General features: G+C 39.3%; 12 protein-coding genes across 21 annotated transcripts in view; 3 read left to right on the top strand and 9 right to left on the bottom strand.

Annotated features, from left to right (window-relative positions):
* The window catches only part of LOC117826261 (zinc finger protein 778-like), a 9,630-nt gene extending 5,684 nt beyond the window's left edge, over positions 1-3,946 (bottom strand). Inside the window, exon 1 of the mRNA XM_034702197.1 lies at positions 3,462-3,946. Coding sequence (XP_034558088.1) covers positions 3,462-3,767 — 306 coding nt within the window. The 5' untranslated portion in view covers positions 3,768-3,946. The remainder of the gene's footprint in view (positions 1-3,461) is intronic.
* Positions 3,947-8,664: 4,718 nt separating this feature from the next.
* LOC117826494 (zinc finger protein 761-like) lies at positions 8,665-14,094 on the bottom strand. Its single transcript, XM_034702590.1, has 5 exons — positions 13,605-14,094; positions 11,988-12,087; positions 11,795-11,900; positions 11,437-11,695; positions 8,665-10,227 (listed from the first exon to the last, which is right to left on the bottom strand). Exons 1-5 carry the CDS (start codon positions 13,908-13,910, stop codon positions 8,884-8,886), a joined length of 2,115 nt encoding a protein of 704 aa, XP_034558481.1. The 5' UTR covers positions 13,911-14,094; the 3' UTR covers positions 8,665-8,883.
* A 967-nt stretch (positions 14,095-15,061) lies between these two features.
* On the bottom strand, positions 15,062-21,289 carry LOC117826493 (zinc finger protein 85-like). The gene is made up of 7 exons (XM_034702589.1): positions 20,836-21,289; positions 19,480-19,576; positions 19,299-19,396; positions 19,105-19,159; positions 18,024-18,144; positions 17,658-17,919; positions 15,062-16,856 (listed from the first exon to the last, which is right to left on the bottom strand). The coding sequence occupies exons 1-7, from the start codon at positions 21,142-21,144 to the stop codon at positions 15,654-15,656; spliced, it is 2,145 nt and encodes a 714-aa protein (XP_034558480.1). The 5' UTR covers positions 21,145-21,289; the 3' UTR covers positions 15,062-15,653.
* A 5,664-nt stretch (positions 21,290-26,953) lies between these two features.
* LOC117827326 (angiomotin-like 2a) lies at positions 26,954-34,689 on the bottom strand. Its single transcript, XM_034703882.1, has 11 exons — positions 34,524-34,689; positions 33,156-33,953; positions 32,496-32,664; positions 31,055-31,199; positions 30,857-30,946; positions 29,862-30,157; positions 29,596-29,771; positions 29,392-29,493; positions 29,080-29,276; positions 28,737-28,868; positions 26,954-28,291 (listed from the first exon to the last, which is right to left on the bottom strand). Exons 2-11 carry the CDS (start codon positions 33,866-33,868, stop codon positions 28,206-28,208), a joined length of 2,106 nt encoding a protein of 701 aa, XP_034559773.1. The 5' UTR covers positions 33,869-33,953; positions 34,524-34,689; the 3' UTR covers positions 26,954-28,205.
* Positions 34,690-52,670: 17,981 nt separating this feature from the next.
* On the bottom strand, positions 52,671-58,094 carry aire (autoimmune regulator). Its single transcript, XM_034702182.1, has 13 exons — positions 57,786-58,094; positions 57,427-57,601; positions 56,975-57,121; positions 56,741-56,806; positions 56,544-56,609; positions 56,339-56,457; positions 56,142-56,263; positions 55,466-55,535; positions 55,007-55,147; positions 54,782-54,894; positions 54,371-54,449; positions 54,150-54,248; positions 52,671-52,849 (listed from the first exon to the last, which is right to left on the bottom strand). Exons 1-13 carry the CDS (start codon positions 57,969-57,971, stop codon positions 52,769-52,771), a joined length of 1,464 nt encoding a protein of 487 aa, XP_034558073.1. The 5' UTR covers positions 57,972-58,094; the 3' UTR covers positions 52,671-52,768.
* Positions 58,095-59,435: 1,341 nt separating this feature from the next.
* On the bottom strand, positions 59,436-67,179 carry LOC117826243 (ras-related protein Rab-6B-like). Of its 3 annotated transcripts, none has more exons than XM_034702180.1 (8): positions 66,985-67,179; positions 64,318-64,376; positions 63,628-63,681; positions 63,068-63,173; positions 62,843-62,954; positions 62,605-62,698; positions 61,549-61,682; positions 59,436-60,482 (listed from the first exon to the last, which is right to left on the bottom strand). In XM_034702180.1, the coding sequence occupies exons 1-7, from the start codon at positions 67,052-67,054 to the stop codon at positions 61,554-61,556; spliced, it is 624 nt and encodes a 207-aa protein (XP_034558071.1). In that variant the 5' UTR covers positions 67,055-67,179; the 3' UTR covers positions 59,436-60,482; positions 61,549-61,553. The 3 variants fall into 3 exon arrangements, with proteins under 3 accessions (XP_034558071.1, XP_034558070.1, XP_034558072.1); XM_034702179.1 differs by having other exon boundaries at positions 61,549-61,615; XM_034702181.1 differs by lacking the exon at positions 59,436-60,482 and having other exon boundaries at positions 61,613-61,719.
* A 3,651-nt stretch (positions 67,180-70,830) lies between these two features.
* LOC117826659 (espin-like protein) lies at positions 70,831-76,012 on the bottom strand. Its single transcript, XM_034702910.1, has 5 exons — positions 75,979-76,012; positions 74,597-74,729; positions 74,045-74,163; positions 73,380-73,559; positions 70,831-72,475 (listed from the first exon to the last, which is right to left on the bottom strand). The coding sequence occupies exons 1-5, from the start codon at positions 75,991-75,993 to the stop codon at positions 70,892-70,894; spliced, it is 2,031 nt and encodes a 676-aa protein (XP_034558801.1). The 5' UTR covers positions 75,994-76,012; the 3' UTR covers positions 70,831-70,891.
* Positions 76,013-81,007: 4,995 nt separating this feature from the next.
* Positions 81,008-113,395, bottom strand: kif1ab (kinesin family member 1Ab). 4 transcript variants are annotated; one of them, XM_034703866.1, is made up of 49 exons: positions 113,346-113,395; positions 104,943-105,286; positions 103,641-103,829; positions 100,973-101,046; positions 100,603-100,782; positions 100,394-100,462; positions 100,087-100,265; positions 99,864-99,975; positions 99,470-99,547; positions 99,284-99,349; positions 99,171-99,188; positions 98,973-99,051; positions 98,799-98,877; positions 97,260-97,402; positions 95,765-95,964; positions 95,300-95,379; positions 95,114-95,189; positions 94,942-95,021; positions 94,737-94,843; positions 94,524-94,607; positions 94,119-94,299; positions 93,613-93,685; positions 93,443-93,533; positions 93,203-93,351; positions 92,937-93,115; positions 92,639-92,776; positions 92,415-92,533; positions 92,215-92,300; positions 91,939-92,089; positions 91,194-91,377; positions 90,910-91,000; positions 90,681-90,799; positions 90,533-90,588; positions 90,255-90,363; positions 90,067-90,133; positions 88,660-88,744; positions 88,449-88,554; positions 88,174-88,197; positions 87,914-88,028; positions 87,629-87,762; positions 87,446-87,507; positions 87,211-87,356; positions 86,768-86,959; positions 86,598-86,669; positions 85,921-86,030; positions 85,328-85,447; positions 85,015-85,207; positions 84,818-84,936; positions 81,008-84,450 (listed from the first exon to the last, which is right to left on the bottom strand). In XM_034703866.1, the coding sequence occupies exons 3-49, from the start codon at positions 103,744-103,746 to the stop codon at positions 84,393-84,395; spliced, it is 5,139 nt and encodes a 1,712-aa protein (XP_034559757.1). In that variant the 5' UTR covers positions 103,747-103,829; positions 104,943-105,286; positions 113,346-113,395; the 3' UTR covers positions 81,008-84,392. The 4 variants fall into 4 exon arrangements, with proteins under 4 accessions (XP_034559757.1, XP_034559759.1, XP_034559760.1 ...); XM_034703868.1 differs by lacking the exon at positions 113,346-113,395 and having other exon boundaries at positions 95,765-95,895; positions 104,943-105,321; XM_034703869.1 differs by lacking the exon at positions 113,346-113,395 and having other exon boundaries at positions 86,625-86,669; positions 95,765-95,895; positions 104,943-105,293.
* On the top strand, positions 108,892-112,604 carry agxtb (alanine--glyoxylate and serine--pyruvate aminotransferase b). 2 transcript variants are annotated; one of them, XM_034703871.1, is made up of 11 exons: positions 108,892-109,415; positions 109,861-110,053; positions 110,168-110,232; positions 110,384-110,484; positions 110,573-110,643; positions 110,730-110,814; positions 110,930-111,028; positions 111,259-111,328; positions 111,705-111,800; positions 111,885-112,013; positions 112,242-112,604. In XM_034703871.1, the coding sequence occupies exons 1-11, from the start codon at positions 109,143-109,145 to the stop codon at positions 112,347-112,349; spliced, it is 1,290 nt and encodes a 429-aa protein (XP_034559762.1). In that variant the 5' UTR covers positions 108,892-109,142; the 3' UTR covers positions 112,350-112,604. The 2 variants fall into 2 exon arrangements, with proteins under 2 accessions (XP_034559762.1, XP_034559764.1); XM_034703873.1 differs by lacking the exon at positions 108,892-109,415 and adding an exon at positions 109,556-109,753.
* Positions 112,779-118,542, top strand: thap4 (THAP domain containing 4). Its single transcript, XM_034703881.1, has 5 exons — positions 112,779-112,932; positions 115,115-115,268; positions 115,940-116,049; positions 117,364-117,467; positions 117,648-118,542. The coding sequence occupies exons 1-5, from the start codon at positions 112,908-112,910 to the stop codon at positions 117,765-117,767; spliced, it is 513 nt and encodes a 170-aa protein (XP_034559772.1). The 5' UTR covers positions 112,779-112,907; the 3' UTR covers positions 117,768-118,542.
* A 440-nt stretch (positions 118,543-118,982) lies between these two features.
* Positions 118,983-131,871, bottom strand: LOC117827324 (bcl-2-related ovarian killer protein homolog B-like). Of its 3 annotated transcripts, none has more exons than XM_034703879.1 (6): positions 131,498-131,871; positions 131,222-131,350; positions 130,374-130,681; positions 128,838-128,966; positions 123,751-123,914; positions 118,983-120,048 (listed from the first exon to the last, which is right to left on the bottom strand). In XM_034703879.1, exons 3-6 carry the CDS (start codon positions 130,594-130,596, stop codon positions 119,923-119,925), a joined length of 642 nt encoding a protein of 213 aa, XP_034559770.1. In that variant the 5' UTR covers positions 130,597-130,681; positions 131,222-131,350; positions 131,498-131,871; the 3' UTR covers positions 118,983-119,922. The 3 variants fall into 3 exon arrangements, with proteins under 3 accessions (XP_034559770.1, XP_034559771.1, XP_034559769.1); XM_034703880.1 differs by having other exon boundaries at positions 131,222-131,296; XM_034703878.1 differs by having other exon boundaries at positions 131,222-131,871.
* A 3,364-nt stretch (positions 131,872-135,235) lies between these two features.
* elovl1a (ELOVL fatty acid elongase 1a) lies at positions 135,236-139,521 on the top strand. Of its 2 annotated transcripts, XM_034703875.1 has the most exons (9): positions 135,236-135,339; positions 135,436-135,692; positions 136,410-136,503; positions 136,673-136,863; positions 136,961-137,041; positions 137,125-137,181; positions 137,512-137,617; positions 137,768-137,907; positions 138,365-139,521. In XM_034703875.1, the coding sequence occupies exons 3-9, from the start codon at positions 136,443-136,445 to the stop codon at positions 138,677-138,679; spliced, it is 951 nt and encodes a 316-aa protein (XP_034559766.1). In that variant the 5' UTR covers positions 135,236-135,339; positions 135,436-135,692; positions 136,410-136,442; the 3' UTR covers positions 138,680-139,521. The 2 variants fall into 2 exon arrangements, with proteins under 2 accessions (XP_034559766.1, XP_034559765.1); XM_034703874.1 differs by having other exon boundaries at positions 135,303-135,692.
* The last annotated feature ends 910 nt before the right edge of the window (positions 139,522-140,431 follow it).

Raw genomic sequence — 140,431 nt, 5'->3', positions numbered from 1 at the left:
CTAACCCTGATCACAACCCTAACCCTGATCCTAACCCTAATCACAACCCTAACCCTAATCACAACCCTAACCCCAATTACAACCCTAACCCTAATTACAACCCTAACCCTGATCCTAACCCTTATCACAACCCTAACCCTAATAACAACCCTAACCCTAATCACAACCCTAATTACAACCCTAACCCTGATCACAACCCTAACCCTGATCCTAACCCTAATCACAACCCTAACCCTAATCACAACCCTAACCCCAATTACAACCCTAACCCTAATCACAACCCTAACCCTGATCCTAACCCTAACCCCAATTACAACCCTAACCCTAATCCTAACCCTAATCACAACCCTAACCCTAATCACAACCCTAACCCTAATCCTAACCCTAACCCTAATCACAACCCTAACCCTAACCCTAACCCTAATCACAACCCTAACCCTAATCACAACCCTAACCCTATCACAACCCTAACCCTAATCAAAACCCTAACCCTAACCCTAACCCTATCACAACCCTAACCCTAATCAAAACCCTAACCCTAACCCTAACCCTAATCACAACCCTAACCCTTATCACAACCCTAACCCTAATCATAACCCTAGGTTTAGGGTGAGAATGATTTTGTAACAGAATAAATGCACACAATTAGGCAATTATAAGGCTTCTCATAAAAACACCGTACGTAAAAGGGTTTTCAACACAAGTCATTAGTTTTTGCAAAATTAAGGTAAAATACACGGCTACAAAAGATCCTAAACTAAGAGCCGTTCGGGAGTCGAAAGAGCTGGCTCTTCTTTGGGGGCCGAGTCAAAAAAGCCGGCTCTCTGAAAAGAGCCAACTTCCCATCACTAAAGCACATGCTTACTACCATTTGCACTCTTAGTTTCCCTTGGAACTATTTGTATTGTAAAATGTATCAATGTAAATACTTCAGACCTGTACCATAGTGATAAACAGATAACACTTCAATTTGAATCAAGTAAATACCACTTGTATACTTTAAAACAGAGGGTCATTTCATTCCTTGTGGACTCAACATGACAGCATTTATACTTTTCAAGTAATTGATCTTAAACGCTTTCAGAAAATTAACAGTAGCAAGACTCACATATCCCTTCGAGCCACCAAATGGTATCATAACAATGGTGTATGCTGTTTTGTAATGACACAGCACAATTTTATGATTAACTAGAAATGTATTCAAATTATTTCATGGACCTCCCATGCTATGGTTCGCAGACCCCCAGGGGTCTCAGGACCCCACTTTGAGAACAACTGAGCTAGAGTACGGTAATTAAGCCAAATGTACCATAAAACATAAACAATATACCCCCGTTTTCTGTGAATGCATGATTATGAAGTGAAGGAGAAAAGATGTGAAAAAAGTTGCGCAGTGTCGCTGTCTTTTCCAGCACTGCGTGCACTCAACTTTCAATGAACGGGGATGTGTTTTGTTAATAGGGTCAGGTCAAACGCAGCCATGTTGGAATCATTTTCCAGGACTATATGTGATTTTCCAGGACATTTTACTTTTTCTCCCATTTTCCAGGTGTTTTCCAGTACTGGAAAACTGGTCAACTGTTTTCCAGGTTTTCCAGGTTTTCCAGGACGTGTGGGAACCCTGTAAAAGCTTGAAGTTACACAAAAACTGACATTTTCATTCAGAGCATCTCTCAGTACCTTGATGTTGTGTTTCTCCTAATGTGAAAATGAACGATGGGTCTGATGTGTCCCTACGTGCAATTGCAAAGTTAATGTCCTCAAATATGTGTGGTAAGCTTATTCAGTTTCATAGGGAGGAATTCAATTACATGTCAAATGCTCACTGTACTCCACAGAATGTGACCACAAGCTAAAGTCAGTGTACCGTTGGGCACCTGTCGTATTGAATGGTCTGCATTGAAACCAAACAAGACATAATATCATATGAATGTTGAAATGTTTGAGCAGGATTTACTTCCTATAGGTTGTATTTAGTGAATAGGATTCTTTATTAAAAGGGATGTTGATCGTGTCAACACTGTGATTATGACCTTACCTGTACCTTTGTTTAAATTAAATACATGAAATAAATGTATTGGGTTATAAAGTATTGCAAACACTTAACACCTGTTTATTTGAGAGATATATGTTTTTACCTACATTATGTTCATTCATTTACTTAATTTTTATTTATCTACTCAGTTTTATTGATATTTTTAGCCTTAGTATATATTTCTCAACTCTTATCAATACCCCCTATTTATTTTAACTATTTTTATTCTTAATTTTGATGCTTTCATTTATTTTAATTACACATATTTTATTTTTGGTGTGCATTAGTCTCTATTTTATTTGATGTTATTATTATTATTTGTATTATTATTATCATCTTCCCCTAATATTTCTAATATGATATAGATTATATATCCTTGTTTACATGTTTAGGTTGTTCACATGATGTTGCATCACCTCAGCGGGCAGATGCAAGGACATAGGATATAGAATCTATATCCTTGCATCTGCCCGCTGAGGTGAATTTCTTGTTGGATAACTGCAGAAGCACAATACAGCAATGTCTTTTCAAGTCCGGATGCTTATAATAATGTGATGATTCTGGGCTAAAATCAGTAGTATCTCCTTACTGCTGAGTCCAAGTAAGAAGCACAATTTGATAAGGCTGTCAAGTGGGTCCATGATGCAGTGAAATGGGCAAAGGGCAGCTTGCTAAATGTATGACTTTATAAACTCGAAAATTTCGAGTTTGATTCCTAACAGATTCACGTCTTTAAAAACTCGAAATTTTTAAGTTATTTCTCGAAAATGTACAACTTTATAATCTCGGAAATTTTGAGTTTTCTCTCGTACATTTTATTTTATTTATTTCTCTGGTGGCCCTAATCCTCTTCAGTACAGGGGCGTGTCCAGAACTTTTTGACCGGGTTGGCCCAACTGAGGCTCTCACGTAGGCAGGGGTTGCCAGTGCATTTACAAATAAGTAACATTTACCCTTTCTGTCTTCACAACCTACTTTCATTAAAGTATTAAACAGTTGTTATATTCCTTTTGACTTAAAAAAAAACATGACAAAGTGGCATACATCCTCTAAGCTTAATTATTTAAGGACTTACAATGTATTTATTTTTTATTCACATTTGAGGGCACTAATAAAGAAGTCTACTGTCAGCCTTTTAACTCTCTCTGACAAGGCAAACAGCCAATCACAGTTTAGGATTTTGGGGTGGCCAATTGGATTTTAAGGGGTGCCAGTGCCACCCTTGGCCACCCCTCTGCTTCCATACAAATGGGCACTATAACTTGAGTAACTAGTTATTTACAAATATTTATAGACCCTGAATGCAGCATGGGAAAATAAAATTGTGTGCTTATAAGCCGAAGTTATTTTTGTTTTTTTTTAGACATGATGGATCACCCAGGGATGTGTTGATCTTTATTGACATGCCATGCCATGCCAGACTCACCACGCACTGTAGACTCTGCACAGGCTGGTCTGGCTCAGGCTCGTCTGGCTCAGTCTTGATATTCAGAGATGGGACTGCGCTACATTTCAGCTGGACCGTGCCAGTCGCTGGAGTCGGATTCACAAAACAGTCTTTGGTAAAATGTTCCCCACAAATTGTGATATCAGTCCAGTGTGCCTCTTTGAGCTGTTGTCCATTCACTTCAAAGAGGAATTGGACCCATTCCAGTCTCCTCTCGGGATCCTCTGGTATCTTAAACCGTTCCGCACTGCGACGCCCCGAATCGCATCCAACGACAGAGCACATCCTGGTCTCTGCTTAGTCCCTTTAGCCGTGTATGTGGTCTCTGTGAAGTCGTTTACACGTTCAGTTCATGAGAAGAGCTTGTTGTAAATTTATTTGCAGGTCAAACAGTAGGAAGATAGCAGCCATGTTGACTAGTGTCTGTGGTGGTCATATGGTGGGAGGGGCTCGACCAACTTGGGTTGGCGTGATGTGGGTTCAGTCGTGTCCCGGTTTGAGTGAAAATGTTTGAAGTGAGTCTTTTAGAATGAATTCACGCAACTGACTCTTAATTTACAAAGCAATACTGTTACCGAGGTGTGGGGACCATAGCTTTCGATATTAAAGTACTTTAAATAAGACCAACAAGAGGGTGGAAATGTTTAATCATGGTTTAATTGATAGTCTTCCTTTAAATCAGGGTACAGTTATATTAAAAACAAAATATTAGCTTAGGAGACACAGACACTCAGATTATTATTTTTGGAATGTAGTTAGCTGACCAAAAATGAGTACATTTTTTATTAAGAGATGGGGTTTATGACTTATCAAATTATTAAAAAGTAGAATAATAGGTTTTGTTTCAGCCAGTGGTGGTTCTGGGGAGGGGCCAACAGGGGCCAGTACCCCTGTAAAACTGAACCTGGACCCCCCTGTTTGATCTAGTACACAGTAGTATATATGTCTAATATATAGGGATGCACTGATTTTTTTGCCAGTTTGTTCTCAGCCGGTCCTCGCCCTTCTCAGTCTCTTTTGTCAGGGTTGAATGTGTCCCTCTGACAACACCCTTGGCCCCAGCCTGCCCCCCCTAATCTAAATGCTTTAAAAAAACAGAAACTCATTGAGAAAAAAAAGACTTAAGAAGACAAATCCTGAACTGAAGAAGTTATAAAATCAGTCAGATGTTTCATCAAATAATCCCAGCAGGTCGCAGCAGATGGCTGTCCATCATGGTTCGGGTTCTGCTCGAGGTTTCTGCCTGTTGAAAGGAAGTTGTTCCTTGCAACTGTTGCCCAAGTGCTTGCTTGTGGTGGATTCAATTGGGTCTTTCTTAATGATAGAAACGAGTACAGGTTAGACCTGCTCTTCATGTAAGCTTGACTGAGATCACTTTTACTATGGGATGTTTGATCTTATTCTGCATGAAGTAGTTCAGGAGAAGTCAAAGACTCTCAGGAACAAGTTATGATCTCTTATGAAGATCACTCAGGACCACAAACCCTTCAAAGAATCAAATCCTCAAACATAGAGAAATCCTCCACCTAAGAGAAAACACCAACACAGAAATATGAGCTGATTTATTTCACCTTCATTAGATTGACCTTTTCCACAGTGAGGGCTAAAGTATGTTATGCTACAAATATCAACAGTGTTATTTCACATAAAGATAACAAGATATAATATAAGATAATATATATAAATATATAAAGTCAAAACAGAGTGGAGGACATTAAAGATGTAGTTTGATACCAAACTCAAAGTCATGTGCTAAAGCTAACTGGTAACATATATGAGAAAAACAATGTGGTCTCAGAGCTTTTAAGGAGAATCCTCACATGTGACAACTGACTGATGAGTCTGCTCACACCCTGACTGTCTTTATATGTTATCTCTGTGCAGCTTCCTTACTAGAAATGACTGACAATCTGCCCAAAGACGGCTTAAATTCATTATATATTCAAAGTATAACTGCCCTCCTGCCTATAATGTGGAGGTAACTACGGGTCAACACCTAAAAACCATGAGTGGTCATGTTGTCTTGTCGCGAGATCTAATGTTTATTAAATATACCGGTGCTGTGCCACGTGCGTAAAATGCGCACAGCATTTCCATCCTTTGAATTAAAGCTGCAGAGTCAATCATCCTACTGCTTTGTGGATACTACAATACAATAAATAAGATCAAATCTGCCACAGTATTTAAGGCCTACAGCAGCTTCAATTAGTTAATATATGGAACGTAAAGACGCACGTGTGTACATCACGCACAAGGAGGATTCCATGGTTGCTATGGTATCCAGGTGGATCATTTTAATCACATTTTAATTTAAACAAAAACAAAGTCTGAAGCAGCCACGGAAAGTATTTTCACGACTTTCACTCGACGATTTCTGCAAATTTCACGCTTCAACTGAGATCTTCTTTCGTCCTGGCGAGACGTATAGACCCCCACAGACTGACTGAAGAGAGAGTTCAAACTTCTGTCATGGAAAACGTAAGATCTGTGCACTAGATATATTTCTCAATAGAAGGCCCCAAAAAGTCACTTTACACCTCATATGTTATTAAATATGTCTTTATATTGGTAAATAATATAAGTTTGTGCTGGAAAGAATTTCATCCCGAAATGTGATCATATAGACGATCTCAGGTGTTCACTGTAATGATGCGCAGTCTGACCTGCACTGTACAGTCTATATTAAAGATGACCTCAAAACTAGAAGGTAACACTGAGCCTGAAACTGACTGTTCATGGTGAAAGCTCCTCACTCCACAAGAAGACTTGCTGATATAATATGTGAGACGTTTACTTACCTTAAAATGACTGAACAAGTGTAGTCATATGGGTGGACATGGATAAACTTAAAGCTCCTGTGAGGAACTTTCTGTTTGTGTTGACTTTGGTGCCCCCCTGTGGACTAAGTGATCTTGCTTATTTTATCCTGTACATGTGTATATTATATTATCTCCTCCTGCTTTCAACTAACAGTCAACTATTTCACGCATTAAGAATAATTTACTTCAGAAAAAGGGTTTTTCTTGCCCAGCTGTCAATCACCCCATCTGACACCTACCCTCTCACAGCGATTTCAGGCTTTAAAATAACAAAACAGAAATTATCAATGCCTTTTCTAACAATCTTGTTTGCTTTTCTAGGTCATAAAGAGGCATCACTGTTAATTTCAGTCTGTTTCATGACCACTCAAAAACTCCTCACAGAAGCTTTAACTTGAGCGCTGACTTTCAGCTGGAATGCAGCACAGACGGGACACCAGCAGGGGGAGCTGTTTAGCTGTTACACTTAATGAACTATCTGTCTACAAAAACAGCTGTTTTATTTTTCGCCTTGATGAGTCTCATAGTGGGCCGAACATGATATCCTTTAAGCCCTGAAACCTGCGGCAAACACACCGAGCAGACAGGTTTCCTAATCACCTGACACACAGTGTGTAATTTTAACAGCAAAAGAACAGATAGATTATAATAATGAAGAGGTAAAGTTGATTATTCTGGACCCCCCAGTTCCAGCATGAACAGTTTGCTTGCTGGACAGTGTTGTATGCAGGGGTGTAGTGCTAGCGTTAGAATTGAAGGAGCGCACCTATGACGCACCCACATGTATGGTAAGCACATGCACAATATGAGGCTCCTCTCGAAAGTAGCGGATCTACCGCTTCTACATATACGTAAACTTTAGTGTTGATTGGATCTTGAAGTGCTCTAAAAAGTCTATGAAATTAAACCATGTCTTTGCAATTTTTCACTTTGCAAAGTCATGCCGCGGGCCAGATTGGAACCTCTGGCGGTCCGGTTTTGGCCCGCGGGCCGTGTGTTTGACACCCCTGCTTTAAACAGACTTTTTCCTCGCAACACTTATCAAAGGTGTCAGTCCAACTAAATGTTCTAAACTCATTGCCCCACTTTACCCAAACGGTATTTTCCCCTTTAATTAATTATGGGTTTATTTGTCTAGGTTTCAGACATCCATCTTTTGAATTTAAAACCTCAACCATGGTTCATTGGAGGTTAGATTATCACAGCATCATCTCAACATCTCAAAGCAAAATAATCTCTGGACATTCCCACTGTACCAGAATGAGGACAGAATTATTGATAGGGGGACTACTGCTACTTTCTAAGGTATATGGCTAAGCTGATGCTGGTGATTATTTGAAATCCTATTGCAATTTTCTTTAGTTTAATCGAGAAGATAAGCATTTTTTATAATAGACATTTTGACATCTTATATTAAGTGTTATTTTTTTGTCCCACAAAAACTATAAATATTAGAATTGAATAAAAATGTACAGATCGTAAACAGTCGACAGTCCTTACACAACAGTATGAACTGTAGTATGACTCATAGGACAACAGGTACTTCCTTTAAATTTACATCGTCATCAATTTCCCGTTTCATCAACAGCATCACTCTCCTCATCATAAACAGGAGGAAGATGTAGCAGGTTCCCACTCTTTTCCAGAGATCATTTTCAAGGACATTTTCAGTGATGATCAAGCTGGTATGACAGTCTAAATTTAGTTCCTAAATAGTCTCATATGCTCCTCTAAGTAGAAGTCTATACTGAAAGACGTGCAGTCTATGGCTACCCATGAAATCATCTCTTACATGCTTAAAAATGATGGCAAATTGATTATAGAATAATGCAACCACAGATGTAAAGCACTTTATTAGTGCAACCAAGTAACAATGATGGCCAACTCTCATCTCAGCTTTCTCTTTTCTCAAAAAATATAAAATGAGCTAAGTAAAAAACAAAAGAGCCAGCAAAGGAATCTGGAAGCTGCCTTGGTGAAATAAATAAATAATGATAATAATAATCAGAGGATCAGAGCATAAATGACCTAAATAGAACTGAATGACAAAAATGGCCACAAATGTTGAATGGGAATGTGTTTTTTTAACCTTGTCAGGTCGCACGCAGTCATGTTGGAATAATTTTCCAGGACAATCTGTGATTTTCAAGGACATTTTACTTTTTCTCCCATTTTCCAGGTGTTTTCAAGGACTGGAAAACTGGTCAAATGTTTTCCAGGTTTTCCAGGACGCGTGGGAACCCTGTGTAGATTTACCTTTCCCCTGAGCTGCATGTGATGCGTTGATTGGTCACTGATCATAAATGTGCCTGTGTGTGAATAATTAAGTATGGGACAACCATTAACAAAGACAACACAAAGGCTGGTAAAATCAGTCCTGTTTAATATACTGTTATGACGGTAAATCCCAGACAGCACACAGAATAAATGTTCTGCAACCATTCAGACTTGTGTCAACTGTAAAAGGCAGTTAGATTTAAAATGAATGGTGTACATGTTAGGTGGATCATGTCATTTCTGTCCAGTTGGTGTAAAAATCCACTTCGTAAGGCTCTTTCCTTTTCACAATTATTTTAACATAATTAGTAATTTAGCTCAGTTTGACTTTCAGAACAGGGTAGAGGATTTTTCCTTGGTCTTCCCCTGCGCTTTGCTAAGCTCTTACCATTGTTCTGGCTGCTGTAATCCTTATCACCATTAGATTTTTTCGGTCTCCCCCTTGATCCAGGCTTTTTCTTTGTCACTTTCTTTGTCTTCTTCTCTTCGTCCTCTGTTGGATCCAAGGAAATGTCAAAGTCATCAAGCTCATCCTCCTCTTCTTCATTGCAATGTGTTCTCTTTAACTTCTGCGACCTTTGTTTTGGAGCCTTAGCATTTGCTTCCTCACTCTTCGGCCTTCCGACTGGTCTGCCTGTGCTTTTTTTTTTATACTTGGGACGATATACTACCTCTGTTTGCACCTCCTCTTCTGTTTCCCGGTTAACATCTAAACTGCCAAGCTCTTGTTCTGCGTCTCTGTTTAGATCCTCCTGAGCATCAACATCATTAATGCTGTCATTGTTTTGCTCGCCACCATCAATGAATGTGTGGTAACGCTGCAAGTGACTCTTCAAGCTCACATTGTGATTGAAGCGTTTGTCACAATACTGACACTGAAAAGGCCTCTCCCCTGTGTGAAGGCGCATGTGGGATTTCAGGTGGCTTGCCTGATTGAAGCCACGTTGACACACTACACACTTGTGTGGCTTCTCTCCTGTGTGCACAGCTAAGTGTCGTCGGAGAGCGAGTGGCCAGCAGAATTCAATCCCACAGAAGTCACATTTTAACTGCGGAGGCCCTCTGTGATCCTCAATGTGGGCTCTGCGTTCCTGATTTGTGCCAAATGATTCTGCACAGTCAGGACACTTGTAGGGTTTTCCTTCGGTCATGTGTGTGTGCTCATGTGAGAATTTATCTGCCTTTGTTTTGAAGGTAACATGGCAGAATTTGCACCGGTGCTCATAGTTTACGTCATGGATTTTGCTGTGACGACCTAGAGCGTGCTCAGTTTCGAATCTTTTTCCACATATATTGCAAGAAAAGGGTTTTGTTTTGTGCTCACATGTGTGAGGCCGAAGCTTATTGAAAAACTTTCCACAATCTGTGCAGAGCTGACTGTCTTTGGGTGCAATGGAAGGATACATTTCCTCTTCTTCTTCTTCTTCTTCTTCATTGTCCTCATCATCTTCAGTTTCATCTTCCCCTTTGGTTTTCTGTCGAAGAATACCAGCCAGCAAAGCACTCCTGTCTGGCTTCCAATCCTCGTCTGAATCACCTTGATCATTAGATTCATCCGATTCTTCCATGTGGTCGCTCTCATCGCCAATCACAGCAACAATCTCAGGGACCTCTGTGGTACTGCCCTGGGTGTTATCTGTCAGCTCTACCTGTGATACAATAACAAGAAGGGCAACAAAACATGTTTTATTTTATTGTGTGTGCAGTGAAGCACCTATTATTATGTCTATTATTGTGTTCAACCTTCATTCAAACTCTACATGACACTTTTATTGATCGCTATGGCTACTAAGAAAAAAAAAAAATCAGGAGAAGCAACAGAGAGACACTTGTCCTTTGACCTAGAGAAGGAGGGTGTGTTTGCACTCTGCAAGTTGCAGTAATATTTAGGGTTGCAAAATTCCAGGAATTTTCAAAGTTGAAAACTTTCCATGGGAATTAACAGGAATAAACCAGGAATTTACTTAATTGAAGGTTGGCACTTAATAGGGAACTTAAATATAGTTGGAGAAAATATATTTTAGCATGATCCTGACTAAAACAACCAGATTTTATACAAGTACAGTTCAATATCTCTGCTATTCCTCAATCACATGCACATAGCACACTGCTTACTGCAGGGCTATTGAGACCACACCCCCTACATGCACTTTTTACTTTTTATTTGCATGTTGAATGGGACTTTGTTGGAGGGAAAGGGGCTCTTTTCATTTAACATTTGAATGGGACTTTGTTGAGATTTATTTTTTTTCATTTTTGAATGGGTTGGGTTGGGGGGATGAGTAATATTTAACTCAACATTCATGTTTCTGTTCTTCAATGAAAGAACTGATTGTTTAATAAAATATTTATCACTTGATAAAGTTCTACTTACAAATAAATCTGTTTTAAATTTATTATTTGGGATGGATGTCTGCTTATGACAAAACAAATATTTATGCTTGGATATGATACCTTTCCATTAAATTACACTCAATTCCCAGTTAATTCCCAGTTAATTCCCATAGATTCCCATAATTTCCAATTTTGAATATTTCCCAAATTCCCCAGCTTAACTTCCCATGGAAATTTACCAGAAACTTTCCGGAAAGTTTCCACCCCTTTTCAACCCTAGTAATATTACAGATGTTATATGTAGGTCTTTAAATCTTTGGTCAGTGAAGGAAGCAGAAAAGGGAGCTTTTTTATAACCCCTCCCTCTCAACTGACTTGATTTGATGGATAGTTTCATAACTTCAGGAATGGCAGTTATCCTTGAACCAAAGTAAACAATTCAGTTCTACAAAGTAATACCCAACTTGTTTTAATGTGGATTGAATGGAAAGGTACAAGCGGCATGTCTGGATAGCACGTCCTACCTGTTGGGTCTCTGGAGTGACATCTATGCATTCTGTTTGCTCCGGATCTTCATCTGTTGGGATGTTGGCATTGATCTGACTTTTCCACTGGTGTGTGTACTCACACTGAGGGCACTGTTGGTTCAGGACAATGAGCAGCCCATACGTGATCTTCTCCATCTTAAGTTTGCAGTCACATGATGGGCAGTTGTGGTGGAACAACTGTAGGAGGCGTTTTTCATTCACAACATACTTCCCTTTCATCTGTAGGCGCGCAGCTCTGAAATGCAACAAAAGTGAAATATTAAAAAAGAACAATGTGATGTAGCAGAGTAGCTGCAATGAGCAAAAATCTTAAGCACAAATAAAGACAACTTACTTTTCTCTGATCAAATCAAAATTCACAGCTTTTGGTTTCACCTGGCCGTGTGCTGGCTTTTTACTAGAAAGTAGGATTCTTCCTGGGACAGGGCTGCCATGGGACACTGCAAATTAAATTAAAATTATAATCTGAAGAGTTCACGGACTATTGTTTGATTAATATTTAATAACACTCTATAACAATATTTTACCCATTGGATTAATTCCTGATTCCTCAGAACTGGAAGTTGGACTAACACACGGGCTAACATCATCACGCTGACAGCCAAATTCCACCATTTCCACAGACTCCTACACAAAGACACCAAGAATATGAAATTTAGGGTCAAGTTAAATATTGTCACTAATCGAAAGCAACACTCATGAACTCTGTGGTCCAGCAATAGACATAATATAATATAGAAGTAGAAACAGAGATCAATTTCTCCTCCACTGTGACAAGCTCTTCTCACTTTGAGAGCTGCATTTCCAAAAACTAACCGACAAGCTGTTTTATTTACCTGTATTATTCTGTATGAAGATAAACTTAGTATTATCTAACTCTGTTGAAGTAATTAACTGTGCATATAGATTAACTGTTATATTGACTTATTATATATAGATCAACTGTGTTATACTGACTAATTATCTACAGATAAATTGTATTAAATTAGAAAAAAATGAAATGTTAGTGTAATCAATGAACATATGTATTTATATATATATAATTATTGTATTCATATTTGTTTTTACTCTGCTTTGGCAAAAACTGAACTGTTCATGCCAATAAAACAATCTGAACTTGAACTTCATATAAAATAAGGGCATTTAGTACCTTCTGAACCATAGCCCCTAAGCTAGTTTAGATTGACCTTTGCTAGTACAACTTCTGGAGGGAGAAACAAAACTTTTATCTAAAAATTAAGATTTAGGGGTTAAACAACCTAATGCATTATATCTAATGTTTTGCATTTGAGGGCACATTTTAAAGCTTTTTTTTTTTTACATTTTACATTTTAATTCAAATGTATGTACCCTTGGCTGACCCACAAATTGAACTAGACTCTACTCAGGTGTAATTTCGGTTGCAAGGGGAATTTTGGAAATATTCCAAATTGGAAACTTTCCATGGGAATTAATAGGAATTAACTGGGAATTGGTTGAGGGTAATTTAATGGAAAGGTATCATATCCAAGCATAAACATTTATTTTGTTATAAGCAGACATCCATCCAAAATAGAAATCATCTGTGCATGTGATGGAGGAATGAACGGTGCATGTAGGGGGCGTGGTCTCAGTGGCCCTGCAGTGAGCTATGTGCATGCGATTGAGGAATAGCATATTCAACTGTGCATGAAATCTGGTTGTTTTAGTCAGTATTATGCAAAAATATAGTTTCCCCAACTATATTTAAGTTCCCTGAAGAGCCAACCTTCAATTTAGTAAATTCCTGGTTTATTCCCTTAATTCCCATGGAAAGTTTCCAACTTTGAAAATTCCAAGAATTGTGCAACCCTAGGTGTAAGACATCTATAGTGTTTAGTGTTTACTGTAGTGTCTCGAAATTTGAAATGCACTCCTAAGGACAACCTGATGCAACTATTGTTTGTACTATCATGCTGCTTTCACTTGTCTTAAACTCTATTTGTATGCACCATCCATCACTCTGGACCATGTTAGCATCAATTGAACAAAGAAAAGGTCTGACAGAACAGAAGTTGGAGCTTGCTCAGTAAATGTAATTGTACAACCTGAAGTTAGATAGCTTCGTAAATAAAAAGGTATCCTCTAACATGAGCATTATGATGTAATATGTTATATTTACTCACCCTACGTTTCGGTCTCTCCAGATGTGGATCAGGTTCGTCTGTCTCTGCCTTGATAAACAGTGATGGGACTGCACTAGGCTTCAACGCTAGCTGTGTCTTTTCAGTCAACCCCGAGTGGTTTTCGAAACACTCATCTTTGAAGTGCTCGATACAAACTGTGATGTCAGTCCAGGAGGATTCTTTGAAACGCTGCTTATTGACAGAAGCGAGGAACCGAACCCACTCTAATCTCCTCTCTGGATCCTCCGGTAACTGAAACCGCTTCGCATTTCGAAGCCACGAGTCACATCCGACGACCGAGCACATTCTGGATTTAACACGTGCAACATTAAAATGTGGCTGTGCAGCTTTGAAGACGAATACAGCCTCAGTTGTCTACTAAAACACAATTTCTTAATCGGTCATCAGCTAACAGGGAGCCATTTCTGCTACGACAGCGGCGGGCTAAGTGGGCGGGGTTTACGACGGGGTACGCGTGATTCAGTATCCAGCGTGTCCCTGCTTCAGGGTCGAAACATGGTATACTGTTTTGGGTAGGAGCTCACTAAACAAGCTACTGACTTTTAAAAGTGACTTTAACACTACTTACAAGAAATTTTTACAATGAGGTCTCAGTCTTAGAGGGAGGGCTGTGCTCTTTTTTTTTCAACTTAGTTGTCACTATGCAGATTCTTGATAGTAAAGATGTAATCAACACATAATTGGTGTTTTAGGCAGGGCTAAGGACAGGTTGGATTCTATTACTCTTTGTATTTTGTACTGTTCACTTGTTCTTCCATTTTAGTTATTGCTCGGAGGTATGGGGAAACACTTATATGACTAATAATAACCCTTTGTATGTGTTACAGAAAAGAGCAATTAGACTTATAAATAAGGTGAATGTTAGAGAACATACGAACAGTTTGTTTATCAGCTCATATTTGTTGAAATTTAAAGATCTAGTTAACTTTAAAACATTATTAGTTATGTTTAAAGCCAGAAACAGATTATTACCTGAAAACTGAGGAGGCTCATAGACAGAAATTTAATTTCAAAAGTCCATACGCGTGCACTACATTAAAGCAAATGTGTGTTTCAGTTTGTGTAGTTAAACTTTGGAATTCTCTGGATGATGATATAAAATGCTGCTCTAATATTTTACCGTTTAAAAGAATGTTAAAAGGTAAAGTAATGGGGAACTACAAACTCATCTAGTTAATCTTTATTTGATTGTTTCAGTGTTCAGAGTTAAATTTGATGATTGGTGAAAAGAGATGGTGATAACCAACGGGTTAGCCATCTGGTTTAGAAGTAGATTATGTTGTGATTAAGGGGAGGGGCTGCTCCTGTTTGTTCATGGACAGTGTATTTTCTGAAGATGTGTATAGAATATGTTGTGTTGTCCAACACTGAAGTGAGCAAATACAATTCTTATGAATGAATGAATGAATGAATGAATGAATGAATGAATGAATGAATGAATATAGAAAAAAAATTATTTATTCCCATGATGGAATTCTAAAAGAATCCCTGCGAACCAAGTATGACAAGTTGTCTAGTGTCATTTCAACCAGTCTACGATATGTACCAACACATTAATACCAGAAATTAGATTTGCGTCAATGCCATCATTTGTGCACTTAACTTGAGGAATGATTTGAATAGATTTTTTTAACATGTGACAAAGTACTTCAAAACACCAAGGTATGACCAAGTATGCTAAAGATCTGAATGCATATCCTGCAGCTGAATCTCAGAAGGGAAATTACAATGCTAATAACATTTAACACCAAATACCTACACCTCAACTGTCTTATACATCTTAGATACCTAAAATTAAAATTATAAGTCAAACCAAACTTTATGCATTACTAAATGCCCTCAAACTTAAAGGTAATCATCAAGGAAACTAGTTTAAACTAGATTAATTATCAAGCTCTGTTGTTTTAAAGAACAGCCCTTCAGACTTTTCCTTGGTCTTATACTGGGCCTCCCAAAGCTCTACTCTTCTAACTAGCGGTCTACCTCTTTTTCTTTTTTTTTTCCTGTGGGTCAAAATCTGTGTAGCGTTCAACATTTTTTTACTCTCCTTCTCGACCTTGTTGTTTGCCTTGTTGTCTTCTTGCCTCTGTTCTCTTCCTCCTCTGCTGCATCCACAAACATATCACTGTTACTGTCACTTGGTTCATCTTCACTTTCTTTTGTATTGATCTTCTTTCTTTTTGCCTTCTGCACTGGTTGTTTGCGAGTCTTATTAACTGTTTTTTGGTCATTGGGGATTCCTTTGGGTCTGCCTATGCTTCTTCTGTTATACTTATATATGTGTATTTCCTCTGTGTGCATCGTATCCTGTTCCTCATCTGAATTGCCATGCCCTGAATCAGCAACTCTCTTGTTTGTTGAAGTTTTGTTTTGTTTGCTGTTATTCTGCTCTCCTCCAGATTTGGCTGTGTGGTAACGCTGGACATGACTCTTCAAACTCACATTGTGATTAAAACTTTTGTCACAACACTGACACTGAAAAGGCTTCTCCCCTGTGTGCATGCGCATATGGGATTTCAGGTGGCTTGCCTGGTTGAAGCCACGTTGGCACACTGAACACTTGTGTGGCTTCTCTCCAGTGTGCACAAACAAGTGTCTCTGAAGATAACCCTCACTTTTGAATTCCATCCCACAGTGGCTACATCTATACTGTGGAGGATCTTTGTGAATCTTCAGGTGAATTCTTTGTTTCTTATATGTAGCAAACCTCTCTGAGCAGTCAGGACACTTATAAGGCTTTTGACCAATGCTGTGAGTCCGCTCATGAGTGATTTTATCTGCCTTTGTTTTGAATGTTACACAACAGAATTTGCATGGATGCACATAGTCTTCACTGTGGATTTTCATGTGCAGCTTTAGAGTAACCTTATTGGTGCATCTTTTTCCACAAATATTGCAAGAAAAAAGCTTAATTTTGTGCTCACATGTGTGAGACCTTTTATAGCAAAAGCGTCCACAATCTGTGCAGAGCTTCCTCTTGGCTCGGTCATTTGCATCACCATCTTCATCATCATTCTTCTCCTCTTCAGAGTCACTCCCCTTCTCAGGGATTTCTTGAAGCTCATTCTCAAGTACAACCTGGTCAGTTGGATTCCAGTCCTCGTCTGAATCATCATCACCCTCAAAGCTGGATTCCTCTGATTCCTCCATGTGATCGCTTTCCACATCACCAACATTCACACTCTGAGGGACCTCTGTGGTACTGCTATAGGCGTGATCTGACTGTGTGACCTGTAACACAATGACAATGTGTAAGGTAATATGAAATATTTTGTAAGTCAATTTTGAAGACTATAATTACATTAAACTTAAATAGTTGATAACAGGTAACAAACACAATCATATTTTCATTGTCAAAATGATTAAGCAACTTATGAATTCCTCTCCTCCTGCCCTTCCTTTTTCTGATTCGGAAAGTATTCTATGATTTTTTTTAAAAGCAAGATCTATGTGTTGAGATCAAACTTCACTATATCCATCTTACCCTTTAACCCACCTAGCTGTGCAATATCACTGTCTGACTTTACCCCCATCTCCCTACAGGCCCTGCTCAGCGCTGTGGCTAATATGTATCCCTCCTCCAGCTCTTGCAACATGATTCCTTCAAAATTTCTTCAACCTCTCTTAGCCTCATGTGCTCTTAATTATCAACTCCTCACTTACATCCAGCCTACCTGATACATGATTAATTTACAACTACTCATAATATTTATATGTTCTATTTAATATTAAGCTCTGTGGAGTTCCCCAGGGTTCAGTACTTGGACCTATCCTGTGTCCCTCTACAACCTTCCCCTGGGTAATCTGTTCAGCCAATACCATGATGTATCACATCATTGTTATGCAGATGATACTCAAATCTATTCTTCAGCAAAACACTTGAACCAACTGTCCTCTCTCCAAACTGTCTTGCCAGGGTCCATAAGTGGATATATCTAAACTTCCTACATCTTGACCCTGACAAAACTGAAATACTGTTGACACATTCAACACTGCTGGGTACAAGCTGTGTGACTGGATAGCACGTCTTACCTGTTGGGTCTCTTGAATGACATATATACTTTCTGCTGGCTGTTGGTCTTCATCTGTTGGAAAAGTGGCATTGACCTGGCTTTTCCACTGGTTTCTGCACTCACACTGAGGGCACTTATAGGCGTTATAGACGATAAGCCCCCTATGAGTGACCTTCTCCATCTGAAGTTTGCAGCCACATGACGGGCACTTTGGGTTAAATAACTGTGGGTGGAGTTTTTCATTTACGATATAAATTCCTTTCGTCTGTGGACATGCAGCTCTAAAAAAAAAAGAATGGAAATGCCATAATGTCATAACAAAGCAATGATTCAAAAGCAGATAAGGTGTGCAAAGATAATGAGTGAAAACTTAAGGAAAACTTACTTTTCTCTGGTCAAATCAGTGCTCACATTATTTGGTTGTAAATTTTCATGTATGGACATAAAAGCATCTGAAGAATCAGTTGCAGATGAGAATCCAATCCGGACTCTGCTTCCTTTGGCAGCTGCAAATAAGCAATAACAGATAATTGTTTTTGATCATTCGATTAATCTTTTAGCCCAGTCAACAAAAGTCATTTTACAACTGTACTCAAACTATACTGTTGCAGAGTATACATTTTCCAGCTCTCGTTACTTTGTGAATTCCTGCACACTACCCCAGAGCACGGGTCTCATTTATTCTACGCACTCTTTTATAAATGAGACCCCAGATGTTTTGTATTATGTGTTCTCATCAATATGTTGAATTTGTATCATGCAACCAGTGAGTTAAGGGTATGACAGTAGCTTTAGTTGCATGCGTTATACCAAAGTACAAGCTTGATTGATCTATGGAGACAGTGACAGTTCGCTGTAGCTTTAATTATGTAACATTGATTAACTGTATTGAAAACACCTGAGGCAGAGTGACACATCTAATCTAAAGTCACATCACTATTGTACTCTTCATTCGCACTCATGCAATGCCTCTTGTCCAATCAAATAAATTGGGTTAGAACCAACTGCAGAGGTTTTATCTGCTACAACAACCTTCACACTGCATATTTTCCAGTTTATCACATGGCTACTTACTTCAGGAATCAATATTTTGTCTTTGAAACACTTTATTGATTTACAAAGGATTACTTTCGTGCTTAATGATAAACTCTGGAGCCTTCTTAAATCACACTGCCTAGCTGTGATAACTCACTTGAAAACTCCCTTGATGAAAACCACTAATGGGGGGTGTAAAACAAAGTGAACAGAACAACATGCATCAGTACTTCAATGGGCTGATATGAAGACAGTTGGTCTACAGAGTCTATGATTAAGGCTGCACCACTAGCAGTGGTCTGTTCTTCAAGAAAATGTGTGCTAAGACAAAATATAACATCCTGTATTGCTGTAATTGATCAATCAGAATCATATTATCAACACATCTGCATGAACATAATCATGTATTATAACAAATAGCACAATTTTACCCAATGAAGCTGGCTTTGATTCTTCAGAGCAGGAAGTTGTACTATCAGGTGGCTCCTACACACAGTTTTAAAAAGAGAAACCAACTTAGATCATGATTTATCAAAAGATAAACACAATGTATTGAAAATTGTGTGGGTGAATGTCACAGTCCAGTATGATTTCAGCAAACTGACTGTATGATGATTATACTCACCAACTTATAGGCTGCTTTATCAGGTGAATGCTGACAATGGGATACCTCAGCCTCACTATAACATGAGATAATCCTTGGGGTTGCGCTATCTTGAGCTTCTGCAAATTAAGTCAAAATAATTGATTAAAGACTAAATAAAAAATATGTCACTTCATTTTATTGACCTATATCATGATGTTACCATTTGAAATCCATGGCTTTGGTTCTTCTGGATAGGTTGGATCATCTCCAGTTTTCAGCTGATTATGCTTTGCAATGTCAATGTTTTCCAAGGGCTCCTACACAAAGTAGTAACAAATCAAAACTTTCAATCAGAAAGAAAAGCTGATGCATAGACAAATTGTGTTAAGGTGATAAGCTGTGTTTAGATTTGACTGAAAATTATGAAGATGTTGTGTCCACTGCCTGTACAGTGTGTGAACTCAACAATTGGAGGCCTTCATTGGTCAGTAAAAGGGGATTGTGACCATAGACTGTATAAAATATGGACGTAGTATCCATGACGTCACCCATCTGTTTCTGAAGCGCTGTTTTGAGGCCAATCGGCGGCGGCGGCCATATTGCTGCTGTCGAGTGTTTGTGATGTAAAGAGGCGGGCTTTGAGCCTCCTAGCCAACAGCTACAGCGTTCCCACCTGTCAATCAAGTCAGCTGTGCCTCTCATTGGAAGACTTGTAATCTCAATATCTTCGAAATTGCAGTGTTAGAAAAAAATTCACCCCACATACAGTGTGTGCCGATCATGAAGTGAGCTATCCAGACTACACTTGTCTTTTGTACCAGGCTGTAAACATGTTTATTTCTGCTGTAAAGATCGTCTTTTTTGAATTGGTGTGTATGTGGTTTCCGGTACTTCCGGAGCCAGCCTCAAGCGGATCCTCAATGAACTTCAGTTTTTAGCACTTCCGCATTGGACTCATATTTTTAGACCAGAGGTTGCCGCTTGAGCATGACCTATGATCTTGATGCTTGTTCAAATGGTGCTAGGCATCCTACTGCACTTTCAATACTTATTGTATTGCTGCCTCTGTTGAGACAGTGTTTCTGAGGCAACAGGGCCGTTAATTGTAGTGAAGACATACAGTTGTGCTCATAAGTTTACATACCCTGGCAGAATTTATGATTTATTGGGTAGCTTCTGGTGTCTTCATGATGTAAAAAGAGTAAACACAGTTGTTTGATAATAATTTGCTTCACCCAACTACTAACCATGAGTGAAAAAAAAGTTTTTCTCTTATCATTCATATTCTCTGAAAAATGGCCAAAAAAATATCACAAATTCTGCCAGGGTATGATATGAGCACAGCTGTATATAAACACTTAGATGATATAGATTTAATTTATATCATGTTTTCATAAATATGACAGGAACTGTGACGACTTAAACTACCAATAAAATGGACAATTATACATTAATAGTGCTTTGTATTGATAATAACTAAACCTAATCCTCCTGGGGGAAATACGAATTATTCTTGTTTATTACCTTACTTAACATCAGGTGTGTTAGTCTTAAGTTTCGGGCAAAATTAACTTACCTCACATTTCTGGCTCTCCAGATGTGGAACAGGCTCACCTGACTCTATCATCTTAATGGATACAGATGGGACTGCCTTGGGTTTTAACGTTATGTGGACATTATCTGTCGAAGCCCAATGATTTTCAAAACAGTCATCTTTAAAGTGTCGTATACAGATAGAAATGTCCATACAGGACGACTCTTTGAAACGCTGTTCGTTTGCTGTGGCGAGAAACTGAACCCATGCCAGCCTCGTCTCTACATCTTCTGGTAACCTGAACAGCTGTTCACGGCCACAGCCCTGATAACATCCAACGACCGAGCACATACTGGATTCAAGCTGTTTCTCCAGGCCTGAACCGACCGTGGTCTGAACGTTGTCAATGCTGAATAACAGCAGCACAAGTATTTAATGTACACCACCAGGTAGCTTGTTTCCGCGTGGTCAGTCTAGTTTTGTTTTTCTAAGGGAGGGAATTGACTAACTCGGATTCTTCTCCTCTGATTGGCTACTCGTCGATGCCTACGTCAAGCGTAAGGCCGTGATTGGTTAGGTTTGGTATACTGATAGCAGGGGATCCAATCAGAGGCAGGGGCGGGCCTGGGACTTATTCGCGGGGTTTTCATGACGGGTACGCTTGTTTCTTAATCAGGCATACACCGGTGTTTTAATTGGTGGGTCGATTTTCTCAAACCTGGCAAAGTCTGAGCGAATATAATGATAGAAAGAAACGAACATTATTGACGCTGTAAGTTGTCAGCTTTACACATCTTTTCAATAAATAGTTTAAGACTACAGAAAAGCAAAGATGGTCATTTATAACTTAGTATGACACCCGTTACCAGGCCAAGCACAGTGTCATGAGCATACAGTCTACATTAGCAAAACACTTTTACCAAGGTCAAAACAAATTTACATTTAAAAAAACAAATTTACAAAAGATGAAACACTTTTACAAAGTTGGAGACAATTTTACAAACAACGGAACACTTGACCATTTCTGAAACAAATTAACATTCATCTGAATTCTGACACATGGTGAAGGTTTTCCGGGGATATGACAGAGCTTTTACAGAGACATGATGCTTTTTCATTAGAAGTCTGACACCTCACTCTGAGACCTGAGGATGTCCCAAGATGTTAACCATGTCGCTCCGTTTGGTTTCTCTCCATTCAAACAAACTAAATGACCCCTCACTCGATCACTTCCGGATCACTTCCGGTATTTGGTACATTCCCTTTCAGTAAAAATGAAATATTAATTTGTTTCAGAAATGGTAAAAGTGTTCTGTCGTTTGTAAAATTGTCTCCAACTTTGTAAAAGTTTTTCATCTTTTGTAAACTTGTATCCTTAAATGTAAATTTGTTTTGCTCTTAGTAAAAGTGTTTTGCTAATGTCATTTTGTTTTCCAAAATGTAAATTTGTCTCCAAATTTGTAAAAGTGTTTCATCTTTTGTAAATTTGTGTCGTCCTTCAGGGCCACCGTACTATGGTCATGAATCAGCATGAAACACACATGCTGGCTGCCTCAATAGACCAACAAGTAAAAGTAAGCCACTGTAACAAACCAGGGGTAAGTACAATGTAGCAAATTCGAAAGACTGATAGATAATGTTCAAATACAGATGTGTTGGCTACAAATGTGCAGACCTCTAAAGTCCAGCAGGTGGCGCTGTTAGGCTTTTAAAGTTTATAGTAGCGAGCAATCATTTGCCTGGGTACATGCAAAAGAAACCTGAAAAATACCATAAACTATTTTGAAATTCACATTTGAATAAACAATATGTAAACTGACACTAGTTAAGGTACTGAATGATGTAATAAAATGTCCCAGTAAATTAGAGACACCAAATTGTGTGGCTCTACACTGGCATCAAATATGTTATAACTTACACAAAATCATCTATTTATACAGTACATTTTAAAGTATGCAATGTGTGTGTAGCTATGTTTGTTAACAGATTCTCAAAGCAAATAATACATGTTTTCCAAAAGGTGGAGCTAAGAGTCCAGCTACAGTGCCTGCTTCATGTCTGCATCAGAGGGGCTTTGTAGATGTTAACAATCCTCTACAGCCAATGAATCCTATCTTTTTAATACTTTTGCTATTCACTTAGAGCTAAAACTGCATAACCAGCTTACACATGAACACAACACGGGTAAAAATAAATCTAATGGCCTCTCTGATTTTATTATATTTAACTTTTAGCAAACATATTTTGGTCGATTCCTGCTGGAATATTTTTGCTTTGTATTAAAAATCAAAAGATTTCCTGGTCATATCCTGGCCAACATTACATCTAGTTTAGGTTTATATAAACACAGTTCTCTTTGTGGTTTTACACTAACGTCCTTTGAACAATCAGGAATGCTGTTCACTACTGCAGCCTCTCCAGCAGGCTTGTGCAACAGGTGTTAATGAGAAGTTTCTCTCATGTGTCCCTCTGGGCATATCACGTGTATTGCTGATTTCCCAAAAATCTGTTTCATGAAAAGACAAAGAGATGAAACAGGTCTTTGTGGATTCGCTTGCTTTCCATGCTTGGTGTTCTGAGGATATTTGCTTGCTTCTGGTTTAATCAGTGCTGCGTATATCGTGCATGCGTGCGTGTGCTTACGTGCATGCATGCGTGTGTGCGTGTGTATGTGCTTGCTTCTGACATTTATACAAAAGCTATTATTTACGTCTTTTGGAGTATGTACAAAGAAGAATTTAAGCGTTTTGTAGTTGTTCTTTTTAAAGAAGCATTTGGCTTGCTTACAGGAATATAACAAAGCCACGTGATTACAGTACAGCATTGTGAGCAGATCCCCATTTAAGAAACCTCCTCTTTCTTCTTTGATTTGATCTTTCACTGTCAGCAATTTGCTGAACGTGCTGAAACTTCAAAGGCTGATTCTTGTTCGGAATGTGCTGTTAAACTGTAAACATTAGGATGGGGCAATAAAGCAGGCATTGAACACAAACACTGTGAGTGTGAGAAGATAATTTCCACGGTTTACACAACAACAAACCCACCCCTTTCATGGTGCCTGCGGTCGGGTCAACATGGAGTTCCCATGTGACTGAGCTGGAGGGAGAGAGAGAGAGAGTGAGACAGAGAAAGAGAGAGGAGGGAAATTGTTCTAAAAAGTGAGGAAAATGTCATTTTCACAGAGGAATTTGACCCCTGATTCTCATTTATGTTGTATCCTCCTTCATCATATCAGTTCTAGGAAGGAGAGAGCAACAGTCGAAACATGTCAGCTGCCTTTCACATCCACAGAGGAATGTTGGCGAGTCTTCACAATGTTGTCAGTCAGTGCGCCAGATAAGAGCTCTCAGTTCATAAATAAGATTGATGGCATTGCATACCACTAGTTCCTGCTCTGTGTTTTCCCATACAAGCCTCCCTGTCGAAAGCATCTGCACTATCTCTCATGCTCATATCCTCTCTGCCCAAGTCCAGGCTTGCCCAGGTGTTTCAACCAAATTCCCCATCCAATTATCAAAACACAGTATAGCCTGATGCGTTTCAACTGTCTAACACAGCTGTATGAAAGGCTTCAAAGGTGGCACATTAAACAGATGAAAATACTTTGATGAGGGTTAAGGTTAAATAACTCTGCCCCATAAAGACCCTCAAGTTCATTCAATCAGATCAGGTGCCTTCAGAGTCTTCAGGAAATACGACCCATCATTACACGAAACCGACATCATCCGTTTCAATAGTCACAGATGTTTCTGTGCAATTTTTTTTCTTCCTTTAACCACAATCAGAATATTTTCACTTGAGTATCAGCAAAGAAGCAGTGTGATTAAGGAAGTACACATAATATTGGTGGCCAATTTTGATTCTGGCTTTTTGCTAAATTGCTATTGCTAAATTTGCTACCACTACTCTTGTTGCTTGTTATTTTCATAGGATAATCTACCTTTTCCAGGCTTAATTGTTGGTGGACTGACATACTGGATACCACATGTTAGACAACATTTTTTTTTAATTTAACTTTTATTTAACCAGGTAAGTCATTAAGAACAAATTCTTATTTCCAGTGACGACCTGGCAGACACCCTCACCTCTACTTCACCTCTACCCCTGCTGCTTCACCCAAGGATGGTTCCGTCTCAGGGTCCTCTACAGCCCTGTGACTGACACCAAACTCTCCTTTGTGCTCTCACTCTGATACGCACTCACACTTGAACACGCAGAACCAGACATATGCTCAAACACAACAATGCAAATATAAGTGAATAAATGTTTAAAGTCGTCTCTCCTTGGATGTTAAGTACACAAGGCATCAGGTAACATTAGATCCAGTCTGATATTGACGGCATGTCTGGAGACGTTAACAATTGATTAAGTTGTGCCAATGTGCCATGTGCATAAACATATTCAGTGTCTCTTAATTTAAGAAAAGTCACTGATTGTTTTCTTCACTAATTGTGCAGAGGGATTGTTTCAGTCTATCTAGCAAAGGTCCATGCACTGACATCACTCATGCAGTGATCAATGTGTGTTTTGTGTATACAGGGGCACAATGACAGCCTCTTTGCGCCCTGTGCTTCTACTGTCCCCGTTAAATCATTTAGAAAGAGCATTCTTTGCTGTAACGGATTGAAGCCTGGCTCATATGTGGAGACGTGCTATGAGGATTTGTATTTGCTTTATTCTTGGATTTTGATATTGTGAGTTTGGTGTCTGTAGTAGATGGTTCCAAAATTGCATCAATGGGACTCTTTGAAACGCATCACCCTTTCTCTATTTTTGTGAACCCCCAATTTTAACGTCTAAACTACGCCTAAAGCTCCTCCCAAATTTAATTATGTCTTAACTGCAATAACACAAAGACTATGCTTTGTTGTGCTTAAGGAGGCATTCACTGTTAGATTTTCCCACTCCACGCAGGGATCAGGGTACCAATTAAAGCCTCCACTAAGCTGTTGAGGTTCAGTGCCATTATCAATCACTCTACTGCATCAAGGAGGCTCGACAAAGATAGTGGATCGTGAGAAACACCAGTGGCAGCGGAGGAAGGAAGTACACAAAATTATTGTCCAAGTCTGATATATTACATTGATTAATAACCCTTTATGGTAGGTTCATAGGTTACAATAAAAAGATGATAATTATTTGATTGATTCAACAGTGACAAATTTTAGAACATGTTGTGCCAACAGTCTTGGATTTCTAATGAGCCAATTAAAGCCGCTAAGTTTGAAGTTCTAAATGTCCTTAAGGTACTAATGATAGTTTATGTTAAGTTTGTAATGAGTGTAAATACTGTATATACCATCATTAAGCGAATTCCAATTGGTGTTCCTTGGAATTTCCTAAGGATGTTATGTTACATTATAACATACACAACAGAACCTAGCAGGTGAGTATATTTAATCTGGGCTCTTCAGGTCAAAAGCAGTCCTTACTGCTCTACTCAGCTCAACATTTAAGCTTATGATAACAATGTGTGAAATCTTTTCTTCCTCATATTTTATATCTTACACACTTGTTGTTTGTTGGACTCGTGGACTCTGATGTCATCATATCATTCCCTCCTACAGCATTGGGAAGGTTGTCTCATTGTCTCTGGAGCTCAACCGCCCCAAGCTGGTATAAGTTGATATCTGTGGCTGTGTGTGTGTGTGTGTGTGTGTGTGTGTGTCAGAGAGAGAGGAGGAGGGGGTAAGGCCTATCCTGAAACAGATACGACAGCCCTCTCAGTTTGCTCATCTTCATAATATCCGATGGCAAAGACTATGAGCAGAGCACAAACACCTCCTGGTGTGAGTTATATCGGAGGCAATATAAGCACATAAGGAATGCAGCGCACGTTAGCAAAGGTGCAAGGCGGCACAGAGGAATTTTCAAAAGGCATTAGCTGCTAATCTGGAAGAAACCTGTCTTTGTCACTTCTAGGGTTACGTGTCCCCGTGAGAATGTGATCTATGTCAAGCACGCTCTCCATGGCAAGAGGAGAACAAGAGAGCAGGCCACCCGAGAAAGTTGAACCCGAAAGAATGCAGCTCTGGTATTCATTAATGAAGAGCACTCTTCACTGTGCTGCAATGAGGGCGCAGGAATGAGGAGGTAAAGTGACAATGTGAGAGAGTTTTAGATTATTTTCAGCTAACAGAAAACAGCACGAGACAAGAAATGTATGTGTATTAGAATATTTTATTGCTTTATGAAATGTTGCATGAATTCAACAGTAGAAACCTTCATATGGGTTGAAGTTCACAGAAATGTCTGTTTTTTTGAAGTCAACACTCAGTCGGCTGTGTACAGCTTGACATGACCGTGATTGTCGGCACATAACTTACAACAAACATACATAAACTCTTTGGCATCCTGCTCAAAGCACTACAATATCTAAAATAATAATACAAACATCTGTATAAAATATATAATTATAATAATAATAATTAACCTGTTTGTTAGTTTGAAGCTCACAGTAAACAACACGCTGTAGTTTTTCAACTTCTTTTCCTGGTGGTGGTGACCAAACCAGCAGAATCACCACATCAGGAAACACACTCACATACTGTAATCACACATGCAAACATACTCTGAGAAGTTATCAGAAAAAAGCAACAGATGATGAAATCAACATCATGTTGCAACACCTCCCAAAACAACAAACAATTGGCAAAAAAAAAAATCAAAAACAAATTGTCTTATATATTCTGCATCTCACTGTTCACATGTATCTAAAGCTTCTGCAGAACCAGCCGCTCCAGCTAAAGACACATGGACAGCGAGAGCATTACAATCAGCAGTGTTTCATGTCTTGTCAGCTTAATTTATTGAAAACAGGTAAGACTTACTGAACAGATAAGATCCATGTGACGGGAATAAAGTTACTCAGTTAAACGCAGTATATTTTAGAAGAGGGAGGGACTGCAGGTCACATTGATAACTTTATTGAATATTTGCCTAAAAGAACTTGAGGCCTAACATAATATTTGAGGATTTTGGAAACTAGATTAGATAAATATGTAGCTTTTTAATTTATTGGATTAAGAAAAGAGATAAAAAAAAGGGTCATAAGGGGGAAAAGCAGCATTAATATATATAATTATATAAATATTTTGGCACACACTCTCTGAGAAAATGTTGCCCTTTTACAATCCACAATACTGTCCGTGTACCTCAGAAGATTCGTCTTTTCTCCCCTGGCTGAGCAGACCGCCTGCAGCTGTCCAGCTCAGTGAGAGTTAAGTGTGAGTCAGAGCACAGCTCTCTCTTTCTCTCTCTAAAATGTGAAAACAGTCCTTTTTTCGTGCGTGGGCCTTTGTCCATGACATTCGTGTATCCAATATTTACTCCATTCTCTATTCAAAGACTTGAACTCTTCACAGATTCTCTTAGTTTTTAAGTCTCTCATTCAGAATCCACTTTCCAACTCTTTAAATGAAGATTTCCACTGCCTCTGACTCCAGCTCATCCAGGCCACTGAAGGGGTTTAACAGCAACTTCTTAGGCACTGCCTTGTCTAGGAAAAAAAAGATTTAAAAAAAGAGGGTGAATAACTATGAATGCTGTAAGGCTGAAAGAATGGAAAATATCTGAGATTTAACTCAACTTTCATGTCCAAAGGTTAACAAAGATTTTCCATAGTCAAAAACACTGTAAATGTGCTCAGTCAACAGATCCACATTATTTCCTAACCATGCACATTCCTGAAGGCCCACATGATGAACCATGACCTGCACACATGCTATCTGATTGGCTGCCTCAGAGGCGGCATGGTTAATCAATGTGGACGTCCACAAAGTTAAGGTCCAAAAACTCCCTTTATGCAGACAGAAGAGTGCACTCCTCTGCTTTGTGCTGTGCATGTGTGCAAATCATTTATCATTCAAGTTTTACACCCAGAGCATTATGGGATTATTGGCTCTCTTAACCAAACACTCATGCATATTTGATAGATCACTCACCATTGTTGAGCTTATTGGTGCTGGCAGACTCTCTGGCTTTGGTTCCCTCGACCTGCCGCTCTAACGTTCCAGGTTCAGAGTGAGCGGAGAACTGGCAACTAGGCAAAGTCTGATCATCAGAAAGACTCTTCCCTTTGCAGAAAAAAAAAGTAGTATCTATGAGTGGGGTACTTTTAGCTCATTATGAAAATAGAAGTATAAGCTGCTTAAACTCCATCTTTAGACATTGTTAGAAAGAGATACACTGTCATCTCTTAACATGTAATGTAAGATGTACAGTTGGCTGCTTGGCCCTTATACCATCCAAATCAATTATTAAAGAAGGCACCATTAAGCTGCTCACCTCTACTCTTTATGCTGCTGGTTGTGATGCTGATGGAAGGGGTGGAGGAGGCAGGTCGGAGAGGAGCCCCCGCCATGTTCAGGAGATTTGTACGGCAACTTTGCTCTTCCCTCTTCCCTTGGTCCTGGTGTAGCCGCTGATTGAGGATTTTGATCACAGCATCCTTTTCTAAGATCTGAGCGTAGAGTGCACGGATCCTGTAAAACATCGAAACAAAGATTAAAAAAAAACACATCAAGGAGCAGATGAGAAAATGAAAAGATGCCAAACAGGTAAAGCTTTTACAATAGAAGTTTAATAATAAGTGCACACCTGTTTTCCATCTCCTGATTCCTGTAGTCAGCGGCTGGCAGCTCCTCGTTGAAGCTGTTGTTAGAGGAGTGGCAGGGCGAGTGGTTAATGATGGTGGTGTCTCTGCAAAAGCAAAAAAAATGTTTTAACTCTAATTCAAATGACCTGCAGAATATACCTGCTAAAAGGATTTTCCAACAAATGTGAGGCCAGAGTAATCTTTACCTCTGAGCAGCAGCAGTGGCAGCCACCTCCATTGCAAACTGCCTCATTGTGCTCTCTTCAAGATACTTCTGCTCCCAGCGCACCGTGTCAGCTTCAAGAGCCAGGATTCGCTCCTCGCGCTCACGTAGACGCTCTTGCAGGGACCCCATGGTCACTCCTGGTGGCTGGGACTGCCTCTGTAGTAGACAAAAATAGAATTATTTACTAAAATGATACAGAAAAATGAAACTCAATTGTTATTGCACCATTTTTAAAAATATATTTACCTGTTGTGCCCTCAGACTCCTCAGCTCCTGCTCTAGTCGTGTCCTCAGCTTCATCTCCAGGCTCTCCCTCTTCTCACAAGTGGACTGAAGCTGAGCTAGCGCGCTCTGAAGCCTCTCCACCTTCTCCACATAAGCCCTCTTTCTCCTCAACTCCTCCTCGAGCTGACGACCCCGTCCACGAGCGGCCTCCAGGGACTCCTCCAGTCGCTTTGCTCTAGTACTTTGCTCCTCTGCTGTGGTGCGCAATCGCTGCACCTCCCGCTCTATGCGCTCCCTCTCGAAGTTCTGCTCCTCGTCTGAAATAATAGGAAATACAAGGTGGCCAGGTTAATTACATGTTGAAGGAGAAGTTTGAACATGATTTAAAATCTGCATGAGGTTCCCTGGACAAATCTCCCCCCTCCTCTTGAATCAAGCACCAGATTTGCTACATGGTGGACAGTGTTCTTCATTTAGTGAAACACCTCTGGAATGCTGAGAGGAGGAAGGAGGAGGAGGAAAGGGGAGAAAGCCGCCCTATCCCTTTGACCCACATAGCACAGAGCATTCCTCATCAAGGCCATACAAACAGCAGCACTCTGCTTGAGTCCAGTTCCTTAAACAGACAAAATAAATCACACTAACAACAGGTGGGGGAGCCTCAGCTCCACCACTTCCACTGCTAGTCTGTGATTTAGAGCCCATTCATTTCCTTTTGCGGGGATCAAATTCCCTATTATTGAGCATTCTTGCCAAATAGCTTTGTGTTATGCAAGTGAAATGGCTGCATGCAGGATGCAATAGCTACAAAAGGGCCCCAAGTTACAGATCCAACCCAATCTAATCTAGAGTGTTGGTAACAAATACTAACTTGGTTTAGCAGCTTTGTTTTGGTTCAGGGGATCAATACATGGAGTAAAATACCTGCAGTCTTTATCTACATGTGAATATTAATGTTATTAATTACCTGATTTTCACACACACTTTATAAATCAAGATAAAATCCTCTAACTTACTTTGCTCAAGGAGCTTTGCCATGATGTGTTGGTTGTGGTCCGCTACTTCTACTTCTTTTGCCACATGCGTTCTGGCATTTTCCAAGTTTTCTGTGAGAAAAAAAAAGTTTCAAAATTAAACTGTATCTTACATTTTTGAATATTTGATTGTTTTTTTTATGGCAGAATCAATTTACAGTACGTGACAACAGGCCATACCTCTAAGGTCTCTGTTGAAATCCTGTAGCCTCCTGACTTCAGACACCAGCCTTTTCCTCAGTGTCTGCTCCAAGTTTTCTCTCTTACTGCTGCCCTGCATCAGTGTCTCGTAGGCCTCAGAAATACGCTGGATCTCCTGCTCCAACTAGAAAAAGAAAGGAGAGGAAAGAAGGAGATGGAGAAGAAGAAGGGAAGGTAGAGGAGAGGAATTCTTTGGTTAACCTTCACATACTGATGAGGCGCTGGAATGTTGATTCATGTTACAGTACATTATATACACAATGTACGATAAACATATGGGCACATATGTGGCTGTGTGTATACAGTACACTTGGTGTGTGTGTGTGTGTGTGTGTGTGTGTGTGTGTGTGTGTGTGTGTGTGTGTGTGTGTGTGTGTGGTATGACTCTGAAAAGGAATTCGTGTTCGCACCACTCCCCGTGAGACTGATTTATATCTACATTCCTGAGGGCTGATAGCTCTGGTTCCAGGTGTGTGAGCGCACAAGAGCGTACATTTACACAACACACTACAGAATATGCCCACAAGGACCCACACATACAGGCAGAGGTCTGGGAGAGCTGCCAGCGGTGGGAAGGTGTGCATGCCTGTGCCTGGAGTTGTGGAAACGGCAGAGAGAACCCACCATTATAGCAGTCACACAGGCATGTTTACTCAGGGCTGCGGCCTGATGGAGAAAACTTTCCAACCCTGGCAATTATCATTCTTTAAAGCTGAGACAAGGGACATGTGACATAACTCCAGCAGAGAGCGGGTGGATTTTTACAAAGATGGGCTGAGGTGTCAAATGTCTGGGAAGCTGTTTCTATCATGTCATACAAGAAAATATCCTGTTTTAGGCTTCTTCTTTGGCCAGCAAAAAAAGTGAAGAGAAATTTGGACTAAAAGGGAAGATGGCAAAAAAGAGTTGCTTGGTAGAAAAACAAGAGGCCTTTCACTTTGTGCACACCACCTGCTACAGACCCCCACCCCCATCAGCTGTGTGCACAGACCATTCGACTGCTGTCTGACAAGCCCTAGATTACACAAAAAATCTATGGCCTCCGTGGAAGCACACACGCGTGAGCACACACGTTCTCTGGCCTCCACCAGGTCAGCTCCACAATGAAAGGAGTGTGTAAACACAGTAGCAGCCTGTGACCTCTGTTTGTGCCTCTGTGGTATGAAAGGTAGCAGCTGCTGATCTCATCTGTCCCGCTTCAAATGAGGGAGTGTGCCTGGAGGTTGGTCGACGGGGGAGACAACTGTCCACTGGGGTTATGTTTCATAGACAGGTGGCCGGGATGCTTTCCCTCTGAATTCACTTTTTACGTTTTCAGCTGCCGTCAGTAACTTCAGAGTTTAACGGGTGTAGTGAGACATCTGTGAGGGATGTCAGCTGTACAATATACTACTTTCTCTTATAAATCCTCTCCTCTTACCTTCTGTATACGGCTGGTTTTCTCTCTGTGGGATTCCAGCTCTTGCCTCAGCCTCTCATTCTCTATCAGCAGCAGCTCCACCTGGTTGGGCTCCTCCAAGCCAGCAGGGGGCAGGCTGGTGAATGTGCTGTAGCAGGGGAGTTCAGCTGGCTGACCAGACTGGACAAACCTATAAGAGGAACAAAAACAAACCATAAGTTAACTTGTTGCTGTTTCCACTGATTTTTAAAAGTTTGAAGAAGACTGTAAGGCAGTCAAAGAACACTTTTATTTATTTTTGAGGCATCTAAAATCGGACTCTATGTTCTACCGGCAAGCAGACAAGCTGACTCAAGTGGGTTGAAGAATGTAAAAGCCTATAAGAGGAAAATACTTCTGCAAAAGCATCTGAGGCAACCCAAGCATGTGAAACTATCCTGTTCCAGTATGCCAGGCATTACAACCAGCTACAGGGCTTGACTTGTTTTGCTCTAAGTATGTCAAGAAGGAAATCAGTACTCTATGACTAACATCGATAAGTATGTGTTTACGCATGTGAAACACAATGACGAGTCCTGGCGGATGATTGCACTGCTGGCTCTCGTACAAAGACTACACCACAGAACATGATGTAATGTTAAAGTCGTTTTACACACACAATCTTGTTATCCAAATTTGTACCTGTGTTGCTGTGCTTGCACCGGTTCCTGGACCTGCTGATGTATAAATCCTTGGCCCTGGATGGGGACTGAGTACTCTGGAGGTGGGGTGCGCTTGTCCAGGCTGGGCCCTGTGCTCTGGGGTGAGTAGTAAGGAAGCTCAGGGTAGCTGTGTGAAGTGCTCTTGAGGGCCTCTGCCTTAACAGCAGCATCACTCCTCTCCAGAGATATCTGCATGCGATGCTCACTGAGTGACCGTGCGTGGCTGCACTTTAGCGCCATCAGATCTGTCTCTTCATGGAAGGCCCCCTCATGTAGGAGAGTGTCCTCATGAAGCTGCCTGATGGAGTCAGTGGTTCCCCAGTGAGAGGCTAGGTACTGAGAGTGTGCCTTGGCCTGCTCATATGTAGGAAGTTCTTCTCCATGCAGCTGGTAGAGCTGGTAGCTGCTCTCTGAGTGGTGGTAGTCCCCCTGGTGCTCCTGGCCCTGAGGCTCCTGCCTTGCAGAGAGCTGAGGGAAAGTAAGTTCCTCCTGGGTAAGACTCTCCAAAGAGGATCGTGGGCTCCTGCCCATGTCACCTCCACTGCTGGGTCCACTGTTGCTGCCACTGCCTCCACGCAGGGCCTGCTGCTGGATGGCCAGTAAGGTGCGAGTGTCTGTGGGGTTTCCATAACGAAGTTGCTCCTGGATGAGCCGGTGCAGGACCGTTCCAGACGGCTCTTCAGTGGACGTCATATTTCTTTGTTTACGTAGTTTTCTCTTCTAAAGATTTGCTGAGCTTTTTTAGTGTAGAAACTATTTAAATAAATCAGCTGTGAACCTGAAACAGAGCAGAGTAAAACAATCAGTTTGAGAAGACAAGGTAAAAATAAAGTCTATGACAATAACACAACATAACTGACAGTTTGAACATAACATTGATACAATCCCATGCATATAAAGGCTGCATATCAAGCATGCAGGCCTTTGGGAACCAGTTACACTTGCAACACAGACTTGAAAGCCATGTTAAGATAATGCCTGTTATTTAAAATTATATAAACATCTGTGGTCTTATTTTCAGTTCCAGTATCATGTGAAAAAAAGTTTAGCTTCCCCGACAGCGACAACACAGAAATGTGGACACATTTTCCACAGCAGGCTAAAACAGCATGCGCCAAAAATTCCAATCTCACGGGGGAGCAAAAGCGCACAAACCGCATTGTAAAATAACTTCATCTTTGCTCTTTGAGTATAGTTAAACACTTGAAACAATACAAATAACTCTGTTATTCCCCACAACACTCTCCTTTCTCAACATATAGAACAAGATCTTAATACTCCGAGAGTTTATTTACATTTTTGTCAGTAATTCTGTCGTGTAAAAGGCAGAAAAAGACGCTCTTCTTACCAGCTCACGCTCTCATTGTAACCGAACGTTGTCCTTGACTCCGTCGTTTCAAAATTCTGAGTAATTCCTCTATTTCCGTATGTTTTATCGAGTCAAACGTGTCTCATCTTCCTCCCCCCGGACGGACTGCCTCGCTCTCTTGCTGTGAAATGATTGTGGAGAGAGCAGGCGGCGATAATAAGTAACCGAGGAGGGACTGAGGTCGGAATGCCAGGAATGTAAAACGCGAGGTCCCTCTGGGATCAAAAGCGTAAAACCACACGAGAGGGAGGGGGAGGAGAGAGAGGCTGCAATGAGCTTTAACGTTAACAATGAGCACTTCAAAAGAAGTATACGAGAGAGAGAGGATTTGAGCTTTCAATGGTTGTGTTCACGTTTAAGAAAAGGGCACGATATTTTATCCTTTGTCAGGTAGCTATTAAGTTATGCCCTGCGAGACTGTACAGACGTTTTAGCAGCAGAGGTACTAGGACTGTTTTAGTGGATGATGGACTCATTCAGTGTTGAAAGAAAACTTTTGAATTAGATATTGACAAACCATCACACCATAAAATACAGATTTTTTTTTTGTAAGTATCAGTAACAACATGTAGCCTCTCAAAAACCACTCTGCAAAATACTTTCTGTCAAATTAATATGGCTATATCATTAGATAATTTTGTAACGATCTGTTTATGAATCACTTAAGTTTTGAAAAATTTAATTTCACACTGAGATTAATCTGGTTTAGTAAAGTGTGCATTCATTTTCCAGTATAGATCAGTGCAGTTAAAAGTAAAAACTTTCATGTAAAGGAAATGCTAATGCAGCTAAAGGTACAAATATGTCAAATTGTATTTAAGTACAGTACTCAAGTACAAGCAGGGGTGTGTCCACACTTTTTTTGACTAGGGTGGCCCAAATGGGGCACTGCCTTCTGCAGGGGTAGCATGATATTAGACTCTGATAAAGTTGAATATATTTCTTATTTTATAAACTAAGACAGCAGAATGGTCACATTTTTATCCTCTAAGCTTATATCTTTTAGGACTCAAACAGAATGTATGACAACTTAAAGTACTTCAAGTACTACCCTGTGTAATGAATTGGATGTGTATGGTATATTCTACAATTTAAAGTAATAACAAAATCCTTTCTACATTTAAATGTAAAGAAAACTGCTATCAGCTTGGTGTGACACAGTCCAAAGAGTTGCTCTTAGGACGTGTTATTCACTGGTCACATTTTTATTGTTCAGGCAATAATAGCTGTTAATAAATATTTTAGAGAAAAACATGCAAAATGTATTTTGAAAAGTAAGGTATAAAGAGCCATTAGATGCAGTTACTCTAGAAATGTACCTTAGAATTCTACCTGATAATTTGAGAATTTGCACTTGATTGTCCAACACTAAATAAATAAAAACTTGTCTCTATGCAACTGTGCTAAGGCTCTGTATGCCTTCACCGTACGTGTGTGTAGCAGCTGTCCCCAGGAATCTGGGGTCTGTGTGTGCCCCATTACCACAAACACAGTAGCCCTTTGTACCCGACATAACACTACATGGTGCAGAACTGAGCCTGAAGCATGCCACACATGGGCACTCCTCCTGCTGATATGGGTTCAAATCTCAAACATGCAGGGGTCACGCTCCTGCTGAGACCAGATTACGCACGGCTACACATTTATGGATGGGCAGATGCTCAGGATGACTGTTAACCCTCCTAATATCCACAAATTGAGTCACTTGTTAGGTCTAAACGTGTCTGCATCTTCTGCAGATGATAGACAAGACCACATCATTGTATGACACATGCTTTTTTTGGTTCCTTGATGAGATAAAAGTTAGGCCTCAAGGATGAAAGCAAATCTTTATGACAGGCTTTATTTCTGTCCAAGTCAAAGACAAGACAGAGCTATTTATTACCTGTATGGAGCTAACTACTACTATATTGAGGACTTTAGACTCTGACTTTTACTGTGGGGCCTTTAAATAGCAGAGATGTCAGTCATAACACACTAATCATGCCTTTTGGCAGTGGAGGGACACAGAAAGAAACATGGATCCTGTTTCTGCATGTAACTCCAGAGAGTCTCGTGTAATAAAAGTAAAACACAAACTGAATCTAATTAATTGGGTGCAATCTAAGCACAGCAGGCCCCAGTTATCGATCATTGTACAGTTTGCGGCATGTGGCCTCAGGCTGATTATCACAGCAGACCTAAAAAAATCCCTGCCCAGTGAGTTGTTATTGATTGTATGTGTCCATAATTATCTCCCTCACCCTAATTAAACACATACACACACACAAATAGAAACACATTCCCCTCATGTTTCAGATGCTGAGTATTCTTAAATGGGCTGTTGTAGAAAAACATGCAGACACTGCGTCTCTGTGGGCGGCACTCACATGGAGGCGACTGGTCAGCTAAGTGGAACATGTTTGCATTTCCCCTTCAGATACTGTGAAGCAGCACAGTCTCCACCTTTTTGAAAGTCTGCCCGTGTCATTTAACACCACCTCACGACTTCCTCTACTCCCTGTGTGTATGAGTGTGTGTGGCGTGTGTGTGTGTGTGGGGCTGCAGGACAACGCCTCAGGCCATTTTGTCCTCCATTGTACCACATTTCCTGTGAACTTCCAAAAGAATGCAGGGCTGACCCTTTGAAAATTATGGACTCTTTCAGAAAGTCATTATAGGAGATGGACATCTAAAGTGGCCTGCCACAAAAATACCTCAGTGACTGTCTGTGGAGCCCAAAGCAGACAAAATTTAAAGGTCATGAGCTGTCCCTTGTTTGTTTAAAGAGAGGGAGGCATCGAGGAATATTTGAGGATTCAAAATACAAAATGAAGCACAATTATGTTGTTGCTATACACAGTAAAAGCATATTGCTTTTGAGGTTTTGGTGGAAACATGAGCACAAATGAGGCAACATTGAGAGAAGTCAAACTACCAGTTACATATTTGGAAACAGTCTGACTCTAAATTTACTCATCTGAGTCGTGTGTTAAAGTCAGTATAAAAATGCTTTAGTCAGAGGGAGGGAGGCAGGAAGACCAAATTCTTGTGTGTGTGTGTGTGTGTGTGTGTGTGTGTGTGTGTGTGTGTGTGTGTGTGTGTGTGTGTGTGTGTGCGTGCGTGCGTGTGTGTGTGTGTGTGTGTGTGTGTGTGTGTGTGTGTGTGTGTGTGTGTGTGTGTGTGTGTGTTTCTCCTCAGAGGGGGAGGACTTTGAGCTACAAGTTGCTATTTATGCCTTATTAAATGAGCTTGTTAACACATCCTCTAAGTGTAAATTTCTCTATTTTAAACACATTCAGTACAAAGTTTGAAGAGAGTACAGAACAATTAAACTGTATAATTAAACATTAGACATTTTGAATGCAATTTTAACATAAAAGAGCGTAAGGTAAATCAGTAAGTTAATATTATTACAGCACATTTTTGGACACAAAATTTAACTTAACAAATTAAACAGCTCTTTAGCCCTTCCCCCTGGGTTCATCTTCCCAGCTGAACCCATCTAACATTCAAAACCCTTTGCCAACAACATAATTATTGTATCAGTTAAAGGCAGCATCAACTAAATGTCTGCATTTAGTTTTAAGGATGGATTAACATCATGTTTACACAGTAAGCCTGTGAAGTCTTTCATGAATGGCAGGTGAAGTCATTCTCTGAGAGTTAGAAACCACAAACTGCTGATTTGCCAAGCCATGAGGCAGCTAACAGACATTGTCAGGTTACATGTTACAATGGTTAAGAAGGATAACAGGTTGTGTGCTATTGTGTAGAGGATGTAATGCTACTGTGTGAAAACCCAGCAGACATACCTTATTCTCTTTGAATGTTTGGGAGATAGTGAATAAACTTTAAAGCTACTATGAGGAGTTTCTATATGGTCATGATACAGACAGAAATGAATACTGATGCCTCTATGCGACTTGAAAAAAAAAATCATTAGCTAGAAGACTGATGGTTTATATAGTAATGTTTAATACCTGTAAATGCTGCAGCGGTGTAGGTGATTTTAAAAAAGCATTATTTATACTTGCTCTAAGGCAAATTCTCATGGAGAGTGATATGCTTGACTATTAAAAGACAGAAGGATGAGATTTTTCAACAGAAAACAGGAAGCGTATGTAGAGGGCAAGATCAATATAAGAGATTAAAGGTAAGGATTTGTCCACAGGGAGTGCCAAAATCAACACATACCAAAAGTTTCTCACAGGAGCATTAAACCTCATAGCATGAGCAGCTTCCCTTACCAAATGCAACACAAAATGCATGTAACTAAAAATACTAAAACATTTCTCAAATGAGCTTTTAAAAACTGTCTTTGAACCGTTCATCAGAACATGTTACAACAATGTTACAATGTTACAATGTCATTTAGCAGACGCTTTTATCCAAAGCGACGTACATACGAGAACAAGAATAACACAAGCAAGGATCTAGACAAGAGGAAACAAGATCAGTAAGAGTAACAAAGTGCTTCAAGTCAATTTGGGTGCAGGTACTGCCAAGCAGTGTAAAGGCAATGCACAAAAATAAGTAAGGATTTTTTTTTTTTTTCCCGAAATAAGGAACATCTACAATGAAGCAACCAACCAATTTAAGACCTTCCATTATCATCATCAACAATTAACATCACCACAATAATGACCAAAGTACCAAGTGCTGGGTCCCTCAAGAGCTGAACACAGATTCCCAGAGTAGAGCAGGACAGTGCGAGTCAATTGTAGCTGGAAGACATGATCTGCCACTGGGGACAACAGTGGAGAACAGTCTAGCTAACATGTAAAAGTAATCTTGAGACAAAAGTAAAGCAAAGTTACAAATGTTACTGTTAATACTCTGCCATTTCTTAGTTTGCTATCTAGTTCTTGTCTATTTTTTCTTATGTCAAGTTTTCACTACAGGCTAATTAAAACTGTACTTTGATAAATGATGTCTGAGTTTATTGATAGTTACAGCTGTGGTTGAGCTTCGCACAGTTCTTACAATTCTCACAAAGCTTTAAAGAAAAGTTGAAGAACTGTTGTTTGAAATACTTAAACACTTTAACTTTGAGTCAAAATGATTGAACATTGATTTGGAATGTAGCCACTTTGAATTTAAAGATGTATTCAGAGTTGTTCGTCTACATTTTTACCCAAAAAAGATAATGTCAATGTTGATAAGAGCCAGTAACACGCTTTAAATGTAGTTCTTTGTTTGCTGAAGTTGACGCCCCATACAGAACTTTACAGTGAAGGTTGTTAATATACATACTGAAGATAATCTATCCTCCAACTAGTGGAGACGACTACTAAAAAGGCTTATTAAAAATATATTCAAACTTATAGCATGTAGAAAATTTGAAATACATTATCATGCATAGGCAGGATGTGATGTATTTTTGAAGGCTGTTTCATTTGTCATAGCTTAGATAAGCGATAAACTGAAGAGAGATATGCGTTGTTTAAGACCAAACACTAAATGTTCAACCCGCCGTCTCTATTCTTCCTTATCTCTGTTTCTTTGTGTTCCCTTGCACATCTAAAAGTCCGTAGATTGCTTGTCCTCAGAGTTGATCTGTGAATAAAATGTATCTGATGAAGCTGTATAGGAACAAGATGCGACTAACAATGTCGGCCCGTTTGTGTGGGAAAGAATGACACAGAATGGCAGGCGAGGTCACCCGATACGGCAGGATTGGTGAGGAATGTAGCTGATTGGGGTTGAAGGAGTGGGATGGATTCCTCTCCTTGTCTCTCACATCCATGGACAGCTTCCTCGTTCACACAGCACACAAAAGAAAAGGATGAGGTGCGCTGCATTCACGTGGTATCCTATTCTCAGGAAACCGCTGCAGACAAGCTTCCCATGTATTCAAATTTCAGAACAGCCTGGACTGTGATCACCAGATGAAATTATGTTAAGACTGGCTAACATGAGTAAACTGAATTCCTCTTTCACACCTTCAGATTAAAACACATACGCTTTAAAGACTTATTTTGAGTAAAAGGGAAGAAATGTCTGCTTGTCGCAGCAAGTCAAGCCATGTCAAAGGGAATTTCCAGACATTCACAGCAAACAGACTTCAGACATGAGTCACAAGCGATGAATCCCTGTGAGAAAGCAAAGATTACAAAACAGATGTGTAGTACAGACAGGGTAGGTGTATTGACTCTCTCAGCTGATTGAAAAGATGCACAACTCTGTGTACAATTTGTTGACAACAAGCACAAAGAGTAGGTCTGACATACATTAAAAGAAGAATGCATTCAAAAAGTAGGTCAGCCTTATGTCTTCCCAATAAACACAAAGCAAGTAGCTGGACAGGAACATATTTTAAATAGTGCAGTAAGCTGTGTAGTTTTTCAGGGTTGGTGGAAATTACTCATACAAGATATAAGGTATGAGATCTTTGGAGATATACTATTGGATGGACCTTTTCCACCTTTATATAATATATACATAATAACATGAATATCCTCTCTCAAGTTAGAATTTCAAATAGGTTTTAAAGTGCTTCAATCAGTCTCAACTGTGATATTCAGTTTTGTTTGCAAAGACACCACAAGCAACCAGCTCTGTGTGTCTGCATAACTGGAAAATCCACATTTTTCTCCTCACACATGATATCTGAGAAGTCTTCATGTTTTTTTTGCTTTGTTGCATGAAAGTCAGTGTAGCCAAGATTTAGGATACATTGCTGTAAGAACCTTTTTATTGAGCTCTGTTGGCAGGGGATTGTCTGTAACTTCAGCTATTACTGTGGTCATTCATTTTGGCTATTAGAAGAAGTTAGCCCCATACAGAGTGGTAAAATAAAGCTAATGAGAATATTTATCAGGAATGTGTGGGAAACTTTCTTTTAATCTATTGTTTCCATGCAATGTAAGATCAAAGCAACACACACAGTTTATTATGTTCACTTTGTTAGCCAGGAATCCTCACCCCTGTTTGTTAAGGTACCACCAATACTATTCATCAACATCTATTCAGCATAGAGTTTATGATCATTTTTTGCTAGTGGGTAATAAACATTTAAACATGTTTCACCTTTAACACATGTGATTTACATGTTGACATCGTCATGGCAACTTAACAGTTTCTTTTGGTCTCTTACACTCTGAGTATTTGGCCTCTGCACTCAGACGTATTACTCATCCAGCGCTGAGGGCGAATAGCTGAGTGTCACTGTAATGGTGTTTCTTTTCCATTTTCTCCCCATATTTCTCCTTCCCTCTTTTCTGTCAGTCCTCTTTGAGTTAAAACATAACTACAAGCATAGTTTTGCTGTATTAATAAACTGAAGCTCTGGTATGTGACAGGAACTGTGACAGGTCAAGGGTCAAGATCGAAAAAGGAGTCACAAAGTTGAAGCTAGCAGCTAGATAACTGTTGATTTTGTGGGACTCAACCATAGCACAGCATGAGCTTGAATGCACTTTGAGTCACTCTTTGTCTAGCCCTGAAGGACAAAACAAATTTACAAAATTTGAAACACTTTTACAAAGTTGGAGACAAAATTACATTTTGGAAAACATTTTTACATTTATAAAACAATTTTACAAACAACGGAACACTTTTACCATTAAGTCTGACTCCTTTTAGCCTGACTCTGTTTAGCCTGAGGCTATGTGGGCCGTTTCATCTGAATTCTGACACATGATGAAGGTTTTGCAGAGATATGAGGCAGCTTTTCCGGAGACATGATGCTTTTTCATTTGAGGTCTGACACCTCAATCTGAGACCTGAGGATGTCCTAATATGTAAATCATGTCCATCTCCGTTTGGTTTCTCTCCATCACAACAAACTAAATGACCCCTCACTAGATCACTACATGATCACTTCCAGTATTTGGTACATTCCCTTTCTGTAAAAATGAAATGTTAATTTGTTTCAGAAATGGTAAAAGTGTTCCATCGTTTGTCAGATTGTCTTCAGCTTTGTAAAAGTGTTTCATCTTTTGTAAATTTGTCTTCTTAAAGGTAAATTTGTTTTGTCCTTGGTAAAAGTGTTTTGCTGATGTAATTTTGTTCAATAAAATGTAAAAATGTTTTCCAAAATGTAAATATGTCTCCACCGTAGTTACTTTCTTCACCACACATTGACAAAAACACACACAATAGCAACCTGACTGTTTGTACAAAAATCTGACTGTACCCTTCAAAATCTTTTGATTTAGCTTGCTATCAAACAAATACTTTGTTTAGCTAGCTGTTTAGCTAGTTTAGCTAGCTAGCTAGCATTAGCAAGCTTCTAACAACAAATATTTTTCGATTGGAAGGATAAAAGTTTACACCACACTAAAACTTGCTTTATTCTTTTTCCAGGGATGCAGTGCCACGAATCAACACAATCAGGCTAAGATTATTGGTACTGATTTTGTCTTGTGGCTGATGAAATTACTAAAAAGATGGATTATGGGTAAGAGAAGTGTCTATCACATCTCATGATGCTGACTTGCAGAATTTGTTCTCTTTTGGTTTTAGATATGATTAATTCTAGCCCAAAGTGAAGGGAAAAAAAAAATTCCCTCTACTTTTTAGATCAGATAAATTTTTTCTGGATTGTTATTTCTGTAAAAGAACATATATTATACACAATGTCTGCTTATCAGCCCAGCAGCAATAAGTGTAAAATAGGTTATCTAAACTAAACCATAAACCACCACCCACTGCGTGACAATGTTGAACCAGTGAATTTGTGTTCCACCTCGTCAATGGATGTCAATCGACTTTCCATTTGCTTTATTTCCGTACAACCAGCATGCAATTTAAACACAATAAATGCCAACCTCATGGATTTTGGAGTTTGCAAGTCCTGTTTATTGCATGTATTTCTGTCAGATCAGCTCCTCGAAGGCAAAGCTCTTAGACCTTTTATTAATACCATCTGAAGCTGCCCTTTAGAGGTGTAAAAACATTCTGCAGCCTTCTGCCCCGAGACAACGAGCCCACCGCAGACGAATGACACAGCAACAAGCCATGCTACCCTCTCCTAAAACAGCCCTCCAACCCAGCGGTGGGTTGCCATCCTGGGAGGTCACCAGAATGCCAGTCATTCATTTGAGGCCCCAGCATGTGTGCCCCCCAGCAAATAGCTGTGCTCCTCTGCTGCTGAGGCTGCACATAGCATGTGATCTGATGGCTGGCTTTGGCCGGCAGTGCCGTGGAAACAGAACGAGAGAGAGAGGGAGAGAGAGAGAGAGAGAGAGAGAGAGAGAGAGAGAGAGAGAGAGAGAGAGAGAGAGAGCATGAGCTCTGAGTCTGTGTACAGGCTCAGCAGCTCTGAAAATGTACTGGGGGGCTTTCCATAGTCCAGAAGCAATGAAGGGAATGTGGGCAGAGATGTTGAGTGGGGGTGCAGTTAGATGTGTGTGTGTGTGTGTGTGTGTGTGTGTGTGTGTGTGTGTGTGTGTGTGTGTGTGTGTGTGTGTGTGTGTGTGTGTGTGTGTGTGTGTGTGTGTGTGTGAGTGTGTGTGTGAAGGTTTAGTTCAGGGTGGGATGAGAACGTGAGCAGTGTAAGATGTATTTATAGTCAAGGATATGAAATTTGATTGAGATAATGGGGTTGTGTCCATGCCATTGAACAGCTACTTTTGAAATGTCTGAAGCTAAACTTAATATCTGGTTTTGACTCTAAATATATGATACAACCGTCAAAAAAGAGGGGCACTTTGAAACTTGAAACTGTCCTTGAATGGTGGTCATGGTGGTAAGTTACATGAAGCCAGTAATATTGACTAGTTAGCCAGCAAGCTACCTGATGTTTCGCAACAGAAGCAGCACTATGTGACGTAAGGCAGGAACAGTTGGTGATGCAAATAGGAAATCCATCGTAGACAAGACCATTTCAATTCAGTTCAGGCTGAGTGGTCTATGTAGGCTATGAAGGCTGGATCCTTTGAAGAATCCTACCCTTTAATTGGGACACCCATAGAGTGCGACAGAAAGAATAAATCAAGTGATAAACTTGTAACCTGTGAAAGTTACATTTATGTCATATCATTTGATTTGTCACACCCAATAAAGACTCATGGCTGGAATCTAGTTTAGAGTTGACTTCCTTCAATGACAAAATTGTTAGTTATGCAGATTTGCTTCATGCTTCATTATCGAATGACCAGTTTTTACGCAGCGTCTGACCTAGTTATACATGTTTTTTCTCCATCTCTCTTTGTCACTGTTGCCAGTGACCAGGCAGTATTTATATTTTTTACTTAAAAAACAAAGTTAAACCATTTTAAATTCATTAAAACTATTTTTCACCTCAGATTTTTTTTCTAGGCTTGTGGATTTTAGATAAAACAACACTACACATTTTCAGCACAAATAATTCTCAAGGATAAACAGACAAGTGAAAACTCCTTGTCAATTATGGTGAAACATGATTTTAAAAACATTGATCCACTCCTTAGAAAATGTTTTGACTTTGTCACCACTCAGGTATTTGCACTCCTACAACTGTCATAGACATATTGTGAAATAATAAGACTGTTAATCAAATAACATTGAGCAATACTCCATGATTGTGTTGTGCAATATTGCTCACTTGGGGTCACACCCTTTTATAATTCAACTGTATCAGACTACATTAGATGGTTTGTAAATACTTTAAAGAATAATACTTGTCAAATAAGCAACTTGGTATTAGTGTTCTTACTTATCAAAGTTAACTAGAGCTTTGTCAGTACTTAACCATGCCCAATCAGAATGTCTTAAGTGAAAGAGATCTATGTGAAAGACTACAGTTTTGACCAATTTGTTGTCGTCACATTCTATTTGTTTCTCAATTATCAATATTGGTGTAGGTCCAGAAGACAAAGTATTATTTGGCCTCTTCTGTCATAACTTCTAACTCATATGACTTGCACATGAAGCTGTGTTAATTATTACTTGGTTTCATCAGTTGTCTTTTTATCCTCCATCTATTATACATGTTTACACTGAACGAGCCTCTTTCTTAGACTTTTATATTCTAAAGTTATTTTTATCTGTTATGCTTTACCCTAATAATGGTATATCTGGTGGAATTCTATAATTGTCTATAACAGTACCCAAACTCCATTGTACAATTATGGGAGTATGTTGTCCTTAAATGACTGCTTTGATAGTGTCACATTTTTAACAAAGAAAATCAACTCCCTCTCTCTTTCATTTTGAATCACTCTTACTCTGTTGTTCTGTTGTCAAACAATTTCTCAAAGTGTCAACTGGAAAAATCCATTATCCTACAGATGATTTCCAGCTTTGGTTGTGAGTACCAGTAAGTGATGATGATTCAGTTGTGAGATATGTTAATGGTTGCAACTCAAGTCCTGGATGTGTCTGCTGTTACACAAAGACTCCATTGTTTTGACTAAAAGAGGCTCATTGTCTAATTCTACACAGACTAAGTATTTTTAAGTCAGAAGGGAAAATATCTATTCTGAGATCTGATTCAAATGGCTGATTATTTGTAAAATACCCATAACACTTTAAAGTTGATGAAAAGTCACATTGTGCATTGACCCAGATAGATAAAACTGTCTGTATATCAGCTCTATCTGTTATGCACTTGTGTGTAATGCCTCATCAATCTGGGGGTATTATATTACCAAAACAAATCCTTCCTTTAATGAAACAATGTCGCAGAACAACTGATCTCAACCTTGTTATGAAGATCCCTTCATGCCTTTGAGACAAAAATGAAACATTCCTGAACTTGCTGTTAGCTGTTCACAGTTAACAGCTGTGACCAATTATTACTTTTAACTCCTTTATGCTCTTAAAAAACAAAAGTTGATATCTGGCTCTTTAGCTGTTAAATCTTGCTCTAGCTAGCTTGTATGCTGGCAGTTATGTCACTGGATACAAGGTAGATGAGAACAATGGCACTGAACATTTGGGTTGCTCAGGTCAAAGCTAAATGATCTAAAAAAAAGTTAAATGCTCTTCAAAGCTAAACGGAACTTGACTTGTAGATTGTAGTGGCTAATCTTAGCTTTTAGATATTATTTTTTTATGTAACATATGACTCTGTAACCCTCATGACTCAGTCTCTTTCTTCACTTCTTCAGAGAAAAGTAGTAGTGTTTTATCTGAATGCTGAACAGTGGTTTAACTTTCACCTCCTTTTGCTATCAGGTAAAAACTACAGTCTCACTTAATTCTTACTTGACTCTCAGTGTTAACGAAAGTACAAACACCTACTGTACTATAATGATTGGTTTTGCCTGCATCACCCCTGTCTAGTTCACAGTTTGCCGAGGAATGCTCAACATCTGTTAGCCTTTATTTCTCTTCATATAATTCTCACAGGGGACAGTGCAGTGATCACAGGAGACGCTGTTAGCACCGCCGTCCCAAAGGAAGAATGCAAACAGTGGAGCAGCTCTTCCAAGAATTCCCAGTTGAGGAGCTTTCTGGAATGTTCTAACGAGCCTTCTCTGCTGTGTTTACAGTTCCAGACCGATGGCAACCCTGCAATCTGCCCTGCCAGCGTATCATTATCTGGCCTCCTCAGGGGACACGCACAGAAACAGAGAGAGTTAGAAGTTCTCTCCTGCGTAACCAGGTTTAAGTCGTTTGTCAGTGCTGACCATATCACTCTAAACAGCACGGGACTGACAGCAGCAAAGGTAACCACGGACAGTGACTTCATATGTTTCAGTTAACTGCTGTGAACAACTTCAAATTAGACAAATATGTCTCGTCAAATAGTTGGCTGCAGGACCGCCGCTGTATCACCAGATAGATCTAGTTGTGATGTGATGACTCACTGTGGTGGTTCCTTGGCTGCAAAGGAGAAAAGGAATAATTAACTGTAAAACCAAATATCATTTTTTAAGTTACTGATTGAGAATAACACAAACCAGGAGGGAAAGCTGACTTTAGCATCATTTACTAAAAGAGGAAACTTCATGTCAGGAGAGAGAAAAGCATGTGACACAGCTGTGTTGCTTTTGTGTGTGTGTGTGTGTGTGTGTGTGTGTGTGTGTGTGTGTGTGTGTGTGTGTGTGTGTGTGTGTGTTTTCACCCTCTGATAACAGTATGTTCTGATCTACTCCAGTGAAATCTGAAACACAAATATGAACTCAGACCCTATTGACTTCAGTCCTCTCTTATGTAACAAAGGAATGTTTGAACTGGACCATTGCAATCTTAAATATGTGACCATATCCCGTCACAAATATGCAGCAGGAAAACCTGAGAGATTATTGCAAGTGAAGACAATCCCAACAATAATTTTTCAAATGAAAAAGTTAGGTTTAAGCTCAGAATACTACGAAGGTGTCGAATAAACACTGTGGGGCTGCAAGTGGTGCTTGTGATGTATATTATGCATAATAATCATGTCGTTTTGTCTTCTGTTGTAGGTTTTATATTTGCTTGCTTAATTAGAGTCCCTCAAAGGTGGAGGAAAAAGTACTCAAACTTTTTTTTAAAGCTTAGCAATACTACATCCAAAGTAAATGTACTAATGTTCATCTGCGAGATATGCAGTATCTGAACTCTTGTCATGTTATTATACAGCCCCTTTTGCATTGGGGTCTTGCTCACCCTGTCAGGATTCTAATTTGCATGACCACCCGTTCATTATACATTATCCAGTTTACCGGTTATCCAGTCCAATCCAATCAGAAGCAAGTAATTAACACCCCTGTTATGTTCCTTTCTCTGGAACAGCAATCATGTTCCTGGGTCAATTTGACCCGGGGCAGATTCAATCATCCAAAAGTGTCAGAACCCCCAAAAAAACCCTATACACATCATGGTTCAATGAGGATAACTCTCGTTTTTCATTAAAATTAATGTTAAAACTTTTTAAAATGTACATTGGAAAGCCCTAAATATGAATACAATAGTTTTACATGACATAGGTTTTTGTTTATTTTATTTTACTTTTATTTTTATTTTTTTTAATGAAGTGATGTTGATAAATTAACATGACACCTCTTCTGTCAGATGCTGCCCAGATTTTTATGCTGCATTTAGCTGGTTTGGAAGGCATATAATGCCTAAAATAGACTTTAAAAAGGGTCAATTTGACCCGCAACATAACAGGAGGGTTAATAGATTGGTAATAAAGAGCTGATACTTCAAGGAAACAATTTTAAAGTATCTTTCATTGCTCTGTGCTGTTACTTAATGGTTCAAAGACATAACACTTTCTTCTCTGAAACCTTGTTCGTGGACAAAGGAGAGCCTCTCACAGCTTCCTGCACACAACAATAGTATGAAGGCAGAGGAACTGGAAGTCTTGGAGGCTCTACCTCTGTAGAAACCCTAAGACCAGCGATAGCCCAGCAGCAGCACTGACTGGAAATCTGCCCACACTTATGAAGTGCCAGAAATTGTGAGAGGATGCCCAAAGCGTGGGAATTTCACCTATCATATTTTTCCAAAGAATTCCCGGCCTGTGACCAATAGAGCTGAAACAGGATGTATGTGTGTGCCTGTGTCTGAGTGCGTAGGTGTGAGAGGAATTTAACCTTGTAACAGGACAGAGAAATGGCTGCTAATGTGTCTCACTGATGTGATTCTTTGAATTTCACTCATTCACTTCCCAAACATGAAACTCTCATGTGAGAAACACTCTCTAGATTAAACTGAGCAATGAGTTGAAAGGTTGTCTCTACAATTAAGCTTGCTCAATTTTGTCAGTTAAAACTGTTAAAACTCTGAGATATTCGCTGGCTTTTTCTATGCAAGATTATTACCCATAAACTAGACAAGGCTTGAGGAAATTCCTTGATTCATGTAGATTATTAATCTCAAAAACAAAAGATATTTTAAACTTCAGGACTGTACAGATTAAAGCAGATAGACAAAGCATGCTCATTATGAGCTTTAGAGGTGCAGTAGACCAATTTTGATTATGTTTTGACTGAGCCAGTCGAGCTGTTTCACTCCATTTTCAGGCTATATTTGCTAAACTAAGCTAATTAGCTGCTGAAAATACCTTCAAATGAAGTATCCATGTGTGTAAGTGTGATATCAATCCTCTTATCTAAGTTCAAGGGAGAATGTGACGTGCTTATATGCTGAACTATTTTATAAAAACATGATGACAGCGACATTACGCAACACATAACTCATACCCCTGATAACCACAGTGACATTTCTGCCTTGTTAGACATCTTGTAGGAATGTAGGGTAGCAAGAAATAAGATATGTAAGATTGGAAGGAAGATACACAGCAACAAGGGGGGATGAGCAAGAGTAACATGTCCATAAAGTACATACACCTAAACTGTAGACTTTAAATGCAGGACATGCTCTGTTTTAGGGAATTAGATAGACTGTATTCTGTCATTTTTATCATAATTTCTACAGAGGTCTTAAACAAGCACAGAAATCCAAAAATGTAACCAAAATGTTAATTGGAATACTCAATACAAAATTAAAAGGCTGTCTTTATGTTGTCCCTAATGCATCAATACTTAAGCATGTCAATGTGGCATCTCATTGAGGAGGCTGGGATGTTGGGGGCAGCAGGGGCAATGTGTGTGCAGCATTGGCAAAGCAGGACTGCATGGGAAGGAAGTTGCATTTCCAGTGTTTGCCTTGCAGTGTGAACGTGCTGTGATTGCTGTGCTACTGATTAGAAATGATGATTCAATCAGCAGGCTGTCAGCTAGACTCGACCTGGGCGTCTGACTTCTGTGTCAGTTACAATTTTTGGCTAAGTAATTAATTTATGTTGGAAACAGCTGAGCTAAACTTATTTTTCCCCTGAGAAATGTAGGTATCTCTACTCCTCTACAAACATGCACCATATGTTAAAGAAGGAAAAGCTTTTGCTGAGGTATGGAATTTGATAACAAAGGGAAGTTTACACTGGATAACAGAAGTGTGTTAAATATCAAAGCCTATCCCAAAAAAACAAACAAACACAGTTGCAGGTATACGCAGGTATGTCATCAGTGATTGGACAGAGTTAAAGCCCTGCAACAACCACAAACATCTAACTCTTTAATATTGTTGTCGAAGCAGTTTATTCATTGATTGCTCTTTGAAGGTTAAGTTAACTTCTACAAAATAAATCACTGGCATACCCACCCTTTAAGAATCATGTTTCAGAGAAGATGAAGTATAACAGACACTGGTTTTTTTCACCGGGCATAGGTGGATGCCACCTAGTGGTGAGCAGGTGTGTTTCATTTACAACACAGTAAGCTATTCGGGAAACTTCATCAGTTTTTCCATGTGCTCTCTCATGTGGTATGCAGCTACAACTAGGAGAAGTTTGTTAGTGACAGAAAATCAGTGGTTTTGATTGAAACCTGGACAGAAAATAAATCAAGTAAGCAGATTATGGAGTGTTTTTTTTTTTTTTTTTTTTGCAGGGAATAAAGAAAATAATACAAAATCAACACCTTTTTATATACTAATTAATGTATTCTGTATTATTCTCATTGCATTCATTATTAATATATATATATATTTTTTTATGTCTTTGGCAGTCAACCAGAGAAAACTATTCTCTGAAAATCTGACAGTGACGTTCCTTTTCCTGCAGGGATGCAGAGCCCACAAGTATGCAGGATGTTTCATGAACCATTTAGAAATTGGCTTCATAAACAAACAGAGAGAGAGAGAAAGAGAGGAACGTGGGGAACATGTTTCTCATCCTCTGTTTTGGGCCTGTAGGAGCTGGACGCCATGGCAACCAAATACCAAGGGGAGAAGAATCTGTGAGCCGCCTGGCCGAGCTCCATCTCCCTGGCAGTCATGCTAAAACTCATGAATCCCATGACAAAAACAACATTCCTCATCTAAGTGATAGTCTTCAAGGAATTCCTGTTAAATGGAGGCATTTCTCAGCGTGCATACCTCGTCCTATTGAAACCATCTGGTGTATCGTGTGAATGTGAATTCTTCTGCACAGCAAGAGGGACATTTTCTTTGCCTTTTGTTCACACATGTGGAAGTGTGGAAGTTTGCATTCTCTCTTTTATATCACTGAAGAATTATGTACATGTGTGAGTTAATCTGCTGTGATGAGACAGACTGTACAATATATCTTGCAAGACTTTTCCTCAGTTATTATCTAGCCGGTCATAAATGCACTGGTGCAGAAACTTTCACCAGCTAAATAAACATGAATCCAAAAAAGATGGGAGTCAAACTTGGAAGAGGGATTAAGATACAGCTTTGATTAAAAAAAAATATATATATATATATATGTATATATATGTATATATATAAAATTAATAAATCATCACAGGTTGGAGCAGAGTTGTATAAATGTAATAAAATGTTATAAAAGTCGGTCAAACAAAACAGCATTTTTAAAATGATCTTAATATCTTATACTGTTTTTTTTACTATCTTGCATTTGAATTGTTGCATTGCTTTCACTGCATTGTAGATAACGTAGACATTGGATTGCAACAGATTGAAGGGTTCTGTCACTTTAAAATATTCACTAAATAGCTGTCAATATCAAACATATAACACTTAATAAAAGCATCTGAGGAACTTTTGGTTTATGAGGAATTTAGCACCCCTTGTGGACAAAGTATGTAGCTAACAGTCACATCTTGTAATACATATTTTAGTACTCTTGAAACGTCTGAATCTGGATAAGACAAATGCTATCCACCTTTTTAATGTATAAAGAAATATGGATTGCTTAATCCTAGATAGCAAAAAGTTGGACATCAAAATCTGCATCAGTCTTATCCACATTGAAACTCTTGAGCAACGTGGCCCTGTGTTTATTTTTTGACAGTTCATCAGATAAACAAGCTGTAATAGTCGATCATTCATTTGTTTTTACAACTTGAAGTCTGTCTCAATACTCATGTCTCTAGTTTTGACCTCAAGAATGGAAATTATTCGGTTAAATAATTGTGTATAAGTTATGTAACTAATCATGTTTAGTATTTAGCACAAAAAAAGTGTTTGATTTGGAAATTACTTTAGCCTGTGCACTTCTCATGAAACTACCTCTGTGTGACTAGAAATTCAGCTGAGAACAGAAGTAGCAGAGATATTTGACATAAGTCATTACTCAGTTCGACTTTATGTGCCGTACATTTCTGTGTGAGTAAGAAGTTCATGATTTCTTTATTTCCGCATGAAATCTCCAGAGTACCAGAGCATATTTAATAAATATCTAGACAAGAACAATACAGTCACTTTGTATAAAAAAGTAAAAAAAAACATGAAACATTTATGTTCAAGGTAAAATGCCTCTTTAATCATTTTCTTCATTGTTTCTAGCACATCTTCAACCAATGAGAGCTCCCAGTGAGTGAAGGGCTGGTCAGTATTTGTCACTGGAAGCATCCTTGAGAGTCTGGAAGAGGCCGCGCCATATTGTGGAAAGCCCACTGAAAGATGCCATCGATGGAGCCCTGCAGAGAGATGAAAAACAGGAAATTAGAACACTCTAAGATCCCTGGGTGCACATTAAGCCATCACATTTGGTCACAGACAACAGAAATAGCATGAAGCAACAACCTTTATCAGACTTCATGTGAATGAAGGGCTATAATAGGTTTTATTAGGACATTTTCTATAGTCGTCAATATGCTAGCAATTCATACATACCAGCACATATTATTTATCATAATTATCTCAATATAACTAAGTTGGTTGTCAAGATAACAAAAAAATATATAACTACTATATGTGCTTTGAATCTATATTTGGATCTTTAGTTTTAATTGCTGTAATAATGCATGGACAAGTATCACTGCTCTGTTGACAGATCATTATAACTCCAAAGATTTTTTTTTGTAAATTAGATATGTATGATTTTATTTTACGTTCATCTAGAGGCTAGACTGGAGAATTCACTTATATGTAAGACTTTTGGGGATTTGTCCCAAAGAAGATTCTGTCATATAAATCTGAACTTTTTTGTTTCTGTTGCAGAGCATCATCTTGTCCTTAATTTAATGTATATCTTTTTCTAAATAAATAGATAAATAATACAATTTAAAAAAAAATAGATTAATAAATTATAATTAAAATTATAATTAAAAATATATATTTAAAACAGTCAAATAGACTTTAAGCTCAAAATACTATGGTACAGAGGGACTCCCTCATCTCTAGGCTGAATTCTCTCACAGACATCAGAAACTAGGCTATAACAAGGCTGCATTCACATCAGATTGACAGGACAACCATTTAACCCTCCTGTTATGTTCGTTTGTCTGGAACAGCAATAATGTTCCTGGGTCAATTTGACCTGGGGCATATTCAATTATCCAAAGGTGTAAGAACCCCAACAAATCCCAATACACATTTTGTTAATCAAAATTTTAACTCCATTGGTGTTCTTTAATTCTCAAAGATCATGGTTCAATGAGGATAACTCCATCGTTTTTCATTCAAATGAATGTCAAAAATTGTTTTAATTTACATTGGAAAGCCCTAAATATAAATACAGTAGTTTTACATGACATTGATTATTGTTTAATTTAATTTTACATTTTGAATTTAATTTTTTTTATGAAGTGATGTTGATAAATTGACACCTCTTCTGTCGCATGCTGCCCAGATTTTTATGCTGTTGTTAGCTGGTTTGAAAGGCATATATTACCTGAAATAGACTTTAAAAAGGGTCAATTTTACCCAAAACATAACAGGAGGGTTAAAACCATTGTGTGTCTGACATTTAAGAATATGAAACTGAGCCTCACTCACGTCTCCCAGGATAGAGTCAAGCTCATCTCTATGTGTGGTGGGTTCAGGGGCAGAGGAGCTCTGGTCATGACCGAGTGTGTTTTGAGCCACCTGGGGGAGCTGTGCACACATACACATACAATGACACACATACAGGAAAGGTTACACAGACCATATTCCCTTTATTTCAATTAATGAATTTGTATATGATATCTGCAAATATATGAAATATTTAGGCAGACCTGTACACCTCTGGATTCAGAGTCCTGCTCTACAGAGCTTCTCCAGGGCTCTGAGCAGGACAGGCAGATTGATCTCCCTCTGACAAATACAAGCACATACACTGAGAGTAAATCAGACTGTTCTGTGGTTTATAATATTAATGTCAATTAATAAGGACATCGTAAAATAAACTAGGGCTACCTGGGACCTGCCCCTGGTTATGCTGTTATTGGCTTACTTCAGGGGACTTGGTACACTAAACTTCTGAGTCCTCACCACTCTCTTTTTCTGTGTGCTCTCATGTCCCATCGTCTCTTGGGTCACACTTTAGCTCAGATTTAGATTTGTCCAGTTTGAGGGTAGGATGTAAAGAGCCTGCCACAAATTCAGTGTATATGTAGCGATCAATGAAGGTAGGATGGATGTCTTACTTGGCAAAGTGGCAGTGCAGGTGGAAACACTGCAGACACTGGAGGCAGTGAGTCAGGTCTCCTCCTCCAAGGTGACACACTCCACACACCCTTCTCAGCTCTCCACCCAAGCACTGATTAAAATTGTATATGTGTTAGCACAAACGGGGACTAATGTGGAAAGAAGCAGTGACACAGAATGTGCAGTTCTCATTCAACAAGAACAAGCAGTCACCAAATCTTCACCTGGAGGTTTCTTCCACCAGGGCCGCTCATAGAAGCTACAACAGAGGAGTGAGATGAGGATGACAGCGAGGTGAATAAGGAGATGTCTGTGATGGAGTTGCTGCAGCTTGTGTTTGTTTGCAGAGGCTGTGCGATGAGTGGCTGTGGGTATGAAGGATTATGATTGTGAACACTCTGTGACCAAAACACTTTTTCCCGTATCAGAATTACAAGTATTAAATCTTAAAAATGTAATGACTGTTGCAGAAAGCAGGTTATCAATGTTTTTTTCTTTACATTGGTAATTCAAGAATTCAGAATTCTTTAATCAGAGTAGCTGTTTCGATCTGTGAATTCTGATCGTGACTTGCAGTTTTTTTTTTTTCTACTTTTGAAGCACAAAATGCAGGAACGTAACAAAATAAATAACTGTCATGTTTGTAAAGCTCCTTGTATGATAATCTTCCTTCACATACTTACTTCCAAAGGTAGCTGGGTCTTCTCTCTTTTCACTCTGTTTCCAAAGCAGTACTCACACTGCCAAGGACCACTGCAAATAAAAGATTTAATTTGGCAATAAAACTGTCTATCTTTCCTTATGTCTGTGACTCATCTCTTATTTAGTCATTGTATCTTCTGTAGAAAAGAAAAGATTGGAGCGCTGGTGGCCTAGTGGTCTAAGCACCCCACATACAGAGGCTACAGTCCTCGCCACGTCCATTTCCTGCATGTCTTCCCCCCACTCTACTCCCCTCGTTTCCTGTCTCTCTTCAGCTGTCCTATCTAATAAAGGCAAAAGTTTAAAAAAAATCCCTTTAAAAGAAAAGATTCATCACTGTCGAAAATTCAACAAGATTCCACAACGAGTCTGAGTTCTGCATTCATGATCTTACCCAATGAAAAGTAGAACAATATATAAACAATCAAAGCAGAAAAATTAACTTGAAATATCATAATACACCAATCATGCAGAATCACACATTTTGCAGTGTTGGAATATCTAACATATATAATGCTAAGAAATGAAAGTAGATGATGTTGAGTAAAAAAAAAAAAGTTTTTTAAATAAGTTCTTTTTAAGTACTTCAAAATGTACTTCACAACTAAACTTTGGTAAAAAGGATGTGGTAATGTAACACTGTGTGCTTTGTCTTACCTTGGTATGGATGTGAGTGGAGGGTGGAGGCAGGTCAGGTGGAAAGCTTGAGGACATCCATCACAACAGATGAGCTCTCCTCCATCCTTACACACCGCACACTCATCATCGTTATAATGAACCTGAGCATAGAAACACTACATGTGACATACAAACTAACACACACACAGGTGACTGTGTTTGAGCTGATTCTTTACCGTGAATGTGTTTGTCTCCCTCTTGTGGTGAGACTTGTTCACAGCAGCTTCATTTTTCACCTCTGACTGACCACCAGAGCAAAACTCCTCTGCGATTTTGATGCACTTTCTGGAAGGTTCTGTTGAATCACAAACACTTTTGATGAAGATAAAATATATGTAAATGTAAATATTAAAAAAAAGGAACACAAATTCAGATTATTACCATTTGAGTCAAACACCTCTGTGCTGAGGGTCTGTTCTCTGGCTTCATGACTGCTTTGTAGATTAGCTAAGGAGCCAGAAGAAGAATTCAGAGTTACTTGTCTCTGGACTGAAGCACCTGAGAAAGAACAAATATTTAATGTGTCTGCTGTATCAGAGCATTGTCTATAAAATATTATTAACTGGTTTTTTTTTTACTGTTTTTAGATGTTGTATGTTGGGCTGGAGTTTCACTCTTCACTCTGAATAACTTCACTTTACCCCCTGGAGCAAAAAGAAAGAGCCTTTATATTCCACACTCACACAAAAGTAAAGTGTTTGACTGCACTTGACTGCAGAAATAAGCTCAATATTTTAGTTCCTTTCAGGGTTTGCAATGGCCACTACATGTATGTCAAAACACAGAGTCAGAATGGAGGTAGAAGAAATTACCTGCTTCATCGCTTGTCTTGGCATGATACTGTGGATGTTGACTGTGAGACTTAGTCCCTTTTTCCTCGTGGCTCCTCTTCTTGCTATGAGGTGCTCTGTGGCCTCCAGGGGATTTTTTCTCACATCTGGAACCAAAAGCATCCCGTCCTGACAATGACATGACAGCAAAGAGGGAAAAAGGGGACAATGCTTAAAACAAAATCTTTATTTTGCATAAAATGGTCAAATCTGTGAGAAATAAAGGAATAGGAAAGTCTTGTTTCTAGTTAATACTTTGTACCAACAATAGCATTTTTTTAAAGCAACAGTTATTAATTGAGCAGAAAAAAATAAAATGATAGACTTCATATGGAAGTACTATATCCAAGTATTTGTATATATTGTTCAGTCAGTTTGGTACAACTTTAACAGACATGTTTTGAATATTTTGGTGAAAACTGAACTCAACATACTCAGTTCCAATTTTTTAAGCAGCGGCTGCAGCTTGGTGTAGCTCTCCAGGTTATAGTCTTTGGACAAGTTGCTCCAGAAAGCCTGGATGGTGGATCTGCTCTGCTCCAGGACCCAGGAAAGGAGCGAGTACATGGCTTTGTGGATCCCCTCTTTGCCCTCCTTCTCCAGAGTTTCCTTTCAAAACACCAAACGGTACATAAACTCAGCTCACTGAAGAACAGTAAATGTTGCTCCAAATTTCCTAAAGGTTAAGATAATATACATATGAGCTTTATTGCTCTTATGTATACGGATGGAAAATTAATAGAAACTACTTGACCAATCAAAAATCTAAGTAACCAAAGATTCTTCTTCTTACCTTCAGCAGTTGATCAGAGATGATGTTTTTATCAGCCAAACCATACACGAGTGGAAAAGGGTCATCTACTGCCATGGCAATATCGGTCCGCAACTCCCTCAGCAGGGACCGAAGGTTTGTATCTCTAAAAGCTTCCACTCTGGACATGATCGACTTTGTGTGTGAATCAAATCCAAAGTGACCCATACCAGAGAACACCAAAGTCCAAATGTGAGTTTTTTTTATCCAAGAGGTGTGTCTTTATCAGGGAAGGAAGCATCAGGCCATCACTCTTCAAGTCATATTTTCAGCTTTTAATCCCTTTAGTGCTTTTGCATTTGTTCTGCTTTTATTCCACGTCATTTTTTCAGCCACTTCTCTTTTTTGAAAGTTTTTAATAAACTCCAAGAGTCCCTTGACCTTTCGTCTCTGAGGAGTTTATCTGTCCACTCACATTACTTACTGTCTCTATCTGCCTGTTGACCCTCAACAAACCTCTAGGGATCAAATGGTAAGTTGTCCATGTAGGGGAATACCTATCCACAAAATCAGGAGAGCTGCTTTTAAGCTACCTGACACATCACAGTGACAGTTTCCTTCTTAAAAGGTTCTTTCCAACTCAACTTCCCCTTAACAAACAGGTTATTAGACCCTTTCTCACCACTTCGAGATAAGATGGGAGTGCAATACACCTGCGAAAATTGAAACAGTAAACATTTGATTTGACAGATGTGTTAAATTATTTGTACACTCTTGGGCATTTTGTCTCAGTTGTTTTTAGTGTCTTTTTATTCTCCCTAATAAAAAATGTACTTTAAAAACAGTGAAACACATTAACTAGGTACTGATTTTAACAGGCTCAGCTTGACAAGTAAGGGCTGACAGCTGATGGCCATCGACACCAATTAAAAACTTCTTTCTCAGGTTATAGATGCTATTCGGTTATGAAAATACTTGTAAAACCATGTATCATTAGCTCATAATTCAATCTATCAGACTAGGTAGGATTTTGTTGCCCAAGCACGAACATTTTAATATAAACACTGAATTATGCTGTGAATAATTACTTAAAAGTAGGTTAATTTAGGTGTCAGCAACAGCTAACGGTTTGCTAGATGAGTAGGCTTACTTGTATTTCACTGAAAATAACAAAAGATAGATCAACACTATGATATATAAGTTCATCCAATATAAAGCTTAAGCCAAGATATGATTAATTCAGTTCAGCATAAGGAATCAGAAAGAGAAAAAAAAGACTAGCTTTGTAAGCTAGCAAGTCTGTTAAAAACAATCAGCTGATGTTAGCTGAAAATGGGACCAAACAGGTGTGACACCAAACAGGATTAAAGTGAGTAGATTTAGAAATAACTCCAATCTGTGTGTCTTCTCTTAGTGAAAGTAAAAAATAATAATGCTGAGTTGTGACCTGGTAACCCTTGTTTTATTAACACCTTAAGTGTCACTTTACTCAAAGCTATAAAGATTAGGTCTGATATGATTAAAGAAATCGATACCTCGTTTAAAAAAAGAACCTCTTGTTTTTCTCTGTTTTCTTCACTTAGTTGATCTTGAAGCTAAGTAGTTAAAACGTGTGTAACATTTTAAGATTCACTCACTGGAGCTAAATTGAAAATAATAGATGAAATTGAGTGGACGATATTTGCTACCAGGTGAATGTTGATGGTTAGGAGAGTGAAGCCCTTTAATCTGTAATTTATTAATCATTAAACATTATTACATTATTCATACTGGTGAACAAAGACCACTTCTACAGAGGGACGTTCACAACATACATATTACATTATTATATACAGTGCAGTGCATTACAGTGGATCGTTATATGTGTATTACCGGGATGGAGGGATGGGGGAGACTGGAAGGAGAAGTTTAGAGGAAATAGGTAGGAGTGGTTGGAGGGAGGGGGGGGTTGTGATAGTAAGTTGTCTTCTTTTTTTTTAACCACAGTACAGTTTGTTCTATAAAAGTTAAACCCATAGAGAGATAGAGTGCCACATTTTCACAGCTACTGTAAGGTGAACCTACTGGACTCTTGTGGGAATATCAAATGAGATACACTTCGTCATGAGATGCTATAGAGAGATGCTATAAAACATTCTAAGATAGTCAACCTCCAGTCAGAGTGTGGAAACCCTGAAGGGCAGGCAAAAGGTCAAAGGTCAAAGATCAGATCAGCGTGCATGCGTGCTGCAGACATTCAGACGTGTTCGGCCATCTACAAAAATGGCCGACCCCCACCACTATTTCTCCTTCTATGTTTAGGCATCATTTTTGGTGCTTTCCCTTTTTATATATAAAAAATACAAAACATAACAGCGAAAAGAATTCCGTTGGTTGTCTCGTTTTTCTCCTTTTTTTGTTTTTCCAAAACTGTTTTTTTGTTCATTTTCATTTTCATTTCAGCTTTTGTTTTTTGTTCTTTTTATGTTTCCCTTTTCTCCTCCAGTCACTTACATATTGACAAAGTATACAATATTTTACAACTGAACAAGACTGAAAGATAACATTTGATTTGTCCAATCAGATACAAGGCCACATCTTATATCCAATTAGAGAAGTCAACTGGAAGCTAACCAGTAGTAAGCAACACAACAAGCCTATGGTGTGAAGGGAGCTGTCCGGTTCCAGCTCTGCATTAACAGGAGCACCCTCCCTCGGGGACAGTGGGCTCTGCCGGTTTGTCCAACTTGATGTCAATCACTGGGAGTTATGGAGTTAAGGAAAAGACAGGTGGTTGTGGGAAAAACAACAACTATTTTTATTATTAAGAACAGGTAATGTTCTATCATTATAGCCGATCATGTCAAGATGAAAAAGGTACAGCTGTGAACTCTAGAAGAGGGCTGACATGAAGGTCAACAGGCTCCAGTTTGTGAGTCTGCCCATCCATGGCAAAGCTATTATATATCAAATAGACTCATGTAGGAACCCAAGATTTTTACATTATGTCAACTACATCTGTAAAATTGTTTAGAGCTGAGGGCATGATCCAATAAAATATCTCATGGGAATGTATCAAAAGGTTTTATATAAAATGAAAATTTGGATATTGATTTTTATACACAACCCTTAAAGGATGGGAAATTCTTAAAATTGTCCAACACAGATATACATTTATTTCTGAAAGATATATGCTCTTTGAAAGAGTACTCCAAAGATTTAGGCATAAAGAAGAGGTTATAAGTGGAATAAAAGAGTCTGTTTACTCCACATCCATAGATTACTTCAATTTTAAATATCTAGCCTCAGACCCAACATGTGTGATGACTTGAGGGACCCAAACAGCTACCTCTGAATTAACAATGTTTTATAATACTAATGCCTTTCCCACCTGATAGTTCTTAACTATCAACATACCTGAATATATATGTTATCCAGATTAAAATCCAAAGTAACATGTTGGCATGGTGTCTTTTTCTAAGTTTATAAGTAACACTTTAAACCATCTTATTGCATATTTTCTCATGTCATATTTCACATTAGCTGATGTCTTTTTCCAGTCAGTCCCATCTTTTCTAAACGTCCTTGCTGTCATTCTCCAGACAGCCACTGTGTGGTGCTGTACCTGTGTGTCCACTATCCCCTGGCTCTGTGCATATCCTATCTATTAAGCAAAAATGGTTTAATGGCTGATGCCTGAATAGACGGTAGACTGGGCGGTCTGTTTGTTACGGTGCCAACAACCACTAAGAGATTAAAAATAAGCAGCCTGTTTCTTGGCTGCCTGGCTCCCAGCACAGTGAGTCACAGTGGCTGTAAAGGATACTGCCTTCAGGGTTTGCATCGTCCAAGCTTTCCATTCCAGGTAGGGCTGCAGCAACCCGACGAAACAGCTACGAGGAGAGGAAGGAAAAGAAGGAGGGAAGAGAAGAGAGTAGAGTTAGGGTCTGTTGTTAGGTATTGTGATGTGAAAAGAGGAAAAAAGGGAAGAGAGAGGCTGAAAATGGGAGAAGGGAGATAAAAGAGCGAAAATGAGTACTGTGTTTTCCTGTATATATCACGTCCCTCTTTAGGGATTGAATGTGTTTTGCTATTTGAAGATTCAATGATTAGACACCTTACTAGCTGTTTTTCTTTGTCTATATTTAACAGAATTGGAAAGCTGGCATATTGCATCAGTACATTTCTTGGCAAGTATTTAGAACTTTTAAGTAAAAGTAGCAACCACTCACTGTATACATACTCTGTTACATGTACTTAGTCCTGCATTGAATATGTGTCTCCTACAAAATAAAAGTAGAATATAAAAATAATTCAATGCATAGTACACAATTGTATTTAACAGATCTATTATGTTCAACGCAATCTTTATGATTGATTAACAATGCTCATGCTGACATACTGTATGTAAGTAGCTTTAAACTGATGTTGTTGGACTGACATCTTGAAGCTAATTTAAGCTTTTTAGTATAGTTGTTTGATGGATTAATAATATTTTGTCATCTATTTCAAGAGTCATCTATTTGTCATTTATTTGAATTGTAAAATCGTATTTTGTCACAAACTGGAGGAGTAAACACTTGTTTTATATAGTAGAAGGTGAAGCAACATAAAAAGACATTACTTCAGCAAAGTGGCACAAAGGGAGGATACATTCCACCAAGCATTTGTGGAGTTTACAAAGTTCAGTGTGCAAACTGCCTTTCATCCTTCAATGTTTGCATTGTCAGCCACCCTCCTTCACTTATTCATTTAAGTAAAATCATATTCATTCATTCATGTTGGTGATTAGATCACCTTGGAGGGAAGCAGGAATGGAAGAGAAGCTGAAAAAACACTGACACCGAAAGGGAGTGAAATATGGCGAAACTGCAGGAATCACCTGTTTGACATTGAAGCCCGTCTTGGCACTGGTCTCGATGAACATGACGTTCAGCTCTTTGGCTCTCTGCTCGCCTTCCTCGATCATGATTTGCCTGCAGGAAAATCAGGCCAGACTCCGCATCACAAATTCCAAGGCTAATTATTCACTACTGACATTTTGCCTCCCTGCTTCAATATCTACTTCAACTTCAACTATTATGCAGAAAATAATGCTTGTACATTTTTGACAAACTCACCTCTTCTCTTCCAGATCTGTTTTGTTGCCAACTAGCATGATGATGACATCACTTCCTCTCTCTGTCCTGACATCATCGATCCATTTGCAGGTCTGCTGGAATGAGTTCACATCTGTGGAGCCCAGACGGTTTATGTGTTAAAATCCCACGTATAAACTTTTCCATCCTTGAGACATTTTTGTGCATGTGGTACAATGACGTAAAAATGATCATGTTGCTGCTTACTTGTGATGTCATACACGACCACAGCAACCGTAGAGTCTCGTATGTAGCTGGGGATGAGACTCCTGAAACGCTCCTGTCCAGCAGTATCCCACAGCTGCAGCCTTACCTGCATTCACACACACATAGTAACACACACACACCTTCAGCAGCTGTTTCCACAGTACCCATCATCCTACACACAGATGTCTGGGCCTTGTAAGTACACACCCAGAGGGATAAGCCAGTATCAGTGTGTGAGCAGGCTGACAGAACATAATATCCAGACAGAGAAATGGTATTAAAACTAGCTAAAGTAGATCATCCGTGGGAAAGGCTTTGACTTCTTAAGCCAACACACCAAAGCTATTACTACCAGAAATAACCAAAGGATAATCGTGTTAGTCTGTGAGGATGGCAGTAATTAAGCAAATCAAATCAAGGATTAATGAAAACAGAAAGTGGGGAAAGTGGGACATTTCTTGCATAGCATGTTACCTGTTAAAATGTCACATGTACAAATACATTTACATTTCTTCTCAGGATTATCTACATGTCTTTTAATGGAAATGAAAGCCTCCTACTGTTCGGTCTTCCAGGTACATGGTCTTTGATAGGAAGTCTATTCCAATGGTGGCCTGTGGAGAAGAAGGAACAAATAAGTAGAGGAAATCATCAGACTTTAGAAGCTAATGTCTCCCTGTGCCATCTGTTGATCCTCACAGACTGACTGTGGTTTAAATGAAGGGAAATACAGAAAGTTGTTAGGACAGAAAAGAGCGAATCAACAGCAAAAATCAAATCAAACTGAAAGTGTAATTTGTTCTGCATATCCCTGAGGGCTCCATCATTTACACTTGTTGTGGGCTTTATTTCTCTAATGCAATGGAAAGACAGACCAGCATCCTCTTCCATTAGAGCTTCACAAAGCTATGCCAACAATACACTTTGCTAATTATGTTGACGATGTTTAAAATAGGATATCATTAATGCAAATGTATTACATTTATATCAAGATGGAAATTTGTGTCTGAAACAAGCAATCCTGTCATTAGTTGATTAATCATCATAGAGATTATCATGTTTTATATATCATGAAACCAACAGTTTGATAAGCTCCTATTTTTCCATTTATGCAAGGATGATTAATGGAGAAACGTATGTACATAATTGAACACAATCCATAGTCATTTATTGAGGCATGCATTAAGTTCTTTTAAATAAAAGTGTCAGTTTTCTTATTAGGTTCGCTAAGGATCTGTTATGAGACTCACCTGATACGTGTTGTCGAAACTGTCATACATGAATCTAGTGATGAGAGATGTTTTCCCCACTGAAACAAAGATTGGAGATGGATTTCAACTGGTGCGTTACTTCAATATGAAATTCAACATAATGACATGGGTCCATTTTTTCCCTCAGTGTGACAAAATGAGAGTAAATAACAAGACTGTACAATCCAACGAACAACCACAGCCACTGGAACCATCACTAATTAACTATGTATTCTGATCAATTTGATGATCTGATTCAAACCATTTGATGTAAGCCCATAAGCCTTCTGTTATACAACAAAACCTGCCTTAAAAAAACTCAATGTATCCTTTGTATTAGTTGTCAGTGGAAGACATATATCTAATATACCCAAAGCAGTCTGTAATCTATTAATTTATGACATCTGTGCTCATTAATCTAGGAGACACTTTCTATTTTTGCTTCAGGGTTTCATTGTATAGGGAGATTTATATTAGATATACTGTATAAGATAAACATATAAAGAAAAGCTGTACATTATCTGCTGTAAAGACAAATGGTTTGATTTAAAATATGTAGAAACAATGTAGAAGTAACATCAGTATTGTAGAGTGATTAAGAAAAACATAAATAAAACAGATTTTTTAAAGCTGCTGAGAGTTGTGTAAATGATCCTCGTTATCATTTAAATATGACAGGACTGCACAGGGATAAATAAGTAGGCCTGTCCATGATGGGGGTTTATCTGACAAGGCATGAGTGTTCTTTTTCTCATATGATCAGTTCATAAACCCTGTATGAAGTGCAATGTTAATTGTGCTACAAGGTAGGAAAGTCAGCGGGGATGACTTCCTATGTCTTGTTTTATCTGATAAACAGTGAAAAATGGAAATAATGTTAAGACCAAGAAGCTCAAGACCAGAGAAAAAGTGTCAAATCTTCACATTTGAAGAGATGCAACCCTATAATATTCACTTTAATTCAATGATTGAAACATTTATCAAACTACAAACTACTTTCATGTTGACAAGTATTGCAGGATTGTTAACATTATACGTATATGTATTTTCAGTATGTATCCTATGCAGAGTTATTTTGTGTATTTGTGAAAAAGGTCCATCAAGGGAAGCTCACATCTAACCCCAGTGGACCAAAAATATGAAATTTAGTGTATGGATAGGACTCTGCTATATTTGTTCAATATAGATAATTACATTTTTATATTAAGGTTGAAAATAACTGCTAATTGATTTTCTGTTAATGAGCTGCACTCATGTTCACACTCTACTCTGTCTGTTATTGTGTTAAGGGAAAAATCCTCTGATAAACAACAAAGAAAAACATGTCTTGTCCCATCATATGTCATGGTCACTTAAAATGCCATCCTTAAGTAAAGATAGAAAGCACAGTAGTACTCTGCTACGATTACAGCCTGGATGTTGACTTCTCAGAGCGACAAGGTGAGCTCATTTTCAGTGAGCTTGATTCTTATTTAGTGCTCATCTTTAGCTCCATTTTACATCAGATCCACACTCATGAGGGGGAACTGGAGGACTCTTGAGTAGGCCTTGGTCTCACGCAGAGTCCTCTATGCAGACAGCGGTACAGACCTGAATCCAGCCATGGGCAGTGGCCACAGCAGGCCTCGATTCAGCACCATGGACAGCAACATTGCAGCACAGGCCACACAAACACACAGGGAGGCTTCTAGTCGACACAGCCTTCACACACACACAAACACACACACACTGAAGCATCACAATGTAAGACACACACATTGTAGCTGTTGTCTGATTGTGTTTTTTCTACTGTTGTATTTTATGTTCTCCTCTGCTGCCACTCTGTGTGTCTGATGTCTGAACACGTATTCAGGCAGCATCACAGCGCTAAACCATTATCGATCAGCACCTCCCGAATTTGTGCCATCACATCAAATCACACAAACACACATGCACACATACACACACACCGTCCCATCCTGAACAGATGGATTATTGAATAAATAGTATAACGTTGTAGAACTGTCAGGTCCGTTTTTATTTGATCATTTGTGGGACCGGGCCGGAGACTGCGAGCTTTTAGAGATGCTACAGACATCGCCAGCCTAGGGTGTGTCCCGAACTGACACATGGGAGACTGTTTATTATCTCCTCTGTTAAAAGCTGGAAGACAAGTGATGGACAAATAATACAGTCTGTCATGATATTGAAGAAAGGATAGTTGTTGTGAGATATGAACGATGTGTGTGAAATAAATCTTTACATGAAAACAAGCTGAGCATATTTGTCGGTCACTGCAGCACATCAAAACATCCCAATTCATATCAGCTGCTATGATGCGATTTATGACAATATGCGACAATTCAACAATCCTTCAAGATATTCAGCACAAAAAAACATCACTTCGCATATGTTATCAGCGTTCCTATGGATATAAATGGGTGGAAATTATATGCATGCGGTCTTTTTTTCTTTCTCGTATTTTCTTCCCCTGCTAATCAAATTTCCCAGAGTCACAGTATGTGCCAAAAGCCAGACGGGCGTTAAATATCCAACAACAGGCCGGAGCATCCTCAAGAATCAAGCACAACTTTAAAAATGACCACGAATTACATACTTGGCCTTCAACATCTACGCATGTTTGGCTTGCATTAAGGGAGGACGATAACACCCCGAGAACTGACTCACCGCTCTGCTCTCCCAAAAACACGAGTTTAAATTTCCTCAGGGGGTTCCCCAAATCTCCTCCAGCTGACATGGTGGCAGATAAAGAGCTCAACTCGGATTATTTTATACGTTCTTATCGCTCGGTTTCTCCTCTGTGGTGGCAGCGCAGGGGGATCCTCCTCTCCTCACAGAAAGATGGGAATGCAGCTCAGCATCCTCCTGTCAATTCAGGCGGCCGGTGCGCATGCGCGACCTCACCTATTTCATTTCGTCACCTTTCTAGAGAACCTAAAACTACACTTGTTCATTCCACAAACCAGAGGAAAATGCAATTTGCATGACCGGTAATTAGAAGTTTGGTTGATTACAGTAAAAGACACGTTTTACTTTTCAATTAAATGTTGTAATTGTTAAGTAAATTGTACCTTAAAGCTGCTGTTGGTAGGAATGGTGTAAAAAATGTTACTCTTTTTCTGATGGGTTTGGAGAAAAGGTCATAATGCCCCATAAGTAATTCGAGACTATTGCAAAATCTCTGAGTTTTCCAATGCCTTTGTATCAAGCAATGTTATTATTCCCCTCGTTCCCTTTACGACAGACCAATCATGGCTAATCTCCAATCCTATGACCTGATTGGTTAAGGGGCAGCCCCTATTACGTCCTCCGATTGGTTATGAGTCCAGCACTATCATGACTGCACACGGCGATCTGTGTTGGGGGGCTAAGAGGAAATCTGGTTGGGGGGGATAGTGTTGACATTCGAAGTCCCTCTCTCTGATCAGAGGTTTACTCTGTGACTACCAACAGCAGCTTTAAATCAAGTAGAATATTTTCAGTTACTTTAACACTTTACCTCACCTTTCTCAGGTGAAAAGTGTACCAATGAAAGATATTAGCATCAGTCATGTCATATCTCCTTTACCAGGGATGTGTTTTGAAGGGTGGCTTGGGGTGACTTAGTCCCCCCTTGAAACCACCCAACAAATCCTAAACTATGGCTGTTTTCAAAGCCGCCTACTATACTAGCAGTACATACTGATTTGGCCAAAATTTAGTATGTAGTAAGTAGTATTTCTTTTCTCTTCTTTTTTTGACAGGGGGGAGCTCAGTTTTCAGGTGCTGTGAAAATTATTATATTCCATATAAACCACTTCTTAACTTTTTAAATCATAAGTGATGCTAAAGAAGCATTTTCTCTATCAGCTTGGCCGTTGTTTACTTCAGCCTTCCGAAACCGGAAATTCAGTGACGTCTGGCCCAGCATACTGCAACACAGATCGAACAGAACAGTCATACTACATACTAAATTCAAACACAGTATGTAGTAGGCAATACCTACTGCCTATACTACGTTAGTAGGGAGTATGTAGCAGGCCGTTTTGAAAACAGTATATGATTGGTGATTTGTCTTGTTAGAGGCAGGGCTAGTGTTAAAACCAACCAGGCTATTTGTACTTGTGCAACATGCTGCTAATAGCTTTCTTTGCTTTTTCATGCAGCACATCTTCCTTTGTTGTCACTTTAAACTGTACTAAAAATGATTGCCAAGGTTAACATTGAACATTTGAAGTCAACATTTGCCAAAAAGCTAAAGATTCAAATGTTGCCACTCCAGATAAAAATATCTGTTTGATACTCATCTGTCAGAAGTTCAAGTAGATGGGTTAAGTGGAGACAGAGAGAATAAATAGGTTATATGTGTACACATATGTGATCCCACCCCTGTATAATTCAGTGCCTCAGTTGTGCCACTGCTGTCAAATAGTCTGCTACATCTCGGCTCCATATGAGATATAATACATTGTTATGGATGAAAATACCGAACATTATAAAAAAGTATCAAAGGTGAGATTTGAAATGATCTGAAGGACCATATGTCGTCTACTGTACCCATGGCTCTACATTTTAGATGCACTGTATTCAGAGAAGTCAAATAACTTAAGCTGCACTTTAAGATCATTTACACTTTTAAACATCAAATAATCTTCCTTACCTTGTTCATATCATGTTTGTACTTGTGTAAAAGTTGGAGTTTGAAAGACAAATCAGATCATTTCTAACTCCGACTTTTATACATAAGGTCTACTTAATTTTTTAAGTCTATCCTACCTTTTACTATACACACAGCTGGTATGCACATACAAAGTTCATTCGAAGCTAAGCCAGCTGCAGTGTAGCTCCTGACATTTCAAAAGTATTCAGCTCCTCACCATTAGTAAGACTGCAGTTCACCTCTTAGCCATCAGCACAGGTATGTATGTCACTGGATAATTAAGTTCCCTCTTTGCTATTCTCATGTCTCATGTTTCATGTCTAGTGTTTCTCGTCTTATTTTAATACTTGACTTCGCAATTTTGTTTCCACTCCTCCACTCCCCGCCCTCCTGTGTTCCTGCCTGTTTACAAGCCCCTCCAAAGTGTGTCTTTGTTACTGTAAGTTTATCTCGTTCCTTTGCAGTATAGTCCAGCATCCCCTTGTGTATGGTAAGCTTTTTCTGATCTAACCCTTTTAAGGTTTTTGACTTTTCCTTTTGCCTAGCAGCTTTTAAATACCTTTGCTTTAATCATTGTGGATCCCCCGTGTACCAAGCTTGATGCTAAATGCTTAATCCCTTGAAGTCTTTTTTGTCCTTAGATTGATTTAGTGATTTATTCTAGTATATATTCTGGCCATTGATACAAGCTTCCAGAAATTGATAAAGCTATACAGTTTAGCCCCCAGCATTGAATGAAACTGTAGTTTGGCTCAGATAAAGCTATAGCAAAGCTCTACTGTTTAGCTCCCAACAATTAAAAGAGCTGTATGCTTAGCTCCCAGTCATTAATTAAACTATCCAGTTTAGCCCCCACCAATATAAAAAATTGTATAGCCTAGCTTCAAGCCAATTATTAAGCCATACAGCTCAGCTCCCAGCTAATAATTAAACTGTGAAGTTTATGTAACAGCAATTCAAAGAGCTAAGCAGATTGTCTACCAGCCTTTAAAAGAACTTCACAGCTTGGCTCCCAACAAAAAAACTATGGAGTTAGCTCGCTCCATCAATCAGTTTAGGTCTAACCTGTTAAAAACTTTATTCCCATTATTTTATAAAGCTATCTAGCTAGCTAGTTTAGCTCCCATGTATTTATCAAGCAACCCTCTTTATATATTTAATTTGTGTTCTACCTGTCTATTAACTGTTTCAACCCTCCTGTTGTGTTGCGGGTCAAATTGACCCTTTTTTAAAGTCTATTTCAGGACATATATGCCTTCCAAACTAACTAAATGCAGCATAAAAATCTAGGCAGCATGTGATAGAAGAGGTGTCATGTTAATTTATCAACATCACTTCATAAAAAAAAAAAAAATCTAAATTTAAAAAAAAATAAACAAAAATATATGTCATGTAAAACTATTGTATTTATATTAAGGGCTTTCCAATGTACATTAAAAAAGTTTTAACATTAAATTTAATGAAAAACGAGTGAGATATCCTCATTGAACCATGATCTTTGAGAATTAAGGAACACTAATGGACTAAATCCTGATTTAAATGGTTTGTAATGGAGTTCAAAATTAGATTTAAAAAAATGTGTATTGGGATTTTTTGGGGTTCTGACACTTTTTGATAATTGAATATGCCCCGGGTCAAATTGACCCAGGAGCATTATTGCTGCTCCAGAGAAACAAACATAACAGGAGGGTTAAAAGAAAATACAGCTTCTCGTTTGTATCCAAAAATCAATTTAAACTTTTATACCCAGGATTGCATCTTTTCAGCAGTGATCATTCACTTTGCAATTTCTGAAAAAGATGTCCTCTCTAACAATCAAGTTGGCAATAATAATGCATCAATATAACCTCATCAACAATGTTTTATTCTTTTCCCTTCATTTAGCCAAAATGACACATCACTTTTTGGTTCAAAATGTCAACTTTTACCAAACTTCTAATGCTCAAAATCAAATAGCTCTGCCTCTTTCTCCTTCCAGAAAGCAAAGCTGCGGTCGATGTATTTACAAATGTCTTCATTGTTGAAATAGGAGAAGTCTGTGTCACTGCCACTCTCATCTGGAGTAGCAGTTTGAACAATAACTTTGGGTACAAGTCTGGAATTTGATGGTGACGAAGATGTTGGTAATGGTGGACAGCGACATGGTTTTGTGTCCCCAAAGAAGCGAACTTTGATATCCTCGAAGCCGTCTTTCCATTGTCGCTTCCCAGACTGGATCTCCTGGAGAAAAGCCTTATGGAAGTCCCTCACCATCTCCCAAGGAAAACTGCCGACATGGTCAAAGACTTCAAAGCAGAGGAGGTGCCTCATTTTCCTCTCCTCTGGGGACAGCTCTTGCTCTAAGATGTGGAAGTATCCCAGCATGAAGAGGTCAAGGGTCAGACTATCATGGGTCACTGCTACCCCTTCAACATCTGGCAGGAATTGTTCTGGGGAGTAGATGACTTGAAGAGGTGTATTTTGTGTGGAGTTGGAAGAAAAAACAGGCTCGTGTGCATCTTTGAGTTCTAGTTTACTCCTCCAAGAGCTGAGTATCTTGTCCACTGCTTCTCTTTGTTGGCAGAACTTAAACATGGAGGTGATTTTCTTCGGGGGAGAAGCATCAGTTATCCTACTAGCTGCTGCATCCTGTCCCTGTCTCGCTAATCTTACTGAAATAGCATATGCAGATTTCTTCCAGTGGCTCAAGAACAGCACTACGATCCGTTCTTTCCGTAGGCTGGTAGTCTCCATCACAGGTTTGATTTTTTGGGGGGGATCATGTTGGATGACCTCACAGTTGAGGCTTGTGTTAGCATTCTGGTTGTTCTCTCCAAACCCTACTTGACCTCCTTTCACAACCCCAGCGAAGGGATAGATACTACCAATCTGACCTTCAAAATTAGATCTGAGGTTTCTGACTGACACCCCAGACTGTTGTATCTCCCTCTCCACCTTTTCTCGGCGTGCTCTGCTGTAGCTGTTTGTCTCAAGTCGATGGCTAAAAGCTGACGCCATCCCTATATGAGGAATTTTACACGCACTTGAAGTATCACCATGTGCTTCATCTGTCTCCGTCACCAACCCTTGCCCTAAATGAAAACCTAAACTTTCTCTAACCCCCTGCAAACCCTTCATCTCCTCCATTATACCCCCAACTATCGTCTTCTCACCCCCTTTTTCTGTAGTTTGAGTCAGATTCGCCACCAGCAGTGACATATTCTTGACAATCTCAGAAACGCGGCTACACCATACTGGTAAAGTCAGCTGCATTTTACCAGCATCCATCTGATGTAGAACCTCTTTATTCAGGGAGATGTTCAGAATTGAATCAGGTAAGATGGACCTCAGCTCCTCAGTCAGCCTGGTCAACTCCAGCTCGTAGGCCTGGCAACGTTTCTGCAGAGAAACAGTCTCAATCTGCTGCTGCAGGTACACCAGGTCATCCTCTGTTAGGAGCTCACCAAAGGGCCCCAAGACTGCATTGTGAGCTTGTGAGTATTTCCAGCCATCCATTGGTGTGCAGCCATTAGTCATGTCCTGTTCGAAGAACAAAGAGATTTTAGCAGGAAACCCTGAGTAACATGTTCAGGGAAAAGGTGCATTAGCTTAACTTCCATGAGTTAGAGAAGAGGACACATCAGATTAACACAGTGGTTATATGTGGCTACCTCTCTTGGGTTGTTACATCATCCTTAGGTTAGAACATAGTGCTCTAAAACAAAAAACAATCCTGCATAGATACAACCCCACTGCTTCCACATAGCAGTGTGTCCTCCTTACACTTTTATTCTTTCTACATTTGAAAAAGAGATGTTAAGTAGTGATTTTTTGAAGTGCTAGCTAGTGGATACGCCTGGGCAAAGCAAGGCTAATCATCTCCCCCTGTAGTGCAAAGCTAAGCTAATAGACTGGAGCTCTATTTTTAAAAAGGCAGACATGATTGGTGTCAATCCTCTTGTCTTAAAAGTGACTTCCTCGTTGTGCAGAACTGATTTTTCAAAATAAATCTTCCATTAGAAAACCATCCATGCCAATAAAAGAAAAACTGATTTGATTTGATTTGATTTGATTTAAGTTCATTCCTAATGGGTGGAAGATTGTAATCACATTGCGGCAAATCTCATAAACCTGCATAAATGTGTCTTTTGTGTACTTTCCGGTCATAAATGTATGCTCTTTCACAGATTCCTATTTTTTCTTTGTGGAGAGTTTGTGCATCTTATTTGACTTTTTTTATGAATGAATATAGCTTACCTGGGTCTTATAACAACACAACGTTCTACTAGTATTACTCTCTCCTCTTAGCCATGTGTGCCCCTATTCCCTTATCTAATCAAACTAACAGTCTCTCTGTTTTCTGATAAGGCCAAATATGAAGAAGTAGACAGATGTCTGCTCAAACAGGCATGTAGCACATACTACACAAGGTACTGATGAGTACCTCTCTCCTCTGCTCCTCCTCAGCCTGCAGTCTGACCTGCAGCTGCCGTACCATCACCTGTCGTTTCCACTCAGCTATAGGTCGGCCTGCTTCATCATGTGTGGGCACCAGGGAGTCGATGTCAGCCAAAATCACATCTACGATTGGTACCTCTTCCAACAGCTCCTCACTTTCCAGCTTCTGTCATCGTTTGAGGAATTAAGACAAAGAGAGTCACTGTTACACACTCAGTGTGGGGGACAACTTTTTTCATAATAATCACCAAATAATAACAGCACTGTTCAAAAAAATTATACTTTGCAATGGGCTTCTTTCAGAAATAAAGTATGCAAAAGGTATACAAAAACTAAAAAGCCCCATAAAATCCAACTCTTAGATGAGATCAGGCATATCATTGCAGAACAAGTATATTGTAAGCTTGGATAAAAAGTGACAGGGAGTGAGTGAATCTGTGGAAACACTTGATTATTCTTATATGAAACATTTTTTTGCAGTCAATAAAATTTAAAAAACATTCTATTACACATGAAGGCCAGTGCACTCACACTTATTTTATAAAACACGTCTGAACAATGATGTCCTTTTCATCCTAAGTTAATATCTGTCACTTTCATGTTGCATATTACACTTCATGCAGTGTTTAAAGTCTGTGTCAACTATCTCACCATTTGTCCAGTGAAGACTGCAGTGATCCCAGCCTGCCTGAGAGACTTTATAGACTTCATGTGAGACATGATAGTGAGATCCCTTGTTGGGGGCTTCAGATGACCGAATGATGACACCACTATTACAAACATAAAGAAAGTTAATCATTATGTTTTTTAATAGGGCAGTGTATATTTATTTAAACAAAGGTAAAGTATAACTTGTGTGTTTTCCAAATGATCGGTCAATGTTGATTCTCTTTCATTTGTATTTGCTCAGGTTGACAATGTATCTACAATTTTAATGAATAATGTGAAAAGGGGGAGACATCATTACCTTTGTTTCTAGTTTTTGTGTAGTGTTAATGGTAAAAATAATAGAAGAGTAACTAAGCTTTTGATACAAAGTGAAACATCCCAGGTTTGAGAGTTGTAATTTTGGCATAAAGGAATTTAAATCATTGCAGTCTAGCTTTTCTATGCTACGACTACTATTTACCTATAGTAGTCACATTTCTTAAGTTCTATAATGTAAGTAATGAGATGCGGGTGTGAATTGTTTCCATTAGTTACCTGAGGAGGCCACCTGCACATGCTGGATGGAGCCTGTGGTGTGTCCTTTTAAAGAGGCAGCAGGGGTCAGAGAGGAAGAGGTCACAGGAAGAGAGGGAGGGTGGCGAGGCAGGGGGAGCACCTCCTTCACTGGCTGCTGGGGAACACACACAAACACATACAGGCATGCAGCAGGGGTAAGCCAAGCATAAAGGGACAGTTCAACATTTTTGGACAACAAGTAGATTGTCAATTTTTTTTTTTTTGACATTTTACCGAAAGTCTCTAAAAGTAGTATGGGAGGTAAAGTCTTCAACTAGCAGGCTCCTCTCCTTTAGAATCATGTGTCATCAGTCAGGATCATTGAGGCAGACTCCCTCTTTACTTTGAAAAGAGGACTTAAAACTATCCAATGTGATGAAGCTTATAGTAAGTATAGCTTATAGTAAAGGCTGGCTCAGGCTTGGCCCAGCCCCTGGCTGCTTTATCCTTAGGGCTTAAACTGGACGTTACATACCAAAAATGTATGTTTATTGTATTGATTAATCTGTATGGTGCTCTGGTTTCATGATATCAAAAACTATATTTCTAACACTGTAAATGTAAAATCAAACCTTGAAAATTAAAAATGATAATGAAAATTTGATGTTAGACAAAAACACAATTTCTCACTCGAGATACTTTTGAAGTGTCAAGGAAATAGTAGGTTATGTTAGTAAAAATATCTATGACTTCTATACAGTTATTCATCTTTAACACTCCTGTTATGCACGTTTCTTAGGAACAGCAATTATGTTCTAGGGTCAACTTGACCCGAGGCATATTTAATGATTCAAAAGTGTCAGAACCCAAAAAATCCCAGTATACATTTTCTAAATTTCATTGTTATCTACATTACTAAACATTTAAATCAATATGTAGTGCATTGGTGTTCTTTAATTCTAACAGATCATGATTCAATGAGGATAATTCACTCGTTATTCTATGAAAATTCATGTTAAAACTTTTTTTTTTTATGTACATTGGAAAGTGATTGGGTTGAACTATGTCACACAGTTGCAAAGAAACATTTAGTATTCGACACTTCTGACCCCTTTTTGCCTCCACTTTGATTGTAGGGACAAATCGACCAACGACCAGTATCTATGTAATATAAACATGTGTGTGTGTGTGGGGGGGGGGGGGGGGGGGTCGCAAATGTGTGAAATTAACCATTTTCATTTTGTATGCCAATTAAGCAGAGCAGAAGAAGCGAAAAAATACTTTTAACATTTTTTTTTTACTTTAAAATGATTCAATTTGACCCGCAACATAACAGGAGGGTTAAGATAGTTAAAGCCATGTTTGAAGCCTGTCATTAACTCTATTATCATCTTTAGGCCACTGCATTGATGATTGATCACCTTACTGCTCTCCATGTTGGCCCTGTTATTCAGAATCTGGATATAAGCATCAGCAGCAGGACCTCTGTTTTCTGAAAATAAGGACAGTAAAATAAATACGATAAAATACTTTAATAACAGCTAGTCAAAGTGATCAAAAATGGTAAGAACTCCAGGAGAGAAACATTACACAGAGTGCCACTCAGCACTTAACAACTCAAAGTAATCCTATATGAGACCCCCTTGATGGCAACTTTCTCACTCTCTCTCTCTCTCTCTCTCTCTCTCTCTCTCTCTCTCTCTCTCTCTCACACACACACACACACACACACACACACACACACACACAGTAACACACACTGCTTAATGTAAAGCTGGTAAAACTTTGAACAAGGACAAGGAGTGGTGAAACAGTACCCTGGTCAGTAGAGGTAGCGTAGCCCACACAGAGTGCTGGAGAAAGTGTGGAGAGACATGATATCCTGCTTACTGATTCACAAGCTGCATGCCATTCAATAGCCTGATAGTACACGAACAATTACAGTGTGTCTACCAATTAAATGACCACCAAAAGAAAATATGTTATGATAATTTGACAGTTTAAATGTTAAGTGGATTTATTGTCTACTACCATCATTACACGTTTAATAGGTAAGCTTCCAACATATTTTCCACCATATCTTTTTTATACCCTTAATGCATTTCAAAGTGCATATATGTCAAAAGGACAGTGCATATATGTTTTAAATCTCAATTGGGCTTTGTAATGTCACATTAACAAATCACATAATTATGGTGGTCATTTATTTAATGTTTTTAAGTTAATTTTAATCAGAGGGAGAAAAAAAACAACCCCACACAAATCACTATTTTTTTTATTCTCTTCATTCTATACTTTTTTTTGTCTTTTGAATTCTTGTTCCCCTAATTTTAATTCAACTAATAATAAGATCTGCTTCATGCCCCAGTCATTACAAATTAAATCCAAACAGTATGCATGCAGTACTTACAGTATAGTCCAGAAACTGTGGAATAACCAACCGTATTACAGTGAACAGCCTGGAAATAAACAAATGATGGGAAAGGGAGTAATAATACGGGAGAAAATCCAGAGGGTGTTGTCTCTTTGATCTGAGGCAGCCAATAAACTGTAAGACCAAGGAGCAGCATCACCTGCCCACACCTCAGATGGGGGCCCTTCTTACTGTGCATAATTAAAGAAGGTGGATTGGGTGACCAGCACCTGGAAGTATAGAACAAAAGCTCTGTGAATGTATGTAGAAGTTGGCTATTGACTGTAAGATTGGGTGTGTTTAAGTCTCTGTGTGTGTGTGTGTGTGTGTGTGTGTGTGTGTGTGTGTGTGTGTGTGTGTGTGTGTGTGTGTGTGTGTGTGCATGTGCGTGTTTGTGTGTGTGTGTGTGTTTGTAGTTCAACACGTTCTCTGTGTGCATGGCTGTTTGTGTTAGTAAGTGTGCACTTATGACGTACAGTCAAAGTCACCCATGACATCCTTTGCTGTCTGACCCGGGCTTCCTACAGCATGAGTTATTGACTTCTTATGGCATAGAGTTGTAGTTTTGGAGCAGCACAGTGTTTTGCAGAAAAAGGACAAACTAGTCTACAGTTGTTTCAGTTGGTTATTATGTTGCTTTTAGCAGCCACTGCTGACACTGTTTCATAAGATCTATTTATTATTAAGACCTGGATTTACAGTATAGTTGCTGCTCTGGATTGCTTTCATTTTTCCTCAGTGGCCACTTTGGTTATTGCAGCAAAGAAAACAATAACTCACAGGCCAACATAATGAAAGACACAACTGTGAGAAAGTGTTTACAGGCCATCCAAAGCTGCACACGAGGTCAGCAGTGCTCTTTCTGAATAACTAATCCATGTATGCTTGGTTGGGACTTGTGCTTGGGACAAAAGTGTGAACCACTACTTAATGTATAAATTCCTTATCAAACCCTGGAAGTTAACCCAGAAGCTAGAACCCATGCCATGGTCGTGGGCGAGTAATTACTATTTTCCTTGGAAGTCACACTCAGGGCAGAGAGCTAAAATACTGCTAGCATGATGTACTTTCCTAATGTTGCATGTATTTACCAGAATCACAGATAGTTTAAAAAAGTAATTGCTATCAAAATTAACGGCTACTAAAAAGACAATGTGAAGAACTAATCACGAGGGGCATTAGGCCATGCTTTAGGGTTAAACCAAGCGGCAACCTCTGGTCAAAAAATATGAGTACAATGCGGAAGTGCTAAAAACTGCAGTTCATCAAGAATTTTTTTCTAACGCAGCAATTTCAAAGATATTGAGACAACGAGTTTTCCAATGAGAGGCCCAGCTGACTTGATTGACAGGCGGGAACACTGTAGCTGTTGGCTAGGAGGCTCAAAGCCCGCCTCTATACGTCACAATCGCTCCACAGCAGCAATATGGCTGCCGCCGCCGATTGGCCTCAAAACAGCGCTTCAGAAACAGATGCGTGACGTCACGGATACTACGTCCATATTTTATACAGTCTATGGGTTAAACATAGTAAAAATGTTGCCATCAGTAAGCTAAGTTTACAGCTAACTTTAGCATTTGATCACTTCCTGGCAAACATCAGTGTTTCATAGAGTGAAAAGATAACAAAGCAAGGGCATAATTTCTAAGTCTAAAGCAAAGTAATTCAGGAATGGCCTGAATTCTTAGTTAGCTGATATGATTCTCTTAACAGGCGATTTTGTGTAGTAGTTAAGCTAATGTTGTCACATCTGCCAGCTTGGCTGATCTGTGACTCAGCAAATAATCTTAAATCTTCAACACTACTTCCTAATGTTCTTGTTGGAGCATTCTTGGTGTGTTTGTATTTTATGATAGGTGTTTTTTGATTGTTTTATGTACATTTCATCAATAAATTGATAATTTTTTTATTAATTCACTCATAAAGTCAAATGTTTTATCAGTTAGATATCTGAGGCTAACAAGCTGCTAACTTGCAGCGCTGACCATTATTTTTCTTTTACTGCTATTTTTATTTTTTACTGTGGTATATGGATGTGTACTTGATACATTATAGTTCAGTATGCTTTATTGAATGCACATTATGTTGACATTTCATTTTTTTATACATGTCTATATGTTATTTTCTGAAATGTTATTTTCTGAAATGAGATACAATCAAGCTTCTTGGACACAAAGTATTATTTTATAGCTCTGCTTTCCGTTTTGTTTTGCAAGTTGATTTTTACATAACTGTTTTAATGCGTTTATAATGGTATCTTATTGCAAACAAAAAACAATGTGGTATAATGTAAAACAGGCACACGTAAACAGGGAGCATATGGAATGAGAAACACAGCACAGATTCAAATATTCGACATTCATCACATAGAAGAGACCGGCAGTCATCTTACTAAACACAATGTTCATCAGAAATCTGCTGTAACCTCAGTGCCTCATGGGAGCTGGCTGCCCCTCGCTCCATCCAGGGCCTTTGTGTCAGGCTCAGTATTTCTGCTTCTGTTATTAGGGGATTAGTCTGTTGCAGCTGAGGACATGCTGAGTGCATAATCAATAATGGAAGGCTGCAAAAACGCACAACAGTCTCACTGTGTTCACCTTGAGCAAAGTACAAACTGTTATGTAACATTGTAGCATTGTGTTGCCCTGTCAGCAAAAATCCAATCTAATATTTACTCTCTTTAGTGCTGAACCTGATGAGATGGGAAAATCACAGTTTTCTAATTATATTTTAATCTTGCTGGACATAACCAAATGTTAAGCTGAAAACATAATGTGCTGAAAGGAAGCAGTCACACGAATTTAGGATTCTCCCTCCCCCTGTGACAAACAGCTGTATGCTTTATTTATGTATCGAAGTCCCTGGCTGCTCAATTTATGCTGTGAAAATGTCAAAAGGAGAGAGAACAGATTAGAAATAAATAAGTAACAATGGACCTCATTCACTAACAGTGCGTACGCACAAATATGTGCTTAAACTGTGCGTACACACGTTTGAAGCACAAATCTGGGATTCATCAATATATTCTTAATTGAATTTGTTCTTACACTGCAGAAAAAATAGAACTTCCTCAGACCATGCGTGTGCACAAATGATGAAGACCAACTTTCTCAGAAAATGTAAACACACTCTTTTAACTAAATGCATGACATATTTAAACTACTTTCAGTAAAAGAAAAAAGACAGATGACTGTCATATAGCCATCTGGCAAAAAGAATGGCAGAAAACTCATTACATTTTCTATTTTCAAGGTTTTTTTTCAAGGTTAGCTACTATTTTTGTTGATATTTTTTTATTATAATGGGTAAAATGTACTTTTTTATATTTTTGGCCTTTTTTTGCCTTTATTTGAAACGACAGCTGGAGAGAGACAGGAAATATGGGGAGTAGAGAGTGGGGGAAGACATGCAGGAAATGGTCGACCGGGCGGGAATCGAACCGGCGACCCCTGCGACGAGGACTGTAGCCTCTGTACGTGGGGCGCTTAGACCGCTAGGCCACCATCGCCCCAAATGTACTTTTTTAGACAACTTAAAAAAAATAAAAATCTGGAAGACATCTCACGAATTTGTGTGTTGTGACCGCCCAGGGGGTCCCACTTTGGGAACCTTTAATGAACTATAATGGCGTGTATTTTTCTCTAAAATTATCTATATTTTTGATTTTCCTGTTAATTAACTTCACATACATATACTGTACTTAAAACCATAAGCAACAAAAATTGGCATAGGCAACAAAGACATCACAGTGAGTTTTATAAGTTTCAACACTCATTTATTTATTCGCCTTTTTTTTCCTTTTTTTTCTTGACAACTTTAGTTACGTGTCCACAGACATGAGAAAGAACTCGAGAACACTCAAAAGAGAAACGTGAGCACTGAGATTAAGACTTCATCTCAGGCTGGGACCTGACTCTGCTTCTGTCAAAGCAGCTCAGAGCAACAGAGCAGACCTGGGACCACCTACCCGCTGGTCCATGAAGACCCCCTCACCAAACTGAAATGTGCAAAACAGATCCCTGATCAGCACTCTTCGCTTTGAGGTGACACCTGACAGAGCAGCAGGCCCTTTATTCTTATTCATCATGGTATACACAGGAAGAGAGAGTTAATATCATCTGTGTGATGAGAGCCGACACAGAAAATCTCCATTTATATACAAGACAGAGCCAAGAGGAAGGTTTCCAGTTAGTCATTACAAGGATCATGAATGACAATACTTTACAATAAGCACTTCAGGAGGGGTGGGGGGCTCAGGGGGGGTGTTGTCATTAGCAAGCTATAAGGCAGGAGAGAGGGACAGCAGAAGAGAAGTGGACCTGCATGCTTTGATCCAGAGCTATGACGGTTAAAAAGCAGCCAAATACAAAATGATCAACTCAGTTACCTTGAACAATTATAGGCCAGTGCACTAAAGCTGTCTCACTCTGTTTTTTTTTCTTTTTAAACATGATATTCTTGAAATATTTGAGCTGGAAGCATTGCAAATCATCTCCAAGATGTACACAAAAATCCAATGCCAATTGGTGCCGTGTTGTTGAAGGTTTGATAGCTAGGGTTAAAAAAAAAAACCAAATGGCACAAATCACCGCCTTTTTGGGACAGGGTTGTAATAGGTTTTAACACAGACCAGCTTTTTCATACATTCTTAAAACACCATCGTATAAAATCATAGTAAATAAAGATGCCTTGTGCATGAGTGCAATATTCTTTAACAACATAATCCATCCTTTAAAATCTATAAATAAAATTCTACATTTGTCTTCCACTCTGGCAGGCCGAGTACAGAATATGTCAGTATGCACTTTACAAAACAAATAAAGGTTATAGCAAGATGACACAAAGATTTAGTAATCAACCCACCTCGTGTCATTAGCAGGCTGAGTATCTTTAGAGAAGTCTCACACGGCAACAAAGAAGATGTAAAATATCTGATGTTTTAAGTATCAGGCTGCATTGCTCAGCAGGTTGGTTGGCCTGTGGTGTAACAAGTCCTTAATACTTTCTTTGAACTGATTGCGGGTCAGATTCTTTAAGAAATCTGGTCAGACAAAATGGCTGGCTGACCATGTCTTTAATTTGCAGTGTCATAATATCTCTTTCATTAGAAATTAAGGGGTAGAAATGAATCGTAATAACCTCTCCCTTGATATGGGGTTCAAATACTTGGTGTCATCTTGGTATAGTGCAAAGTAAACAGCTGGTAAAAGTAACTAGAAGCCATCCCGGCACATAAAAGTTACAACATCTGCAAGCTAACTATACTGTACTGTTTGTAGACACAAGCATCAGGCTGTCAAATATCAAGCAGCTACAGTACAAAAGCTGAGAGGGGATTGTTTTTAAAAGCCACATTTACAGTCAATGATAATGAGATATAAGCTGTACTGTACTTCTATAGGCTATACCAACATACTATATAGCATCATTGATAATATTCACTCTCCAAAACATTGTTAATCGATATAAAAAAAAAGAATTTGAACACCTACTTTCACTCTACATAAAAGCTTAATCTAGGACACATGTGGCTAACTTTAGTGTTCATGTTGAAGGCGATGACGAGGAGCGGGGAGAAGAAAAAGAGGTGAAGAGAGGGAGGCACTATCTGGTGCATGGACAACGCTCTTGCCCACTAAAAGCAACTCACACAGATTACAGGTCCATGGTTAAGTTTAACTTTTCTTTCAGCTATGAGATGAGACTTCAAAAGTAAACCTAGTTAGTGTAGCAACTCTGCTGGCCCATAACAGACAGAATAAGAGCTTATTTGTTTAAAGTCTTCTGAACATATACAGTACAGTTGTCCTCCTGGTATAATTCAGATCAAGTCATTTTATGATTGATTACTTTAAAGAAATATTCAGACTTTAAGGGAAACACACTTATTGGTTTTCTTGGCAAAACTTCCATGTTAAGGTTAGGCTCTCAACGTACGGTCCTGAAGGAATGGGACTGTGTACAACACGTCAATCTGTGCAAAGGACGAGCTTCTGTCTTTTTGCTGAGTTAAATCAAGGGTTAGCTTGGTGTAACATAAAACCAGAAAAAGGGGAGAAATAAGTAAGCCTTTTTTGTTGTTGTTATTTTAAAGGTATAGATACTAACAACCCTTAAATATGTTTTTAAACACATTAAATCAGATTTTTTTATCCTGTAAGTTTTTGCTTGTAGACTTAAATATGCAATTCCTCACAAAATCAAAATCTTGTGCACAACTGAAACAAACAAGACATTAAAAATGTGTTATCTTTAGATTTCTAGCTCATATGCTACAACTGCATTAGCTTAAATTAGCATCATACTTCCCCCTACAGAGTGTTATCCTTTGGCAATAAAGCCACTAAGTGTATTTCCAAAAAGTCAAATTATGACTTTAGTATACCAAATATCTGCTGACACAACTGCACAAGTGCACAATGTTTATAAACACTTAAAAAAAGAAATGAATGCTTTGGTTAAAACAACTGAGTAAATGATACATTAACTCATAAAGACAATAAAGTGCCATGCAACAAAACTGGTCAATGGTCCTGTCACAAGTAAATTACAGTGCAGTGAAACTATGATAGCAACAATAAATAACATTATCATTTACATGAGGATTTAGGGATTATGTGAAAACAAAGCACATACCGGGAACAAGGCAGTAACATAAGTTATCTCTCTTGATACTCTGGATTATTTTTGCCTCAGTCAGCTGATGATCTATACAGAGCCAGTTATAAAATAAAACAAAACAAGAACAATGTACCATTTTGTCCTAATCACCCTCCTCCTGCTACTTCAGCATTACAATAACAGATCTGTTATTACCTCTGCAGTTAAACAAATGCTCTGTGCTGTAGCAATAAGCTGTTTCATACTGAGGTAATGTACAGTATAGATTGGGTGCATGTTTCTTCCATGCACTTACACAGAGAAAACATCAAGTTAGGTGTTGTTTATTTCTCTCTCGTCTAATGGCGATAATTAGAAACACATACTATAAAACTGGGTCCTGTTAACTCAGTTAATATGAGTGAAGGAGGGACTGACCACATACTCACTTTCTACACGGAACTGACAGCCTCACAGATTTCTACATGTAAAACTAATCAAAACTAGTCCCAATGTCCAGCAGAGGTTAGTTAATAAATAGGTTCAGGAGGTTAGCTTGACTTATGTGTTATTCTAAAGGGAAGGAGGGAGCACAGCATGCAGGGTCTTAATGTGGGCGACTGCAAAAACAGAGGAGGGATGTCTTTTAGGTTTCAGGAGGAGCGTTTATGTGTTTTCCTGAAGTGGGAGGTTATCTAAAAGGTTTTATGTTTAGTTTGTTTATATGAATAATGTTTATAAGAGCAGGGGGGGTGAGTGGAGCTTTCAGATTGTATTGTTTTGTATTGTTTTAATTTTTTCCAACCAGGATGGTTTCAACTCTCACATCCTCTGAGCAGCTGGGGCTGACTGGATCGACTTTCTCCGGGAGAGCTTTGACCTGAACACAGAAAATTGAAGAAATGACGATTAAACATATGATTGGTATCTTGTAAATATTCAGTCTTTGTGATGCTTTATTGTAAAGGTTCTGCATGTCACAGGGTTCCTGAAAAACAAAAGTGGCTGCAGTGTTCAGAACTCTTGTTACAACTAAAGCATATACCTGTGATGAAAAGGGCCAATAGCTAAAAAGAAACCACTGCTCTGAGTTATGTTACATATTGTACAATAGTTCTAAATTTAAAACATCTTTGTTTTCCAAGTGATTATTACCAACAAGTCTTATTCTTTGGAAGTTATATCTTTTTCTTTCTAGGGAAATGGAGAAACTGCAAATGTCCTCTTACAGCTCCTCCTTCACTCACCTGATGGTGCCGGCCAGCAGAGGGTTAAAAGCGTACAGCCAGTCATGCATCTCTTTGTCGTTGATGGCCTGCAGCAGAATCCCACGATGCTCAGTGCACACAGCAAATGTGTTGGGAGTCTGAACATGAAATACCAGAAGTTACTTTAAGTCATTCAGGACTGTATCGTTTTGTTTTGATTTATAGAAAAGACGTACCCGCAGTAAGGTCTGTTTGTCTTCACTGTATTCCACCTTGGCAGATGACAGGTTGATGACAGCTCGCTCCACGGTGTCCCTCTCGCTGCGATACAAGTAGACATAGGGCCTGCGTACAACCACATACCGCTTCACCCAGCCGCTGGTGTGGGGCTCCAGGAAGTGCAGGTAGCCTTTCTTAGACACTATGGGGCTGAAAAGGATTCAAGAAACACTAATGTTACCACAAATAAGTTCAAAATTAACCACAATGTTTCCTAGACAAAACTTTGTCCCAGACAATGTGTCAACGCAGCATCCTGAGTGATCTGACCTGACACGAATCTCTTGTATGTCAGGAACAAACGTGCATCCTTTGAGAGCTTTCTTTCTATCCACTGGGCTGTATGGGTCCAGCTCCGGTGTGGAGGCTTCTGAACTGGGGTCAGTGTGTCTACATGACATAAACAACAGGTTCAAAATTAGAAAAATGGAACAGCTCTTTTCCCACAGGAGTGGTCATGTGACCAATACTTTGTCTAGCATATACATTATGCATATCAGCATAAAATACCTCTGTTATTTATGAAAGGACTTCAGGACAATTACATGTGTGGCATTATCACATAGTCCCAGCATTAAGTATATAAAAGGCAAATCATTCATACTGTTCAGGGTCACTGTTGGAATATTTAAGCAAAGCTATTGTTGGAATGGGTCCACAGCAGACCAAAAGCCTGATCTACTGTATAAGAAGACACTGTAATTAAAGACATTTGCATTGCTTGATTATACCTAATATTAACATTGAGCATGATATTTGTTTTTTTTTATCTTCTCAGGCACAGTGGAGCACACACATCTAAATCATGAGGGACAAATATCCTGAGTTAAAGTGGCTGAAAAAGTTTGTAGATAGCCACATACCTTATGTCATAATGTCCCTCAACCAGTGAGGGACAGGTGGAGGATGGAGTGAGCGTGCTCAGTCCAGACGAGGAGGAGTCCCTCATGAGCGATGCAGACATCTCAGAGAGCTAAAAATAACACACACAACCACACACATGGGGACGCACACACAACACATCACGTGGAGGAGCACACGCACACACAAAACAAAGGAACAAATACAGACATACCAGTAAACAATTACGAACAACACAGACATGCATTCAGAGAACAATTTGATAAGACAGTTTTTAAAAAAAAATGTACTTAAGAACCATGACTGAACCGTTTACAATCCAACTTTATCTACAGTAAGAGCCCCTCTCTGGTTAATATGTTGGTAAAGAGGACATGCAGGTGGAATATCGGGATTAGTAGGAGCCTCACTGACTGCAGAAGAGGAGCAGGGAGAATGAGGAAAGGTGGAGTGGAAACTGAAGCTCTTTAAGGTTTGAAGGATGGATGCATGGGTTTTGGTGACATACAAAGGGGTAAGGAAGAAAAAAAATGTTTATAAGAGCTGAAAAAGTCTTCTGTACAAATAAAGCGACTAAATTATGCAGGATGATGGCTGGGAGTGGTTGCAGGGCTTTGGTAGAGGCTAAAGGTTCAGAAGGAGTAACGGGCCGGGTTAGCGGGCCTAGGCTGGGGCTCACCTTGCTCTCACTGGCACTGCTGCTCACCTGGCTGTACTCCCTGTTGAAGGTGTGCATGAGCAGACGCAGACACTGCAGAGAGAAAGTCAGAAGAGATTTTAAGATGTTGATAAAGAAACTGAGGCATCACTGAGAAGAAAGCCCCAGGGGCCTGAGAGAGCAGCAGTCACCTTGGCAGCCAGCTCCCTCTGCCTCTGGTTGGGGCTGTCTGGGGTCTGGGGGAGACTTCCAGGACTGTGGCAGAGGACAGGACTCTTTGCAAAGTCACTGATGTCGCTGCTCTTGAAGAGAGCATCTTGTCCAGCCTGCAGAGTTGCCTCCAGCTTCTCCCTCAGCAGCAGATAGTGCCGGGTCTTCTCCACCTAAAAAACAGAAGCAGATACAAGTTGAGGTCAAGAGAGGCTCAAAGTGTGTTTGACTGGGACTGATGACTTTTAAGTAGATTTTAGCTGTAAAGATGTTTGTTTTCTCATAAAAATGTGATGTTTGGTTTTCACTGAAAATCTACAGTCTGATCAAAACTCCAAACTATGGTTACTAGCAGCAAAATCAAGCCTGAATCAAAATAAATAAGTATTGCTCCTTACAAAACCTCTTCAGTCCAAAAACTGACCTCCTGCAGTAAACTGAGCTTCTCCAGCTCCCACTGATGATCCAAGATGAGGCTGTCACTGCGAGGCCTCCATCCAGCCAAGTTCTCCTCTCCTCGGACGTACGCCACTGAGGTGTCCAGTACACGCCTGCGACGGCGCTGCATGCCTAGAGAAGAAGTCAAAATGAGTCAGTGAATGTTGTACATAAAATGGTGCTGTTGCTATTTGTGCTGATTTTTTTTATTTTAGTCTCACCTGGGCTTCCATTGTCCGCCACATGACAGAGGGTGACTTCATAGACTCCAGTGACACGGTTACTGAGAGAGAGGATATTCCAAGAGTGTATTAAATCAAACTATATTACACTGCTCATTTTATTGAATATTCATCATGGTTAGAGAGTTTGCATAGATCCAGACTCTGTGAATAAATCTGTACCTCTCAGAGGGCCGGAGGCAGCCAGTGCTGAAGAGGTTTCTGATGGAACGAGAGGCTGGCAGCTTGGCGTCACGGGAATAAAACACCATGCAGAAATCTTTGGTGATCACTGTTGGCTGAGTGCAGTTCTCCATCTAGTTATAATAGACCAAGATAGTAACAATCAACATCAGTGCATTAGACTGCAAAGTGCCTGGTTACTGTGATGCTGAACTTTGGCCGGAAGTCTACGAAGACCAAGTCAAGGATAATAATGTAACAGGCGTTATATGTTGACTCAAGTACCTCTAGATAAGCAGACAGGGTGATGTAGATCTTCTCCCCATAAGGAGTGACTCTGTTCAAAAGCAGGGAGTTGTGCATGGAGCTGTCCCATGCAGCCTCGAATCGGTAGAAAGTTCTGCATCATGAAAATTACAAATGTTACCTCTTTACATGATTTCTAGAGAAGACGAAAGAGTTCAATCCCATGTAACTTGTGAGCATGTGAACATTAACATTTTAATTTAAATATGAATCAAATATTAAATGATTGGCATTTATACCTATGATCAACTCCCAAGGAGACGCTGTGGTCAGCAAAGAATAAAAAGAAACAGGCGTTAGAAGCTTTAAACTGCAGCAGTTACAAATCTGAAGCAAATAATAGAGCTGTGTGCAGAGTGAGAAATGCAATGAAGACAGACCATGTTTGTAGGCATGCTGAAGCAACGTTATGGAGTTACATAAAGAAGCACCTGATCTGTTTTTGATTGTTACAGTTTCGTTAGCAAGTTTAAGATGTAAACTGTCGTGAAACATTCGGAAACAGAAGTCTTACTTGTCGTTGTGTTTTGGCCAGAAGTATCCAGACGACAGGATGTTGAGGGACAGAATGTTGGGATCTATGATGGTTTCGTCAGCCTCTGGTGTGTTTCTAATACGACCTGAAGTCACAGAAGTCATCATAAAATGTATCATTTCATCTTAAAAAATCTTTCTTTTGAGATGAAATGAAAATCAGTTTTTTGGACTTTCTTTTTATGACTCACCGATAACCAGCTCCTTCACCTCTTTCCACTCGATGTCATTTCCTGTTTCATGAGCGATGGTTACAGTGATTCTCCTCTGAATGCCCTGTGAAGTGGAGACAAAGTGGGATATATAAAACAGTTTGTTACTGGAACATGAAACTAGTATTTACCAAGCTCAAATGAAGCTAAATAATAATCTTAACTAGTTCAATCCACTGACTTTGAATAAGAAGTGGATGTAGCCTTGTAGTCTGAAAAGGGAGGCCAGTGTGAACTTGCAGCTGTTTTAAATATCCAGCAGGGGGTGAAACTATTGGTTACAAAAAAATGTATGGAGCTCTGTAAGAAAATGACCCTACTTCTGCCTCTTATATTATATTATGTCCGTCCATCCATCCATCCATCCATCCATCCATCCATCCATCCATCCATCCATCCATCCATCCATCCATTATCTTGACCGCTTATCCCGTTAGGGGTCACGGGGGGGCTGGAGCCTATCCCAGCTGGCTTCGGGCGGATCTTATAGTATGTTATTATCCTAATTATTGTGTGGATTATACCTCTAGTTTCAAGCCGTCTCTAAAACAACACAGTGTTAATTTAATACCTTATGATCCCATTAAGTATAAATAAATGTTAAAAGCATGGTATGCTTAAGGACGTGGGTACAGCAGCTGGGCCAGAAACGCTGTAGCCAGGCTTCTGACTGGTTCTAGGAAGAGGGATCACATCATTCTAATCTTAGCTTTCGTCCACTGGCTTTTGGTTTGCTTCAGAATTGATTCATGGGGTTCTGCTATTTGTTCTGCTATGCGTTTTCCAATGCCTTTGTATCAAGCAATGTTATTATTCCACTCGTTCCCGTTATGACGGACCAATCATAGCTAATCTCCAATCCTCTGTCGTGATTGGTTAAGGGGCGGCCCCTACTACATCCTCCGATCGGTTATGAGTCCAGCACTATCATTATTGAGCATGCCAATCTGTGTTGGGGGGCTCAGAGGAAATCTGGTTGTTAGTGTTGACATTCAAAGTCCCTCTCTCTGAACATACGTTTACTCTGTGACTACCAACAGCAGCTTTAATTGCCTTTTTTCTTTTTATAATACTTTGGTTTTACTTTGTGTCTTTTATGCACTGTTGATTTTGGTCAGCAAGTACATTTAGTAAAGAGTATGTGTTTTGTTACTGAAATGAGAATCCCCAATTATATCACAGCTACAGTGAATTACAAATACTACTAGCTTGAACTAATAATTCATATTTTGGTATCCCTTCAATGTTCAGTTTTATTCTCTTGTTAGAATATGTTCATGCTGGTGTAAAAAACAAAACTGTAGTTGTGCACATATCAGCAGATTACGTCAAACAAAGTAAATATATAAAGCAGCATGATGGTAAGTTGCGGTGACGTGGTCTGACCTGGTGTAAAAGGTACGTGCCGTGGCAGGGCATCCCACCTCTGTGGTCAACAACAGCTGGAATATAACTAGAAACAAATCATCAACACAAAGAGGTTAGTGTTCTGATGTTAACTCAGATAAACTTTGCCAAACAGTTCTCCGTCACGTATATAATCTCCTGTGAGCAGCCAAAGAGATGTGACTTACTCTCCATTAGCTTCCAGCTCACAGATCTCAAAGAACACCATGAGGTCATATTTGGCGTGACAGGGTCCTGCTGTGGAGCGAGTCAGAGTGCTGAGCTTTGTGGCTGGCACTAGAGGGAAGGTGAGACGACAAAATCAAACTTGAGCAAGCTGAACACAGCTGAAAAGCTAATTGAGGAAGAAAATAACAATGCTAGAAAACAGATACATTAACAGTCAAATACATTTTAAATACAAGACTAGTAAACCATATCACAAGTACTGAAAGTCACTGCTCACCTGGTTTGGATAAGGGCATCACCCTGGGGAACTGCCTCCTGGTAGGTCTCAGTGGACTAAAGGACAAAGACAACACATATGAGGATCCTTAAGCTCAAATACAGGTCATATCTTCTCATTTCAAAAAAAAAAAAAGCTGTCCTCTTACCTGATGAGGTCTTTGCAGAGCGGAGGGAAGGGCTGTTTCTGATAATGACCAAACACCTCAAAGACAATTGGCTGAGTCTTGATGTACTCCACAAAAGATTTAGTCACCTCCACTGTGATCTATTAGAGAAGAGAGACAACACGACTCAAACAAGACATGAAAATACCGTAGGAGAAGTAATGAGTAATGTTTGTTAATAGGAGGTCTGATTGTTATGTCTGATGTTTACATTTTGAACATGGTAGAAGCCCAGTGGAGGTCCTCTGCCCGTGTTCTTCAGAGGCTCGGTAGAGAAGGCTTCATCATGGCGATGGATGAAGCTGGAAAAAGCAAAACAATGAGAAAGACTGTAGGCTGACACATGTCATCATTCATTAGCAGTGATCACCAATTGTTTTGTATCCATGCATGTATTCTAGTTCAGCTGCAAAAATAATTTTAAAAAACAGCACTTGGCATTTACTGTTCACACTAAGTCACAGCTCTAGGACTTTGGTGGACTTTCAGACTCACTTGAACTGGCAGAAGATGTCGGCATACTCGGCTGAGATGCTGGAGGCCTGAAGGACGGTGACTCTGAAAGTGAAGGTGCTGCCGATCTTCAGGTGGGACAGAGCTTTCTCTGGGGAGAGGTCCAAAGGAAGATCTAGACCAAGACCTGAACTCTTTACCGGGCTGTGAGGAACCTCAAGGGGTTCTACATGAAAAAGAGGAAACACAGACGTGCACAGGTCTCTATTTTATATGTGAAAATTCAGAATCTTGTATCATATTTCAGCTCTAATGTCCGAAGAACATCAGCTGGGTTACAACAGTAAAGGTGTTTGAGAAAGCAACACAGGGGCGATATGATTTTGGTTGCTTTATAGCAAATTAATTAATGTCACTGGAAACATACTGGGTGTTCCAGATCAGACAAAAATTACCCCACCAGCACCAAGTTCCTTCTGTCAAATATAAAACTTTTGCTTCAATCATTTTTAATTGTGGGCAAAAGTTACATTAAGGTCGAAGATTTTTATATCCCCATTTGCTTAAATTGTGGAGGATAATTTAATTTATTCACAACTTTGAGTTAAAAAAAATATCAAACAATAAAAAACCCTTAAATGGGTAAATAAAGTAGAAAAAAAATCTGGGAGAACAACAAAGAAGGGGTACATCTCTAGGGATGGAAACTCATGCAAAAAATGTCTATTATACAAGATAAGAAGAAAAAAAAGAGGAAAAGATTTTCAATGAGTCGTGATCTCCATACCTGGTGACTCCTCGCCAGGACAGGTGTTATTGTTGACCTCATCTGCAGAGATTCCAATCTCAGAAGTCTGTCCTTCTCCCTCCACAATCCGCAGCTCCTCCTGTGAGGTGTTGGAGTGGGAAAGAGTGCTGGGACACGACTCAGTCTGGAACTGGAGGGAGAACATTTGGAATTTAAGATTCAGATGACCCTTGTTCACCCTCAAAGTGTGTCTCCAAGACGCTAATCTGATTCTGTTCAGGACACATGAGAGAACAGACTCAGGACAGATTGTACCTTCTCAAATTGTTTGTCCTCGAAGGAGATCTTAGCTGTGCCTGACTGCCTCACACCGGAGCCATAGTCAGGGGCCTCTTCGTCAGCTGAGGAGTAAAAAAAATGGACATGACATTAGACGAGTGTCACGCTTATTTCTAAAACAATAAAAGGAACATCTACAAAGTAGTGATGAAGCTAATCTTGAGAGTAATCTGTACCTGAAATGGCCTGAACAGCCACCCTTAGGAAGCCTTTCACCTCTCCTTTCTCACTGACGATGGCCACACGGTGCACCAGGGGGACAGGGTACAGAAGGTTACTCAGGTACACAAAGGCCCTGAGGAAAAGGAGAGATTGACTCTATGAGGAAGCATTCATTGCATTACCGAAGAGCAATACAGGAAGAAGAGTGACATCTGGTGCGGATTAGTTTGTGACGAACCTGCCGACCAGACGGAACCAAGGGAAGCGATCGTAGAAGGGGTCTCCTCCGGTCAGAGCGTGGTCACAGTCCTCTACGGCGCTGCTGGGGAGCTCTGCAGCACGGTCATACATTTCTCTCATCAGGTCCAGCCTCTGCCTGCAGGGGGCAGTGTATAAAGAGAAAGAAGTTAACTAAGTTACAGTCTGCCTTTCTGTGTTGGATGAGCTGCTGCATGAATGTCTGCATGTCCATTACTTTATAACTTGAGCAAAAATATCCCTTAACCACTTCCCCAAGTTTGTAATGACAAATATACCTGAGTTTCTCTAGAGTCCAGTAATGTGTCGCTCCGTTCTTCTGGTCTTGAACCTCGACAGCAACGATGGTTTGGGGGAAAGGTCGTCTCTCCCTCTCTTTGGCCACATTAGGAGGCAGCAGGTCAGGGGGAAGGGGTGAGTAGAGAGTGTCGGTCAAAAGGACGAACTGGAACTGCACCTGGATGACATGAAATACACAAACATGAGTGACTGCTCACACCACATCACATCTTCAGTATCAAGCAGTGTTTCCAGTAACAAACACCTTTTTCTTTAGTTCCACACTGATAGCGTTGGCCTCTTTGAGGAAGATGGCATTGCCCCACAGCAGATCCCTGAGAGACGTGAACTGGTAGAAACGCCACTTTCTGAATGCCCACAGCGCCAGCTCGGTCTCACGTTCTGTCCACGGCACTACAAACAGGAAGACACGCGGGTTCACTGTTGAGCCTAATAGAGAAATAATCATTTGATGAATCAATTACAACATAATGACAGTTATCACCTTCCTCTTCTGGCTCCTCTTCTTCCTCAGGAGACTCCAGGTACCGAGAGTTCACTTGTTTCTGCAGGGCCTCCAGTTTACTCTCATAGTCCTAAAACCAAAACATACAATCCATTGTGAGTGTCTTGGTGAAGTACATCACTTTCATATGCATTTAATCCTGTACTCACCAGCCTCTGCTGCTCCAGCAGGTTACTGGCCTCCTCTCTTTCTTTGCGATACTGATCTTCCAGCTCCTGAAGCCTGAAAGAGATTCAAAAATGCACTTAAACAAATGTTGATGAAATCCTCATAGACGTTTTTATGTAATCACTGTTTTGAAAGTCTAATTTTTGATGCCATGTGTTTGTGACAATTTTGTCTTTGTTTCCATTATTTTGTAGTTTAATGCTACTCATCGTTTATTTGCTCAGATACTTAGTTTCTCTTTCATTTTCATTCTTGATTTTTATAATTGGCTGCTATTACATCTTTGTTTTATGGATAATGTGTGATTTTAAATAATAGTTTTTCTTGGTTTTGTTTTGTTGTGTGGACCCCAGGAAGACTAGCAACCACAATGTGGAAGCTAATGGGGATCCTAATAAATTAAGAAATAAAGAAATGCATGCTTAATAATTACTTAGATAACTTTAGTAAATATCCTCATCATCATCAATAAATCTTCTCCACACACCTCTGCTCCATCTCTTGCTTCATATCAATTCCTTGTTTCTCCAGCAGCTCTCGCTGAGCGAAGGCCCAGTCCACAGGCTCCACCGGCGTCTCTGCGCACGGCGTCCTTTCTCGCTCCATGCGAGCCTGCTCTGGGTCATTGAAGCGGAACACGTGGCTCTTTCCCATGATGATGCGGTTTCCTAAATAACACAGGAGAACATAACAGTACGACCACTTTAGCATGAAAAAATAAATTACGTAGGGTTAGTTTCTATTAAGACACATAAACATCTGTTTGGACACTGGCATAATAATTTGATGCAGACTTCCCTCTTCCTCCTGATACATTTCTACAGTTTGTTCTCTGGGCATGCTTTCGTTGTTTAATGACATATTGCTAAAATGATCAAAGCCTCACACATACCAGATCGCAGAACAATGTCAGAGGTCACTTTCTTCCCGTTAACGTACGTCTCCGACCCTTCACATGGCTCCAGGACGACAATTCCTGTTCAAGAGGAGATCAAGTATTAAAACAAAGTATTTAATAACACACATGTTTTCCGATCAACTGGACGTGGATCTACAAGTAATAATATTTATCTCTTATCTCTAAGGAAGAGCTGAGGGCTGTTACCTTCTCCCTGAGGGCCAGTGGTGCTGCTGAAGGTGCAGTGCTCATCTTGGATAAAATGCCCACTGAGAACAATGTCTTGGCGAGTTTTGGCGTTTTCACGTCCAACTCTGCAGAATGACACAGCAATCAAGGTGAGACAACTTCCCAGAAACAACACAGCATCTGGATCAACCATCAGAGCCAAAGTTATAAGAGAAAAGCTTACTTGGTGATGCCGTCTTTGATATAATACAGCAGACACTCTGACATCAGCGGGTCCTCATTCAGGTTCACCAGATGAGGGGTCTGAAAGTGGCAATTGTGATAATAGTGGTTAAGTGAGTGTAGACAGGTATTAAACAGATCAGACTGTAGTGCAAAAGTGAAAGACAACACACCTTTTTCGGGGAGAAGACACCCAAGGTGCCTCCGTCTTCTCTCATTGCAACACCCATCTCAGCCAGCAGGGCCTCTCTGCAGGAGGCAGGAACACGATTAGCATCAATACACAGGATTCTAAAGGCTGAAGAAAATTGATTGAAAGAATTAAAAACATAAATCATGCATGGATATGTTTGACAAACCTTTCCATACGGATGGCCTCGGTACGTCGTAGTTTCTCTTCCCATGTCTCGTTGAGCTCTGCAATGATTTTCTCTGTTTCCTGCAAATGAAGACAAAGCTCTGACAATGATGCACCCTGAAACTGCAAACAGTCAGCACCCAAAAGCAAGGAGGAAAGAGGAGATTATTCCTCTGACACCTGTCTTCCTTGCTCTTAATGAAGGCAGAGATGCAAAGGGGGACAGCCAGACTGAAATAAGAACATTTATCTGATACAGAGAAATGATTTACGCTTATTTTCAAAAACTACTCATGTCTGGAATTTTGGGGTGAGATATTTCAACGTACTTTGAGATCACTGTTTTCAGTGTGACATCTTTTCAGTCTTAGATTTACAAAAAGCATTTTCAACATATCCCTTTCTTTTCCTTTCACATCATTTCTTCCTAGCTCCACTATCTGATCAGTTTCCCTGTCAGCCCTACCTTGAGCCTCTCGATGGCCTCCTCGCTGGCCGGGCTGAAGATGCGATCGTGCAGGTTGGCGATGGAGCCCGCTCGACTGGACAAGGCCGAGAGCGACGGGGAGGGGCTCATTCCTGTCATGACATGGGTCACTGTGGAAAGATCACCCCTTTGATTGACAGCCTGGCGATTATTCACAAAGTTCTTGTAATCGCACAGGTCTGCCAGAGAGAGAGGCGTTGCATGGGAGTGAGCAAGGAAGGAACGGAGGAAGGATCGAAGGAAAGGTAGGACAGAAAGTAGGAGCAGACGCCAGATAATTACGAAGAGACATCGGGGATTGATTGAGAGAAACACGCGGAGGAACAGGTAAAAAAGGAAAAAATGAGGGAACAACGGGGAGGAGTACAAAAGAAGAAGAAAAAAGCTCAAATAATGGTTCAAAGAAGCAGAGGTCATTTGCTTACTAAAGCCATCACAGACAAGAGAGAAAATAGCAACTCAAACTGATAGAGCACAAAATGCCAAATAGAGTCAAAGACTTCTTTCTCTGATGTACTACACGTAGACACCCCACAAGCTTACAAGCATGACAATGTTATGAGAAAGAAAATTATTAACGTCTCTACAATGCATTAGGACCAAACACAGTTTCTTCTTTTTTTCTGGTGATTTGCTTGAGTTAATGTCTTCAAACTGTTCAGCACAGCCTTTGCTAGCAATGCAGGCCTTTAAGCACTCAACTCATTCGATGAGCTCCACACACAGAGAACCAGGACGCGAAGAAAAGAGCTTCTCAGAAATCTAAAATGGCTTCCTCCCACACTGTCCTTTATTCAACGTCTGTTGCTTTCAATCATCGTGGAAAAAGCAGCATGCTTTACGTCAAAGCTTTCTGTGCTTTGGTCTGCTGCAGATTCTTAATGATATTCTGAAGGATCACAGTGTAAGGGGTATCTCAGTCACAAAGTAAACTGTGTTATGAGGATGAAAGTGGCTGAGCTTTACAGATTAAATAATAGAGAAAAAAACAGAACTGGGGAAAAAAAGGAGGCCATTTTGGAGAATTCTTGAGAAAAGAGTAACTTAAAAGATAAAAAGGTTCATTAACCTGATGGATTGGCGTTTTTTTGCTAAGTAATTCCATAAAGTTTCAATTTACTTGACTAAGATTTTTGTCAGGTGTCACTACAGGGTGAGTTTTTGGGGGGATGGTTAGTTTGGTCTCTGGTGTGGTGGAGAAGAAAGACCTCTCAGGGATTGATTTCTTTTATTTTGCGAAGCGCAGGCTTTCTAGAGTCATACACACATTTCAAACCAGCGATGACGGGACCGGTGCAGCGATACGCTGATAAGACAGAGGAGAAAAGAGAATGAGTGTGAGGACACCCACACTCTAGGACTTTATCCCCTGTCTAAAATGTATTGTTAGACAAACACTGGCACATAATATCTAAATTTAGACTAGTGTTCAAGCGTTTAAGCCTTGAGACTTGTGTTTTTCTTTGATACTCACTCTCGATAATGTCTCCCAGGCCCTGTGAGTACAGCAGGTCTTTGAGGCGAGCCACCTCCTCTTTCAGCTCGCGCACAAGCCGGTTGTTGGGGTCCTCGTTGATCACAGCGTTACAACGGATCTGTTTGGCACGATCAGCGTATCTGAAGGGTTGAAGGTCAGAAAGTCATTATGAGTCAATAACATGCCTCATCAGGCTCTGCAATCTAACCACAACTAATGACAGTATGAGCCTGAAATCAGGATGCTTCTTTGAGTTAATGTAGGAATAATGGTGCATGTGTTTGTTAAAGCTGGGGTTGGTAGTCAGATTTAGATAAACTATACTGGTTAAAATGGTCTTTATGTCCCGATGGCAATCAATACATAATGTGTTCTTCAAAAGGAGTGACAAAAAGCTGCTATCTACAGCCGGAGTAAACCTGGGAAAAAAAACAACCAATCACCGTTTTTGGGAGCCAAAATTTTAAACCAATCAAATCCCGTCCTGCCGTTCTGCCCGCCTGCTGCACGTACAATTCCCCAGCGTTCACTACCTGTCCTCTGCCTCTGCTTCCCCTGACTCTATTTACTGCCCCTCTCGCTCGACCTCGGGCCTGTCCCCTATGATCTAATGAGGTGCTTTACTCAGGACTGTAGTCCGGATCAGAGTCTAAAAAGCTCTCACCACGGGGGCTCTGACAAGCAAAAGAATTAATGACATCTAGTAAGTCCTATAGAAAAAGTATGTACGGTAGCGTCCATCCGTCCGGACGCTGTAGGGATGACGAGCTGGTTCGTGAACACGTTGAGCTTTACTAACCGGTCTCTGTCGGCCCTGACCACGCCAACCAACAAAGCAACAATCAATGTTTGAATGAATGAACAACTTCTCCTCTCCTCTCCTCTCTCCTGCTTGCACACTCTACACCTCTCCTGATGCCTTCACTGACTGTCAACACTGTAGGAATTAAGAACATCTACACTGAACACGTTTAACAAACAGTAGAGCTGTTACAGTATTATATGTGTTATAACTTTTCTCCTGATATCGTGTCACCAGTACAACTGGATCATGCTAGCATGACAGTTGTGAGTAACAGTAGCCATGTTTGTTTGTGTTTTTAACTTTCACTATGAGAATGTTTTGGTGAGGACCGGTTTTGAATCAATTACGATCATTTGGTCGCAAATCAGTAGCGCTTGTGCATGTGAGCGGGGTCGTCGTTTTGGAGGAGCTCCGAGGGGAGGGGTTAGATGGAGTCCTGAAGACATGCTACATTCAAATTCATGCTAGTTTTCCGAGACTACCAACCCCAGCTTTAAGTTAGCAACACAATTAATGCAAAGAGCAAAGAGGACCGATTGCATTTGTTAGGGTCAACACATACGAATCACTACTGAGCTACATAAAATCCATTGTCCTCATAAATATGCAAATATATATAACAAGGTGCTCAATCATTGTAGATCTATCAGACAGGTTGAGCCTGTGGTGTAAGTGTGACATTATCCTCACGTCTCATTTCTTGAAGGACAGATTGTTGACATTTTTCTCACCTGAGAGTGCTGAGAGTCTCATCATAGTTAATGTCAGCAGGACTGAGGGCAGCCACCATGGCCGTACGAGAGTTTCCTCCTAAAATACGAAAAAAAAGATGGTTCAAAGTGGAAATTGATGCAGAAATGATCTGATATCTGTAACTGAAGGTTTATTTCAATGTGCTCAAATACCCAAGTTTTCTCTGAGTAGCCAAGTGAGGACTGAATCTCTGTAGGGGATAAAGCTCTCCACCTTCTTCTTTTTCTTGTTCTGTGCGAAAAGAAAACACAATTCATTTTCTTTCATGTCAGAAAAAAAAACATTTGAAGAATATCTAAATGTCTAAGTAAGTCTGTCGTTTTAAATGTTTGGTAGTTGAGATTACCGACCTTGTTTGGCACGGAGTCCTGAAAGTGGATAAGAAAAAGGCCAACAATTGTTATTTAGACAAAAAAAGGATTTGTAGCAGCACATTTTACATGAAAGTGTAAAACAAACATACTATTTCAGCTAGAGCAGAAATCACTTTCCCCAGGGTGGTTAGAGATTTGTTGATGTTTGCTCCTTCCTGCAATTACAAAGGAATAAAAGTCAGTCTTTGCAAAAATGTGTCCGTCTTTCCATCTTATTGAGTTTATTCTTCTACTTTAAATCCACAACTTTACATCTGTTAGCTTCTTCCACTCACCTTCAGTCTGGTCCCTTTAGCTCCAGTTGAGTCAGCTCTCTCACTGCCAGCCAAATCCACCAGACTGATCTTACTGACCTGAGATGATACAGAATATTTTCAAAAACAAGACGAAATGACCAAAATGACCATGCATTACAGCTGAACCTGCACCAAGTGGTCTGGAAACAAAACAGTGTTTTCAATCTGTACATCCATTAGAGAAAACCACAGACAGCCTCCACTCAGGTCATGAAACATAATCAAATCATTCCAGCTCCTCAGCGTCTCTGCTGAAGCTGCCGAGGTGACACAAGATTCAGAATAAGAAATTCATAACTCCTCCTATTGATTTGTTTATCTGTGAGGCAGAAATTTCCATCGCTCATGCAAGGTGATTGTAATGAGCTTGAACCTTTTCTGATGTGTTCTCTGAATCCATGTCGTGTTTCTTCTGCGTGAAGATGATGTTGAAGACGGCATGGGAGCGACTGCTGGTCTCGTTCATGTTGGTAGCAGCCACAGTCCTGGAAGAAAGGAAAATGCTGACTCATTTGTTTCCTCCTTTCATAATCGGCTTCATCCATCACTTTTTGTTGCCACAGATTTATTAATTCCAGTTCTTCTGGTTTTTTTACCTGGCCTTGTTTCCAGAGTCCATCAGGTCCTGGATGTCATTGTACGAAGTGACAGCAAGCTTGGACAGATCTTCAACATATGGTCCCATCAGAGGGTGCTCTCTGACACGCAGGTTTCCTTTGTTTTTGGGATTCAGCAGGTCACGCACACGCTCACAGTAGATCTCCATGTAACTCACCTGCAGGAGAAGAATAAGTGGTTATGTTGCGGTTATTCATCTAGTATCATAAGAACTCAATAGCCACCTTGACAATAAAAAGTAAATAAAAGTTTGGAGTGTTCCTGGTGGAGTTTCAAGTCACTCACCTCCACAGAGTAAGACATGCTGTTGTCATTATTGCTGTCGTTGAACTTGGTGAAAAGGTCCTCACACAGCTGACAGAAAAACAAAGAACAGAGAAATGTCACATTAACAATAATTCAAGAGAAGAAGAGATGTGTTTTGTTAGTATGAAAGATTCAAACTCTTTCTAATTTTGTTCTTGATTATTGATCAGAGGTGAACTTTGTGTTACCAGAGGAATGATTCCCTGCTGGTCCTTCTCTTGCCGTCCCATCATGGTGTAGCTTTTCCCAGCTCCGGTTTGTCCGTAAGCAAATATGCACACGTTGTAGCCTTCAAAGGCATGAAGCAGCATTTCCTCTCCGATGTCCTTGTACACCTGCTTCTGGGACGCATAGTTGATGTCCTCAGGCTGCAGACAAAGAGGGAGAGCAGTGGAAATAAAATGAGGAACAAAAGGAGAGTTAGCATTTTCACAACACGCACAAAACAATTTTGTTCTGATATCAAGTAAAATACTCAAACTTAGCTCAACAATCAAATACTTGAGTTAAGTTATAGCGCAAAAAAAAAAATGTGACAAGAGATGCAGTAAAACTCACCGTGGTGTGTGACCAGTAAGAATAGTCAAAGTTGAAACTCTTGTTTTCTTTTGGCTGTTTTGGGTTCAGGATCGCTGAAAATTGACAAATTGAACAGACCAGAGAGCTGCATCAGGCACTATTCTAATGATAATCTATATCCAGTTACTTTAACATGATTTAACACGTTAGTTGAAAACTATGAAGCCCCTTTTTTTTCTCAAAACTCTCAGTAGAGTTGTGAAAATCTCATACAGGTATCAAAACAGAAATAATGCAACACTGACTCTTCTTTGGAAACATTACTGAGAATGTTGTGAGCACAAGACTCCCACCCCTTCCCTAACACTCATAGACTGTATTAACTAGATAAGAAAACTATATAAGACTGCTCTCACTCTGTAGTTTGTTTACACTCAATGTCTTACAAAAAATATGTTCTTGAGATAGTTGTGTGAGAAGAACATCGTACAGAGTTAAATGATTACATCTGCAGTTAATAGGGTGACTGAATGTTCTGTGATTGTGATAATTTTAAGAGGAAAAAAACAACATGATCATTTTTCTACAGTACAGAAGAATAATAATCACAATCTGGTTTTACTGTGAAAATAAGGACACTAGAAATACTACGCACAGCACTTCATTTCTACTTTCTACCTTCAAACAGAAAAAACCTCAGCAAGAGGTTTGCTGTGTTTATTCTTATTTTGAAACATCTTATTTATGTTGTGAATTTGCACTCTTGGTATCAGCATTTCACCATTGCAAATCAAACTTTCTATATATTTCTTAGTGAAAGCAGGACTTTGAAATGCACTACTCATCCTTTTTAAAGAGAGGAGGGATGAGGTGCACAGTAGAATACATAATAAGAGCTGAGCAAGACCAGGTTCCCTTTTGGCTGTCAACTGAATCTACTGCATCGCCCCCTATGGATGAGTTCAGAACTACAGCAGCAGCAGCAACATCCTGCTGGAACGTGGACTCAGAAGCCAACAATGTGACCATGCATCCATCCATCGGCCCATACAATTATTTAAGCAATGCACCTGCATATCCTTTAGCAGGGACAGAGTGACCATAATGCAGATAAATAGCAGTGGATGATTGTTGCAAACTGTGGGCCAAGTGTTGGTGAGTGTGCTGGTTTGAAATAATAAAAGTCCTAATGTTTGGTTCAAATAAAGTCATTAAAAACACACAGGCACAGGAGGCTGACAAACTCCCTTTCTTTTTTACACACACACACACACACACACACACACACACACACACACACACACACACACACACACACACACACACAGATCAGCTGATCTAGGCTCAACCAGAACAAGGGGGCCTTTTTGGTTCCTGCAACCCGTGTGATGAGAAGGGCTACACACACACACACACACACACACACACACACACACACACACACACACACACACACACACACACACACACTTTCACACACAAATACACACACACACACAGGCCTGACTGAAGCTTTTGTTTGCTGCCATGTTGCTGCTGCATGCCTCCCTGCCCACCCTCCTGTCGCTGCAGGGACAAATAGCTGAGGTTAAACGTGCTGAACGTGGCTCAATCTAAGTTAAAGGAGGAGGAAAAAAACAGCGCCATGATTCTAGAGGCATGACCAAAATATACATACATTGTCTCATACATGACTTTACTGCTGTATCACACTACCACAATTATTCATATGGACATGTTGTGATCCTGGTTAGCAGACTATAAGGTGACAATATTGAAGAGCCTTTCATACATTCATTAGTTCTAGATTAATTGAAGATTATTTACCAGCAGGATCAATTAAAAGTCATCACAGTGCCTATGAAAAAATGTAACAGCATGTTTTCACTGTACAGTTTTCATATTCCGTACAGTGTTTCAGTAACATACTAATATGTTTTTATTTCTTTTGAGAAAAATAACTATCAGTAATAATAATATATGAAAACATAAGGAAGATGTGACCATAGAGGACCACCATCAGATGGAGTACATACTGTATGCATGGCACATTTAATAAGCATAATATAATATAATATTTGTTCGTCTAATATGCACCTTCTATTTCATACCATAACAACATTTTTGATGACACAAGGGAAATCTGTTATATTCATGTGTTGCTGAACCGTACTAAACCATGAGGATGTTTATTCTTAAAGTCATTAATTATTTATATCTGAAGAAAGGTCATTTTTCATAATTGCACTTATCCCACTGGCTGCATCAAAAAACATATCTCCTACTTTATATCTCTTTACTGTGAGAAAAAACCTGCTTTTATTAACTTGCCTTACATCTGAAATGTGTATTCAAATTACAATTTACAGTTAACTAAGCAGTAACTTTATTTTGAAAACCAATAAAACAGGCTGAGGAAAAACTGCCAAATATTTGCAAATTTCCTTTTTAACACGACAGAAAGAAAAACTTCTTTCCAATTTGTGTGATTAAACTTTTATAAAAAAAAAGGCTGATGATGTCAGATCATAATGACCAGACAGAGAATTTGCTTGTTAAGAAGCTGATAATGGAATAAAGTGTTTGTTGCAGCTCGTAGTAAGTTTGACTCTGATGTGAGGTGAGCAAAGTGAAGCTTGAAATTAAAACCATGATACACATATCTTTGAGGCCCCCAGTTGACAAAAGGTCTTGAATTCAAACTCACTTGTGGTGTTTCCCGTCATCTGAATGATACATTTGCTGTCCTTCCCGATCTCTCGGGAGTTGAAGGGTCGGACCCTCACCGCCACTTTAACCGAAGCACCCGCCATGTCACAGGTGAATGAGCGGGTGAGCAGAGGAGCTGAAGATCTGTCTGGCTAGACAGACACACACACACACACACACGTGGCACCTGCACAGGTAGATGATGAGAGGTTAGGATACAGATGGATGGATGCAGAGTGGGCTTGTGTTTTCTACATTATACGTTGCATTGAAACACAACCACAATATGATGAATCCATGTTATGTTGTTGGGTTATGATTTAATAGTGAGGACAGGGTCTTGATGGTGCAACGACAAAGCTATCACTGACACATCCTCCATTTCTAGGTTCTGGATCAGTCAATACAGCATAAGTCTGACACTCAGCTTTTCCAACACGCTGACTAAACGGCCTGGCCTTTATTTGGCAGGATGATCCTGCATGAGCATCTCTGCTCTAATACACTAAAATGGCTGCTTATTTTGAGACATCAATCCCTGACCATGGTCTCATCTATGAAGGCCGAAGGCATTGTGATCAAACTTTGCCTCTTCACTGCTGATAGGAATATAACAAATTCAGACAATTCCAGGATGAACTCACTTGATATCTACATTTATTTTCAATGATTTTAGTCTCTTATTTTTCGTTAAAACCCTAAATGCTGTTTTTTCTTTTATGACGAGATTACTAGGGTCAACTGGGCATATAATCCACCTTCTCAGCCTCTGTCGATGAAAAATACAATGCAATCCTCCTAATTACGCTTAACATATGAAGCTATCTATTTAGGATACATTCTGGGAAACTGTGGAGAAAATGTGAGATGGCATTAGCGGTTCAGCCATGTAAATATTGTCTCCTCCATCTTGCTTCGCCTGCCGCACCTCGAAGAGAGGGCCGCGTAAACACAAAATCATCAAACACTGCGTCAGAAAGGAGGTCAGCGCACATTATGGAATATAACATGTCATTTACAGCTTTCATAAACTCATATTTATATCGTCCCAATTCAGGGCGTCGTTTCTGTAAAAGGTGAATTCAATACGCTAATTTAAAAGGACATTTGTTGACAGCAGCGGAATTAAACATCAAACAGCCTGCCGCAGCGTCCCTATTTATCTCCGCGCGTGCAGAAAGGCCTCGAAATCAGCAACACACCTAACACAACACTACACACCTGCTGTCCTCACTAAGGCGTGACACGCGTTAACGCACTGCTGTGCCATGAAAAACATCTCAGAGGAGCCATCTCTTACCTCCGCAGCTCACACTCGACGACCGCAGAGGGTGAATCCTCCTCTGCCCATTCAAAAGCAGAACCCTCCGGTCCCTCCTTCTTGAAACGTCTCCACCAGTCTGGGTTTTTAGTTGTATTTCTCTCTGTCTTTTGGTCAACCTACAGCATCCCTATCCTCTGCGCATCCATACATGGAGAATCCGCCGGAGAAAGGGAGAGGCAGAGGGATTGAGACTCAGCTTCAGCAGCGCTGGGTGGTGGGCAGCGGTGCGTCAACTACAGACGAGAGTGGGAGACGGGGAGGAGGAGCCAGATTCATAAACAGGGTGGATTGGTGCGGGATGCTCCAGCGGTTCAGTCGGTCTGAAATGAGAGGAAAATGGCGGTGCTGCTGTGGCAGGGATGCTGGACGGGGGTGATGACATCAGCATCAGCATCATCAGCAGGCAGAGAGCGAGGAGAGAGGGCCACCATAACCGGCCTCACACAGACAAAGATGGGTGACGATAAAAGAGTAGGGGGTTATAGTAATAATTAAATAGAAATTTAACTGAAGTGCAGCAACCCAGATCTGCAAAGTTACAGAAAATATCCCTCTAACAACAGCTCGAAGCTTGATCTGAGAAACAAGTCACAAAACAAGCTCGCCTAGGGGTCTCACTTACTTTCCTTCACATGGAGATAAAAATATATTACATCAGCACAGTTTTCAAAAAACTGTTCAATTATGAAGCTATATTACTCTGAAGGTACAAAAAGCAACTATTCCCAGGTCTCACCCTCCAGGAAAATGCACCATTTGAGTAAAACTTCAACACCAAGAATTATCACTGTGTTTAGATCAGAGCTGAAGAGTAGAGGTTAGAAGTCAGTCAAGAATGCAGGTGCCTCAACATTACAGTATTTGAGAAGAAAATAATTGGCTCCTTTTCACAACTCATCTAGATTTGTTGTTTTCGATAAGACTGCTCTCACATGCTGAGTGTCTTGAATAACACTGTGTTACAGCTACATTATAGCTCTTGAGCCCTGTAACAGCTTACTGTAGCATGACTGACAGAAAAAAAATTTAATCTCAACTTTCGTGTCTCATGATTCCACTCCATGTGTACCCATGTGATTTGTCACAGGGTCAGAACAAGGTTGCAAATGAGTTTTGATTTTTGTTTTAATTAAAGGTATTGACCTATATTAACTTCAAGACTTTAGTTGATCTCAGACACTTAAAGCTCATGTGAGGAATTTTTAGCTGGTTGTGAAATGGACCAATGTTGATGTCTCTTTAATGCCTATAAAAGCAAACAAGGTGAAACTGTGTGATTTGTGACTGTATTGAAAAGATGAAAAGCAAAGATTTATATTTTTTGCATTACCCTTTCTCCTTGAGCCTCTTTTTTTTCTTTCTTGCATGTTTTGGTGCAGATATTTTTACTGTAAAATGAATGTTATGTTTCTATCAGACACTAATCGTGTTTGAGTTGTCTCCAGTCAAACTACTTCACTCTGTATGTGTTGATCAGTATAAACCTTTAATTGTGTAGTTAAAGATTTCTGAAAGAGATAAAAAAAAGAATACAAAATAATTACAGTTCTTGGTTGTATTTTAAAGGTTCCTGTTTGCCATAGAATCCATTTTGAACCATCGGCCAGTTTGATTTTGCCGTCGTTTGAAGGATTGAACGAGGGATTTCTTCGAGAGATTGACTGCCACTTAGAAAAAATCTGCTTGTTTTAGACAGGCCATAAACAAGAACAGTGAATATATCTATATAGTTATCTTTAATGTATTAAACCACTGGTGGGGGGTTGGTGTCAGACCAGGGGAACCACTGTGTGCCACTGACAGCTTTTTTTTCACCTGCCTCAGCAAAGATTCTTAGTGATTTATACAAATGATTGTTTGAAGAGAGCAGGATGACATTTTTAGGTCAAGAAACACTTATTACCAATGTACAGGACCGGGTAGGATCATTATGTCCACAGGGGAGAGCAAAAATCAACACCTTAAGTTCTAACAGGAGCTTTAAAATTCAAATATTGGAGTACTTACACCAGCTCTTCCTCTTAGTTAAATTGTATGATGTATGATAATCTGTTGATTGTTCTACATAGCTGCAGCTATGATTTACTATTAAAAAAAAGGGTATATATAAAACAAGTATGGATTTAAGTGTTATAGTCAAAAGAACCTGCTTGTAAACTTTTTATTCTTAAACACTGTCATAACCCAGTGACTTTCTCTTTACAGAATGCCAACTTTTAAAGCATATTTTGCAACACAAGGATGATAAGTTCTATTAAATTCGTGTTTTTCTAACAAAAAGAACCATATCTGAAAAAACTGGTGGCGGTAGATACTAATGTACGGACCTTATTTTCAAAAGTCATGATTTTGGTAAATTAAATAATCTCTCTGTAATGTTAAAGAAGAGCTGTAGAGCCCATGACCTTGTAAATAACATCACATTTTTGAGGCTTGAACTTGACAGTTCAGTGGCACCCCCCTGTGGATATACTTGTATGCTTCTCCCTCTCTGTCCCCCAGCTCCTCCTCTTGCGCTGTTTGGACATATTTTGAGTTTCTGTTCATTGCAAAGGTCATCAGCTAGTCCCGTTTATTTACCAGAGCTGTAATCATTTACCCAGCCGGGCTCAAAGAGGGGCACCTTCTGACTATTTTGTGGGCTCTGACATATTGGCAGAAATATGAGGCTGCACTTATAATGAGAAAAGTAAGAGAATAATTTAAACTAGTGTGTCTTTAGTTGATTTAGAAAAAAACACGTTTTCTGGTGTTTGGATGTCTAAAAGAAAAATACCCCATTTTAAATGTAAGTGAAATAAATCTTTAACATCACAGTAGAAGCTTGATGTAAATGTTTCACCAGAGAAGTTAAGGTGTTATTTTCTTATCTTTCAATATTTAACATACTTAAACATCTGTTTAAAATATAGCACTCTGAACACCCTTTATATTTTTTCCAAAGTCACAAAAACAACTGTCTGACAATTACATGATGAGTCAGTTTGACCTTGAACATAAAAACATGTTTCAGGACATTTGGTGACCTACAGTAATTCTATAATGAAATAATAAAAATCTGAAGTAATTATTGAAAACACAGATATCTCTGTCTTTTAGCTGCAATTCCACATATTACTAACATGTAAATTTTTATTGTTTTGCTATAATAATCCCTATTTCTGTTTTATATATGATTGTATATTCTATCTTGATGTCTATCCATCTATCTCTATCAATCTCTCTCTGTCTCTCTTGACTCAGTAACTTGAGGCAGATGGCACAACTGTACTTTGATAGTTATACATTAAAATAGCAACATTTGGGAAAAACCTTTGAGCCTATTATGTGACACTTTGGAAACAAGAAAAACAATCGAGTTTCATAACATTAAGTACTGATGTGTACCTCTGTGTGTTTGTGTGTGTGCGTCAGTGAGTGTGTGAGGTTTTTTGGCTGTCCCCTCTTGTACTGCGCTGAGAGAGCAGATTGGCTCTCTGAGAGGAGACTCCTCTTTACAAACGTAATGCTTCTCTCACTGAAGGTGCAGACAAAATCAACAAAGCCACCTGATAACAGACCTGAACCGGTTTTACGCTGCAAAGTGCAAATTCTATGTTTTTCAAAAGAGGTCAAAGGTCAAGTGTTTAAAATACAGAACGGAAATGATGGATCCTAATTTGGACAATACTGTTAGAATATACACTGATGAGCGTTTGCATTAGCCTGACTTATTAAAAGTTTAAATAGGGGCCTTGGATTGTCTTTTTTGAATCTTATTTTTCATAAACATTCAGCGAGGACACTATCCAAATAAAGGATCATTTACAGTGATTATAATTGACAATAAAGCCATTAAAGTGATGAAAATGCTTCTCAGAAACCAGGACTTTTTTATTTTTCTGATTTATTAACCTCCAAAGTTGTGTGTTGTGTCTTTGACTGTCCCAAAAGTCTGCCTAAAAACCACTGAATAACATTCTTTTCACCTTAACTCATAACCTGATATGCCATTGTGTCCCTTGTTGCCTGAAGTCAAGGGCAGGATTAGAAATAAGGGGAAGGCACAGACGCTGTGGCCAACAGGTCAAAGACCTGTTTGTTTTAAATCTTCAGCCAAAACCCACATTCACGCTCAGTCTCTGTGCTGATCTCTCTGGTGCAGGCTTTTCAGGAACCGGGACACCACCAGCCGTGATGCAGCGGGCTTTGTTCAGCCGGAGCGCGCTGCTCGCCCAGCAGGCAGCAGCGGCCCTCGACAGTCCACTGACAGCAAGGAGCGCTCCGCTGCTGCAGCGCCTGGACCGCTCCATGTCCTCCGTCACTATCCCACCGCCGGCCTGCATGCTACGGCCGCTGGAGGCCCCTATGCGATATCTGTTCGGACCAGGACCCTCAAACGTACCTCCACGTGTCTTAGCTGCAGGAGGAAGACCAATCATTGGTCACCTGCATCCAGAAATGTATGAGGTAAACGCAATGTCTTCTTTGTAAGAAACTATAAGATGGAAATAAGCATCTTTACTGAAGTACTAAACGTCACAAGTTGGACCATTTTGTAACTTCAGACAAGTCTCAAGTAAAACTTGTAGCACAGAAACATCATCATAAATAGTTCAGAGTGGTTACACTTTGTTTTCATTTTCATGAGAATATTTGTTTGGAAGCGTTTTCTATACTGCACAGATAGTTTATGAGACTAAAAGTAGCTTGAGGTGTGTGTTCACACAGATCATGACGCTGGTGTTTTTTCCAGATTTTCGAATCTTTCTTTCAAGCACACTAATCAACACTTTCACTGTAACAAGGTTCTTTGATTTTATGCGTAATTGAGCATAAGCAACATTCTAACAACTTGAGGAATTGAAACCTATTACCTGCTGAGTAAGGCTAAAGGGCTTTAATTGTTTCTCAGATCATGAATGACATCAAGAAAGGGATCCAGTACGCCTTTCAGACAGAAAACAACATGACGATAGCAATGAGCGGCTCAGGGCACGCGGCTATGGAGTGTGCAGTGTTCAACACGGTGGAGCCCGGAGAGAGCGTGCTCGTTGCCATCAACGGAATATGGGGAGAGCGCGTTGCCGAAATCGCGGAAAGAATGGGTATGTCTTTACGCACAGTTTTACGCACGCGTTCGTCGGGTTTCCAAGGAATAAAGACAACTACAGAAAGTGGCGGCGTGCCTAATTATCAATCCAATGTATCTCTCTGTTTAGGTGCCAATGTACACAGAATGGTAAAAACACCTGGGGGATATTTCAGCAATAAGGAAATTGAACAGGTAAGCCTAATGATTCCGGATCAGCCCAAAAAGCAGCCACAAGAGAAAAAAATACAATGTGATTCCGGAGTGAACTATCATAATGAAAACATGACTAAGCAATATTACATTCAAAGAAACCTGTGGTGTTCCTTTTAACATCTTTCTGTAGGCCATGGAAAAACACAAGCCTGTTCTGTTCTTCCTCACACACGGAGAGTCCTCGGCTGGCCTCTGTCACCCAGTAGATGGAATTGGAGACATCTGCAGGAAGTGGGCCTCTAACACACCATGATGGCTTTACCTGAATACCAAATATCTCACGTTTGTCCTTGCTGACTGTTTTCTTTGACTCTTGCAGACATAACTGCCTCTTCCTGGTCGACACAGTTGCATCACTTGGTGCAGCACCAATTTTTATGGACAAGCAAAGTAAGACAAAGATGACGGATTATATTTTGCTGACCTGCTTCCTTGTGCTTGTATGTGATATGATCTGCTTCTCATTGCACCCACAGATATTGACATCCTGTACACTGGTTCTCAGAAGGCTCTGAATGCACCTCCTGGCACAGCACCTGTCTCCTTTAATGACAGAGCATGGTGAGGAGGGAGTGTGTGGTGTTTCTGCATGCATCCTTTTGTGACTGAGTCCTTAATTGTGATGAAAAGGGAGATAGATGAGTTGTTGAAGCAAATATTGCTCTATCTCTCACAGCAACAAGATGTTCAACAGGAAAACAAAGCCAGTCTCCTATCTCTTTGATATGACTCATTTGTCCAACTACTGGGGCTGTGATGGCCAACCAGCCAGATTGTAAGTCTATTTTCAGATTCTTCAGATCACCAAAACACTACGTTAGCTAGATTTGTGACTGGAGCAGACAATCTATATTAAATGAGACTAAAAAATATTTCATGTTTTATTTCCTTTGATACTTAAGAAAAGAATGTAAGATTTGGAATAGTCCTGAAAAAGTTCTCAACAGTTCTTAACCTGTGTTTGTTATAAGACTCATATTTGATCTTGTGTGCTCTGGGTTTAAGATACCACCACACTGGTCCTGTGTCTGGATTCTTTGCCCTGAGAGAGAGTCTGGCCATTCTTGCTGAAAAGGTAACGAGACACATCATGGCTTTTGTAGTTTCTCTACTTCTGGGATCTGTACCTTCTTTAGGATTAACACCATATTTGGCAAGTGTCTTGCTGCGAGCACCCTCTCCATATGGTGTTTCTTTTACATCAGTGTTTGATAGAAGTATAAACTGTGTGCTATATGCTTGGCTATATATTTGTGCTCTACATAAAATTGGTGTTATATATCTATATATCAACACCCAAGTACATACATAACATTCTCCCCTGAGAAAGAAACTGTCAGTATTTTTTGTTATACAATGGATATGGCTCTCTGAATTAGCCTTGAAACGATCTGAGATAGCAGTGATGGCCCTTCTTGCCTGATTATCCATGGATCTTTGTCTCCCTCTAGGGGCTGGAGGAGTCCTGGAAGAAACACAAAGAGGTGGCAGCCTACCTATACAGAGGACTGGAAGACTTGGGTCTCAAGCTCTTCATCCCTGATCGGGTGTGACATTAACAGAAAAATATGCAAGGTGACCAGTGTTTTGTGATTAAAAACAGTAAAGACATTGACATTTTGTGTTTGTAGGACTTGAGGCTTCCCTCTGTCACCACCATTGCCATCCCTGAAGGCTATGACTGGAGGGGGCTGCTGACCTACATTATGAAAAACCATCAGATGGAGATGACTGGAGGCCTAGGCCCCTCCATCGGCATGGTGAGCTGCTGCTGCTGCTGCTGCTTCTACTGCACAGTGGATAATCATTTCAGAATTATTATTTGCAGACATAAATCTCCACCTTAATCCCAACTTTTACACTCCCTCACTGTACAGACACAAATAAGTCCCAACGAGACGTCATGTCATCAGTTTGGTCTCTGATTCATGCTGCTGAGTCACTGCTGGCTCTGATGCTCTGTTCTTTGCACCTCTCTATTCCATTAGGTGATGAGGATCGGATTGATGGGATACAACTGTGAGAAGAGTAATGCTGACATGGCACTGCACGCCCTGGCAGACGCGCTCAAGAACTGCAAAAAGAGCAAGGCTTAAGGAAACACAATCCCAGACCACGGATCCTATATGCATTCATACAAGATTGAAACACAACACCCATTCAATTAACACACATTTTAGGTTTTTTTTCTGACTTTTGTTTGACTGTAGAGATTGTACAAAAAGCTGTTTAGATGCTTATCTTGGATAAGCATGCTAGTTTTGAAATAAAGGAGTAAATAGTGTCACGTCACGATTCCTGCTGAGTGCACTGAAATATGTCAATAAAGTGTGCTTTATTTTATCAAACAATTCTCCTGCATCATTGTGTGGTTACAGAAGTAAGTTTAATATATAAACCTTTACGTCTAATAATGTTAGCATCACTTACTCATATTCGAGGTATAGCAAGCCTATCTGTCATGCTTAGCAGCTGTCTATACTACATTTCCCATGATTCCCTTCTATAAACCGAGTGTGTATTTAAAAATACGTCACACAACATGAACACTGTCGCAGTGCAACGATTAATTTGGAAACACTGTATCTGGCAGTACTACCGCCGGGTTCAATCGACTTGTAGCTTGTCTCCGTTGACCACAGTTTAGTGCATTAATGACGTGTCCTGTAGCTCACACAGGTAGGACAATGCTGATGTTTAAATATGAAACAGGTTTATTGAAACTGTGTCGATTCAACTTTGGCTGCAGCGTCAAGGTGACTACAGACAACACTTCAATCTCTGTTGGTCTAAATAATAATGGTGCAATTTTAGGGGAACTGTTTTACCTGAAATTAACGAAATTCAGATTTATATTGGGTCATCGACACAACCATAAATACAACAGGAGCGCACTGTTGGCCCTGTTAGCCTTTTTGACAGTAAACAAACTGCGCTCCCGGACAGATTGCGTTAATTTTAAGCTTAACTGTGGCATTTCTTGACAATAGATGCGTCATATGTATTGTACTCAGTTGATCGATCCGAAAGGATGTGTTGTTAAATGCGTCATATTTGCAAAACTTTACATTTCGGTAGAGAGCGATATCTACCAGTCACGCTGTAATTCGCTGAGACTCGTCTTCTTCTAGTTTGTTCCAAGTTTCCTTCATACTGCTGGATTACTGCCACCCACTGTTAGAAGAAGGGACTGTGATATGTCAGCTCACATACAAGTTCAATATGTGAAGTACCTTCATTCAGTTTTTCTTTTAGAGAAGAGGAGGTCAATCAGGCATAAAGTACAACACAAAGGATAAACCCTTGTTGAAACCGTGAGACAGGGGGAACTGGGTTGTTTGTTACAGTGATATGAAAGAAAGCGCAATAGAGGCAAACATATACTGTATACATACAATAGCAATTTAAGATATAACTACATGATCTTTTTTTTTCATTCTAAACAATGTTGAATTTTAACCACTTTTTTATACTTCAAAATACTTCATATGCTCACAAATGCAAATGGGCTGAAATGAAAACACATTTTAAAAGGGAAGAACTGAAGCGCTATAAATCGCTTTAAACCTCAGGCATTTTAAAGGGTCTTGGTCTGGTTCTTAATAGTAGCATCATTATTTTGTGATTGATGATAGCCCTATAATTTTGGGTTTGTTTGTTTGTGGTCTGTTTGTACATGAGATTTGCTGTACCTACAGAATATACAATTCACCTTATAATTTTATCCTAAAGATAACTGTGTGATTAATATGATTTAGTTTATATTGAACATTTGGAAATATACAAACAGGACTACATGGTAACTGACAGGAACGTAATAGAGCACAAACAGAGCTAAAATTAAATAACGTGAAAATAAAAATAAAAATAGATAAATAGAATAAGAATAAAAACGTAAAGGTAAGTACAAATGTTATTCATGGTGTAAATAGTATGGTATATAGTATGTAATTATACGGGCAGTAAGGACATGTTGTGCAGAGGTGACAGGGGGACATGGTGTGATTATGACAGATGGCAACAGAGTGATATGAAAGACAGAAATATAATGTAATGTGCACTATGAGGTGCAATATGCAATATAAAAGAATATATATATATATGTCTGTATACAGAGATAGAGAATAGGGAAATAAAATCACACATTGTGTCAGAATAAAATAAAACATGTTTACGTGAAAAAATATGAAAAATATGAAATCACTTTTAGATACTTGAACACTGTTTGACCAATACGGGCAGTCAGTTTTATATGGGCTGTATTTTTATGTATTACATTCTGTCTGGCTAAGTTTAATTTTCACTCATTTTGTGCTGTACTCAAGTCTCTTTAGCAGAAGGGATCTTCAATCTCTATGTTCTTGAAGTGAATAGACTTTTCTTTCTGAAGACATCTTTACATGTTATAGAAGTGTACAGTTGGATTAGCACAGGTTTAAGTAACCAAATGTATAGTTTCTGGATTTGATTTAGCTACTTCACATTAAAGGTCCTGGTACTATGCATGCCTGCTGACTGTCAAACTATCATGGCATGGGATCCTTGAATACAGAGGAGCATTGTTGTTTATTTGTGATGCCTGTGCTTTTCCTATGACACATAGTATATGTTCACAATTTTCCAGCTTGTGAAATTTATAGCTCATAAACCGATATTTGTATTGTTTGATCACAGATCAAAATGTATCTTGCCATATTAAGTTATACAAAACCATCTCTTTGTAAATGTTGCATTCAAATTTCAATTTGATGTACATGTATAAGGTCAAAATCAAAATGTGTGATATAATGGCTCCCCTGTCATTTTTAAAAATGTTTTCATGATAATTAACTGTTGTGTGCTTTTTGTGTTTAACCATCAGTGGAGCTGAATCCAGCTCTGCTCCCTCTAGACTGGCTGCTGGGCACCTGGGAGTCAGATGAACCTGGGGAGGGCTGTTTTCCCAGCATAAAACCTTTCCACTATATAGAGACTCTGAACTTCAGTCACGTGGGACAACCAATCATCAACTTCATGTATGTTATTTTATACTTCTGAGAGGAGATTTCATTATAGTGATAGGCTTAGATGTAATTATAAAATCCAACGATAACCAGTCCTGCCCAGTTTGCTATAGATCCTAGTAATATGGTCTAGATTTAAAGCCTAGTTCACAGCCCAGCCACACCCATCGTAACTGATGGGTGTGGTGTGATGAGAAGTTTGTTCAACCTGTAACCTCACCTGGCAGTGATTCTGATATATAACAGCAGTAAGGTGAGAAGTGTAACCACTGGAGGTCAGCAAAAGCAACGTTTTCAGAGGGTGTGACACTTTCAAAGCAGGAGCAACAATCTTTGCTGTAGAGGTAATGCTGGATAAGATACATTCTTTCAAAGGGTGGATCCTTCCTTTGACATTTCCAGACAAAGAACCTGAGCTTATCTACCGTTGTCTAAATATCTGAGCGTTAAAGTGGTTTTAATCACAAAGAGTTCTACTTCCAGGGTGTTTGTTTTCTTTGTTACGAACTCTTTCATAACTCACAAAGCAGTTTTAATTCAGCTTCACAGTAAGCCTATTATTGTAGAGCTGAAAAACATCAGCAGGTAACCACATGAGTTAGATGAATTGGTCAATTATAATGTTAAATTAGCTGCTGTGTTTATACAATTAGCTGTTTCCCTACTGTTTCTGTTCTCGACAGGTTCAGTGCCTTCAACGCAGAGACCAAGAGGCCTCTGCATCGGGAGAGTGGCTTCATTCGAATGCAGCCAGGAACCAACAAGGTGGCATTCATCATCGCACAGAACTCAGGTTGTTAATGTTTTGTTATAGTCGTAGCTAGTGATTTGGGGATGTTGTTAAAAGTTTGAAAGGGGCGTTGTGAAGATGCTATATGATTAAGCTTGATGTGAATTGAAAAATGTTTTCACAGTATAGAGGGCAACTACTTTTTATGACGCACATTCCTGACATAAACTAGAACACACACATGTACAGGTTTGTCTGTTTGCCATCCCTACATGAGCATTTTGGGTAAAAAAAATCTTGTAATTGATTGAATTAAATCCTCATTATTTTCATTAAACACATTATGTTTTTCTACTAGGATACAATTATAGAGGCATGTAAGTTTCTCTAGAATTAGTTTTTAATACATGACTTACTCCTGTAGAAACCTCAGCATCATCTTTGACTCTCACCTCAGTTTCAATAAACACATTAATTCCGTTGATTTCTGCAATTCGCTTCTCCACTCTTCACTACTCCTGTCTCTCACAAAATAACCTCAATGAACTTCAACTAATACAGAATGCCGACTCATAACCAGATCCAGCAGGAGAGAACACATCACACCCATTTTAAAATTGCTTCACTGGCTCCCAGCCCATTTTAGAATTAATTTTAAAATTATGATGTTGACTTTTAAAGCTCATGGGGGGTCAGCTCCAGACTACATTGCTGACCTCTTGACTCCCTACGAGCCATCATGTAATCTCAGATCCTATGGTAGATCTTTACTATTCCACGCTCAAACAAAAAACAAAAGATGATCAAGCTTTTTCTGTCCAGGCCCCTGGGCTGTGGAATGACCTGCCAGAGGATATCAGGGAAGCTAACACACTGTCGTCTTTTAAGTCGCTTTTAAAAACTCACTATTTTAGACTTGCTTCTTATTGATTTTATGGTTTATTGCTGTGATCCTTGTTTTATTACTACTGCTGGATTATGATATGTTCGTAATTACTGCCTACTGCTTTTTAAATTGTTTGTAAACTGTTGTGAGGAAATACTTCAAGGAATCCATGCTAGACGATAGCCAGTGCTGTTCAGGCGTTAGATCCTTTTTCACCACACATTTCGTTATTTCCACCTGATAAAAGACAAAAATGTAAATTAGACACTACTGCTTTTTAAATTGTTTGTAAAGTACTTTGTAATTTGTTTTAAAAAGCACTATATAAATAAAGTTATTATTATTATTATTATTATTATTATTATTATTATAATTATTATTATTATTATTATTATTATTATTATTATTATTATTATTATTATTATTATTATTATTACTTTGCCTACACAACATTTACACTCATTTTGAGTCTAATGCATTGTTTCCTGCAGGTCTGGTGGAGATTGAGGAGGGAGAGCTGACAGCACAGCAGCTGAACCTGCAGAGCCAGGCCTTAGCCAGAATTTCTTTTGCCAGGGAGCCGCATGTACAGCAGGTTAAACCGATTCTCTGATTATGCATTATGTGCTCATCATCAATTTTCATTGATTACTTTATTTTCTCAAAAAAATGAGATAAAAATACCTCCCACAAAACATCACAACTTTTCTCTCTGGAACTCGTTTGAATTCATGAAAAAAAAGAAGCGACCTTGCCTGCTCTTTCATTCTTTCAGATTTCTCGAGTGTTTCAGCTCAGACCAGATGGGAGGCTGGAGCAGACAGTTTCCATGGCAACCGACAACCAGCCACTGATGCAGCACTTGCACATCACCTACCGTCGCTCGTCTTCTTGACTCATCAGGTCCTCTCATATAGAAATAATTTCATCAAGAGAGAATAAGTGTGCTGGAAAGCTATTATCCAAAACAGTCACTGTTGATATAAATAATAATATAATCAATCAAAGTTTTAAAAAAGTGTTATGACTCCTGCCTTGTGTGGACAGTGAGTCCCCTGTTAATTATAGAAACATCAACTCAAATGTTACCACCAGGTAAATCTTTAATGCCACTATATTAGAGTAGTTTTGCAAAGTTGTTAAGGCAGTACAGAGAAGGAGATGAGTTAATCTTGCTGTTTAATGGTTCTGACATCCACATGTAAGGTAATTCAAGTACTATATATTTAAGATTTGTCTCAAGCAGCTAGCACTCTTCTTTTTTCCTGTCTTTGCTGTATATTTGACCTGATATCAATGCCAGAAAAAGCAGCTCTATTGTACTACCAGATGTCTGAAACGCCACATGGAGTCTTATGTTGAAGATGATGCATTGAATTTGTGTTTACATTGAGTTGATCTACTTAATAGCAATAATTGAGAACTGCTTGTGCAATGTTAATATTCCTTATACAAACATGTAATCCTGGGGCTATAAAGCTTATTAAGCACTGATAAATAATGTACTCATACCAATCTTTGCACTACTATAAGATTGGAAGTAAAAATAAATGCTGTGTTTCTGAAGCCAAGGAAGGGTTTTTAGTGTAAGATGTAATGAATCACTAAGAGATAAAGTTATCCTTGTTGTTACTGTGATTATGTTTATAATTAAAGGCAGTAAAAAACAACTTTTGAGATTCCCTCATGCTTGTCAGGAAGTTTGATTTCTGTATTTAAGTCAACATGTTAATTGATGAGGGCTGCATGGTGGTGCAGTGGGTAGTGCTGTTGCCTCACAGCTAGAAGGCTCCTGGTTTGAATCCCCGGCCGGTCAGGTGCCTTTCTGTCTGTCTCTCTGCGTTAGCCCTGTCCAGGGTGTACCCTGCCTTCCGCCTGAAGCCAGCTGGGATTGGCTCCAGCCCCCATGACCCCCAACGGTATAAGCAGTCAAGATAATGGATGCATGGATGTTAATTGATGTTCATTTAAATGATAAGCCATTTAAAAAGACATACAACAATTTCACATAGGTATAGAACTCAATATGAATATCGTTAATCAGGTAAGTTTATCCAAAAGAAAAGTTAAAGTAAGCGGCATCATTTTTGATGAAATAATCAAAATTATCCATGGGTGCAGATTTCCATTTTATTGTGTATTTAATAAAAAACATTCAGACACGCGTTTATAAATTAACACTCTGAAAGTGACAACCATCCGGCATACCAAACAATCATCCTGTCTTCATACTGCAGCGGCTTTGACTTCAAATTCATTGACATAAAAAAATAAAATCATAAACAAAACTATTTACAGGTTAAAAAGAAAATCAACACCTCCACAATCTGTGGATGCATTACACCACTCATCTGTCCTTCTATTCTTTGGCCAAAAATGGGCAAAATGGGACAATTTTTTTTTTCATTATAAGGTGTTAAAAGTTGCAGCTGAGAGTTTGATTTATCCCAATCTTACCTGGGTAGAGACACTTTGTGCTTTGGTTAACTACAATAGCAGTAAAGGATTCAACCAATGGAGTGTAACCAGGTTATGCAAACATGAATTCAATCTCGGGTTTAAACTTGTGTGTGGGTCAAACACCCGTGTGTCATCAGGGAAGACTAGTAAGCTAGGCTTTAATTATCTGTACACAAGTGGCTCTCGGGTTTATTATCTGAGACAAACATGGCATAAAAGCATCGAACAGCTAATCTCAACAGTGCAAACAACCTGAATGCTGTGACACATCACAGTTACATCACTGCAGAAGCTGAATTTACTGCACAGCTGTGAAAATACGCAAAAGAGGTGGACTGATGCTCGTGAATATCAGCGCGACTGCTCCCTGGATGAAGAACAACCACTGACAGACCCATCACACCAACAGAACACAAACAGTGCTGATGAAACATTGGTTGATGGACATTCAGCAACAGACTGAGATCTGCTGTGCTTGCAGGTTCAGTCCTTCATTAAGTACTACGGCCCATCCCATCGTTTATCGACACATTTGAGATTGTGATCTCAAATCAGACAAGGAAGATGATGACTCCCTCTGTCGTGTCTTTTCACTGCTCCTTCATGACATAGACGTACACTGTTGTGAGGAAATACTTCAAGGAATCCATGCTAGACGATAACCAGTGCTGTTCAGGCGTTAGATCCTTTTTCACCACACATTTCGTTATTTCCACCTGATAAAAGACAAAAATGTAAATTAGACACAGATGACACGAGTATCTACCTTGAAAATACAATTAGAAGAAGCATATGAGGAAACAGTTGCAGCACTCAAGCAAAAAGTTTCAATAAGAAATTGAGAGTAAATCTTAAGTCTCACCACAATACGATACAATATCTATTCTTTTCACAGAAAGTACAATACCGGTCAAAAGTTTGAAAACACCTTCTCATTCAAGGGTTTGTATTTATATTAATTATTTGAAACACTGTAGATTAATACCAAAGACATCAAAACTATGAAAGAACATATATGGAATTATTTAATTAGTAAAAAAGTATTTAACAAAGCAGAATTTGTTTTATATTTTAGATTCTGTAAAGTAGCCCCCTTTTTCCTTCATGACAGCTTTGCACACTCTTGGTATTCTCTCAGTCTGCTTCATGAAGTGGTCTCCTGGGATGGTATCTAATTAACACGATGATTAAATAATAATAATAATAATAATAATAATAATAATAAATAAAAACAATTGAATGAGAAGGTGTGTCCAAACTTTTGATTGGTAGTGTATATTATTAGTTAACACTGTTAAAATATGATAGGACAGTTCTATCAGGGAACTTTTCTCGACATTAAATAGTAAATCTATTATTATAGTTACAGAGGTACAATATTTAATTCTATATATCCTATTATATTGAGGCCACAGATATCAGGGATGCGGTTAAATTAATCAAATAATCAATTTGTCAGTTTGATGCATTGTTGAACCCCTATTCAGAGGCAAGGCACCGGAAAAAAAAGCCAATAAATTTTTTTTTAATAATAAGGCAGCACTCTAGGGCACCGCACCGTTGGCTTAACAGTCAAAGCACGCCCCATATACAGACGCTATAGTCCTCGTTGCAGTGGTCGCTTGCTTGGCTCCCAACCTTGACCTTTTGCTGCATTTCTTCCCTCACTCTCTACTCCCCACATGTCCTGACTCTCATCAGCTGTACTATCAATAAAGGCGAAAATGCCCCCCCAAAAAATACAACTTTAAAAAAAGGCAGCACTTAGGTGGCAAAGACTGAGGGTTGAATCCCCAAAATGTTGTGTGGTTAATGCAATTGCTAAGAGAATGCAAAAAAAAACCCCACATAAACCAATTCTTAATGTACACACAAATTGTGAAACGCACCCCAAACTGTGCTGCAAAGCAAAAACCTCTTCAGGAATTTATCAGTCGTTATCCATACATTCAGGGCAAAAATGATGTGCCTTATTGAAAATAAAACGTCTAATTCATTAAACACCAGCACTAACAGCCACATGCAGGAAAGGTTAAATTATCAGATCAAGTAAGGAAATAATATTTTGATAATCAGTCTGGAGATCTCTGGGTGCTAAACACTCGCAAATAGGAGCAAACTTTTCTGGGGTGTATGAGAGCATTACGCAGGATGGGATAAAAGTGTTGTTTTTTATCTGCACTAGCTGCTCTTGCTGACTCGCTCCAGGAAGGAAGCTGTGTAACACACGATGAAATGTGTATCACATCAAGTTTGGGTTTCACATGAAAATGGACAGAGAGCTGCTCCCTCTCCCTCCAGCTTCACGTCCATATAAGGATAAAACTGAGCTCCATCAATGTGACAGTGCAGAAGAGAGTGAAGGTGTGGACAGCTCCACTCAACAATCAAACATTGAAATGGTCAGACTGCATTCAGCTGCAAAACTACAGAGATGTGCATGTGCTGGAATACCACAAATGCATACCCTTTATCAACTGGACCTTGAGATGAAGCAGATAGTAATGGAGAGTGATTCTGTGCTTCAGCAATTCATAGTCCTCTCAGCAACTGCAATTCAATTCTTTATGAATTTAGAGAGCTTCCAGCTACATCAGTTTTTCCGATCGGCACTGCTTGGGTGAAGCGTTTGTTGCTTTGGATTATAGCCATGTTTACATGCTAATATGCTAAGATCACAGTATGAACCCAAGATACTGTCTTACCAAACACTGTAGTATAGGCGGCTATCTTCACAGTACACTAGCTTGAATCTTTCAATGCAGTTTGACTGGTTTAAATCTCTATTGTTATTAAAAAAAAAAATCAGGATAACACCCTTGCCAGCAAAATTTGGGAATGAAGGTATCAAGGTTTAAAAAATGTGTTAGATGTAAATGGGAATTTTCCAAAACAGAGCTGAGAAACATATAATCAATATTTAAACCACTGGAGAAGCCAAGACACCCTCTTAAAGGTGCAGTTGGTAGGAATGGGGCAAAAAACTATTCTTTTTTCAGAATCAGAATCAGAATCAGAATCAGCTTTATTCGCCAAGTATGCTAGAACACACAAGGAATTTGACTTAGGTAAACTGTGCTCTCTTTGTACAAGGCATAAGAATTTTTCTGCTGGGTTTGGAAAAAAAGTCATAATACCCATTGGTACTCATCAGTAATTGAGTTAATTTGAGATTATGGCCAAATCTCTGTGTTTTTCAATGCCTTTTTATCAAGCAATGTTATCATTCCCCTTCGTTCCCGTTATCACGAACCAATCAGAGCTACTCTTCGACCCTGTCACGATTGGTCGAGTGGCGGCCCCTACTAGGTTGTCATGAATGGCTGGGAAGCCGGTGCTACTTCCTCATAGAACAAGCAGGAGAAGTATGGGAAATCTGGGTGGGATAGTGTTGACATTCAAAATCTCTCTCCAAACTGATGTTTATATCACAACTACCAACAGCACCTTTAATGTGTCATATTAAGCTGGAGAGCAAAGGACCCTGCAAACTACACGCACTCAGAGCTGCATGCTAATACTAGCATCATACTGCTTATAATAAAAATGCTAAAATGGTGATCTTTTGCAGGAATAATGTTTACCATAAGATTACATGGATTGGTGGAAATATGGAATGTAACTTGGTTTAGAGGAGTTAAGCATAGACTAAATGGACTAAAAAAGCTAAGGGATCATTAAAGTTGTGGCAATTCATTTTAGATTACAGTAACATCATCCAAATGTCACTGGGATATTTTGGTCCAAAACAAAGTTCATGAAAGAAATGGGCCAACTGACCCAGGAATAGCTATATAGATATAGCCATAGTAGCTGTATATTAGCAAGCAGCCTATATGGCTACAAAAAACTGATAAAACACTCATCTTGATCATGCTGTAATCTCTGATAAAGCTCCATATAAAGTTTTGACTGTTTTCATCAGCCTATAATCAGCCTACGGTTCACCACTATGAGCTAGACATAAATTCTTTCCCTTTATTTTTGACCCTGAGTGCCTGCCCTTTTTCTAAAATTAACTTTGAGAAAACAAAAACTTGTTCCAGTTTGTCTGATCAAGTATGTCCTATTTGAGACAAGAATTAGTAACAGGTTTGTTTTTTCAACCTAAAAGTACATTTTGTTTTTAGAGAGCTCATGGGCAAATTGAGACCACAAATATTTGCATTACATCCGCCAAAATTAGACAAAGCTGAAGTATTTCAGGAAGAACAAAGTTTTAGACAGGAAGAGCTCAAAGACCAGAATGCTGCCAGTTTTAACCCCAAGAGAAACAAGACAAAAGCAGTGCTCTCCCTCTCTTTCCATCCCAAATGTGATCTTTTTCACATGTGACCGAGACATCTCAGTCACACTATTTGCAGAGCAGTTGTAATCACATAGAGTTATTATCAGCTTTTGTAGCAGTGGTCACTTACCCATCCTCCTCTCCTCTTCAGCCAGGGAACCAGAAACTTTCGGACGAACTGGCCTAGACTGTCCACTAAGATGTGAACAGTGGTTGGATGGCCTTGTCTCACACAATCCACTGCTAAGGCTCCAGCTACTGCATACATGGACACCACTTTACCCCATGTGATACCTACAGCCAGAAAAAAAGACATCAATTTGTTATTTCTATGCTTTTATGTATGCTGAACACAATAGAGATAGTTGTGATTATCTTCTACTGTTGGGCTGGTTTTCAGGCAGGGCAAGACATTTAAAGACATCAGCTTGAGTTTTGGAAAATCGTGATTTTCATTTGTAATTCTTTAATCATGAGGCATATTTAACCTGTTAAAGCTGGGGTTAGTAGTCAGATACAGATACACTTTTTGTTATACTGGTTAAAATTATCTTTATGTCCCGATGGCAATCAATACCTAATGTGTTATTAAAAAAAGATGGAGTCCTGAGGAAATGCTACATTCAAATTCATGCTAGTTTTCATGACTACCAACCCTAGCTTTAAAGAGGTTTCTATTTAATACACGTCTGTATATGATCAACTAATGCAAACTTGACCATCATGAAGTAGATCATATTATTTTGAAGTTGTTCTGAAAGCCTGTCAGTGCTGACATTAGGTCTGATTGATCAATGTTATTTATGGCACAGAGACCAAACAGTCTTTGTTGACATTTTAATGATGAGCAAAGAGACAAAAACAATGTTGGATAATATTAATGAATAGGACTTTCCCCATAATGATACACATACTTGTTGCTGATTGTCCTGCAAACAGCAGCTTTTGTTGGTTGTAAACTTATAACTAATTGTTGCAATTAGTTTGGAGCCATTCATGGTTCATGAACATACAAAAATAACAACAAAAATAAAATGTCCTTTCCAGATAAGCCTGTTGCTTTGTTTCTTTTTGGCTAACTCTCTGACGGGCTGATTTGTGATATACATAAATATCATTATTTTATTTTATTGACTTATTTTACTTTGAAGTTTACTGTGAGGATTTTTTTTATTATTATTATTGTTATTGTTGGTATTATTGTTATCATTATTATTATTATTATTATTATCATCCTGATTACTATTTATAAAATGATTTATATTTGTTGTTGTTGTCCTAATTACTATTTATATCTATTATTGTTGTTGTTATTATTATTATATTTATTATTATTATTATTATTATTATTATTATTATTATTATTATTATTATTATTATTATTATTATTATTATTTATTAGTTTTGTGTTGATCATTACAATCTTATTATTATTATTATTTTGTATGTTTGTATTTACTTATTTTTAATTTTGTACTATTTATTTATTTATTTATTTATTTATTTCGGTCTATGGACTAGGTGTCTTCAAAAATCTTTTTGCACCGGAGTCTGATGGCTGCATTGTTGTTTTGTGATGTTGGCCGAGTCTAATAAAAATATTCAAAAAAATAATAATAGAATGTCCCCTTTTTATATTCTGTTTTAAAGCATGTCTACATGGGATGCTCAAGCTTCAGAATTCATGTTGAGGACACTGATATAATAGAGGCAAAAATCACAATTTAATGACAAGATCTTTCCATCAAGCCTCATGCATGAATATCCTGACGAGGATCAGTAAACTGCCTTATTTACTCCAGCGTAAAATCACTTGTGCTCACAGGTGCGTGTCCCAGTCTTTACATCCTCCCTGTGAAAACCTCTGTGACCTGACTCAAAGCATGTGGGACAGCTGATGGACCTTGGACTGAAATAAAAATGTCACCACCAGGTATATGTCAACAGACCAGTGAATTGTGTTAATGTAGCTGATAAGACGTCAGACCGTGCCTGATGTAAATCTGAAGAGTGAGACTGTTTTCTCTGCAGAGAGGTGGGTGAACAGTGACGCACTTTGGAATGTGGGGGAGGTCAACGGGTTCAGAAAATGATGATTGAGCATCAAACAGCCGAAAAGACAAATTCTTGAAAGTCCTATCTCCTCAAACAACACAGTATGATGATTAAGGGTATGTGGTCCATTTCTTGGCACAGTTCCCAGGCCAGCAGGGATTGTTCTAATGACCGTCAGTGATGTAAGACAGCCCCTAATGACATTAGCCTCCTTAGCTCGGCTTGCATGACCAGGACTGTTCTTCAGAGCTGACCTGCAGTGTCTGTCTGTGGCCAAAAAGGGGAACAGAGCTCTGGGCAGGCTTAAACGAGATAAGTGTACGAGGAAGCTGTCAGAGAACGTCATGTCTAACTCCTTACTTAGAAGCAGGCCCAGAATAGAGACAAGATTGTAAGGGATAAAGCCGGAGGAGAGGAGGGTGGAAAAAGAGAGAACAGAAGTGGGAGGCAGGCAAAGATAGCTAGAGGAAAGACAGGCCTTTTTTCTTCTAAAGGGACCACAGTTCAGATGTCTGCTATACCGCTCAAAAAAGAATATTGTGGTTATGATTCAAACATTCAACAACAGGACACATGGTTCCTTTGTAGTCCCCAGATTCATGTAAAGCACAAAGCAGGACTGAAAAAAATGATAAGAGGTGGTTATAAAATAAATTCTGGACAGCAGGGGGAAAAAGTCTGATGCTTGTTTCTATTATTATCCAGGTTTCAGCCCATCCCAGAAGGCAGGGGCAGCACGGGTTCACCAGTTTGTTATTATTCAGAAGGAATCCCACGCTGTCTCCAAAAATTGCATCCTTGTGACGTCAAAGCAAGGACAAGCTTAGTCAGAACACAGGCATGAAAATCATATCAAATGAGTCCATTTTTGATCTTTCCTGGAAACAAGTCAAAGTTTAGTCTCGCATCACACAGAAGTCAGACCATCTAATCTCTCCCAAAGGCTGATACAGAGGGCATAAAGTATCTCTTTTTATTTGGATACTTTAGAATGTCAGTGCTGCTTTATATAGCATACACAGCAGATATTTTGTCAAGACAACTGAAAACACAACTAGGAGCCAACACAAACAAGACACGCTGTCTGTAAAGGCTTTTTGAAGTAGTCAAGTCCAGTCAAGTCCTACAGGCTGAGGCTGACAAAACCAAAGTCCTCTGAAAACCATAGACTGAACAAAGATTAAACAAGCAAACATTTAGCACATATATATGAGATTTAAACATGTCATTCATATGTGACATGGCTCTAATGAGTTAGTTGGCACAGTGTAAAAGCATGTGAAGTCACTGTTAGCTAGTTCCTCTCACATGTCATATAAACAAACACACAACTTGCACTTTTGTCCTCAGGGTACATCTGAAGCATGCTCACATCAGACCCTAACCATCCATCAAAATAAACGTCTTGTTGGAGCTATTTGATAATTTTTTGTATTTAGGATTAATAAGTAGTATTAGTTCTTAGATTTATCCAAACCTTTCTTTTTATAGGTCATTTAAGTTAGATTTTTGGGGATATATTTTTTGCTAGTCATTTTTTTAGTATATTTAGATTTTTTGTATATTCAGTATTTATTTTGTTTGTTTTTGTTTGTTTGGTAATTAGGAACTGTGGGCCCCTGAGGTTATTTAGGTAGGTAGGTGGCAGAAGGCCAGCATGCACCTGGGTGGGCCTATGTTTTTTTTTACCAGAGCAAGAGAGGCAGCAGGAGCCGTGATTTTCTTTGTTCCTTTTGTTTGCTTGCTTGCCATCAAAATAAACTGAGAACGCGTACATCACACCCCCACGGTGCATCAGTGACCCTTTGATTAAGTTTAGTTAAAGTTTGAGTTTGATATTTGATTTTTCTTTGAGTTTTTTTATGACAAATGGCCACTACAGGTCTCTCCCGACTTACCAAGACTTGAAATGTAGCCATGCTAACTGCTCTGTGAGACTGTATGTAGACCCAAAGGTATTTTGACGTAAATGTTAATATTAGCATGCCAAGATGCTCACAGTGACAATGCTTACATGCAGATGTTTTACAGCTGGTGTTTCATATGTTTTTCATCTTACTGAAGCATATGCACATTTTAACATTGCTTTTTAAAGGTTGAGATGACCAGAGCGTCATCAGCGTTTGCTGCACACCAATATCAGTACATAAGTAGTATTTCAGTAGTATCATCAGTACAAACCAAAGTATTGGTCTTATCATGGTGCTAGATTCATTACCGAGCAACTATTCAAGTGGTAAGAATTTTGTTGAGGAAGTGACTGTATCACCAAATTTGTCAGAATCCATACCAAAGCTGTTAAGACAATTTAATCAGAACAAATAAAACTATCAAGTAAAAGAAGAACAGTCAGAAGATTATCAAAGTCTACAGGCTCTATCCTCTAGAAACTATGAATGTCTGTACAGCATTTCATGGCATAGTTGTTGAGATATGTTGGTCTTTGTACCAAAGTTGTGGGCCAAAATATCAATGTCCATGTCCCTGAATTCAAATCCCCACACAGGTACAAGTCTCAGACCCTTGGCAATGTCTGCAAACACAACCTTTTTTGAAGCATTGGTGGCTTCACAAAAAACCATAAAGGTTATGTACCACAAACTCAAGTTAGCAGAGGACAGATCAGACACTCAAATGAGGAGATGTTTTTCCATGGCATTATTCTACATGAACTGTGTTTTCTTATTCATAAAAAATAAGATCACATCCAGAATGAAGTTGTCCTCAACCCCAAACTAGCTTGGGAACCATCTGAGTCTATGAGCTTATGTTATATTTGCTCAGACAGACGCATCTGATCATCCCTCCTGTTCAAGTTGACCGAGGTCAGGCCAACTACAACCCTTTATTCAACATGGGCATGTATAAGCCAGTTTGAGACATTTCAGTTTCAAGCAAGATGGCTGCAGCTGATTGTAATGTCCCAAGTCCAGCATGGTGTTAATATCAAACACACTGAATGGTATTTCTCTGAGCCTCAGTGACAGCCTGCATCAGAAGCTGTACAAACTGTGAAAGTTCAAACCCCTTCTGTTTCACTTCCTGTTCTGGCAGATCTTATGTAACTGATGAGTACATGTTTAGTTTTCATCTCAGATAACAAACATTACGTGACATCATCTCTGCCGTCACCATCATCACCTCCAGAAAACAGCTGTGTACCTGTTGAGAAGATCTCTGTTGCCACGCCAATGAGGGCATCCGAAACCATGTTCTCCATGGAAACAGAAATGTTGAGCTGCCGCGCCACGTTCCTGTACAAACTGGGCTGCATACACTCCAGCTCGTCGCCTAGGTAACAAGACAGAAAGCACAGACAGAAAAAATAAAGCATCAAAGTCTGTTTAGAAGATCACGGAACCAAAGACAGAAAGCAAAATGCAGATTGAGTTTGAAGCTGTTGTTAAAAAACACCCACCAATTTCACTTCATTAAACGTTGGCTGAAGTAAACTTTTCTTTCACACACTGACTCCTCAACTCACTCCCCACCTCATAAGACTGTATTTAGATCATAGCTTGATGTGATGTGAAAGGTCAAACTAAAACACAAAATCAAACTAAAGATCTGAATTCATGTTTATAAGTGTAGTAATTCCATTCATCTGGAGAAAAATGGAAAAAAAAAACAAAAAAAAAAGAGAGAAATGTTGCCATACCAAAGAATGACATTTAGTAATCCATGAAATGAGTGTTTTTATCCCAAAAGATAACTCCTCAATATCTGACTGAGAGCTGGCCATGGGATGTTTTATACCAAAGAAGGAGATATTTGGACTATCTCAATGTACAACTACAAAATGGTGAATTATTGACAAAATCTTTAGAAATCAAACCCGTAAATCTGAGTTGAAAAATGCACAGAATTGAGCAATGTTAACTCAAAAAACATCTACAGCTGGAGGAAAAGAAGTATGTGAATCAATAACTTCTCCCTGCCCTCCTGAGTCATCTCATCTCTCAGCCTACTTTCATCTAAAAGTAGATTAAAACACAGGAACTCTGCATGTCAGACCCAGGAGCAACGACCAGGTCGCTGTCACAGTTCAAGCTGATGAAACATTTCAGTTTTGAAGCACTGACATTCAAGTATATGAAATTCCCATTCTGTAAGGGAGACCTTGAACAAGCTTTTTCAAAACTCCAAGACGATCATTATAACCGGTAGTTTGCACAGCTTGTCCTTCTTGTATTGTATGTTGAAACAGCTATATGGAGGAAAGATAAGCTTTCAGATCTATCTGTTACTTTCTAATCAAATATTTCAAAATCATACAGGCATATCTCAATGTCACATGAGAAAAACCATGCTAGGGGAGCAGGGTAATATTTTGAGATGCTGAAAACACACCCTGTTTTAATATGAACTACTGTGTTACTAAACATGTCAGAAGAGAGCGCAGTACCAGGGCAACCGTCCGTGGGGCCACCTTGGTTTGTAAGTTTGTAAGTACGGAAAAGTTACTATAGCATCCCAAGCAGAGTTAAATTAATCTGAATGTTTTCTGTCTTTATCTTTAATCTAAAAACAGGGGAACTGACTGATGTCAAAGAATTAACTATAAAGGGGCTAGCTCCCTTGAATGTGTGAGGTTCAAAGTTCACCAGGAAGTAAGGATGCCAGCCTTAAATGTGCATACATGTTGCTGTAAAAAGATATTGTCCCCAAGAATGTACAGCTCTTGAGCTATTTTCTTACCTAAACAGAGAAGTACCATAGAGACCTCAGCGAGCGCTGCGTTTGACGGGGGGAGGTTTAGCTCAGTTTTGGACCATCCTAGTCCATTCTGGTTCAGTCTAGACAGTATGAAGTCTCTGCACAGGGCCTTAGACTGGGACACCAGCTCCTTCTCAGTCAGCGAGCGGTCAAACACATCCAGGACCTCTGCAGCAAACACTGAGGACCTCCGCAGGACCTCCATGCTCTCCTGCAGGAGGAAGGATCTGGGTCAGAGACTGTCTGACCTCTTCAGATCAGCGATCAGCGTGTCCTCAGGGGAAGTGTCACTGTGAGGAAAATATGGCAGCTTTAAGGACAGAGAACTCTTATTTTGAAGCAGCAACACACAGGTGGTTCATTTGGGAGTATTAATAGCATTGCATGAGAGAGAGGCAAAGACACTTTCAAACACACTGGTGCCAAAAAAAAAAGTAAGCAGCTTGTGTAACTCAATTAAACATCACTGCCACTTTCTGCTGATACTACACACTGTTGCTACATTCACAAGGATGGACTGTGGGCTTAAACTGATATTCAGAGTCTAAATCAGACCAGAAACTTACATAAGAACATGATGGAGGCGTTATTGTTGTGAGTCACATGGTGGGATAGTCAAGATTGCTACACTTCTTGGATTATGCAACACCAAGCTGATACCACAAGATGACAAGGGAAGGATTTTTTTTGCTGCTTAGAAAAGCAACAGTCATTTCTTGGAGTGATAGAAATGCACAAAGTGATTAAATTCAAACTGGAATAATCTAATAATGAGGAAGAGACGATTTTAATGATTGAATAGATACACATAAAGGACAAGTTATGCTTACCTTCAACGTCGTATCCACATAGAGATGCAGTCTCCAATTAATTAATCAGGCACCCTTTCAGTGTGACTTCGTGGTCTTTCTCAGCCAGAAAGTCATAGGAAAACAGCTCGTCAGCTCCCAAAAGAAACACTTCCAGACCATTAAAAATCCACAAGGCGAAGTTTTATCTAAGGTGTCATTTTGGACATATATTTGTGCTCTGCTTGGTCTGTTTTATTGCCCGAAAAAGCACCGACTGGCTGAGCAATGCCGAGAGACAAGTGAAGGGACGCCTACCTGTTGTTCCACCTTCCCATTGGCGCTACATGGATGCGTTTGTTTTCGTGGCCGGGAGGACCCGGAGGAGGAGTTTAACGCCCGTTTCACCGCCTTTTAACAAGGTAACACCTCCCCAAGGCGGCCAGGGGGAGACAAATCGACCGTATCTAAATCTTCATTCACAAATCTGAGCAGATTAACCCAATTCAAAGTTATACTGTTCAACTCACATTTTAAACATTTTGTTTGCGTTCACTCCTGCACTGAAAGGTTTTTCAAAGACCTGGTTTCAGATATATCAAAATGTACGCAAACAAACCCACAAAAAGTGAATGACTGAAATGGGGTTTCCCAGCTCACAGGTGTGCAGGATGCCTCTGCAGCTGTTCTGTGGTCAGAGTTTATGTAAGGGTTCCCATGAGGCCAAAAGTGACGCACTTTAATCCAGGTAACCTGTTCCGCATTCACAGCACTGACACTACGGCGTGTTGTCCCTTTAATGAATAAATTGAAGTGTTGCTGTGCTTAGTATAATGTTAAATTTCAAGTTTAAACCTCTAGGGGCTTCATTGATACTATTGACAAAATGTAAGAGGTCAATCAGACGACACACCGCTAAACATCTGTTCTAGGACATGTACGAGAACACACTGAACATTTTGTCTGTTCATTTTCTGCTATCTCAGGTTGTATTTGACATTTTTATGGCAACAAAAATCTGTTTTCATCGAAGCAACACATCAGAGCAAGAAGTGCCAATAATCAAAAGCTGTGTTGTTGGCTTTTATTTCACTCTTATCAATAATTGGTACTAAACTGTATTATTATCTTCATCTGTTGTAAGGCACACTGTTAAATCTTTATTTTCAATTCAACTGTTGGCCACTGAGTGTCGCTGTTACTTACATTGGTGCTTCAACGTTAACTTCTTTGTGTCATCCTAAAAGTTATTTTGAGGACGTGATGTTTTCAAATTGATGTAGCCTACATTTTCCTTAAAACAAATGTATGTGCTTCAAATGATTATGATCACTAGTATGACATTGAAAAGAGAAAACATTGACATTTGCATTGCGTCATTTTCCAAAATGAATACTTTCTTGATGACCTAGTGTGTCAGCACATTTGTCCATAACAGAATAGAAACTTTTGGAGTTAAAGTAGCTTAAAAACATTGGTTTATGTGTTTCCATTTAATTACTCTTATCATATAGATTCTAGCTGTTCATATTGACACAATAAGTAAAGATTCAATAGAAAATAATAAAAGCTGAAAATGTAACCTTATTATTTTTATTACTTCTTTATTTTGGTTGTTCATCAAATAATAAACTGGCATTTAGATCTGAACCCAGTATCTCCATATTATCCAGAAACGATTGTTATCAGGGTCTTATTTAGGTCCAGAATTACACCAAACTTGGAAATGACACACATTGAAACCAGAGGTAAATACAGAAGTATGAGTTACATATGATATGATATGATGAAAATATTTTTAATTCTTGGGAACAGGCAAATCAAAATGACTCCAAAGAAAACAATCACAGTCTTTTCCTTGTTCAGCACGGTAGTTTTAGTAAATAGCTTGCCAGTGGTTGTGTTTGTAATTTCAGAGAGTATAACATATATTAGAAAAGCAGGTATTGAAGTTAATTTACTTGTTCATGTTCAGATAATATCGATATGTATTGCTGCATTGGAAACTGAGATTCTACATTGTGAAACATGACACCTGGCTGTTTAGACTGCACTGCTCACCTCAGAAGGAATCTAGTTTTGTGTCATTTGAAACAAGACAAAGAGTGATGGACTACCAGATTCCAAAACATCAGTGTCACTAAAACGCCTAGAAATGCAAGAGCTCTGGGGACTCCTGCGTTAGGCAACCTGCCACTTTGTGACGTGCACTTCCACATTCATGTTCCTTCAGTTCATTCATGCAGTTTCTCACATCCAGAGGCAATTTTCTGTCAATTTTTCACAATAGACTTATTGAGGATGACCGGTATGTCCCGAGGGTTAAGTCTATTCTCTGGTGATGCTGTTGGGCAGAGAGTCCACAGACAATGTTATGTTGTTTTGTTGTTTTTCACTTCTTATGTGATTAATTCTGCCTCTGCTTAAATCACTGTTTAACTGTCACAAGACTGTGGAGAACAGGGAGTGTGTTATGGTGTGTAGTAATATGGTGTATGGAAAACAGCTGACCAACATGGCTGGACACAATGACACAAACGCTCACATTCAAGCTTGGCCAAAAACATGTCAGTGTACCAAGCAATGGCACATTTTAGACATGCTTTGCACATACACAGTGTATATTAAGTGGAGGTATTTGGTAGGATGTTTTTTATATAGCACATCAAAGCTTTCGCTTGGGTGACTGCTTCTGTCCCGTCCCATGGCTGCAGGTACGGGCTACAGAGCTGATTTGTTTTCCCCTCAACAGAAACACTTGCTGTCTTCTTCGTAGTTTGGCAAGTGAAACTGATTTTTTTACATATGTTAACGTGAACCATTTAATGATTTTTGCTGACCCAAGGAAAGTGAGACTGAGAGCCACACCTTCAAATAGCCATTTAGTAGCCACCAGTAAAGCTTTCGGCCTTTCTGAAACATAAACATACACAAGGTGAGGGATACCAAAGTAAAAACTGCATAACATGTAAGCAGTACATACAACTGTTGTTAATTTTAAATGTTTCAATTAGGAACTTACTTTGGAAAACTTTTTTTTGAGGATTGCAACCAAAATAAAAATTTATTTGGAAATTAGATTCAGGGATCAGTCTTAGTTTCCTGTTTGTAACTGGAAATATAGAAAAAAAGAAAAAAAAAAGGCATCAAAATTAACAGCAGTATTCCTAAATGTAAATAAAAATATAATGTAAAATATGTACAATATTTCTGTGTTTTGGTTTACTAAAAACAGCAGTATATTTTGTACAGGAATTTGCTAAATGTATTCAAGGGGACGTGCAAAAAAAATAAGACAATGTGCAGTAGACAGAGATAATAACACAGATGATGTGCCCTAATGTGCTTCATAGATTCAGATGCAGACTTTCACACTCAATGTGAAAAGTTTACAACTTAACATTGTGAAGATCCTTAAAGTCACTTATTCACTTTATCATTTAGAATTGTTTGCATATGAATCCCACCATCAGAGATTAAGCATCTGTGGCTTTCATCAGCATTGATTCCCCTCTCTATCTCTATCTCTATCTCTCTCTCGCGTGAGCAGATTCCTTTCATTCCAGCCCAACGTTCACGCAGAGGAGGGCGCCTTTCAGCCTTCTTCCATGCCTCACGCCCATCCTTGTTGCCGATTCTTGGGGAACAGGTATAACCAGAGGCACAGCAGGGCTCGTCATCATCGCAGCGCGGGTTGGACTTGAGCCCTGCCTTCTATGCAATGAAAGAGAGGAAGGGATGGGCGACTCTTAAAGTGCTGTGAGGTGTCTGACTGCTTGAAACCTGAGGCGCACCTTTAGCCCAAACTGTGCTTTGGGGACATATTTGAACAGAATGTATGTGAAGTTATTAAGTTCAGCTTTGATTGCATCCCTTTTAACACATACTGTCTGAGGCTTGTGACTTTTTTATAGCAAAACATGTTTTCATGTTGGTCTCATCTTTTAATTAAGTCTTTTTTCAACCCCCATTTTAAATTCTTTGTCCACCTACCTAGAGTTTTGACTGCTGGGTTTTTGTTTCTTCAACTTGGGTCTGTAACTCCCTGACCTCTACCCATAAAGCACCATTGATGAGACAGTCCAATCACAATGAGGCTGTGTGAATATAGGAAGGTGGAGCTTAGCATTGAAACAGGGTGTGGTCCTGAAACCAGCAAGGTCTGTAGTAGTGCCCAGGGTTTAAATTGAGCTGAATGATACCAACCTCATAGTCATCATAGCTGGCCTCACGCTTTTCCTTATCTGTCATTTCAGCTTTCTCTCTCAGTTTTCCCACATTTGTTGAGACTTTCAGCTCTCTTGGTTGGATTTTAAGTGACTGGTTTTACACATTTGAGGACTGCTTGTGGCTAACACCCACAGAATAGCTTTACATGTATCTGGTTTTCACCTGAGGCTCACTGGTGTTGCTGATCTGCTGGATCCTCTGGTTTGAATGCTGCCTGCCTCGGCTGTGCAGCTGCTTTCTTCACAAACGGGAGTGAGACCTGAGCACTGACTGTGCTCCGCAGGTGAGTCACTTTGTTTCCAATTTAATAACAAGTTTATTTGTTTTTGCAGTTTCAGGGCTTGTGTGTCACTTGTGTGTAGCTGCTCCTTTAAAAAATGCGTCTTTGATTGCATGGTAGTTAGACCGGTGTCCTCTGCTAGACACACCTTCCATTTCACCGCACTGTAAGAATTCTCCAGATTAGATCAAGCACATGAACACTGCTGGTTTAAATCAAGTGTGTTTGTGTGTGATTTTTAATTTTTTACTGAAAGGAAATCCCTGATCTGCTCATACCTAGGTAGCTCAGTTGGTTGGCTAGGCTGCCCACAAGGGCCAAGTTCTCTGCCTCACCTGTTTTACTTGCTCTGTTAGTCAGCATGAGAGAATTTTATTGTTTTTAGACCAACAGCAGACTACAGATGTTTCACAATCCATCATTAAACATTCATATATGCTGAAACATTGTTTTCTTTTTGAATCACTTGGTTTAAAGAGGGCATTTCCATTGTGGAGATTTCTGCTTTGGCACTTTGGCTCAGGCAGTGGGAAAAGCTACTGTGACAGATTTCCATGTGTATTTTTCAAGCATGGGTCCCAAGAGCACTCAGGGTGTTTGATGAGCCTGTGCAGCTGTCTCCTGTTTGTTCAGTGTGTGGGGAGAGCAGGTGGACGGGTCGCTTTGGAGCAGAAACCTCTCTTTGGTCACCTGGTGTAATAATCTTTTCCTTATTTTCAGGCCTTTGATAGGGGAAAAACAAAAGCCGCCACCATGCTTCGAGACGCTGTTGCAAACCTTGTGAAATTACATGATTATCTAACATCAAGAGCTGGTAAGTGTGTCTTTATCTATATATGTAAAAGGTTTGAGAGGGGACTTTTTCTTTTTCTTTTTCAAATCTGCCCATAATGTGTAAAAAGAAAAAGGTCAAGTCTTTATCTTTGTATCCTGATGTGCTGAGACAATGATGGGTATGTTTTCCTTGCCTCTCTCACTCCTAGATGTTCGGATCAAAGACTACACACTGATGAGAGACCCCTTACACATGACCGGCATCCTGTTGATGTATGTCGTCCTTTCTGTGTACGTTGGTCCTCGCCTGATGGCTAACCGCAAGCCTTTCGGTCTCAACAAAGCCATGATCATCTACAACCTCTGCATGGTTTTATTAAACGCCTTCATAGTGTATGAGGTAAACAAAACAGATGAAAAACTGTATTATTTGTTGACTGAAATGCACCAGAGTGCTTTTGAAATCTTAGTAACAGCTGCTGATGTGTTTGTGACAGTTCCTTATGTCAGGATGGGCCACCACATATTCCTGGAGATGTGACCTTATCGACACTTCACGAACTCCACAGGCGCTTCGGGTAAGCCTGTGAATTGTTCAAAACTTGTCTCAGAGGATTTGTGGTCAAATATTTACAGCAATTTTCTCCTTTGCTTTCCCCAGATGGTTGAAGTGGCTTGGTGGTTTTACTTTTCAAAATTCGTTGAACTCCTCGACACAGTAAGGATATTTTCTCCTCTCATCTCAAACATTTTCTGTCTTTGCCTTTTTTAAGGGACTTTTTTTTTTAAATCAGTGGCAGGTGCTGCATTGAAATTTAAGGAAAGCATAGCATGTAGCAACACAGGCCAAATGTAACACAAGTGAAGGCAAATGATAAATCATTGTTTAGGATTTTGGGATGGCAGCCGGGGGTAGCCAATCAGATTACAAGTTTGCCATGCTACCCCTGGCCATTGCTCTGGACACACCTCTTTGTTCAATTGTTTGACCTCTTGTGTATACTGTATTTTTTATGTTAACTTCAGCTTGGTCTAACTTTTCTTTCAGCTATTCTTTGTTTTAAGAAAAAAACAAAGTCAAATCACGTTTCTTCACATCTTCCATCACTCGGTCATGCCCTGGACGTGGTGGTGGGGAGTCTCACTGACTCCTGGTGAGCATGATTTCCACTTTATATACCTATAATACATAACCATACTTTATATGCATAATAAGAAATGCATGCGCAAAGCTGACTTAACAAATTGTGAAGATATCCATTGTCAGAATATTTGATGACCTCCTGATTTTGTCCTCTTTCTAGTCGGAGGAATGGGCTCCTTCCATGCCTTGGTGAATTCAGCTGTCCACGTCATCATGTACTTCTACTACTTCCTCTCTGCTGCAGGACCTCGCTTCAAAAAATACCTCTGGTGGAAGAAGTACATGACAGCCATCCAGCTTGTATGTCCTTTCTATGTAATTTTTAAAAATCAAAATAAATGGTGTATCTATTTACAAGGGGTCTGTGTTAGAACTAGGGGCATGTCCAGACTTTTTTTCACTGGAGTGGCCAAACTGGGGCACAGACTTAATGCTGGGCACACACATATCTGAAAACCATATAAATATACAATTTTGATCTCATGTAATAATATCACATATAACAAGAAAACACACAGATTTTATATTAAAGTGTATAAGTTATTTATTTTTTTAACAACCCAGGATACAAATCCTTCATTCTGAATTCTTTAAGGATTCCAAAAGTCACAGAATGAAGTACCAAAAAGAGCTACATTGAAATGCAGAGAAATTTACTGGCAGCCCGTTTCAGCATAGCCTTATGAGTCAGTTTGAACGTATCTGGTCGGGTTTAGGTTTTTAATAATAATCTGTCCTTTTGCGTGTCATTTTACAGACCCAGTTCGTTATGGTCTCCGTCCACATCAGTCAGTACTACTTCATGGAAAAGTGTGACTACCAGATTCCTCTTTGGATCCACCTTATCTGGATGTACGGTGTCTTCTTCTTCCTCCTCTTCTCCAACTTTTGGATACAGGCCTACATTAAGGGCAAGCGGCTTCCTGTCGGGGAGGACAAACCCAAACTGAATGGCTCGACAAGTGAACCCATCAATGTGGTAGCCAATGGGAAGCACCTAGAGAACGGGAATGGGAATGTGCACAATTACACTAACGGCCAAATCGTCCTGGGCAAAGTAAAGGAAATCTAACATGGTGACTTGAAGCAAGAAGGAAGCTCCAGAGCCAACTTGAATATGTCATTCATCATTGAAGCGTATTTGGATTAGGCCCAGATCTGAATATGCTTCATCTTAATGTCATAATTTTGTTTGCCTCATTTTTCTTCTGCACACTTGTTGGGATATGAATGGCATGTTGTGTTTTGCTGGTGATCTCTACCTGCCACACTGGGTTTGTTAGCTGTTGTGAAAACTATTAACTGTGATGTACACTGTATGAAGATTGGTGCTCAAATTCTCACTGATAGCATTCTTCAACTCAGCAATCACCCACACAAGCCTGACCTACACTATAGCTGAGCGAGCATGACCCTTGCTGCCGCTCAGAAGTATCACGAAAGTCTCCACTGAAGGCTAGCACACATACATAACTGCAACAAAGTTTAGTACATAAAAAAAAAGGTTGTAAATGTCAAATATTTAGATTTTTTTCTGTTTTTATTTATCTTTTGAAATAAAACAAGTTTTAGATAAAGGTCTGTGTCATTTGGAAAGCAGTTATGGTGTGCACTTTGTTAGTAACATACCACACCTTTTTTTTAAGAGTTGAGGGAAAGACATGTTATCCTGTATATTACAGTATTGATGCATTTTGCATTTTTGCATAAGTTGGTGGCATGTACTGCTGTTTGTGTTCATCCATATTAATCCCCTCCCTTAGTTTTTCCACTCTGCACAGTTGGCACACTGGGCATGAAGTTGATACAAAGAACGTTTTTATTGTTACTGTTAAAAACTAAACTATGCTGTAGAGTGCCGTTTCTAAATATCACTGCAGAATGGAAATATTAATAAACCTAACAGTGTTTTTACTGCTGGTGTTGATAGTTTTACACTCATCACAGTGAAAGGATGACCTATTTTTTAAATCAGATCCTATATCTGTCAAAAAAGGTGCATCTAGGAGCTTTTTTAAGTTAAGATTAACAGCTCACAATATTTTAGAGAGGCATACACTCATAATCATACTTTTTTGACCAAAGCAAAAATGAAAATCTTTACAAATGTAAATTTATTCTGCATGATTTTCTGCATCCTGCAAAGGTTTTGAAAAAGACTGAAACTCAGTGATGCTTTTGTATGAGCTACTTAAGCAGTCAACATAAAGACAGACTTTTTATGTTTAGTTATTCTTAAAGTTGAAAAACGCTGGGGTTAGATGTCAGATAAAGTATTTCAAAGCACACTGAAATAGCCATATTATTGTAACATTTTCCACAGCAAATATTTTTAATGAGTGATACATTTCCCTGTTGTAATAAAGCATGATGATTTTGTTTAAAGAACACTGCCTACAATTGTACAGGACAAAATCATCAAAAAAGGCGAACACTGTTTACTACAGGGAGGGGCAAAAATCAACACAAACCTAAAATGTCTTCCCTTGATGAAAGAATTGACTTTAAAAAAATGTAATTTGCTGATCAACCTTATATATTAAAATGAAAAAAGACAGAGAGAAGAAATAAGCTTTATCCTCATACTGCCCGAAATGGCTGAAAACTCTGGTAGTGAAGATTTCTACTTCACCATCAGGAACTTCACTTCTAGTCCACAGAGCCAGTTGAGGACATATGACTTAGGGCTGGACCAACCTTTGTTTTCACGCATGAGAGGTCAAATTTTCTGGCAGGAATGCAAAAAATTTGCACAAACCAGTGGGACTGGCATCTCAGTGTTTCTTAGTTTGCAGTTCATTTTGATTTCTGTATCACTGAAAAG

The sequence above is a fragment of the Notolabrus celidotus genome, chromosome 15 (genome assembly GCF_009762535.1).
Source record: "Notolabrus celidotus isolate fNotCel1 chromosome 15, fNotCel1.pri, whole genome shotgun sequence".
Classification (NCBI taxonomy): Eukaryota; Metazoa; Chordata; class Actinopteri; order Labriformes; family Labridae; genus Notolabrus; species Notolabrus celidotus.
The sequence above is the reverse complement of the archived record's forward strand: the minus strand, read 5'-3'. Positions and strand labels throughout refer to the sequence as shown.

Bases quoted from the DNA above. Each gene is read 5' to 3' on its own strand.
- elovl1a (XM_034703875.1), top strand. From the start codon at position 136,443: ATGCTTCGAGACGCTGTTGCAAACCTTGTGAAATTACATGATTATCTA. The intron at 136,504-136,672 runs GTAAGTGTGTCT...TCTCACTCCTAG, and splicing joins TTATCTAACATCAAGAGCTG to ATGTTCGGATCAAAGACTAC. The intron at 137,618-137,767 runs GTGAGCATGATT...TCCTCTTTCTAG, and splicing joins GGGAGTCTCACTGACTCCTG to TCGGAGGAATGGGCTCCTTC.
- LOC117826494 (XM_034702590.1), bottom strand. From the start codon at position 13,910: ATGTGCTCGGTCGTCGGATGTGACTCGTGGCTTCGAAATGCGAAGCGG. The intron at 11,696-11,794 runs GTAAGTTGTCTT...GTTGCATTTCAG, and splicing joins TTTGATTTGATCAGAGAAAA to AGCTGCGCGCCTACAGATGA. The intron at 10,228-11,436 runs GTAGGACGTGCT...ATTGTATCACAG, and splicing joins TCACTCCAGAGACCCAACAG to GTAGAGCTGACAGATAACAC.
- thap4 (XM_034703881.1), top strand. From the start codon at position 112,908: ATGACGTGTCCTGTAGCTCACACAG. The intron at 115,269-115,939 runs GTATGTTATTTT...TGTTCTCGACAG, and splicing joins CAACCAATCATCAACTTCAT to GTTCAGTGCCTTCAACGCAG. The intron at 117,468-117,647 runs GTTAAACCGATT...TCATTCTTTCAG, and splicing joins GGGAGCCGCATGTACAGCAG to ATTTCTCGAGTGTTTCAGCT.
- LOC117826243 (XM_034702179.1), bottom strand. From the start codon at position 67,054: ATGTCAGCTGGAGGAGATTTGGGGAACCCCCTGAGGAAATTTAAACTC. The intron at 64,377-66,984 runs GTGAGTCAGTTC...TCTTTGTTTCAG, and splicing joins GTTTTTGGGAGAGCAGAGCG to TGGGGAAAACATCTCTCATC. The intron at 62,955-63,067 runs GTAAGCAGCAAC...TGGGCTCCACAG, and splicing joins GGTCGTGTATGACATCACAA to ATGTGAACTCATTCCAGCAG.
- agxtb (XM_034703871.1), top strand. From the start codon at position 109,143: ATGCAGCGGGCTTTGTTCAGCCGGAGCGCGCTGCTCGCCCAGCAGGCA. The intron at 110,485-110,572 runs GTGGGCCTCTAA...TGACTCTTGCAG, and splicing joins ATTGGAGACATCTGCAGGAA to ACATAACTGCCTCTTCCTGG. The intron at 112,014-112,241 runs GTGAGCTGCTGC...CTATTCCATTAG, and splicing joins TAGGCCCCTCCATCGGCATG to GTGATGAGGATCGGATTGAT.
- LOC117827326 (XM_034703882.1), bottom strand. From the start codon at position 33,868: ATGACGTCCACTGAAGAGCCGTCTGGAACGGTCCTGCACCGGCTCATC. The intron at 30,947-31,054 runs GTATGGCCTGTT...TTTTTCTCACAG, and splicing joins TTTCAACAGAGACCTTAGAG to AAAACTTGGAAAATGCCAGA. The intron at 29,494-29,595 runs GTAAAGATTACT...TTGCTTTTGCAG, and splicing joins GCCACTGCTGCTGCTCAGAG to AGACACCACCATCATTAACC.
- LOC117826493 (XM_034702589.1), bottom strand. From the start codon at position 21,144: ATGTGCTCGGTCGTTGGATGTTATCAGGGCTGTGGCCGTGAACAGCTG. The intron at 18,145-19,104 runs GTAAAATTGTGC...GCTTATTTGCAG, and splicing joins ATCAAAGCCAGCTTCATTGG to CTGCCAAAGGAAGCAGAGTC. The intron at 17,920-18,023 runs GTAAGTTTTCCT...TTTTTTTTTTAG, and splicing joins ACTGATTTGACCAGAGAAAA to AGCTGCATGTCCACAGACGA.
- kif1ab (XM_034703866.1), bottom strand. From the start codon at position 103,746: ATGGCGGGTGCTTCGGTTAAAGTGGCGGTGAGGGTCCGACCCTTCAAC. The intron at 98,878-98,972 runs GTATTTGAGCAC...TTCGTATTTTAG, and splicing joins GCTACTCAGAGAAAACTTGG to GAGGAAACTCTCGTACGGCC. The intron at 90,800-90,909 runs GTAAACATCAGA...CTTCTCTAATAG, and splicing joins GCTTCTACCATGTTCAAAAT to ATCACAGTGGAGGTGACTAA.
- aire (XM_034702182.1), bottom strand. From the start codon at position 57,971: ATGGGTCACTTTGGATTTGATTCACACACAAAGTCGATCATGTCCAGA. The intron at 56,807-56,974 runs GTAATTTCTTCT...TTTTTGCTCCAG, and splicing joins CAAGACAAGCGATGAAGCAG to GGGGTAAAGTGAAGTTATTC. The intron at 55,148-55,465 runs GTAAGTATGTGA...TCATACCCACAG, and splicing joins AGACCCAGCTACCTTTGGAA to CCACTCATCGCACAGCCTCT.
- LOC117827324 (XM_034703878.1), bottom strand. From the start codon at position 130,596: ATGGAGGTCCTGCGGAGGTCCTCAGTGTTTGCTGCAGAGGTCCTGGAT. The intron at 123,915-128,837 runs GTACACAGCTGT...TTCTGGCTGTAG, and splicing joins AACAGAGATCTTCTCAACAG to GTATCACATGGGGTAAAGTG. The intron at 120,049-123,750 runs GTAAGTGACCAC...GTCTTTTATCAG, and splicing joins TGAAGAGGAGAGGAGGATGG to GTGGAAATAACGAAATGTGT.
- LOC117826659 (XM_034702910.1), bottom strand. The intron at 73,560-74,044 runs GTGAGATAGTTG...AAACGATGACAG, and splicing joins CAGTCTTCACTGGACAAATG to AAGCTGGAAAGTGAGGAGCT. The intron at 72,476-73,379 runs GTACTCATCAGT...TTCTTCGAACAG, and splicing joins AGGAGGAGCAGAGGAGAGAG to GACATGACTAATGGCTGCAC.